The following is a 144,179-nucleotide window of genomic DNA, read 5'->3' on the forward strand; positions in this document are numbered from 1 at the left end:
CAAAAGACCTCCCAAAATAGCTAAGAGGAACTTACTAGAGAACACCCTGGGCCAGACGGCAACAGCAGCTGGACAAGGGAAGGGTGTGCCCACTCTATTAGCAAATAGTCACAGGAGCCTGCTATAAGAACCAGAGGGACTGGACAAGACAAGGCCTTATGAATCTTCAAAACTGAGCCACCATGGCTCCCTCCCAGGCCAGGACCCTATGCTGGGTAGAAATTGCTACGAGTGGCATCAAAGTAGAATAGGACAGGAATGACAAAGAAGAAAAGGCTTATAAAAAATGTAGAGAGAAAAATAGTTCAAAAAGCAAACCACCATATTTTTTAGCACTATAAAGATAAAACAAACAAACAACTCCCCCCCCCCCAAAAAAAAAACAGAAAACAGAGCTCTCTGGAGTTAGAAAAGCTACCCTGAGTCCTTATAAAAGTTTGGGAAAACTAAGAAACAGGAAATTATTGAGGTCAAATCCCATACAAAGTTATTATAAGAAAAGAGAGTAAAGAACAGAATCATTTCCCTATAAACATGAAAGGGTGCCAGAAAGTGCTGTCTACAAAACAGATTCTTTAAAAAGCTTAAGACATTAAATGACACAAGACATGAGAGAAAACATAATTTCAAATCAGAAAAACTCAGTGAGGCAATAATTCAGAAAATAATTAGAAATAAACTCAGTTCAGAAACAAAAACTAAACAAGAAGGAGCACAAGTGTGAACTGATACAGCAGATAATGCCTTAATAAAAAAGAATAGAAGGTAAAAATGAGACAATTTTTTTAATTCAAAAGAAATCAATAGACAAAAAGGATTTGAGAAAAAGTAACAAATATTGACAGTAGGCAAGGAAGATCCAGTATATAGTTAACAGAAATTCCTGATGAAGAAAACCAAAGCAGGAGAACAAACACTAAAAAATAGAATTAAAAAAAAATTCCTGAAATAAAAATAATGTTAATATAAGACTATTATGTGTATAATGTAGAATAAAATAATTGTGGAATAATCTAATTTCACCAATCCCTATGTGTTTGAGAGCCATGATTCTCCATGTGAAAGAAAGAGGATATAGATGTAATATAGGAGTTAGGTCAAAGACAATGTAGAATTTATAAATTTAAATAGGAAGTATTAAGCATTTTATAGAGAAATACACACACACACACACACACACACACACACACACGCAGAGCCAGGAAATACATAGAAAAAAGGAAGAAAAGAAGAAAAGGAAGTAGAGAAGGAGGGAGGAAGGAAAGGGGGAAAGGAGGGAAGAAGAAAGGGAGAGAGGGAGGGAGGGAGACCATTCTGAAGAGGCCTAGAAATAATGACTAACCCAACAGCAATTAACATCTCCAGCACTCAGATTGTGGTCTTGATATACCATTTCCTACTTCAAAACAAACAAACAAATAAAAGCTAAAACAACAACAAAAACCAGGGCCTCTTGGAGAAGTGGGTGATTCAGGTTCTGGGGCAAAAAAGGTACAAAATAAACCTGGAACATCTCGTCATATGTAAACCAGGGAAGCTGTGAAAGAGTACTACTAGGTTTATGTCAAAAGGATTCAGAACCAACTTGAAAAGGCTCCCGTTGGCCAAAGACAGAACGGAGCCTCTAAATGGATAAAAATTGTAATTTATTAAAACCCATCAAATGTGGGGAGAGTGAACAGGGACTGAAAAGCATGGTGCCCATCCTTGCAGGGCCAAGAGAGAAGACAATGTCAAACTATAGTTTAGGGTTTTGTATTCTACACTGGATTGAGCATAGTGATTATTGAATTATGACTGTGTTTACAAAAATGATCCTAAAGTTCATTAGGATGTAAACATCCTAATGTTTACAAAAATAGATCCAAAAATGATCTATTATGTAAGAAAGAGCAGAACAGCCATGGCCTACTGACTGTTTACCTAGAGGCAGGGCCTGGGGATCCCCCAAGTACAAAGCCTTCAGCTTCCCTTTTACCACAAACTGGAGATCTGCAGATTCTGCCTTAGGTCTTTATATTTCATACCCCAGGCCGATGATAGTCATCAACACAGGTACAGGCCACCTTTCAGTGACAAAAGTATTTTTATACACTGTGAGAAAACCACCTCCTATTAATTCAATGGATTTTTTTTTTAATGTTTTTGTGGTCACTTACCACTTTGAAAACTGATGAAAGAATTCAATGGTTTTTAACATTTTTGTGGTCACAGACCACTTTGAAAACTGATGAGAGACACAGGATGAAGGTCACATGAAGACCAGCAGGGAGTGAGGTCATGCATCCACAAGCCAAGAACCGCCAAAGATTGCCAGCAACCACCAGAAGTTGATGAGGAAACGAAAGACTCTTCCCGAGAGCTTCTAGAGAGAGCATGGTCCTGCTGACACCTTGATATTGGACTTTTAGCTTCCAGAACTGTGAGAGAATGTGTTTCTGTTGTTCTAAGCCACCCAGTTTGCAGTACTTTGTTATGGCAGCCCTAGAAAACTAATGCATGCACATATGCACACTCACACAGCGTTAAATATCGTGTGAAATACCCAGAGGTGAATTTTATCTTTCATTTTGAAACTGCCTAATTATTATTTTGTTTTGCCAACTAAAAAAATAGCAGTAAATAAAACAGAAGTACAAACACTCAAAGGGGGATTATAGTTCAAGCAAACTAATCATGAGGCAAAGAAGTTGACCACTGAGTGAACTAGATTTAGGTTGATCCCTCCACTATAGCCCAGTGAGGCTCCAGGTCAGAGTAGGGGAAACAGGCCTGCACACCTTTTTGTAAGTCCCTGTACAAAGGCCAGATGGAGGGCCAGAGACATGTGTTAAGTATTTAAAAGTTATTTACCTAACAATTTGTTAGTTCAATTGGTATGTCCCATCCTGCTACTTTGACAAGTATACTATCATAGCAAGAAATTTTTTTAAAAAATAGGAAAAGTTATATATGGCTTTATATGAATGACTAACCAGCAAACTATCAAAGATGACCAAATTTAATTATTATTATGCCTATCTAAGTTTCTGTTGATGGGCCTGCAATGTTTAACTGAGTAATAAAATAAATATATATTTTAAAAAACTGATGAAAGCTCCAATGCAGCACTAACTGTACTTTCAGAGATGATAAAAATGACCCCTGACCTGTATGTTCCAATAGCTAGCCAGAAGTGGGCTATAAAACCCTCAAAGTGGGCTATTGTGGCTAAGGAATTCAATTTTTCATTTGTTTGATTTCAGTTCATTTAAACAATCACTTCTCACTCTACATAGCCCCGCGGCATAGCTAAGAGGAAGAGACAGGAACGGGACATCACTTGGGAAAGGCTGGAAGTCCTTGCTCTGAGGACATTCCATACTCAATGCCAGAAATGCTGCCGCCCTGTCACCTATTGTACCAGAAAGAATTGTTTTTAGTATAAAGTTGATATATATAGTTGCCAATTACAAGCATGCAAAGCAAACGAAGAGCCTAATTTTGTGTAGCCTTAAAAATAGGCAACTGATACTAACTAGTTTCTTAGTATCTATGTCCAGCTGAACCACCCTTGCTAATGAAAGATATCTATGTGCTCCTGATGTGTGTGTATATACATACATATATATATACACACACACACACATATATATATATGTATGTATACCCCCCCACACACACACACACACACTGATTCTGTGCCTTTGGGGAAAGAGAAGAGGTAGTACAAAAACCATGGTTTTCAGAGTTTAACAGATCTGGGTTCAAATTCCAGCTCCCTTTCTGTTTTAATCAGACTATTAAGTTTTGATGCAACAACAATCCTCAAATCTCAGTGGCTTAACACATGTTTATTTCTCACTTTTCAGGTGTCTGCTTGAAGTCCAGGCAACTGTAGGACAATAGTTCTCCAGCTCAACAATTCAGGTTTTTTCTATTTGTCATTCCATTATCTCAGCATTAGGGGAAGAAAGAGACCAAAGACTTGTGCAGGGTCTTTTTACTGCTTCATCTGATATCTCATTGATAAGAACTATTACATGGCCCCACTTAATTGCAAAAAAAAAAACAACACAAATGGAACATTGAACACAAAGCATCATCTCTGCCACACCCTATAACTTCATGAACCTGACTGTTTACTTATCCTATTGCATTTTCTCATTTGAGAAATCAAGGCAACAATACCTAATAGGGTTTCTTAAAGAATGAAAATGAACCTAAAGTTATTGTGTTTCCCCGAAAATAAGACCTACCCATAAAATAAGCCCTAGCAGGATTTCTAAGCATTTGCACAACATAAGCCCTATTCCCAAAATAAGACCTAGTAATGGGCATGGCTACGCGGCATATCTGCACAACCCATGCATTTCGAGGCGGACTGGTAAAGAAGAGGAGCAGCCCTTCTCATCTGCCCCATGAGAGCTCTATTGCTTGACATGAGAGATTGGGGCCAATAGTTCTAAAGGAAATAGAGTCGCAAGAAATTCAGGATGAAATTTGGGGTTTGGAGAGTTATGACGATGTTCCAGAAGAAGACGACTTAACTATATTTGAATAAATGTAGATTGTTGTACCATAGTTAAAAAAAAATAACACACTCCCTGAAAATAAGCCCTAGGGTGTTTTCTTGAGGAAAAATAAACATAAGACCATCTTATTTTTGGGGAAACATGGCAATTGCACAATGCTTTCACATGGTTGTGGCTCAGTGATGTTAAGACTCTTTCTTCTCCAGGTGAGACTGACCAGGAAACCTGCCATAACACAATAGAGGTAACACAACAGCAGGTATTCCCATGTCCCACACTATGATAAATCTGATCTAATTCCTCATGCTTTTAACTATTTTTCCTCCCACAGAGTTGCAAAAAACCTATAACTTTATGTAATTTTTAAGATGGACCTTTTGATGTTTCTATTAATAGTCGTGTAATTAACCATAATTATCCCAACCATTAACTCTAATAATTAGTAAACATGTACAGAAATCTTTGATGTAAATTATAACAGTCAGAGTTCTAAAGATCAAGCCAATATATAAAAGGTGCTTTTTCTACTCCTTTCCCCAATTTTCATACATACTACATAGTCTGGGGTGAATGACATGCTATGTTGCACTTGTTAAAGACAAATCTGAATATCACTATCAACAACTTTGACCTATTTGATTTAAGTAGAACTATACACCTGACAACTGCAGAAGATATATTCTTCTCAGGGGCACATAGTATGTTTACCAAGATAGAACAAATGCTGAGCTATATCAAGTCTCTAATCAATTTTAAATTATTGAAATCATACAAAGTATGTACTTTGACCACAATTAAATTGAATTATAAATCAATATTTTAAAGATCTAGAGAAATATTAAAATTTGAAAATGAAACAATAGACTTCTTAATAGTCTATGAGTCAAAGAAAAAAATCATAAGAGAAATTAGAATTATTTTGAAAATTTTAGATACACAGGATTAATAGTTCTGGAGATCTATTGTACAACATGGTGACTATAGTTAATAAAAATGTATTATATACTTGAAAATTTCTGAGAGAGTATATCTTAAATATTCTCCCAACAAAAAATTATATGTGAGGTGATGGATATATTAATTAGCTTGATTTAATCATTATAAAATGCTTAAATGCATATATACATTATAAAATGTATATATTAAAACATCATGTTGTACACTATAAATATATACACTTTCTATTTATCAATTATACCTTAATAAAACTGACAGGGAGGAAGAAACTATATTTTGAATAGAATGATAATAAAATACAACATACTCAAATTTGTGGATGTAGCTAAATCAAGGGCTTAGAGGGGAAATTTATAGCTTTAAATGACTATTTTATAAAAGAAGAAAGATCAAAATTAATGAGCTAAGTTTAAAGCTCAAAAAACTAGCAAAAGAAGAATAATGTAAACCCAAAGTAGTAGAAGGAAGAAATAATAAAAGTAAGAGCAGACATAGACGAAACAAAACAAGCAAACAACATAGAAAATTATCAAGGCCAAAAATTCATTCTTTGAAAAGACTATCAAAATGGATAATACTGTTGCTATAAAGAACATAAATAACCAATATAAGAAAAGAAAATAAATGTGTCCCCATAGATCCTACATGTATTAAAAGGATAATAATAAAATATAATAAATAATATTATACAAATTTGACATCTTAAATGAATAAGCAAATTCTTTGAAAAATACAACTAACCAACACAAACCCAAATATGAAACAGAAAATTTGGATGAGCCTCTATGTATAATGTATTAAAGAGATTAAATCTGTTATCAAAACCTTCCCAGAAAGAAGACTCCAGGCCCAGATAGTTGCAGTAGTGGATTTTATCATAAATTTAAGGAATAAATAAGACCAATTTTACACAAATCCTATCAGAACATAGCAGGGAAAAGAACATTTTCCAACTTGTTTTATGAAGTCAGCACAACCATAATATCGAAACATAACAAAAGTATTGCAAAAGAGAGAGAGAAAAAGAAAGAGAAGAAGGGAAGGAAGAAAGGAAAATTATAGACCAATCTACCTCATGAATATAGATGCAAAAGATCCTTTAACAAAATATTAGAAAATCAAATGCAGTAATAACAAAATGTATAATGCATAATAAATAAATCAGGTATACACCAGAAATGCAACATTGGCTTGACATTTGAAAAATCAATGTAATTTATAAAATATTAACAAAATGAAGTAGAAAAGTATTAATATATGATAATTTCAATAGTGCTAAAAAACATTGGACAAAATTCAATATTCATTCATAATAAAAACTCTCATTCAATTATAAATAGAATGGACCTTTCTCAATCTAATCAAGATTGTTGTCAAGAACCATAAAGGGTCTGACATTTTATTCTACTTAGAAGTTAACAAATTATCCTATTATAGTTTCAAAGATGCTGGCAGAAGACATAGGACTACTGGATCAGCTGGAAAGGATAGTTTATTCCTCACAGAAATAGCAGTAGTCAGGATATTAACATATTTTATATCAGTTTCCCAAGCCCCAGTTCTGCAACACAAGGGCATACACAGTGGCTTGCATTACAGAAGACGAACTCTGAGCTTAGGGAACCCAAATCTCTCTATAATGGGCAACAAACAAACAAGCCCAACCTTTGTCCCAGAGGGAGACATTATTATGCTGGACAGTAAACAAATCTGTCCTTTGATCTAGAGTTATACACTATCTCTTATATATATCTTCCAAGGCTCTTCACTATACAAATATCCTTAAAAAGACAATCCAGAACAAAGGTGTGGTTAGTGCGTCTGCTCATAAGATGTGTAGCAGCATGAGGGCCCATAGAGAATTGTCTCCCAACAGGAATCTACATATATCATCTAGTTAACATAATTGATGAAATATTAAGTACTTTTGGCACAAAATAAGAAGGAAAGGATGTATAGTTATAGCATTTCAATTTAAAATTGTTCTGGAGATCCTTGTCATTGTAATAAGAAAACAAAGAGAAATAAGAGCATAATATTTAAAAAGAAAAAGCAAAACTATCTCTATATGCAGATGATATAATTGTTTGCATGGAGAATCCTAATGATCCTACAAAATTACTAGAAATAAATGAAGTTAGCAAGATTATGTAATATGATGGTTGTTGTGCACTAAATATTTGTGTACCCCCAAATTCATATGTTGAGATCCTAACCACAATGTGTGATGGTATCAGGAGGTTAGAACTTTGGGAGGTAATTTAGGTCATGAGGGCGGACTCGTCATGACAGGGATTAGTTCATTCACTGTAAAATTAGTTCATTTCAAATTTTTTGTATGTTGTACATAAAATGTCGAGAGACAAGACACTTTCACTTGTAATTATGCACAAATAAAAACTAAAGTAAGATTTTCCTTTTGCCCAAAGAAGACAGAATAATGGCCTACAAACATAAAAAAATGCTCAACATCTCTAATCATCAGAGAAACATAAATCAAAACCACAATGAGATACCACCTAACCTCAGTGAGAATGGCCTGTATCAAGAAATCCCAAAACAACAAATGCTGGCAAGGATGTGGAGAGACAGGAACACTCTTACACTGCTGGTGGGACTGCAAATTAGTGCAACCTTTGTGGAAAAGAATTCGGAGGTACCTCAAAGAGCTAAAAATAGAAATACCATTTGACCCAGCAATAGCATTGTTAGACATCTACCCAAAAGAGCATGAGACATTCTATTATAAAGACATCTGCACCCGAATGTTTATGGCAGCACAATTCACTATTGCAAAGACGTAGAAACAACGCAAGTGCCCATCAATTCATGAGTGGATAATCAAAATTTGGTATATGCTCACTATGGAATATTACTCAATTCTAAGAAACAACAGTGAGCTAGCACCATTTATACTATCCTGGATTAAGCTTAAGCCCATTATCCAAAGTGAGGTGACACAAGATCAGGAAAATGGGCTCCACATGTACTCACCATCAAATTGGTACTAATTAAAACTATGGTGATCAAATGGTGATGGTGTTGTTCACCAGGGATTGGTGGGGGGGTGCAGGGGAGGGTGCTAGACCTACATCTTAGGGATGTGGCGAGCATTGTGGAGGGGAAGGGCATACCTCTAACCCTTTGTAGGGAGAGGCAAAGATATAAAATGTAACCAAAATGTCAAAAAAATCAAAAACAAAAACAAACTTTTTCGGGTGTCGGGCAGGTGGGAGGGGGTGGGGGGGCTGGGTGTATACTTACATAATGAGTGTGATGCACACCACCTGGGGGATGGACACACTTGAAGCTCCGACACAGTGGGAGGGGGGAGGGTGGCAAGGGCAATATATGTAACCTTAACAATATGTGTACCCCCATAAAATGATGAAATAAAAAGAAAAAAATTTTTCCTTTTGCTTAAAAGAATGTCAATATTAAAGTCTAGTATTGGTGACAGTGAAGAAAAATAAGCACTCATGTTTTCTTTTTATTTACTTTTGTGGTGGGTGTATAAACTAGTGCAACCTATTTGAAAGATAGCAAAGAATTATTGTATATATTAAAATGCAAAGTGGGTGCTCGACTTTGTATTCTTACTTCCAAGCATTTATTGCATGGGAATTATCAGTGTGTAAAGATGTATACTATAAACATACATATTTATAGAAGTCGTGATTATAATAAAAAATAAGTAAATCAAATGACTAGTTAATTAATGGAACACCTATACAACTGAATACTAAGCAACATTGTTAATCAGGATATGTAACTACATATCTTAATGAAGAATGATGGTCCCAACATATTGTTTAGTGAACAAAGGTTACAGAACATAAATGGTACAATCTCATTTTTGTAAATGTATAGACACATCAATATACTCATTTACATATATCCATAAACAAACAGATAAGCCTACATATGTATTTAGACATAGAGGGATCATTAAAAGAATATTCATTAAAATGTCAAGTGTTAACTCGAGGAGATGGGAATGAACCTGGATTTTACTTTCTTTGTACATGTTTGCAATTTTTATAATGAACACATGATCCTTTACAAAGAGAATTAGTTATTATCCAAGATTGGGTGTGGGGAAAGTGGGGTAGGAGATATAGACCAATAATAAAATGAGGCTGCTTTACATATTCATATCGGTTAATCTCCAAGATATTTTATGTGATTGTTATGGGCTGAATTGTGTCACCCCAAAGTTTACATGTTGAAGTCCTAATACCCAGTACCTAAGAATGTGACTGCATTTAGAGACAGAGTCTTTAAAGAGGTAATTATGTTAGAATGAAGTCTTTAGGGCAGGCCCCAATCCACTATGACTTATGTCCTTGTTAGGAGAGGTAATTTGGACACAGATATTTACAAAGATTCTCACTTGACCAAACTTTAGTCAGGTTCCCAAACCTTCTCCTACGCCCATGTGGGCACTTCCTTGTAAAACCCAGCTTTAGCCAAAACCCCACCAATTCAATTTAGCAAGAACCTCCCTCCCCCAATAGTTTATTACCCTTGGTATCTGAACAGGTTCATCCTTCACTATCTCCCAGGTAAAGTCTGATCACCTTGGCCTATCTTCAGCAAGAATCCTATAAAGTTGATTTAGCCAGAACCTTCCTTAACCCTGCTGCTTCGTCTTAGTAATTTTCCACCCATTGATCCTGTTCCTTGGACATAAATTCCCACTTGCCCATGCTGTGTTTGGAATTAAGCTCAATCTCTCTCCCCCATTGCAAAATCCCATTTCAATGTCCCTATACCTATTGCAATGATCTTAAATAAAATCTTCTTTACCATACTTTAACAAGAAGTATCATTGAATAATTTTTTTCTTTTACAATATGCATAGAGGGAGAACACCATGTGACCATGAAGAGGACCATCTACAAGCCAAGGAGAGAGAACAAACCAACCCTGCTAGCATCTTGATTCTGGACTTAAAGCTTCTAGAACTGTGAGAAAATGAATTTCTGTTGAGTCATCCAGTGCATGGTCCTTTGTTATGACAGTCCTAGTAGATTAATAGCGATAAAAACAAGGAGATCAATGTATATGTAGCAGTGGTTTTCAAACTTTTGATCACAACACACAATATAAAATTTATTTAACCTCTCTGAAGTTAAAATATATCAGACATACCTGAAACAAAGGTTTTAAAACAAAAATTTTTCTTACCATGGACAATTTCTTTTGATATTTTTACTTGTTTTACTATATTCCATCATTTCACATAAAAAATTTACTGACAACTGATTTTGCAACTGATGAATTGACCTTTATTGAAAAATGCTAGATAAGAAATGCTATTATTTGTTAAAACAACAACAAAGTCCCCAACAAACTTAGAAACATAGGCTAGAGATGGAAGGGGCATTTGTGAGTGCCCATTTTCTAAAGTATAACTTTGTTTTACCAAAATAAAATCTCATGAGAAACATTAATGTATGAAACAGATAAATGATGAGTGGCTTTGGTAGCCAGTGGAGGGTAGAGAACTGGAGCCCTCCCACTCCATCCCTGACAGCCCTGATGCAGCTCAGCAGCACCAAGGGCTCTTGGGAACAGGACTTAATACCAAAAATATTTAGTGCACTCCTCTCATTTCAGAAAATGACCCCAAGGTGAAGTGTACTAGATGGGAAGGACAATAAAGACAGAAGTTGAGATTGTAAATAATTATAAGGAAACTGTGTAGATCTATTCACCATCGTTCTTCAATAAGTGGAGGAGAATCTCTAACATGAAGGAGCTTCACCGGTATCTGTGTCCTCCGCCCACAAAAATAAAAAATATCAGAAGGTGAAAGAAGTAATGTTCAGCGAATCGGACATGTCTACAATAGGCTTATGTGTTAATACTACTTAAATCGTGTGCTGTTCCATTGCCCTCTGCTGGCTGCAGGTAGTGTTTGTGATGGCAAAACTAGAAGTCCTAGTGGTGGTTGTAGTCATAGCAATAGTAATCATTGTCATCATCATCATACTAGCAGCAGCACTGTCAAGGTCAAGCACTGTGCCATGTGCTCTAGATGCCTTAGCTCGTTTAATCCTCCTAACAACTCTACGGCTAAAAAATGCTATCCTCACTTTGTAGGCGAAGAACCTGGAGACTCAGAAGTAGGTAAACTAACCAAAATCACACAACTACAGTAAGGGACCTGGGAATTAAGTATTGGTTCTAGAGCTCAGCTGTTATATAAACTTTCAATCTGTCAGCTGTACTGGTGATAAAATCGGAATGGCATCATCATTCAGGATCTGTTGATTCACTGATTAACAATAGAATCACAAAAATGACCTTTATTTTAAAAAGCCAAAAATAAATATCTTCCTGTAAATTTTTCCTTTGAAGAAGCCCCAAAATTTATCAAACAGGAAAAGTTTACTCCTCAACTGAGAGCAGGAGAAAGTGTTTCTCAAGGTTTTTCAAAGTGTGACTCAGGAATCTCATGCATTAGAATCATGTGAGGTGCTGGTTCAATACATAGAATCCCAGGCACCAGGATGTATTCTGGAGATGGAGAGGCCAGGACTTGTTGCTGAGAAATGAGACACATGTTACTGGGTGAGGTAGAGAGAGAGAGAAAGAGAAATCAAAGCTGACTTCTAGAATTTTTTGGCTCAGCAACTTGGTGGATAGTAGTAACATTCACTTCACTGAGATGGGAAGTTTTGGTAGAGGAGCATGAGTTTTTATTTTCAGTATCTCTGTTGCTAATTGCTGCACAGTACCTTGTAACTCCACTAGAAATAAATGACCAGATTGCTTCCAACTCATGCCACCACAAACAACACAGCAATGAGCATCTTCCTATACACACTCTTAAGGTCCTTTGCATCCATTGCTTTGCAGTATATACTCAAGACGATATACTCAATTTGACTAGATACTGCTAGATTCCTCTCCAAAACGGTTGGGCCAGTCTACACATTTAATCAGCAGTGCACAAAGGTTTCCCTATCATCACATCTCTTTGAATGCTAACCACTCTCTAACCTAATTTTTTTTCTAACCTAATTTTTGCCAAATAAATAAAGTAGTATCTTGTTTTAATTCATGTACTGATAACTTTGAGTATCTGTACACACTTGTTGCCTTTTTGGGTTTCTTCTTCACTAAATTTTCTATTCATATTTAATTTTTATTTCCTTTTTAGTTGACACATAACAATTGTACATGTTTATGGGAGGAAAGTGATATTTCAATACATGTATACAATGAGTACTGATGCAATCAAGGTAATTAGTATATCTATCACCTCAAACATGTATCATTTGTGTTGTGAACATTTGAAATCCTCTTCTAGCTTTTGAAAAATATACAATAAATTGTTAACCATATTTACCCTATAGTGCTAGAGAACATTAGAACTTATTCCTTCTATTTAGGTATAATGTTGTATCCATTAACCAATCTCTCCCTATCCTTCCATGCTCCAAATCCTCCCAGCCTCTAATAACCACAATTATACTCTCTACTTCTGAGTTCAATTTTTTTTTTAGCTTTCTATGAGTTTGAACATGCAGTATTTATCTTTCTGTGCCTATATTATTCAACTATATCCTCCATATTCAAACATGTTGCCATGAATGACAGGATTTCATTTATTTTATTTTTTTTTTTTAGAATTGAGTAGTATTTCATTGTGTATATATACCATGTTTTCTTTATCCATTCATCTGTTGATGGACGTTTAGGTTGATTCCATACATTTGGCTATTGCGAATAGTGGTGCAATAAACATGAGTGCAGATTATCTCTTCTATATGCCAATTTCCTTCCCTTTGAATAAATACCCAGTAGTGGAATTGATAGACGTTATGGTAGTACTATTTTTAATTTTTAAAATAAATCTCCATAAATTTCCATAAAGACTGCACTAATTCACATTCTCACCAACAGTGCATCTCCACACCTTCAACAGCATTTGTTATTTTTTGTCCTTTTGATAATAGCCATTCTGAGGTGAGATATTACATTGTGGTTTTGATTTGCATTTCCCTAATGATGAGTGATATTGAGAATTTTTTTCATATACTTGTTAGCCATTTGTATGTCTTCTTTTAATAAACATCTATTCAGATCATTTGCCCATTTTTAATCAGATTATTTTTGCTGCTGAATTGAGTTCCTTGGGAATATGTGTCCCTGGTCAAATGAATAGTTTGCAAATAATTTCTCCCATTCTATTCTGTTGATTGTTCTTTTGCTGTGCAAAAAGCTTTTTAGTTTGATACAATCTCATTTGTCTATTTTTATATTTGTTGCCTGTGCTTTTGAAGTCTTACCAATGAAATCATTGCCTAAAACAATGTCTTGAAGTTTTTCCCCCATGTTTTCTTCTTATATAGTTTCAGGTCTTCTGTTTAAATCTTTAATCCATTTTGAGTGGGTTTTGTAGATGGTGAGAAATAGAGGGTATAGTTTCATTCTTCTGCATATGGATATCCAGTTCCTCAGCTCCATTTATTGAAGAAGATACTCTTTCCCCAATGTTCTTGGTGGTGTTTTTTTTTTTTGAAAATCAGCTGATTGGGAACATTGGATTTACTTCTGAGTTTTCTATTTTATTCCACTGGTCTGTGTGTCTGTTTTTATGCCAGTTTCATGCTACTTTGGTTACTATAGCTTTGTAGTATACTTTGAAACCAGGTAGTGTGATAGGATTTTGATAGGGATTGTCTTGAATCTGTAGATTGCTTAGAGTAATATGGTCATTTTAACAATATTAATTCTTCCAATTCATGAGCATGGAATGTTTTTCCATTTGTGTGTGTGTGTGTACTTCAATTCCTTTCTTCAGTGTTTTACACTTTTCATTGTAGAGATATTTCACCTCCTTGGTTAAATTCATGCATACATATTTTTTTTTCATGTTATCTGCAAAGAGGAACAATTTGACTTATTCTTTTCCAATCTGGATGCCTTTTCTTAATTAACTGCTCTAAGACTTTCCAGTATTATATATTAAGAGTGGTGAAAGTGGGCATCGTTCTCTTATTATAGTTCTCAGAAGAAAGGCTTTCAGCTTTTCCCCAGGCAGTATAATATTAGCTGTGGGTTTGTTATATATGACTTTCATTGTGTTGATGTATGCTTCATCTATACCTAATTGTTGAAAACTGGGAAATTTCCAGCTATTGTTATATAGGTTTTCTATGCCTTTTCCCATCTATTTTCTGTCTGAAACCCCAAAAATGCAAATCTTTGTTCCCTTGATGGTGCCCCATATGTCACATGGGATTTCTTCATTCCTTTTTCTTTGTTGTTGCTGATGTTAACTGGTTTATTTCTAAACATCTGTCTTCAAGTCCTGAATTGAAGCTCTTAATTATAGTAGTAAGAGTCACTGAATTATTCAATTCCAGGATTTGTTTGGTTCTTTTAAATATATATATCTTTGTTAAACAAATTTCTCATTCACATCATGAATGGTTTTCCTGATTCCTTTGTATTGTTTTCTCTTGTATATCACTGAGTTTCCTTAGAATTATTATTTTGAATTTCTTTTCCAGCATTTCATAGTTTTTGTTTCCTTTGGGTTCTGTTACTGGAGAATTACTGTACTCCTTTGGAGGTGTTCCTTTGCTTTTCCATGTTTCTTATGCCCCTACATTGATTTCTGCACATGTGGTGTAAGTCATTTTCCCCAATTTTATTGAGTAGCTTCCATAGGAAAGGACTTTTTCCTATGGATTTATCTATAGTGTCAGTTCAGTAGGTGCAATAGTGTAGTCTCCATATGATTTTAGCTGTAACAGTAGTGGTGTCTGTGATTTGCATAGTGGCTTTGGCTGCAGTTGTTTGTGGAAGGTGTGGCAAATCTTTGCTAGGGAGAAATGCTGGGCATGCTGGTCCTTGGGCCCCTGGAGGGCATGCATGGGCCCTGGTCAGACCAGTCTTTGGGCTTCTGGGCAATGAGTGCAGGCATGCAGTAACCTTATTGCTGGAGAGAGAAGGGTCACTGGTGGTGAGCCACCAGGGAGACTGGCCCCTGGTCCCTGAGCAGTGTGGGCCCCAGCAGCAGCAGGTTCCAGGCAGGCTGGTCCTCAGGCTGCAGTCAGCACACCTAGGCAGGTAGCTGTCATGCCCTGGGAAATGTATGCTTCAGCTCCCTATGTCCTAGGAGTAGCCTCCCTGATGTCTTTGGCCACCTTTTCCACAGGGTGTAGGGTGCTGATTGGGTTCAGGTGCCAGGGACATGGCCACATTGCTGGGACTAGCTGGTGTTGTGATGCTCCAGCCCTCTGGGTGGATGTCAGCAGGGCATCAGAGATGTGCAGATGCAGGAGTTATTGTGTCCCAGGATAGGATATGATTTGGTGGTAGTTCCACTCTCAAAATAGCAGCTACCTTTGGTCCCAAGGGTAGGTGGGACAAGGCATGAATTCCCTCTCTGGAACAGTGCTGTTGCAGAGCAGCTCACTATTCTAGCGTCTGTGAGGACTAAGGGGCTCTTCCCTAGTTACAACTGTAGGTATCTTTTATGGGAACTTGGACTGCTAGGGATTTCCTGCTTACCTTTTCCCCACAACGGTGAGTCCCTCCTAACTACAAGCCAATCCCAGCAGGGTGCTTTGCTTTTCTCTCTGTGCTGCATCTTGTTCCTGCGCCTCAGGGGGTCTCTGTCACTTCCCTAAATTCCAGCGTTCTCCTTTAAACACTCTATTTGACATGTGGTTATTTGTTTTGGTTTTCCTTGGTGGAAGAGTTGAGTGCCAGGTGCCTTTAGCCAGCAATGTTGATTATGTCTACATCTTATTGTTTTTTCATTGGGATTCCTGGCTGTGGCAGCAAGCCTCCAAGATGGCTCACAATGATCACCGTCTCATGGCATTCACACACTTGTGCAGTTCCCTCCTACACTGAATAGGCTGACCTATGTAACCGATACTGAAGAAATCACAGCATGTGAATTCTAAGACTAGGTAATAAGAAATATTGTGGCTTCTGCCTTACTGTTTTAAATGACTTGCTCTGGGAGAAGCCCACTGTCACATCCTAAGGACACTAAGCGGTCTTTCGGAGAAGTCCACAAGGTAGGAAACAGCCAACAGCCAGAACCAACTTGCCAGTGAACTGCTCTCCTAAAATCTTTGTTTGGAAATAGGAAGAATATACATTATAAACAGAAAGCATCTTCCATTTGGAAGCTTAACAAATATCAATAATAAGTTTTACATATGAATCAACATACTAGAGATCGTGTACTTGTAACAGAATTCCTTCTATAGGCCTGCTATTTTTAATATTTTTTAGGATACTTTAGGCTTAATTTGCCTAGTTGTCTTCCCTTTTTTGAAATAGAAGCCCAAATTCTACAAAATGAACTACACATTTTTTAGACAAGTGAGTTTTGCAGAGTGCTTTGGAAGTTCTCAAATCACTGATTTATTTGCATTACATTTTTAAAATATACTATTTTTCAAATAGCTAAAAAACATAAACATCAACATGTTATATAGCAAATGCTTAGTATATTGTAAACCATCACATTATCTTATACTTCCAGGTTAGATCATTTATGTGCATAAGTCAGCAGAATAAACATTCTTCTACCATTTAGCCTAACTGAGGAGCATATTTTGGAACTGAACTGGTATTTTAAAAAACAGAGACTTTGCTTCAGGATATGGAAAGGTGGAAAAAGTACTGATTTCACCCTTGCAGCAAAAAAGAGCAGGACTAACTCCAAATTTAAGACTGCGTGCAAACCCATAGGAGACATGAGGTTGCAGAGAAAATAACTGGCCCCAAAACTCCTCCACAGGAGGAGAGCTGACACAAGCCTGCTTGGGGTAATTCAGCTAGAACAGCTGACAATCTGGTGAAAACAGAGTACAAAATAGCAAAACAGTGTGAAATCCTTGGGGCTGAAGATATTGTGGGAGAGTCCACATCCTCTTACAGGGTTGTCTTCCATGAACTCCATCTGGTACTCACAGAAAAGATAAAATAGAGCCTTAAGAAGTGTCTACTGGGATGCAGACCTGATGGGGGAACAGTAGTTATGCATGAAGGACAGAAACTCCACCAGAATCTTTCCCTTCTATCTAAACCTTAGAACAAAATTCATTAAAAAACCAAATATTGTACCAAACTCACCCAAGAAATTGTCCTATATATAATCAATTGTATTTTAAAACTTTTGAAAAATCATCCAGGTCCCGATAATTTCACTAGCAAATTCTAATTCTATACAACCTCTTTGAGAAAATCAAAGAGAAATAAATACTCCCCAGCTTGTATTATGAAGCTAGCATTACCCCAAAACCAAAATCAGACAAGGACAATAGAAGAAAACAACAGGACAATATTTCTCATAAGCATCAATGCAAAAATCATCAATAAAAATTTAAAAACCTGAATCCAGCAATACATAAAAACGATAATGTGAGGCTTGTCAAAGAACTGCAAGGCTGTCTTAATAATCAATGCAATTCACCAAATTAACAGATTAAATCTTAAAAATTATATGATCATTCCAATAGATGTAGAAAAAGAATTTGAAAAAATCATGATATAAATTCTCAGCAATTTAGAGCTGGAAGAGAGCTTCCATAATCTAACAGAGGGTATCTATGAAAATCTACAGCTAACATCCTATTAAATGAAGAGAAAATTGAGTTTTTCAAAGATCAAAAGCAAGGCAAAGATGTCCTCCGTTATCTCTCATGCTCAACACTACACTGGAATTCTTAGACAGTTCAATGAGGTAAGAAAAACAAATAGACTGGAAAGAAAGAAGTAAAACTGTCTATATTTTTAGGTTATATAATTGTCTATGTAAAAAATCTAAAAGGATTTACAATACACTACTAGAATTAAAAATAACTTTAGCAAGGTTGAAGGATACACGATCAGTCAGCATATGAAAGTCAACTGTGTTCCTATATACAAGGAAAAAGCAATTAGAATTTGGAATTAAAATAAAAAACCATAGTATTAACCCCAAACCCCAAAGTATTTAGGTATAAATCTAATAAAATATTAATATGAACAGGATGAAAGAAATTAATAAAAATTTAAGTAAGAGATATAATTATAAATTTGAAGACTCAATATTGTTAAAATGTGAATTCTTCCTTAGTTGATCTATAGACTCAAGGCACTTCCAATCAGAATCCCAGCAAGCTTTTTTATATAGACAAGCTGATGCTAAAATTTAAATGTAAAGGCAAAGAAACAAGAATAGCCAAAACAATTATTTAAAAGAACAAAGTTGGAGAACTCAGACCCAATTTAAAGGTTTACTACAGTAATCAAGGGAGTCAGATATAGGCAAAAGAATTGTCACAAAATTAGAACACTACAGTAATAATTGTTTCAGACAAAATCCACTGACAAATGCTAAAATTACTGGATGAAGCTTTAATGAGAAACTGGACATTCACATACCTCAAACTATCTCTCTCAAAATTTACTAATTACTACTCTGGTGATTTAATACAGGATCACATAGTCTTTCATAGTCCTTTCTCTGGGAAGCAAAGATTATTTCCTCTCCCCTTGAAGCTATAAATTTCTATCTACTTAGTGCCTCCCTTCTCACAATGGAAAGAAAAAAGTATCAATAATGAATCTATAGTAGAGAAACCTAGCAGATATCACCTTAATTACTTCCTGACATAGTGCAAAGAGAGGGGCACATCTCTTCTGTGGTATTCTTAAAATTCATAATCTCCAGCTGACCATGAGAAAACATCAGATAAAGAAACCCAAATTGAGGAATATTGTACAAAATTTCTGACCTTTACTCTTCAAAAGTATCAAGTCATGAAAGATTTCAGCTAGAGAAACTGTCACAGATTGGAAGAGACTAATAGACATGACAACTTAATGCAATATAGTATGCCAGTTCGGATTTTGTAACAGAAAAGACATTAGTGGAAAAACTGGTGAATAACATCTGTAGTTAACAGTATTATATCAATGTTAATTTCTTAGCTTTAACAGGTATCACATTTATATAAGATATTAACATTAGAAGCAGCTGGGTAAAGGGTATATAAGACTTTGTGCTATCTTCAAAACTGTTCTGTAAATTAAAGTTAAAAAATTACTTTTTACAATTACTAATGTAAATCAAATGTTTTAAAATACTATGAAACTAAAATTAAACTGGATATGAAGGCTTACAAGATTATCCATAATCTGCATTTTAATGTTAAACTCATCAACACAAATTCACTGTTCAACACTCATTATTCTCAATGAGTGCTATAAAATTTATGAATTCATAAAAACACATTTATACCATTAATATACCCACTTTATACATTGGGTATCCACACAAATATCTCAACTGTAAAAAAGATCGAAAACTAAAAAGGTTTAGCCAAAAAGATTACTTATGCCACCTAGTGGTGACTGAGATAAATAGAACTGCTTACTTAACCCCAAAAATTAAAAAAAAAAAAAAAGAATTGAGTGTGTCAGTAATTTTGATGAGTAAAACTGGGAAAAAAAGATGACAATGTGATAACATCTAATATTGGAAATCAACTAGATAAAAGGTATTCAGAAATAAGATATTCCAGTAAAATCAGTTTGGAAGATGAATTTAAATTAATAAATGAGAGTAACTTGCTTGCTCATGAGCAAGCAGGTATCTGAAGTATATTGGAGGATGACACCCATGTTTATATCATATTATACCATATCAAGCATCACATTACCTTCATCAAGTCATTATCTGCATTATGGAGATTTCCCTGCAATACAAGAACTGTACCACAATAGGAAAAAGGAGGAAAATAAAGAGGCACTCAAGGTAAGGAGAAAATTCTTGAATAGATGAGGGAAAAAAAAAAAAACTAAACTAAACTAAACTAAGGTTCCTCAGAGGAAAGATAGGCCACTCTACTGTGTGCAGACTACTGAAAGAACAAGGATGAAAGGCATGTAGGGGGGTAAAGAAAGGAAAAGGAAGAGGACTCAAAGTGCCCCCTTGCCTTGCAGTGAGTGTCCCAGAGTAGAACACTTGCCTTTCTAAACTCCTACACTCAGATCTATAAACTGATGTGCTACAACATGTGACACAACAAGGAGATCCCTTTAAATTCTAGTATCCTACCATATAATCACAGTAGGAGAAAAATGCCTGAATCCTTAATAAAAAATAATTTTTGTGGTATCAACTTAATAAAACAATCAGGAAATAAGATAAGTAATAGTGTTTAGCATATTTCTTGGTACACAGTAAGTACTTCCTAAGCACTATTAGCAGATAGGATACCTAGAGAGAAGGGAAGAAAGAGGAAACAAGAGAAAGAAAATAGTCTAGCATATGGTATTTTCCAGTCCTAGTTTTGATAATATTACACATTTAATACCTTCTTCATAAATGTAAACCAAAAATACTCTGTCATCATTCTCTTTGAGACGTATCTTCACTTAAAGAACAGTTATTTACAGAAAATCCTATAATAACCTTTTGATAAGAAGTGAGAAAAACTATTTCTTTACACTCATTTTTATTAAACAAGTAAGGCTGGTAGTGGAACATTTTTTATTGAATGCATAAACATATAAGTCCCTTTATTAGAGAAACTGTATATATTGGTGAATATGGTCAATGGTCACATCTATGAGTTAATTCTTTAAAAATCAGAGCCAATAATTAGGATAGATTCTACGCTCTCTTCATTACATTGTGAAGTGCCTTGTGTAGTCATATTCTATTGTTGGAATGACAGCTTGTACAAATTTCAAGAAAATTAGAAGATACCTAAAGGTCTTTAGGTAAGGAAAATAACATTTGTAAAAAGTTCTGTTTTAAGCCCACATAGTAATTATCCATTTTATTAAGCAATTCATTGCTCAGAAAAAATATATGATAAAATCTTACATTAAGTCTTATTAAAGAAATTCAATCATGCAAATCTATGTCTATTTAACATGAGGTTCTCTATAACTTTAAGATTGTCTGACCACCCATTCCAATATTTCAATTTGAAACTTCTTCATGAGTTCATATAGGCACAATTACTTTGATATAGAATAAGGACAAGGCTATTCACGTAAATGAGGATAATATTTACCCACCATTCACTTGACCCTTTGACTGTTTACAAGTTTGCTAGAGTATGCTAGAAAATGAGGCAGCTTAGAGTACAAAGCACTGCAGCAAAAAAGAAAAAAATTAAATGGAAACTCTTCATAATGGACTGATTCTAGGTTAGTAGTTGTACTTGCCATAGAATCTGCTATATTAGACTGTTTTTAATAAAATCCTGAAATTTTTTCTATGTTCCACTGTACTTTGAAACATTAAGAGCTTACTTAATTTTTATTGGGGGGTAACTCATACTCTATTATGAATAATATAGAGTCTTCCAAGTTAAGTTGCTGCTTAGCCTTTAACAGATGAATGTGCCAATTATGCATAACAGTATGATTTTAGGAGTAAATGTGGCTCAGACTGAAAGTTCTTGATTTGTTTCAGTATCAAATCAGTGAAAAGTTCCTCTGAAGGACACACTTTTTTAATGATGCGAAGGTTATCCATAGCTTTAAGACAGTGGTGATCCCTTGGTCTACATTTAAACACTGAGTAGCATATACCACTAAGTCTAATATCAATCTAGCAACAAACTATTAATAATTCAAGATATCTAGCATCTAAATCATTCACTTTGCTTCTTATGAGGGCACGTACTGTAGAATCCAATAGCTTGCTTGGGCATTAACTTTAATTTATTCCTCTTGTCAACTCAAGAGAATTGTACAGGAGAAGCACAGTAAGATATAAGAAAGGTATTCTCTTCTCTGGAGAAAAATGAATATACCATATTTTAACAATCTCTAAAGCACTTCATACAGTACACTACTTTTTCATTAATCTTTGTTTAAGCTGAATTCTTTGCTTTACGGAGACCTCAGATTGACACAATCTAACTTTTATCTGATGAGAAAGCAAATTTTTTTTTTGTAACATGTTAAATTGGAAATGTACTTAAGAAGCAAATACTCATGTTATTCTAAATTAGGTTACCTTTGTAACAAGGTAGAGCTAACTGGTATACACAGGGACTTTGTTCTAATCAAGGTATACCAAACAAGGTATAACTATCACAATACAACATTTTCTAAATAAATTTAAGATTTCCAGTAGGACTTCCAGATTGGAAGGACTAAAAGAAGTTATAGGTACTATGTCATTGAGGTTACACTAAATTTCTCAAAAAGAAAAAATAAATCCTAAGAGCAATTTTGTCACCAATCACACACACAGGTAAGGATACATGTGAACTCCAAGTTCTCCCCCTCCTTCTGCAACAGTCTCAATGATTTTCTTCATCACCTCAGCATGCCTAAAAGCAAAGAACAAATCTTATTAGTGTAGCCCAATTAGAACAAAATAGGAAAAACATGTATTTGTGTTTGTGAAGACATCTACCTTATTACTGCTGGTAAATTAATCTTTAACATATAATAAAATATTTTACCCTCCACTCCCTAACAGGAAGGATTGTTGAGCCATGCAGACAGTTTTATAGGGGGAGGGGGTAATTTTTAAAAAGCTATGGTAGTCTCACAACAAGCACAATGGCATTAGTTAGCTTTCTGATAATGGGGGCAGACAGGAGATACAGAAAACCTGAGAAGGGGAAACTATGCCAAGGGATAAATGTGGAGCAATGGCTATCTGCTCTGAGAAACAAAAAAGGATCAAACTGGGCAAAATCAAAAAATCAAACGGTCAAAAAACCAAAGATATCCATAATCTTGTGATTATGACTGTTTAAATAATTACCTGAGAATAAGCCTAAACTGAAGAGGGTTCAAGAAAAGCTAATAGGACAAAGAAAAAATACAGACTTAACTCCGACCAAACAGCTATTCTAAAATGTATCTGATTCTATTTAAAATATTTTTTGGCTTTATATGAAGAAAGGTATTTATCTGAAGGTTTTTATCCTATCCACACATCTTTTCATGGCCAACTGGTACCTCTCCCACACTACAGAAAAGAGTGTTATCAAAGTTAACTATCTGGGCATATAATCTAAAAAAAAGAAAATGTACAAAAGAAATAGTCTTTCACACATACCTTGCCTTAAATAATGCCACTTCAGTTTTTGTGACTATATCCTTCATGACAGAAGCAGTCAACTTAGAATATGAGAGTAAATGTATTAGCCCAGACAGAGATCTGAAGGCACAATCCAAGCCAGCCCATAGAAAGGCCTAAAATATCCTTGAAATTTCATTTCATAGGCCCCCAGTTTTTGCCACATTTATATCCTATTCTGTAACATATTTTATTAAAAATGCTTACTATAATCACCAGTTAAATTGTTTATCTCTTTTCCTCCAACTGAATAAAATTTACACCTCAGAAAAAACATGTTTCAGTTAGATAAGCACTGTCCTAAAACCTCAAACCCAAACAGAAAAAAACAGAATAACTCTCAAAAATGAAAACCTTTTAGACTAGGTATTTCAAAACTAAAACTAATGACTCCTGAATCACCTTTCATGGTTAGCAATATTAAAGTTCTTAAAATAAATAAACTGAAGAAATAATCAAGGCTTTCCATGGGATAAAGTTTAGGAGTAAAGAGGCTGCAGAAAATGAGAAAAAGAATATTAAAGCTTTATCTTCTTTTTGGGTTTTTTTAACTAGAGGAAGGAGAAAACTCAATGTTTTATCAAATTGGTCAAAGGAATATCAAAGTTTTCATCAAAAATATTGTTACTAGTATGTTACCAGTATTTTCTAATGAACTGTGAAAGTTATCTAGGAGAAATAACTAACCCAAAGAAATTAGCATATCTTTTTCCTTTTTTTAAGAAAAATTCTGAACAAATCATGTACATTTATTTGTCCCTGTAAAAAACACATTGATACAAAGAAAATCACAAACTATAAAATGTATTTGACTTGGTAAGGCTGAAGACCTCTCAACTGAAGAATAAAGGTATACAGAAAATCCTCATACATCTCCTTTCACTAGCCATTAAGAGGAGATAACTAGGCTACCAAGAATAAGCGCAAGATTAACATTATCCTCTACATTCAGAGAAAGACACATCAATAATAGAACAAACCATTTCTACATAACGAGTATTTTTAAGTCCAAAACAGTATCTTCCTAACCATTCTGGGAGCTAAGAGAGGAGCAAAATCATGAAGATCTATTTTATAACTGAAAACAGAGAATAAGAAAATATTCTTAATATATTAGATTGGTGAGGGTTTTTCCTTTTTCTTATATATTTAACTAAGCACAAGAACACTTTTAAGGAAAATGAAAGAGAATGTTATTTGCTTAGTAAGTAAATTTTTTCTGTTAGGGTACTATGTTTATAGATATCCAAGCAATACACCCAAGAAGTATATACACACACACACACAAAAATACATATATCTCTACATATACAGACCTGCACGGGTGAACTGAACACATAGGAGGTGGTGGGAGATGAGGGTGATTTTCAATGGTCACTGTTTTCTTCACATGATCTTGACTGATGTCTTCATACATGTGCTCAACTGTTAAAGGCTGCCGTTGCTGAAAGCATAAAAAATATTTGAAATTACTATTTAAAAATTTAGCCTCAACCTCAGTTTATAATTATTCCCCCATCTTATTCACTTACAATTTAGAATTTTAGACTATGTAGAATTGTTTGGGGGAAAATTTATAATTTATTTATATTAAGAGAGAGAGGAGAAAAGTCACATAGTCAGCACATCCAGGCAATGTGTCATAGGCCACCACGTTTTGCAGAAGAGATACCACAAAAAGGAAGGTTCATGGCTGTCAAAATATTTTCTTCACTTTATAACTCATCTTTTAAGAGTATTTTATTTTCTTGCTTCCCATTTATAGTTGTAAGAATGACAGGTTAAACATGTTGATCTGATTTCAATTATTTTTTAATTCAATTAAGTTGATGAATTAAAAAGGTTTTATGTCTTAAGGGGAAAAAATAGATGTGACATGATCATTTTGTAAATGATTATATATCTAACAGATGTAATCACAAATACCAAGTTCAATTTCCCTCACATTTTAAAGGGATAAGCTTAGAGGCCAAGGAATAAATTGTAACATTATTTCTGTTTAATAATTAGCATTATTGCTATCACATTAAATAATTCATAGTTTATTCAAAATAAGAAAGAATCAAGTATAATATTAATCATAAAATTATAAAATAAATGATTTCTAAAATTTAAAAAAAAAACCATAATTTATGCCCATGGACCTAAAGAAGAAGGAATTAAACCTAACAATTTAAAACATTTACATTAAAATATATTTCTCTTTATTTTTACCTCATCATAGCCAAACAACCATAGTCGCGGTGTCTGGTAATATTTATCATAAGTGATATAAAGGTCGTAAGTTCTGGTTTGCAAAATGGCATCTTCACCTCCAGCATCAGTTTTAACTTTACAAGCTTCTACTATTTTTCTTGTGTCTAGAGTAGCCTGGAAAATAATGGAGAAATATTTACAACCATTAAATCAGTATGAATGTGACACTCTACAAAATCTATTTTTCCCATCCTATGTTGTGTTTTTTTCTCAAAAGTAAATGAACTTTAAACTCAAAGCTAAAATTTTATTTGCTATAACCAATGTAAATAAATAAAAATTTCTATGAATGATCAATATATTATTAAGAACACTATTAATATTAATCCCCAAGTTAATTCATTAAAAATTAACTAAAGAAAACTCAATTTACAAACCTCATCTGTTTCCAACAATCCACTCTCTTCATATTCTGTTATAAAAAGCAAAAAAAGATCAATCAAGTTCTAGAAAATTCCCTAACCCAAATTATATGTTACTTCAGATTATCATTCAAAAACTAGGGTTTTGCTTTTAACTGAAGATACTGAATAAGTGAGCTAATTCTATATTTCAAAAGCAGCAAATATTTCACAAGACAAAAGCCCAGAGAAAGTCAGATTGACAAGGCTTGGTCTGTGTTAGTCTATTAATAATATAAATTGACATAATAATACTGTAAAGTCTTCAGTGACTCCACAAGGCTATTTATCTAACCGCTTAAGTATGCTCATTAAAGTCTTCAGTGACTTCTACTTTGCTGCATCCAGTGGCAAATTCCCAATTTTCATCTTAATTGACCCTCTCAGGTACATCTGGCATGACTTATTCCCTGCTCCTCTGAACACTGTTTTCTTGACTTTTAACATATTTTATTTTCCTGGCCTTCCTCCCACCTCACTAGCTGCTCCTTCAGTATCTCTTATGCTGGTTTCTCTTCATCGCTTTTACTTAAACACCATAGTAACCAAGAGTTCAATTCTTGGACCTTGTCTCTTCTCTATCCACACTTACTCCTATAATGATGCCACATAGTCTCAACGGCTTTAAATGTTGATGACATCCAAATTTATTCCCTAACTGCAAACTTGGATATCTTAATTGTTTACTGGATGACGAATGGGCACTGCAAATATCATATGTCTAAAATTGAGTTCCTGACTCCCTCTCCAAAGCTAATTTACTACTCTCCCCTCACTCCTCTCTAGACATAGGCTCCTCTTCACTGTATTTTATATATGCCACACATGACCCCCACCTCAGGGCATTTGCATTCTTCTCCCAGATTTCTAAATAGCTCTCACTCACTTCCTTCCATGCTTTATTCAAATGGTATACTCTCAATTAAATTTTTCTTGACTTAAAAACTGCAATACTCATTCTCACCCCAAGGTTTCCTATCCCCTTCCCTCCTCTATTTTTCTTCCTAACACTTATAACCATCTAATACTGTATGTATTTTGCTTATATATGTCTTCCCTAATTAGAATATAAATTTCAAAAGACCATTTCTACCACCAAGAACAGTACCTGATATATACTGTATTGCTCAATATTTACTGAATAAATGAAGATTACCTTTTATATTAGATACCATCAGCATTGTTTTTTGAGCAAAATTCCATACGTAACAATTTTTTCTTAAACTCTATCCAAGGAAAATGTAAGGAACATATGAAAAGCCTGTCATATATGTAAGACAGGCCTATAGTTTGTATTCTAAAAACAGTGCTTTACTCATAGGGTTCTAGACCATCCCCCCAATTCCCAGCTTGGCCAACTGTATGCCATTCAAAGACAGATGGAATCTAGAAACAATACTTGTGCCAAAAGGTGATAAATTTAGTTTCTGACAACTGTGAGACATCCAGGTGGAAATGAAGCTGAACAAATAAATCTGAAGTTAAGGAAATCTGGGTTGGAAGTTTAGATATGGAAGTCTTGAGCATGGAGATGGTATGTGAGGGTGCTGTGAGTAATTTGTGTTACAAGTAACTCTCAGATTTCCTCAAGGAATAGGAGTTCATCATAAAAATAAGGATAACAATCTCACTAAAATTTAGGAAGAGATGTATAGCTAGTTTCGTGAGGACTTGAAAGTAATTTAGGAAACCAAAGTGAAAGGTACTTTTAATCCATGAAACACCACTTGCCATTATGGTGCTTCAACTCTACCCAGCATGATCTTCTACTTCTGTAAGCTACAAAACATATCTAGCTCACCCTAACTTCTATGTAGTTTTGGGATTCAACTACCTTACAGTCTCTAATGCCTGCCCTCTGTTTTATTTTTCCCAATATTCTTTTCCTTTTTTCAACTCTCTCTCTCTCACACACTCACTCATACACACTCTCTCTCTATATATTCATATATGTATTTTTTCATATTCATATTTAAAATCCCATAGAGAACACAATATAACTTACATACCATCTTTCATACTGCACAAACTTTTATGCCAGACCACAGTATGCCCTTACAGAAACCATAAGAATAAAATCTGGGAATGTAGAGAGTGAGCAAGAAAAAAAAATGGATTACCATGAAATAGTAACATTTAACAAATGAACCCCAAAAGAAGGGTTAGAAGAGTCAATAAAAGAAGAAAAGTTAGTGTCATAGAAATCAAAGAAGGAAAAAAAAAGAAGGATGTGGTTAACAGAATCAAATAATGCAGAAAAGGTAGTATTATATAATAGATTAAAGAAGGGGGTCACCCTGGTGATAGCTATTTCCTAATCTATTTTTATATATGTAAGGTTTCACGTGTATTAAAGATTATCATGATAACAAAATATGAAGCTTTGAATAGTCATGTATCACAGACCTTTATTACTTGGTTCTGTTAGAATAGTGGGTTTCTATCTCTTGTAATAATAATTCCCTAATACAGCAATTCTCAACTGGCAACTCTAGGAAAGTTCAAAATCTTACAGAACTGTGAGGGGATTATATGTAGTTGAAAAGGCCCCACTAAGAATCGCTATCTTTAGGTTTTAATATAAAGATATTATCAAAAAGGAGAAAGGAAATACAAAATGCACAAGCAACCTTTGTTCTGCTCTGAAATAATTAGGTTAAGAATGAATATCTTACACCTTTAAACTGCATTAAAGATTTATGACTAATATTTATCCTAGCAGAAATAATGCTATCTAAGACTATGTTCTAGATAAAATAGAAGAGTCTAAGATCAAGATAAGTTTTAAACTAAACAAAATCCTCCCTACGCTGCTAAATGTTAAAATTTAAAACTCAGTAGAGAATTTATAACCCACAAGAATCACAAATATTCCACAATTAATATTCTAATAGAATTCAAGCAAATCTAGAACACAAATACCTTCCATATCTGCAGCTTCTCCTTCATCTTCTTCTTCTTCCTCTTCACTTAGTGCTGAACAATCTTGGAGTTTTATACTGTCCTTTGAAATTATATTTGAAATCACTTAAATATGTTCATTAGTTCAAACATGGAACACCCATGAGCTAGCACAGTGAGAACTACTGTGAAAATAAGAGTGATAAGGTGGCTCTTATCCTCAAGAAACTCAAATTCCAGAGGGGATGACAAACCCACATATCAACTATTAAAAGTAATGTGTTAAGTGATATGACTGAAAATATCAAAGGTATTATGAAAGCACTAAGAGTCATCTAAGCTATTTAAATATAATTGCCAGTTGCACTCTGAATAAAACAAAATTTTTAGTTAGCCAAATCATTAGTATTAGAAAATCAGCTCAAAGTTATGTTAACCTATACACATATAATTTAAAGGAGTAAAAGTGTATATATTTATAAATCACAATAAATTTATAAGTTAAAACAAATTATAAGTCACTCACTATGTTTTTAATTTGTTAATATCCTAGCCCAATTAAGCAAGTTATCAGTTATTGGACTTTATAGTTATTACAACACATTAGATTTCAGTTCAATTTCTTAACTATTAATATATTAACACTACAATGAAAGAATGCTAACCAATGACATGCCTAATATGTAGTTATCATTTTCACAAAATACTCTGAAAATCTGAAATTAATATATTAAGTGAATAAATTGGACATCGAGTTTCACCTAAGTTATGTTTTACTTAGGGGTGGTTTTATTTACCACTAGAAGCTTAAATCATATGTACCACTCAAAACGTGAAACCACATAAGAGATACTACCAGTGTCTCGACAATTATTAGGTGAACTAGTATCTAATAAACTTATTATTAAAGTTTAACCATGCTGCTGACATTCATATATGACATAGACTACAACAGAAATTAACAACCAAGATTATTAACACTTGCATCTGAATGGCAAGTATTCTAAGTACTAGGTTATAAAAAATAATACAAATTCTATATTAAATAGGAAATGACAAGAAGATATATTCCATCTGTAAGTTATTCTAAATATTCAGACATTACCAGGACATAAGGATGTTAAGTGGATAACAAATACAATAACCATTATTGTATTTATTAAAAATTCTTGGAAGAATTACCATAAACTCATCCCAAACAATGCTATCCACATTACTCTACTGTTTATCATTCCCAAATTCTGAAGAATATACATAATGGCCACAGTAAATAAATAAGATCGTTTGAAACAGCAAAGCCACTATGTGATTTCTCCTTAGTCATTCAAACTCTCCAAACAGTCGAATTTCAAAAGTATGAATTCTCAGGCCAATGAACATAATCTTAATCCCTAGCAAGCATAAAATTATGTATTGAAAAAAGTAAAACTTGTTTTAATATCTAACACTTTCTGTTAAACCCCAGTTACAAACTGCAAAAGATTCAAACGATAAAAACACACAAAGAATATCTTGCATTAGTAACTTGCTGTAGCCAATGTTTCCATAAGAACAACAGGAACACAATTATTCCATCCAAACAGCCTATCCTCTAAGTCTGTGGTTCCCCAACCCCAGTGGCCACAGAGTTCCCTCCCCTGCCCTATCCATGGAAAAATTGTCTTCCATGAAACTGGTTCCTGGTGCCAAAAAGGTTGGGGACCACTACGCTAAGTGACTTAACTTTTTAAAAAAATAATTAAGGGTGAAGGCATATTGTATTACTTTTTTCATATACTTTTAAACAACTATAGGTATATAAGAACATGAAGACAACTATAATCAATCTATCTGAGAAATGAAAAGTAATACATACAGCCTAAAATAACTGAAAACTTGCAAGCTGAAAAATTCCACCCAATCATGTATTTTGTCCTTCCCCCCAAAAAATCAGACAATGAAACTTAACTGATTTAGCTTTCATTCATCCAAAATGTGATGAGTTTGAATAAGCTAAAGTTTGTATCTAAATTTTCAAAAACAAAAACCTCCAAATTACGATTAATTTAAGAAAATACATACATAAGAATTGCTTACAATATTTAAACATTAATGTCATTAGCATCTACTGATTAGCAAGTAGATACCCCCCACACACAAATAATCTATTTACATATTTGGTACCAAATATACTTAAAAAGAAAAAGCCATCTCTTTTAAACTTGCCTAGAAGTCTTTCTAATTACTGAAAATTAGTAGTTTGTATAGGTTACAATCTCAAAAATGTTTTTCTTAACAATACTATTAAGAAAATAAGAGAAGCATTAGAAAGCAATAGTGTTTTGGTATGCTGATATAGAAAAATGAGAGGAGGAAAAATAGCTGGAATTTAAGAGTTTGTATAAGAAAGAGATGAGTGATCTTAAAATATATATACACATAAGCATAAGCATTACATTTAGAAATATAACTAATTAACCAATACCTTGCTTTCCAGTGTAATCTCCTTAACTGCTTCAGTTATTCCTGCAATACCTGTTTAAGATTCAACAGAAAATAATTAAAATTAAATTGTAAACATCCTATTTACTTGATTAAAGCAATATAAAAAACACTTAAGGCCGGGCGCGGTGGCTCACGCTTGTAATCCTAGCACTCTGGGAGGCCAAGGCAGGCGGATTGCTCAAGGTCAGGAGTTCAAAACCAGCCTGAGTGAGACCTCGTCTCTACTATAAAAATAGAAAGAAATTAATTGGCCAACTAATATATATATATATAAATTAGCTGGGCATGGTGGCTCATGCCTGTAGTCCCAGCTACTTGGGAGGCTGAGGCAGGAGGATCACTTGAGCCCAGGAGTTTGAGGTTGCTATGAGCTAGGCTGACGCCACGGCACTCACTCTAGCCTAGGCAAGAAAGCGAGACTCTGTCTCAAAAAAAAAACCAAACACTTAAAGTTATCTAAATTCTCATAACTCCTCTGAAATACTAAGGCAAATATTAGTAGCATCTTTATAAATGAACTCCAGTAGGAATAAATAATCTCGAAGGCACCTCTTTCAAATTAAAAAGCATATACTAATTGATTGTTTTACCATGAATTATCCTATTCTATCATTCTTCCTTGTTTGAGTCTCTATCACAATATTTTCTAAATGAACAGATTAAGAGACTATACGATTTATATTTTAATGAAATCTGCATCAGAATTTTCTCAAAAAGATATTGTTTATCTTGATACCGGTTGAGTGTCCCTTACCTGAAATGCTTGGGACCAGAAGTGTTTCAGAATTCAGATTTTTTGGATCTTGGAATATTTGCATAAATATTTACCAGTCAAGCATCCCTAATCTGAAAACCCAAAATGCTCCAATGAGCATTTTCTTTGAGCATCATAATCAGCACTCAAAAAGTTTTGGAATTTGGAGCATTTCAAATTTTGGATTTTTGGATTACGGATACTCAACCTGTAAACTATTTGCTTTAGAAATCTAGGACATTCAAAGATAGTATCATATCATACTTACATGGGGCTTTCTACTAAGTGTTTCCACATTTTATTTAATCCTTACAAACATTATACTGTGTGAGGCAGTTAGAGTGCCTGTGTGCCAAATGAAGTCCCCAGAGAGGTAAAATAATCTGCTTGTGTCTCACACCCAGTTAAATGAAGAAACTGTGGTAAAAATCCATACATGTTGACTTTTTGTTCAATTCTCTCTCTGGCATACCTCACTAAGCAAATACCTCAGAACCTACTTGTCTCAATGAAAGTATTAAGCAGGTTAGTACCACCAGTCAGCTACATAACATTTCTAACTCAAAATACCTGTCAGTGTTCTCAAATAGTTTAACAAGAATGGGAAATACAGTAAGACAAAAGTAGCTAAAGTTACTACACAATAAAACCCAAATACAAAATATGCTTAGCTCCTTTGTTAATCTTTTAAAATTTTGGTATATTTAACATGCCTAAATCAAAGAATTTCATAAATGGAAGATGTAGTGTAAAGCTACACTAGTGTAAACCTTTTACTTCATAGTTTTTCTAGAAATTACTATATAATAGATATGATTATTTCATAACATTAAATCCAAATTGTAATGAATTGATAGTACAAATGATTCACTGAATCCTACATATAAAAACAAAGAAAATATATCTCTTCAATTTGTCAAAATAATTATATGTAGTAGTATCCCAATAAATCAGACTTTTCTAAAACAAAGACATAATTGGTAAAGGAAAATGAAAGCTCAAATTATTCTAATGAGGGTAATATTCTTAAGGGTTGTGATGGTTAATTTTATGTCAACTTGGCTAGGTTGTGGTGGCTAGATGTTTGGTCAAACACCAGTCTAAATGTTGCTATAGGCTGGGCATGGTGGCTCATGCCTGTAATCCTAGCACTCTGGAAGGCCGAGGTGGGCGGATCGCTCAAGGTCAGGAGTTCAAAACCAGCCTGAGCAAGACCCTGTCTCTACCAAAAAAAATAGAAAGAAATTAACTGACCAACTAAAAATATATACAAAAACAACAACAAAAAAATTAGCCAGACATGGTGGCTCATGCCTGTAGTCCCAGCTACTTGGGAGGCTGAGGCAGAAGGATCACTTGAGCCCAGGAGATTGAGGTTGCTGTGACCTAGGCTGACGCCATGGCACTCACTCTAGCCTGGGCAACAAAGTGAGACTCTGTCTCAAAAATAAATAAAATAAAATAATAAAATAAAATAAATAAAATAAAATAAAATAAATGTTGCTATAAAAGTATATTTTAGATGTGACAAACAATTAAATAAGTAGACTAGGTAAAGCAGATTATCCTCCACAATGGAGGGGAAGCTCATCCAATCAGTTTAAGGCCTCAGAAGACCCAGGACCTCCAGAAGGAGGAAATTCAGCCTCCAAATTGCCTTAGGATTCAAGCTGCAACATCAATACTTCCCTGAATTTCCAATGTCTGTCGTGCCCTGCAGAATTCAGACTTGCCAGCCCCTGTAATCATGTGAGCCAATTCCTTAAATAAATCTATCTACCTATATCTATACCTATACCTATGCAGTTATCCCCACTTATCTGTGGGGAATCCATTCCATGATACCCAGTAGATGCCTGAAACCACAGATAGTACTAAACCCTATGTACAGTATACATGCAATTGATCTGATAGCCAATACAGCTACTAAGTGACTAATGGGTAAGTAATGCACAGCACAGATATGCTGGACGGAGGGATGATTCACATCTTGGGCAGGATCGGGTGGGACGGCAGGAGATTTCATCTCACTACTCAAAACAATATGCACTTTAAAACTGATGAATAATTTCTAAAATTTTCCATGTAATATTTTTGGATGGTGGTTGTTCATGTTTAACTCAAATTACAAAAAGCAAAAGCATGGATAAGATGGGGACTCTGTTTCTCTGGAGAACCGTAACTAATACAAGGGCTAATAGAAAAAAATAAATAAATAGGAAAAAAAGGGATGAAACAAAGGGAACTAAGTTGACTAAGGAACCAGCACCTGGCCTTATACATCAGTTGGAAGCATTGCTTTAACCAAATTAAGATATAATTTGCAGTGGTTTGAACGTCCCCTCCAAAATTCATGTTGAAATTTAATCACTTTGGTACCGTGCTCACTGGCCGCGAAACTTTGCTCACAGCAGGCACTCATAGTCTGCACAATAGTTTGTGCTGTGCATTGACGATGAATCTGTTTTGCTCTTGTGTGGTGAGAAAAGCTTTAAAGCACTGAAAGCTTGTTTTACTTTATAGGCAGCTTTACTTGTAATGTAAATCAGAATAGGTAACATATACATATATGTTTTCATTATGTTATTTTTAAATGTTCACAATTTTATTTTGATAAATGAAAAATTAGAAAACTCATAACACAGCTGTCAGCTAAAGTTGAGGCTTGACTATGGGCATTCATCTGTGGCTGTCGACTAGCTTGTACTGAAGTGGTTAACCACCATTGTAATGGTATTAAAAGGTAGGACCTTTAAGAGGTGATTAGATCATGAGGGGTCTGCCCTCTTGAATGGATTGGGATCATTATTATGGAAGTAGGATAGTTATCTTGGGACTGGATTCCTGATAAACAGATGAAGTTCAGCCCCCATCCTCTCTCTCACACATCCTTCTTTACTAAGTGATGCCTTCTGCCATGTTATGATGCAGCAAGAAGGCCCTCACCAGATATGGCCCTTGGATCTTGGACTTCTCAGCCTCCAGAACCGTTAGCCAAATAAATCTCTTTTCTTTATTCATTACTCAGCCGGGCATTCTGTTATGGCAGCAGAAAATAAATTAAGACATAGTTTAAAGCTAAAATTCGATGAGTATCTGTCATAAACATTAGCTAGAATTTATTACACTAAATGAACTGTAGTATAATACTATGTTATTATATTTTCCATATATGAAAATGATGTTATTTGTTCCTTATTACTAGGGAAAACTTTTTTAGTTGTCAGTTGAATTTCTGTAGATTTTTGTCAATCTAATCATATTGACACCTACTTATCTCTGTGATAAATAACTTTGAAATACACACCTGGGTTTTGGGACAGTGATTAAGAAATATATTACAACTAGACAACAGAAGAACTCATTAACTTGACATCAGAAACAGTGCTAGAACAATGGTTCTAGCCAGTCAGCAGAGAATGTACTATACTACTGATGTGCTGCCAACATCTTTCAGCCACAGGAAAACTAAAGCAGAATATAGTTCACAGACTTTAGAAAGATCTAAAAAAGAAAAAGAAAGAAAAAAAAAAGTCTACCAGCAACTACTCCGTGGGAGAAAAAAAGGATCATTTTTGAAATTATTTTAAAAAGCTGTTCAATCTGTTATTTCCTCTAGGCCTTGATATAACAATATATAACTCATTAATAAGCAAGTTAAGTTTCAGATTAAGGAGCTCAAGTCCTCAATCTGTGCCTATAATATCCATAAAGAAACAAATGGGAGGATTTCTTATACAGATATAAGAGAAACTGAATGAAGGAGGTACTTTTACTTGTGCAGATTACTTAGCCCTCTGTCTACTGCAATTGAGTCTCAATGGGGGGCAGCAATTTTTCCCCTCATGGAATATTTAATAATGTCTGGAGGCATCCTTGGTGGTCATAACTAGGGAATGCTGCTGGCATCTCTAGAGGCCAGAGATACTGCTAAACATTATACAATGTACAGGAAATAAAGAATTATCTGGTCCAAAATGTCAATAGCACCAAGGTTGAGAAAACTCTGCTTTATTACTACTGCTGAGGATATATATCTCCTAGTCTTTGGGACTTAGAAGAAGAAAACTTGGTTTTAGTACCATGGATTTAAATTTAGAACACATTTTCTTCATCAAAACTAAGTCATAAACAGTAGTTAGCTACTACAGCAGCACACAGTAATAGTTACATAAATATAATGGTAAAATAGGATTTTAGGACTTGGAATAAAAAAGCTTATTTAGAGTTTCAAACATACACTTGTGAAAGCCTTGAATTCAATTTAACAAATATTTATTGAACTTCTATATCATACACTGTGATAGATAATTGAGAATTCAACAATGAATCTCTACCTTCACAGAGCTTATAGTACTGAAAATTTTTTCAGTAGTCATTCAAAAAATAATTATTAAATACTTTTAGATGCCAGTTCTCTAGTTAAAATAAATATGAGCACAGTTTCTGTCATCTAAGGGATCATATCCAGCAATGAAATAACATGTAAGAGATTCTAAAGCAAAGTAGTATGCATATTCAGTATTTCTGATTGCCTTTATTTTTTCCTCTCTTTATTTAGAAATAAAAAAATATGGATTTTCCAAATTGCAACTGAAGTAGTAGGTACTATAGAAATTTAGCATACTCCAAGGGCACTTTTTTCCTCTTTTTTTTCTAATTTGTCCCTTTGCTTTTTTCATGTAAAAGCCTACTGGGACAAAATTGTGCTTTTATATATCCTCTTTTTTTTAATCAGAGCTGTTATAAAAGGTTGTAAAAGAGTTTAACACAATTTAAACTAAGTATATGCCATTCTATTTTCCTCTTACCTGTGTTGTGGTATGTGTCTACCCAGCCCCCATCACCATCATCTTCTTCAATAATAGCTTCCAATTCATCTGAATATTCCATCTGTTTGCACCGCTTATAGCATGGCACTATTAAAAAAAAAAAAAAAAAAAGATGACAGCACAGCAAATACAGTTCCTAGCACATAATCTGCTAATCATAAATCCATTAGAAAGATAGTTTAGTCCCTAAAATATAATATTTACGCCAACAAAATATTAAGTGAATATATTTTACTTTTAATGAAAGTGATTAAAAGTTATATTCAGGCCACAGACACATAATTATTTGACTACATTCATCTTTCCCTAAATTCCATTGTCAGAAGACAAGTAGAAAGGCTCTGTTGGGAGTTATCTATGCAATTTTTTACCATGATGGTCTGTGAAGAACAGCAGGCCAAAGCCAGAGATGTCAGATGTCATTGTTCAATTTCGGGCTAAAGAATAATACCTTATTTTAGTGGCTTTACTCTCATAATGTGGTACCACCTGTCATACTCCGAGGTGGCAGAGGTGACCTCTGGTTTTCAATGCTAAGATAATATTGAATATGAATTTCATGATTCATATTTAAGTATCAGTTATTCACAATAAACAGGTTAAAATTGACCAAATTGCTAAATTTTACTTCCTTATACAACATTGGTACAAAGTACTCCACACAGCAAATTTGTCAATTAACAGGTATTATTATTCATAAGCCTAAAATTGAACAATTATAAGGTAAAAACATTATGATGTAGGTCAAATTATAATTAATCTCCTGATTTTTTTTAAGTAGGATATAAATTATTATTCCTAATAAAAACTATGATCCAGGAAAGAAAAAAACTGCTGTTTTGTATATATTATTTTCTCCTTTCCTTAAGTTAATTAGAATAAAAATCAATGTACTGTTTGATTAATTAGGGACTTTAACACCTTTTGGATGTTGTTTTTAAATTAACTTCATACAACACTACCTGTTTCAAAACATTTTTTGGGCCTATAGGCAATCCTTCAATGAATGGCACAATGGATAACGAAACTTTACCTTTGAGCTTTTAAATGTCAAAGATAGAAACAATTTCATTTTCCATGAAAAATTTAAGTCTAAAGAAATTTATTAAAATCAAATATCTAAACAGATTATGATCATAAAATCAACTTTAAAAAATCCAATTAGAGTAACTCCAACTTTTCTTAGGGATCTCCTCCTTAGTAGCTTTATAACTCGATCTTTTGGCAAAAACAAATAACAAAAAGGAACAGATAAAAATCAACAAAGGAAAAAAATATCCCAGCAATAGAAAGCCTGAAGCTTCATTCATTTCCAAATTTCTGTCTGGGAGAAGCTATAAGCACAGCTTTAAGTCAAAATTAGGATATGTGCTAAGAGTTTTTCTTTTTGTTGATTTAATATAACTCTGTGCAAAATTTACTAAGGTATACAACATAATTCTTACCATTTTTGGTAACCAAAAATTGTTTGCCTGTTGGTAGGTATGCCTTCACTTTCACCTCCTCCCCCGTAGCCCTTTAAAAACAGTGAAAAGCACCAAAATACAAAATATATTTTAAAAGGCAAATACAGAACAGAAGATATTACATATAAATTTCAAAACTAAAGAACCTACACTCCTGAGAAAACTTTTTTTAGCACTGATATGGGAAGGACACCACATGTCAGGGCATGGAAAGCACAACAATAATATAAGTGCAACATACTGATACAGAGCTAACAGAATTAGGATTGAATATTAGACCAAAAAGGTAGAATAATAGAGAATTTATTAAGCAGCTATTATGTTTGCCTCTAAACAAAAAGAAAATGCTGCTCTAAGAAGCTATAGTCTTCTGTATAATCTCTCATATTTTTACTTCTAAAGTACTGTTCATCTTGAGAACAAAGCAAAAAAAAAAAAAAAGGCTGCATGATATTACATAACAATGTAGGTGTTTGGCAAAATCTGTTCCTGCCACTGTGTTAAAATTGGAACTAAGAGACAAAAGATGCTCCGAGTAATATTGAGAATAATAATGCTTGAAAATAAATAAGAAAACCCTTTTACTGAGTGCTTGTTATATATATAGGACTTAGAACTACAACCTGCATTATTTTCAATTAATCCTCATTAACTCTAAAAGGTAGGTAATATTAATATTCCTGTTTTAGAGGCAAGTAAACTAAAGCTTGAAGAGATCAAGTTGCCCACAGTCACAAAATCAGAAGGTGGAAGAGCCAGGATCAAGCCAAGCAACCCCAGGGCTCCTACTCTTGAATACTCCTTCCTCTGTGGGTCAGAGCCAACTGTAACATTACTGAGCTACTCTGGCATCTGTCATTAAGAACTGTTCAAAGATTCTTCTGCTGGTCATCTATTGGAATTGGTCAGAGCTGGGGTGAGCATAAATTTGAAGTTCTGCTGCTTTTCTAAGCTTCAGTATGAAGTTCAAACCACAGATTTGAGTACAATATAAAGCGAGGAAACGCATAAATATCATTTGACAGCCTTCTAGGTTTTTTTGACTAGTCCCATGCGTCAAATTCAATGATGTCATGGCAATGTCTGGAGATCTAAAAGAAGTTGTTAAAATAAGATCATGATAGCACTTGTGGACATTAAGCATGAAAATAATCTGTTTCAAGCACTGATTTAAAATGAATTGTCCCTTTGGCTCAGCAATTCAGCCAGAAGTATGGACACTGAAGTGGAGGATAATTGAGTTCTAAATTAGAATAAAATTATTGCAACTATTGTGATAGTTGCAATAAAACAGAAATGTAAACCAACAGTACCTGCTAAAAGATCCTGTCCATATATACAACACTCTATAACAATCCTATAAATCAAACACTTAAACTATTTAGATAATTAATGGCTATGACAAAGATATCTCAATAAAGACAATGCATATCTATCATATTGAAAAAATGCTAAATCAGTTCTTTTCACAAAATGAATATCATGTTAAATTTTATATACCTATTTGACTTGAACTATATTTAGGTCATTAAATATGAAATGTCCAATTTTGAAACACAAGTGTAGTTTATTATATCTTAAACAAGCAGGACAATTAATCAAAGTATGCACCTATCAACACAGTTTTGCCATCTTAACAGTAGCCTATTTATGCCAACAGCAAAGAAGCCCAGAGAGCAAGTGGCAATGAAATCACAAAAGGCATTTCCACAGCTTGTTGAGAATTGAATATTTTTTCTTGCAAGCAGCAGTCCAAAGCCTAGAAAAAGTGGTAACCAGTTAGTGCAAGGTCTGGTGAATACGGTGGATGACAGAGAGTTCCCAAGACCAGGTGCTATAGTTTGAGCAGTACTGTTCGTGAGACATGTGACTGAGCATTGTCTTGCAAGAATACTGGCCTGTCTCTATTGACCAATCTCAGATGCTCACAAGCATCCTCATCATTTCACCGAATTGGTTGCGGTAGACATTTGCTCTAATTGATTGACCAGGTTTCATGAAGCTGTAATGGATAATACCAGCACTGGACCAACCAACCTGATACAGGTCCATGGCCTGTTAGGAAATGGCCATGTATGACCACCTGAGCTCTGCAACATTCCCCCCCCATGACACCCCACCCCTCAGTCCGTGGAAATATTGTCTTCCATTAGCTTTTTTGGATGAATATTCGATTTTAGACTGTGTTTTGGCACTTCATCTTGACCCAACCATTGTGCCGAATGCTTGCGATTGTCAAAAAGAATCCATTTTTCATCACGTATAACAATACGGTGTAGAAATGGTTGGGCTTTATGTCATGACAGCAAAGAAAGGCAAGCTTTGAGATGATTTCTCTTCTGATGTGATGTTCATTTAATTCATGTGGAACCCATCTATCTAGCTTCTTAACCTTGCTGATTTCAAATGCTCCGATATTGCTGGAATAGTAACCTCAAACCTTGCTGCTAATTCATGTGGAGGTTGAGATGGATTCACTTTCACTACAGCTTTCAGTTCATCATTAACCACCTTGGTCTCAGGTTGCCCACAAGGCTCATCTTCAAGATTAAAATCACCAGAACAAAACTTCACAAACCATCAATGCACTGCATGTTCCTTAACCACATACTTCCCAGGCACTTTGTTGATATTTCAAGCTGTCTGCACTGCACTGGTTCCACAATGGAACTCATATTCAAAAATAACACAAATTTTTGACTTATTCATGGTTTCACAAAAATTGCTCTAAAAAACTTTTGAAAGATAATCACAACCTTAAATGTGCATTTGAAAGACTGAGGGTGAACCTTCACTATAAAAATAAAATAAGAAGTGTCGAAGTGAAATGTCAAGAGATATTAAGTGGCAAACTTAGAACTTAAGGAAATCAGACATTTCATACTTAAAACCTAAATATATAATTCATAGATCAGACCTTAGCCAAATATAGTTTAAAGAGAAAATTTAGGATAGAGAAAGAAAAAAAAAACACCCTTACTAAATCAGAGAGCTTCTATGATATGAGCTCAATATTAAATATGGAACAAAAATACATGCAGGAAGGAAAAAGACATAAAAATAATGATTCTGATATTTTGGTCTTTTTTAGTATCTAAGAAATAATGCTCTAGATCCTCAGTCCCCAACGCCTGGGCTGTGACCTGGTATAGGTCCACAGCCTGTTAGGAAATGGCCATGTATGACCACCTGAGCTCTGGAACATCCCCCACCCCCCGCCCCCATGACACCTCACCCCTAGGTCCGTGGAAATATTATCTTCCATGAAACCAGTCCCTGGTGCCAAAAAGATTGGGGACTGCTGCCCTAGATGATTAAAAAGCAACTGATAAAAAGCAGTGACAACTGTTTCAGGTACAAGTTAAATATAAAAATGAAGGGGAATAAAATAGGCCACAGATGAAAGAGAGTTCCAACTCTGGTTTAAAAGAGCTTATTTATTTAAGCTCTTTAGATACTAGGAAAACATTATCACAATGAGACCCTTGTTGATTATAGAACCCTTACCCACAATCAAAACTGTATCTTTCCACTATGATTGAAAAAAATGTCATTAAGGAAAAAAAAAAAAAGTAACAAGTTGAAGCACCTACATCCAAACAACGTGGTTAATTCTAAGTTAAATAAAATAGTTCTGCCAGTATTGGGATCACTTTTTCAGCTACTGTCAGGGAGTTTTTACCACAATTACTTGAAAGTAATGAAACTACATTTATTTTAAAGAATTGTTTATTATTTGGGATACTTTAAAATATAATAGTAAAGGAAGTAAATACATTTATCTCAAATATGTCCATCTTTTGGGCTAATACAAGAAAATAAAATAGGTATAACACCCACTTGTTCTTCCTTTATTTTGAGTATCACTGGGGTACTGTTTTAACAGAAAAATCTACTGGAAGAAAGTTAAATAGGTCATTCTAATTTTCATGCATTAACTTATTTTGCCATAATTCTGAAGCCATACCTTTTACTAATTTTCTATTCTTTGCTCAATATTACTTACCATTGCCATGTGGGACAGTGGTGGACTAAGTGATCTCCAGCTGCCACAAACTATTCAGGATTTAGAAGGAATATGAAAAAAAGGGGGGGAAATTGAACATCACTGAATATACGGTAGTCAAATACCAAAATGATTATCCTGGGTAACTCTGATACCTAATAATCAATTAAAATGCAAACAGCACCAAACCTGCTTTGCAACCTTGAGACTTATTTCTATTATTATTAATCTGCAAAAATTTTTAACACCTATGAAATTTAAATTCATTTTGGAAGAAAAAAACACACTGAGTACTATTTTTAAAAAATTTAATTTTTATCACTGGATTTAAAAATGCAAAAAGCATGATATCATGAAACTAATAAAAGTAAGGCTACAAGATTTAAAATGTCAAAATCCACTTTAAGAATAAATAAAATGTGAGATTCTTGCCAATGATTGACATTCAATAAAAATCTGAAAAAAATACTAAATAGATACAGGTCTATAATGAGAACCTACTTTATTAGATCACAGTGCACAGTTTTTCTTCTTTCTCTTTTATTATTTTTAAAAATTTAAGCAATGGCTAATTTTGAAAAGTTTTCATACTCTTAAAGAAATCATTAATAAGAGAGAATTGCAGTGCCAAACAATGAGAAAAAAGTTAGAAGCGTTTGGATTGCCTCTTTAAACACCTACAAAATTAAGAAATTGAATCCTCTAACAAAACTTTGGACTTTCTGGGTAAGCTGAACTGTGCTTGTTTTTCTTCAGAAATAAAAACTGGACTCAGGGAGTAACAGTTTAGTTTACGTGAACATGAAACGAAGGACAGAAATCCTGCTTATTTCTGAGAGCAGAAAATGAAAGTCTGTTCAGCATAACTGCAGTGTCTCAATTCAACAATATGCACACATACTTTCCCAATTACTTCTATTTCACAATAGCTCTAACTTAAAAGTTGTATTGTTCATGGGTTTATTACGCAGCAAAAAATCACAATATATTTAATTTTCTAATGCTTTTCTGAGAAAGCAAGCCTATATAAAATACTGCATCTTGAGAGTAAAATTCTATCAAATAAGAATTTTGAGAATAACCTCTTTTAAGATGAATCATTAGCAAGATATAGCAACTATATCCCCAAAAGAAACTTTATAAATGTTTCTGTTCTATTTCTATTTATAAATGTTTCTGTTCTTTCATTTCAAATAATCTTTGTATTAAACTTGTTGTAAAGACAAAAACCAAAATGAAAACAATAGTTTCCTCCTCCAGTTTTAAACATTTGGGGGTCACTGCAACCAAATGTAGTATTTAGTTCTGTAGTTATCAGGAACTAACTTACTACCACCAAGAGTAATCGTTTAAACAAAATGCAAGCAAAACAAAGAATTAAAAATAAAAAAATTCTTTAACTATATTGCCTCGAGGTAACAAGACTCTAATATTTTATCCCTCTAGCAGCATCTATTTAAAAAAATATCACAAACACTAGATAGTAAGGTAAATTATAAAAAACATAGAATTGCACCAATAATTAGTACATGTGTACATTTGCCCTCATTAGCAATGGTTGTCACTACCTGCTTCATATATTCAAGTGAAATAAAATGTAAGCTATACACAAATTTCTAATTGATCAATATTACCTGCAGCAGCTTTCTCGTCATCATTAAATGCTCTGTGAGATTATCAACATATATTCTGACTCACTCCAACAAGGCAGAATCAATATTTATATACTGGTGAGCAACTCTATTCCTCAAGCTACCCTCTATTAATAGTATTCTACTTAATCAAATCATATACACATCTAAATTAAAGTATTTTTTCAGATAACACGCTATTAGATACTGGCTGCCCCTCTTTTTAAATACAATATTACCACACCTCTTAATGAAAACAGAAAGATAGCTGGAGTCTGAGAGGCAGAAACCCAGAAATAGTAAGAGGAAACAAATGAACAAATCAACTCAGTATACAGTATTTACCTAAAGCAAATGAAGCCTTCCCATTTTCCTTCTCCAGGTCCATTCTAATCTTAACTCAAACCTATCATTGTGCTCTATCCCAAGCCAACATTATGTGCTTTCGTACCCAGCTGGATTAGTTTTGCCTTGGATTTTTTTTAAAAAGGGGGAAATTGATAAATTGTTTCATAATGTAATTATGTGTAACAGGTATTCATTCTAGGATGAATTCCTGTTTTAAACAGTTTAATTCTATACAATGACCACAGACTTGAATCTCTAACTCCAAACTCGGTTTAATTTGGCATTTGAAGTTAAATTAATGAAACTTAATGTAGAATAGAACCTTCAGAAAATGTCTAACCCCAACACTTCATTTTACAGATGAGGAAACATGAGGCCTGGCCTGGATAGCTTAACTGATTTGCTCAAGTTAAGAGAAATTAGACAAATGGGTCTAGAAAGCAGGTCTCCTAGTTTATTTCAATACCACCATGTATCTTCACTAAAAATAAAGACAGTTTTAGATAAATGATTAGTCCAGCAAACTATTCTGAGAACTCACCAGGATTTTGGACTAGAGAGATCAAAGTTAAAAATTAAAAGATCAGTTAATTCTCTGGCTTGAGACCTGGGAATTTACAGAAGTAGCCTCATCACACAACATGGCTTATTTAAAAATGTTTCTTTCAAAGCAATGAATAAAGTTCCATTGCCAATGAGTGGTGTTTTCAGTGAGAGTTAAAGATTAAGCTTAAATGAATTCTTTGTCTTTTACTAAGAACAAAATAAGAATGATAAAGTCATAACTATTCACAAAACTTGAGTCTAAAAACGTTTTTAGCTCAGTATTTATTTCTCTAGGGACAACAAAATTAACTACCTAAGCAAAAGAAAAGTCTTATTATACAAATTTGATGAATAAAATGATTGCTCAAAATATAATTCTATTTTATAAGTTCAATAAATTACAATTGGCCTATTTAGCTATTATTTCTGGCATTAAGCACTTTCAACATTACTTGGGTAGCAGAAAAAGTGAAATAAGGATGAAAAAATAAAAATAAGTATACAGCAATAAAATATTTAAGCTGAATATTAAGAGAAAATAATATTCTAGTGAGCAAAGTATCCCAATGGAAAGCCATGAAAATTCACATCTGGTAAAGGCAAAGCCAACACAGCAATAAAAAGTTCACTGCACAGCTCAGTATAACACAAATATGAGTGAAGAATAAGTAACCATAGAACTCTTTTCCATTCCTTCTTCCACCCCCATTTCTAAATAATGAGGAACTAAAGAGAAATATGAGAAGTGGCAAATTGAGACAGAAGCTACATCTTTTCCTCTATGGGAAGTAGAAATTCCCATAAATCACTAATACAGTCAACAAAATCTAATTTTATTAAAATCAAAGTACAAGATATTTTCTTAAAAAGCAGAAGAACCAACTAGTTTAACATAATTGTAAAACACAAAGCCTTCAAAATATCTTCAACACTCACCTCTTCTGGGGTGATTACACCTGTTTCCTTAAACTTAGATTCCTAAGGAAAGCAAAAAGAGTAATAGTATTATACTGCCTTTCACTTTCAATTTAAACATGTTTTAGGGCCAATTACTTGCCTAGTACCCTTCTAAGCTATGGAGCACATACAAAATATATATGTATATTTATTTATTTATATATATATATATATATATAAACCAAATCTAGAAATTACTTAACATTTTCCCATTGTTTTCATCTCCATTAAGACACTGATACAATATTCTCTCCTCTAAAGCAAGGATGTTATTGACTAAATTTTTCTAAATGTTAAGTTACATGTAAGATTTCATGGTAGGGTCTAAAAAAATAATTCATTCATGAACACTTTTCATTCAACACATATTTACTAACTACATGTGCCAGGCACAATTTCAGGCAATGGGGATACATGTGTGAGTAAAATAGACCAAATTTATTCTTGCCCTCATAAGGAGTTTCAACTTTAGTTGAGAGAAAAACAAAGCAAAACAAAACAAAAGCCAATGGTAATGAACACTATACTACAATAAAAAACGAAGCAGAGAGTAAACTGTGGGGTAGGTAGTAGGGGAGAAATGGTGATTTAAAATAGAATGGTATGAGAATAAACACATCATGGACTTGAAAAACAAGGAAAGGAACAAGCTATAAGGCTGTAGGACGGAGGAGCATTTCAAGCTGAGGGAAAAATACATGCAAAATCCTGGAAGGAGGTCAAGTTAGCTAAAGCAAGAGGGATCATGGTATAAAAGGAAGGGATGAGACTAGGGACTCTACCGATTAACTGGAGCCTTAAAGATGATTGTATGACTTTGGCTTTTACTGCATGTATGTCCTCCAAACAAAAAATGATTTTTTATTAATTTTTACTTGCTAAGAGAAGGCCACTATTCCTTTCCTGGGATTTTGTTTTCTCTACTTCACTTCCCTAATCTAGTAGAAAACTATAAGGATTTTCTCTGTAAAACAACAGTTTGCACAGGAATGACAAGGAAAGGGTCATTAATTCTGTCTGCTTTCCTTTTTACTAAAAATATACACCTTACACTGAGATGCCAACACTTCTTTTTCAGTTTGATGAAGAAGTAAAATGACTCCTCAAAACATAATTCTATGTCCTAAGTTCAATAAAATACAATTGGCCTATAAAATAGCCATTTTATATTTAATTTGGGGGGTCCCTAGCTCCTCTCACTGAAACTAAAAAGTTGTGACAATTTTAATTAAAATGCTGTATACCTAGGGAAATATGCCATTCTGAAAAGGTAACATAATATGCAAAAAAAGCATTTGGTTCAAAGGTCAAAATTATTTTCAAATTTTAATTGGTTGACTAAATAAATAATCTTAATTAAGATAACTTTCATAGGAAACAAATATAAGTAAAACGAGAGCTGGAGTTCTCATTTACAATAGTTCCTGACTTTTTTCTTACTTGGCCCAACAAGGTATCATTTTAAAAGGAGTCTTAGAAATCAGAATAAAAGGTGCAAACTTAAACATTTCCCTTTGTCATGGAAAGGGAGCAAAGTAAAACTGTCCACTATTTTTCTTAACATATCAGAGTATTTCATCCCCACACTGAGACTGGTAAAATTCTAATCGAAAGCTTAAAAAAAAAAACACTAAGCAAGAGCTTGCCATTCATTTACTACCATTATTCACTTTTCAGAAAGCAAAAATAAAGTTATAACATAAAACTTACTACAAGAGTTATTAAAAAGTGACAGTTTTAGAAAATTACCTTTGAAAATAAGAAAACAGTCACTGCTTAATAACTATGTGTCATAATTTTTACTTTAAAAATGCTGTATTGCTGCCAATATATAAAAAATTAATATCCAGGATGGTCAAACTGCTCCTTATTATCACTGTGCTAAGATTAACCACCAGCTGCAGCTATTTTAAAAGCTTGGAAAAGAAGTTTTGCTTGTTAGCTGAGTTCAAGTTTACTGAATGAGATAATGTTACAAATTTCACCTATTTCCTCTGAAATCTAAACGAGCTGGGACCTGAGACCTATTTCATACTTCTAAGAGAATTTCTATGAAACTTGAAAGAAAAGTGACATCACTTTAGTACCAAATATTGAATTCATTTTTTAAAATAAGCAAAATCCTTGTTTAAAAACTTAAAAGACTTTAGATGTTAGGATTTAATGTTCTTAAATCTACTTGGCTGCCGACCACCTTCCAACCCGACGTACCAAGAAGCGCAGAGTTATGACGGGTGAAGAGAAGAACACGCACAGCGCGTCGCCCCAAGAATACCCCTGAAAAGCCAGTAAGCCATACAGAACAGCAGGGTAAGACCACGGGCGGGGGCAGCACCTGTGCCCCACCCTTACCACCTTCCTACACCTTTCCCCGCCAGAAAAGACAGACTCCTCAGGCGCCTGGTCCTTGCAGAGTTGAGCATGTGTCTGACAGCCCCTGGCAAGCCCGGCCTGGCTTACCTTGAGGACCGGGGTCAGGTACTCAGCCACTTCCAGTGCCTTTCCCTTCACCGTGTTAATCACATTCTGCATCCTGGGGCCGGAGTAGCGACCGGCCCCGCCACGGGGTGGGATGGGCAGCCGGGACAGGGGCTGGGAAGTCAGAAAATGTCCCCGCTGCCGCCGACTCGCATCAGCACCCTGCCAGCGGCACCCGAGGGGACAGGACTGGACGCGACGGGACGGACGGGACGAGGGGGAGGGGCAGCGGGCACCGCGCGCGAGAGCAGGGCGTGCTCCTCCCGCCCCAGGCAGCGCGCGCGGGCCGGGCCCAGCTGTCACCTGGCCGCGAGGGAGGGCAGCGGGGCCGAGGGGAGAGCTGGGGGAAAAAGCGGGCGCACGCGCACCCCTTGCCCTCTCGGGCGCTGTCTTTCCTGCCTCTGCTTCACTCGAGCCCCTTCCGACTTCCCCTTCCTTCTCTCGCTCTCTTGCCGTAGCTCCGCCGCCACCTGGGCCTCACGTGACACAGGACTCTCCTGGCACGTGATGCGAGAAAGGCCGCGCCGGGGCGGGATCAGGCTGCTTCTCCCCTCCCTCCGGAAGCGTAACACAACACGCCTGCGCAATGGGGGCCGGGTCCGCTCTTTCCCTGTCAGGACGTTATCGTGCTTTTTGTTCTGCAAAAGGAGGCTTGGGGCTAGGGGGTTTTTCGCCTTTGTTTCCCACCCTAGCTTCTCTGCTTATGGACCCTAAAAGATACTGCTGCTACTACGGAACTATACAGTCCTTGTCTCAGCTCTAGGATGTACGTTCCGTCACTAGAAGCTCTTCTGAGGGACCGAGGTAACCGCGCCCCGCGGGCAGGGAATTGCGCGTGCGTACGAGGGGAGGGAGCGCCAGAAGAGATCGCTCCTGCGCATGTGTGACGAGAAGGGTTTCCCTGGCGGTGAAGGGAGACCTGGCCTCCTGTCGGGAAGATGTCTCATTGGTCTCCTGTACGTTTGCGCCCAATGGGCTGTCAGTATTGGCATTTCTCACGAGTTCCCCCAGAAACTCTGTGCCATCCCTACTGAGACACGGGGAGGCTTCGGGCAAGTTACTTCCCCAGCCTGGGTTGAGGTCCTTAGACTCATCTATTTCTTCCCCTGCCTCCCCATTACTTGCAGTATGAGAAGAGGCTTGTCGATTTCTGAGATCTCTTCTGTTTCTAACACTAGGTCAGTAAAACTTAACAGCAGTGTTCCAGATATTTCCATTTTGGTCATTTTTTTTTTTTTTGAGACAGAGTCTCGCTTGGTTGCCCAGGCTAGAGAGAGTGCCATGGCGTCAAAGGTCATTATTATTATATAATGAAATCTTTCCCAGCAAGCTGTTTTTCCTCCTCAGAGGTAAGAGATGGTACTGAGGAGAAAAATGTATTTCCGAAATTCTCTTCTACAGTGAAATTGCTAATAAGAAGAATAAAAATTAAAGAATTACTTTTCTGCAGATTTATTTTCTGCAGTCTCAAAGAGTCAGTTGTCTACTTGCTACTTTTGATTAGCATTTCTAATCTGGCCCTGGCCTTTTCTGTCTGTAGAGTATGCCCTTCTATCTGATTTTGAGTTTTTCATTTCTTTTCCCCATAGTTTTCGCCTGTACTCCCTCAGCTTTCTTGGTCCTGGTACAGTCATACCCAAGCATCTAACAGTTGTTTTCTGCTCGTTATTATCAATGGTATTGGCATTATGTTTAATCTTCAGGTCTGACAACAGGGTTACTCATGAAGTGTTCTTCTCTTTAAGGCAATTAAAAAGCAGTGGAATGGAAAGAAAGTGTTGTAGTCTTTCTATGTTATGCTCCTTGTCAACAATGTACACATTCCTGCTAGGTGCCATATTCATTGCTTTAAGCTCGAGTCGCATCTTACTGGTAAAATACTCTGCCAATGAAGGTAAGTCAAGTCTTGGATTGGGTATGGAGTACTTCCATCTAATCGCACATTACCTCTCTCATCTTTGGTTTCTTGGTATATAAAAGGGGGTAATAATACTTCATCAAGTACTTTGCTTCATGTGAGTGATAAGGCATGTTTAAATTTGATTCTTTAACATTTCATTTCTCAACAAGAAAATTTTTTATGCTGGTTGAAATTTGGGTCAGTCAAGTACTGAATCAAAACCCTATGGGCAGAACAACATATGATAACATCTAACTAGTGCTTCAATCAGCAGGTGTTTCTCAGCCTATAGCAAAATGTATAATTGCAGTTTATTTTGAAATAGGAGGATGTGTTTGTTTGGTTGCTTGGCATTTGTGAGGTACTATTATAATTATTGTATCACTGGTACACTGTCAACATTATTGTATTCAATGGTATTTATCAACAGTATAGATTGTAAGCTTTGATAAGTATGTATTCAAGAAATCTATTTTCTTAATGTAAGGATTTGAGCAAACACTAATTCCACAAAATTTTACTGAGTATTTCTTACTAGTTATTGAGGACATAAAATCATGACTTTTATTGGTCTCCTTGGGCAGTCAGATGTGTATGTCAATCTCTGCTTCTGTTAACATTTATCTTCCAGGTACTGGGCTAAGTATTAGAAGCATGGCTCAAAGTACATGAGACAGACCTTGCCCTCAAGAACTCGCAGTTTAATAAAGAGAGATACACATGTAAACACATCATGAAAATACATTATAATAAATACAGTAATAGAAATATGCCAAAGGTGCAGAGATAGTCTAGAGGAGAAAATGATATGTTCTGTCTGGGAAAGAATGATGTAAAACTCAAATAGATCAGGGAACTGTTACCTGATTATGTGACAGTTGATCTACAAGAAGGGAAGGTAGGCAAGGGTATTCAAAACAAACAGAGGCACAAAAAAAGGAATACAAGACATGTAATTCAGAATTTCTGAGCAAAAAGTTTAAGAATTTGGAGGAGGGAGGATTGCTTGGCTGAAGAGGGCAGTTAGAGTCAGGTTATTAAGGACTTAATATGCCATGTTAAGGAGCTAGGATCTTATTCTGTAGGCCTTAGAGTCTAGGGCAGGTGTCCTCAAACTATGGCCCGCAGGCTACATGCACGTGTTTTTGCCCATTTGTTTTTTTACTTCAAAATAAGATATGTGCAGTGTGGATAGGAATTTGTTCATAGTTTTTTTTAAACTATAGTCTGGCCCTCCGACAGTCTGAGGGACAGTGAACTGGCCCCTGTTTAAAAGGTTTGAGGACCCCTGGTCTAGGGAATAAGGAATACTTGAAGGATTATGAACAGGAGGGTGAAATGAGAGATTATTACGGTAGCTGGATAGTAGAGCAAACAATGGGAAGCAAGATAGCCAGTTAAGGGGTTATTGGAAATTCAAGCCACAGATGATGAAGAATAACTTAGGATTTTTGAAGTAGGAATAGAGAGGATAGATTCAAGAAATATTTAGAACATAGAAAAGACAAGATTTGAGTTAGTTGACATAGCTCATGCCTGTAATCCCAGCAACTCAAGAGGCTGAGGTAGGAGGATCACTTGAGGCCAAGAGTTCCTGACCAGCCTGAGCAACATAGCAAGAGATCCTGTTTCTAAAAAAACATGAGAAAAATTAGCCAGGCCTGCTGGCACACACATGTAGTCCATGCAGGAGACTGAGACAGGAGGATCGCTTGAGACCAAGAGTTTGAGGCTACAGTGAGCTATGATCATGCCACTGCACTCCAGCCTGGGCAACAGACCAGGATCTCATCTCTCAGAAGAAAAAAAAAAGAAAGAAAAGACAGGATGTGAGGATTAAAGGAGGTAATGTATTGAATAACTCAAAGGTTTCTGGTTTGAGTGCTGAGTGGATTGATGGCATTCTCAGCTGAGATGGTAACTATCAGGAAGAAGAGTAGGTTGGGAAGAGTTCAGAAAGATAATAGTTTTAGCTGTGTACCTTCCATGAGGCAAGAAGCTATGTCCTCACTGCCATTTCCTCAGTATCTGACACATCATTCACGTGAAGGAAATGACAATTAAATGAATAAATAGGAGGTGGTTAATCATATGGATATGTTTAATGGACAGTAAGTTAAAATGTTCCAGAGTATAGATTTGGGGACATTAATGTTAAATTGATATTTAGAAGCAGAAGGCTTATGCATAATGAGAGAATAAGAGACAGGGCCAAAGTCTGAGGAATGCCAACATTTAAGTGGCATGCCCACACTCAGAAGAACATTAAGAAGAAATCGTTAGAGAGATGAGAGAACTAAATGCACATGACTCCTAGAAATGAAGGAAACAGTTTGAAGACAGAATTGTAACATCATGATAAATATTAAAACATACCCTTTGGAACTGGCAATTAGAAGATGTTTGGTAATCTCAGAGAGTAGGTAGTTTCAGAAACCAGATTATTTAGGGATAAGACCTGAATGGAAAGCGAGTAAAGTGGAGACAATGAATGTTGATACTGTTTTAGGGAGAGGAAGAGAAGGTATGGTAGCTATAGGGAGTAGTATATTATATTTAGTTTTTTGGATGGGGGAGTTTTGAGCATGTTTGTATGCCAGGGACAAGAAGCCAGTAAGTACAAAGGAAGACAAAGGATATACACTGAAGCCAAAGGAAATACTTATTGGAGCTGAGTCCTGAGGAAGAAAGGAAGGTTTTAAAGGGGAGGGTGGGTAAATATTAGGGCCATGGCTGTTTCCTCTGGGAATGGAGGGAAACCAGTGAGGATGGATGGATGCAGTGTAGATAAGGTATGTTAGTGTGGGCAGGAGAGGAGTGGAGGGAGGTTACACAGCATGCTTTCACATGGTTTGGCATCCACCATGAGAGGAATATGAGAAAGAACCAATGAAAAACAAGAACAAGCTAAAGAACAATGACAAGAGTATGACGGTTGTAATCTGAAGCCCCTCGTTCTTGTGTGCACATGTTGGCTCAGGTGTGTATCATGATAGAGATCATGAGAAGTATCACTGGAGGATAAAAATATGATTTAAGTCTAGCTTTGAGCTCAGAAAAGGGAGGAGATGTTTTAACTAGGCTTTAAATAATGGAAAAGTAAATAGGCAAATATTTAAATTCAGGTGAACATTTATTGAGTGCCAGCTAAGTGCCAGGTGTATGAAGGTGACTAACATGGTTCCTTTCTTATAAGGAGCTTATATTCTAAGGATAAGACATATCCATAAAAAATAATTATAATACAGTGTGACAAGTGTTGCTATAGAAGTTTGTAAGGTAGTGCTACAGGAACAGAGATGAATAAAGAATTGATTCTAACCGGGCATGGTGGCTCATACCTGTAATCCTAGCACTCTGGGAGGCTGAGGCAAGAGGATTGCATGAGGTTAGAAGTTCAAGACCAGCCTGAACAAGAGTGAGACCTTGTCTCTATAGAGACCTTGTCTCTATAAAAAAATAGAAAAATTAGCCAGGTGGGGCAGCATATGCCTGTAATCCCAGCTACTTTCAAGGCTGAGGCAGGAGGATTGCTGGACCCCAGGAATTCAAGGTCCAGTAGTGTTCGAGTTTGCAGCAGTGAGCTATGATGGCACCACTGCACTCTAGCTGCAACAGAGTGAGACCCTGTCTCAAAAAAAAAAAAAAAAAAGAATTGATTCCGTTTAGGTTTAGAAGGTCAAGAGAAACCACGGAAGAAAGGGTGGTGTTCTGGATAAAAAGTAGAGTTGGCTTTTTTCCCCTATACTTGGCCAGTTTGGGTTTTAATATGACAAAGAGAAATAAGCAAATGTTTTGAAAAGGGAGGAAATAACATTCCTGAAAATAGTACCTAATAAACTTTATGTTTGTCTTTGGCAAAATTAGAAAGCAAGTTGTTTGTAAGCATTTAGAAAAGACAGAAGTAACAGATAAGACTAAGGTGTACCAACCAAAACTCATTTTCTGATTCTACTGACTCGTAAGTAGGATGTAGTTTCCCAAATCATCAGTGCGTCTGGATGTGTCAGAGTGTTTTCTCTCAGCCTCAGAGATAGCAGAGCCCTAGGCCAGTTGCTTCTTGCCTCAGGAGGTTTCCTACTTTTACCTTAATGTACCATTTATCCCAGAGCACCAAACAAATATTAATATTAATGTTAATATTAATGTGTACCATGATATGAAACAGATTAGAACACTCTGAGTTAAGGGAACATCATAGAGTGTACCTTGATTTTAGCAATGCAAACAAGTCACAAGAAGAATCATGAGCTGGGGAATAATTCAGCAGGTAAATTCATAACTATTTGATGAGTCAAACTTTTGATTAATGGTCAATTATAAGGCAGTCTCTAGTGTCATGCCCCAGAGCTTTCTTTGCCCTTGGCACTAGTCTCCTTAACATATTTATGAATTTTAGCAACTTAGAACAGGCATATTTGTCAAATTCAAGGGTAACCAAAAGCTGACTGGGATAGGGAGAGTTAGGGTGAATTGATTAAAAAATCCAGAAGACCAAAGCCAACTAGAAGAAATTTAATATAACCAGTATTAAATCTGGCTGTTAAGCTTAAAAATAATTATAAATTATCTGTATATAAACATATAGAGAACAAAATTTACAACTAAAAAACATTTCTGTTACATTTCAGAGAACAAGTATGATTATCTTCCAACTACTGTGAATGTGTGCTCAGAACTAGTGAAGCTCGTTTTCTGTGTGCTCGTGTCATTCTGTGTTATAAAGAAAGGTGAGTCTTGAAATAGTACTATATACTTGTTAAAAATCACAGAATTAAAAAATGTTAGAACTGGAAGGAACATTTTATATCATTTAGTCTGATCCATTCATTTTATTTATGAGAAGCTAAGATACAAGCATATGATTTATAGGTTGAGAAGCAGACTCAAAGAGAAAGTGTTATACAGAGCTAGGTAGGAAGGGGCAGAGCTGGGACACCAACCCATGTTTTCCAATGTCCAACCCATTACTCTACCTCATGCCTTGTTCCTGTGATGGTTTCATGCAACAAGTTAGTTTTTATTCCAATTCAGCATTTTCTAAATTACTGTGCTGTTGATTTGATATAGATCATATTTCAAAAACAGTTCCCATTTCCTACAGGGAAGGCAGCATGGTCAAAGAGATAAGACTATGTTTTGGGGCACATTATTTTAACTTCTATGAGCTCCAGTTTCCTCAACAATCAAATAGGGATAGTAATGAATTCTTCTACTGTAAAGTATCTAGCCTTTCGTGGAATGTATAGGTTCTTAATATATATTAATTCTCCTACCTTAGTTCTCCAATTATTGAGCCTTAGCTCTCTGTACCTCTTCCATCTGCCTTTTCATATGAGGTAAACATAGAATTTAGAGCATTAAAGTGCTTGCCTAGCACGATGTATTTTAATACTCAACGATTTCAATCTGTGCATTTTCTTGTTAGTGGAATAAATTTCTTAATCTCATAAAATTCATGCATTATTTACAGAGCTTAAATTTAAAACTGCCTTTGTTTTCTTTTTATTTTATATTCTCTCTGCTATAGTCCCTTCCTAAGTTTTTGGAAACCTGGTCATGAGATAATAATTCTCACCGGAATTAAGAAAAATTAGTGTTTTCTAGTTGCATAGAAGGGTAGTATATATATACTACCACTTAGTATCTCCTTTCCTGATCTGCCCTGGGAAGGAAAACCCCACTATGAAGGCTTGATATTTTTTTCTACATATTCTAAATTCTTGATCTCCCTGTTGATATTATGCTCTTAGAGCAGTAAGAGAAACTACATATGTATCCTGAGTTGCCTTACGTGATACTTCTATCTCAAGTTAACAATAATGAGGATATTCAATATTCCTAAGGGTGCTGCTGATTGTCAGTGATAAAATACAGCCATGGGTTAAAGAGAGACACTAATGAAATTCCACATTATCTTTGATTCCTTTAGGTTAATCACTTATGGAGGCACATTTACAAAGCCCCTTTTAAAGAATTGTATCAGTCTTATCAAATATAAGGCAATTTCTCTAAAAATATGGGCATTCTTGCCAAGATCGTTTATTTACTACTGTCTTTCTTTCTTTTTAAGATGATCAAAGTAGAAATTTGAAATGTGCTTCCTGGGAGGAATTTTGTAATTTCATGAAGTGGTCCATTCCTGCCTTTCTTTATTTCCTGGATAACTTGATTGTCTTCTATGTCCTATCATATCTTCAGCCTGTAAGTATATATGACAAACAAAATACCATTGAAAAAATACAGAGAAATGAATCCCAGAACTAATCTGTTTTTTTATTTTTATCACTTTCTTTGGCATTGTTAGTTTCTCATTACCCTCACTGGCCTTCTTGAGATTTTTCCAGAATCATCTGAACACTGAATTATTGATCTGGTTGCCAGATTCTCTCACTGGTAAAGATTACTGTATTAAACTGCACCAACTATGGAGGAATTGGTTCCTGGTCCAAGGAATCTGAAGCCACCCCTCTTTGTGTAACCTTAATCAGTCTGCCTGTTTTCTGAGCCATCGTATGGCCACCAATCTTTAATACTAATCTCAGTCTCAGAACTTCCAAGCAGGCATCCATGATTATACACTCAGTGCACCTTTATGTTTTACAGCTGTTTTAATATGTATTCTGTTTGTATGGGGTTTTGTTGTTGTTAGTCTCTTCATTTAACCAACAAATTCTTTGAGGGATTATGTCCTCCCAACTATAAATGCTATCTATACCTGATAATCCTAGGACTACTTCTTACCTCTGTCAGCATCCTTTGTTTCAATTTGGAAAGCCATTAGTAATCAGATTTGGAGTTTTGTCTTCTGTTTTTACCTATTACTCATTTTGGGTCACATGTATATTTCCCCCTAATATTTTATAAAATGAAAATTTCTATTGCCTGTGTTGCCAAAATGTGTTTTAAATTTCTTTAAAAAATAAATTCAGGCATGTGATTATAAATAGAATTTTTACTAGCACCAGTCCTGTATGTGAAGCCTCTTAAATACAATCAAATCAGATTGAGTGGGATGAAAAGAATGACATAATTTAGAACTATAGTAGAAAACAGGTGTTTGACTCTTTTCCACAATTAAGATGCCATGTAACTAGGCAAGCTCCAACTGCTCTAAGTTTCCGTTGTCTCATCTGTAAAATATGATAGTAATAAGATACCAGCCCAAAGGCAGAGATGTAGGCAAGTTGATCACCTGAAGTTCCTTTCAGCTCTGTGATCTGTGATGTTAGTAAGTGCCTAGTCCATTTAGAATGTGTCCTGTCTTACATTCTCATTTCCACTTTGTTTTTTAGATCTGAGAATTCCTATACCCACTGACATTATTATTCACATTCAATAAATAAATATGTTGTACTTTATTTGTATTCAATAGATTAGCTCTAAATATGTATCCTTTTCCTTTGTCTCCAGTACTAAAGCAAGATTACAACTTCCTTATTCTTCCAGCTTATTGCTTTACTCTTCCTTCCTGATTGTGTACAACCTCAGATCTTTCAAAATAAATCACATGGCATACTCTGTGTATTGCTGTGCCTGAGTCTCTTTAGGGAATTAAATAGAGATACGTGAAAGGTTTGGGGCAAAGAGCTCTGATGTTTTATTTATTCTGTACTGTCACATGGAGACAGTTTTCAGAATTCATCAAACCAGCCTGCTTGGTTAGGTGCTTTGCACTGCCATTAATGTGATTGATCGGGGCCACCGCTTCCCTATTCTTACCAGGCACTTGCCTCATCTTTTACTGTTCTAACTAGGGGTTCACAAGCATTTGTTTATAGGCAGGTATACTGAGAAAACTTTAAAACAGTGATTCCCATAAAAGTTCAATGGAAAAAAAAAATTTATATTTTTGGAATTGTTGCTAGTTTTTATTGGACTTACCTTATTTTTTTTTAATTTAGCTGTATATTAGCCATGTTTGCTGTTATTGGGTATATGTGACTGTAATCAAGTGGGGTTTAATCAAGTTAAAGTGATAACAACCAGGAAGGCAGTGTGAACTAAATTGTAAGATTTGTGTCAAAAATGATTAATATTGTCAGATCCAATTATGAGGAATAATGATGAAATTTCATACTTTCTGAGCAAAATGTTCAGATTAACAGTCTCATATGAAATATGACTGAATTCATAAAAATGAACTGTTATAAAATCTGGCATCTGGCTAACGCATTTCTAAGTATTTAGAACAACTCGAGTCAATCCAAAGGATTGTCAAATGTGAGTTTGATATTGACTCACTGGAGTTCAACCATGAAAATTGTTACAATTCCTAGAATAGTAAAGATGCTTAAAAATCTGTATATTAATTTTCTTGCCATACAAATGGGCTTAATAGTACCTATCTTCTATGCACCCATAAAAACAGTATTAGAAGTTTATAAAGCACTTGAGAGCTTTGACAAATGTGCTTCACAAACATGATAACTATCATTTCTAGACCTAAACCTTTAGAATTTATAAGTAGTTCCAGATCTGCATGTAAAGGTTATTTACATAGGCATTTGCTGAATTTAAACACATTTTCAAAGCCTGGACAATAATTTGATCATATCTGCATAAATTTAACAAGCAGTAAAAATGGAATTTAATCCTCTAGTGAAATAGCTGCCCTACAAATCCCTCTGGGTTTTGACCAGAATGCTTTTTTGTCAGGTAAACCTCAAGCTGGGAGATTTCTGAGGTCAGTACTTTGTTTTGATTGTAACTCTATCTTCTCTTTCTTTCTAGGCCATGGCTGTTATCTTCTCAAATTTTAGCATTATAACAACAGCTCTTCTATTCAGGATAGTGCTGAAGTAAGTAACTTGCTGTGAAAGCATATATCATACTTTAAAATGGCACAGCCTGGTTTTAGATGATATACCCAAAGCACTAACCCCTCAGAATTCCAAGAACCAGGATATTGTTCCTAAATGGCTTTGTATATTGGGCATGTTGTTTAACCCATCTGGAAAGCAGCTCAAGTGCTAGCCTGTCTAAATCCTCTGTGATCAGATGTATGAAATGTCTTGAGCATCTCAAAAATAAGATAATTGACTGGGTTATAATTAGTATTTTCAATTTTAGTGCCAGATTTTCAAAAAAGGACTCATGAGTTTTTTATATAAAATCTTTCTATACTAATAGAGAACCAAGAGGTTCCTAAGATTGTTAATACATTTGTAATTTGGAGTTTGAAAGTGATAAAGTGGCAAAGTCTTTATTAAACTACTTGAGTGTATGATTTAAGCTCTAACTGACAGGATTTGCATGATGAATCTAGTCAAAATTACAGTTAATAAGAATAATATGTTTTTAAACTTTAAAAAATGCCATCTATCAATTTTTACTATCTCCAGGAGGACCATTGAATAGTATAAACATTTTTAAATAACTAGACTCTGCTGCAAAGCAAAGACCAGAATGTCCTAAGGCAGGAGGATGATACAGGATCTGGGTACTTAACTCCAATTTAATTTGTTACTTAATGATGATGATAAAAAATAAAATTTATTTATTGTTATATTTGTTGTGGTTGTTTTTTTTTTTAATTTTACATTCTCTTTGATTTTTTGATTCTCAATGTGCTATGTGATAGTCTATTCTTTAATAATTTATGTGGCAAAAAGATGACTGGCTAGTACACAGGCACTCTAAATAATTTGTTGAAACCATGATTTACTTAATATATACATTATTTATATGAAATTCCTGAAACATTCCTTTTACCCTAAAGAAACATTGAATTTATTATTTAATGTGAGAGATGGAAAAAAATGAACATTACATTTAGTCCAATTTAAATGTTAGACTACACTGAAGTTTGCTTTGTGCATCATGTTCATTTTATTTGTGAATTGTGGAAATAATTCTTTTAACTAGCAAGTTAAAGAATGCTATTCCAAAAGCATTTGTAAGTCTTTGGAATCAGCATGAAACTCACTATGTAGCATTAAAAAGTTGGTTTTTAAGAAAATGTATGTAAACAATAATATTTTTATATTGATTCCTGGGATAAAATTGGAGATGCACTTCCATGAAGAAAAAAAGAAATTGGTTCCAACACATAATAAAAGATTCACTATTTAATAAGGTAGTTAAAGTCTTAAAAATATTGTTTTTAAAGTAAAAAATGTTTTTCCTGTGAAATGACAGTACATGAGTACACAGTATTATACCTATTATATAGTATACAATATTATGCCAAAATTATATCAGTTTAAAACTGAATTTATTAATATCAAAGAGAAGGTAAAAAAGTATGTATTGCCTGACTTGAAATTGGCTACTAGCTCTAGTTTTATCCTAAAGTAAATATCCTCTGCTAAATTTTTAAGCATTTGTATTAATTCATAGTATAACCAAATCAAATTTATTTATACTGTAAATTTTAAATGCTTGTTTTTAATACCACTAATTATAATTATATTTTGCTAATTTTAATAATAAACATTGGTAGGAACTAAAGCTTGAAAATTTTTATTCATACTTTACCTCTTTTTAGAACAGTAAAATTGATTCTTAGACATGTATTTGCTTTATTAACATGTGTCTGTTTTGAATCCTTGCAAGTATTTACTTTAAAAAACAATAAAACCATAACCCTTCCATTTTTATTATTTCCACAAGTGCTGCCTGAGTGGGTTTTAATTTAACTGATTCAGAAATCAGCACTGACACTTCTCTAAATAATGTGCTAATAATCTAATGCTGTCTTTTATGAGAATGCCTTTTAAGTATTATATTTTATTACATTTTTAACTCCTTTTTTCCAATCATGGTAGAAAACACATAATGTAACATTTACCATCTTAACCATTTTTAAGTATACAGTTTAGTAGTGTTATATTCATGTTGTTGTTGAACTTTTTCATCATGTAAATTTGAAACTCTAAGCCTATTAAATAACTCCTTTCCCTTCTCTCCTCAACCCCTTATAACCATCATACTGTAATGATTTCCATTTGTATGAATTTGACTACTTTAGATACCTCATATGAGTGGAATCATACAATTTGTCTTTTTGTGACTAGCTTATTTCACTTAGCATATTGTCCTCAAGGGTAATCTGTGTCATAAAATGTGACAAGATTTCCTTCCTTTTTAAAGCTGAGTAATATTTCATTAATATATATATATATATATTATTACATTTTAAAACCAATCTTGTACTAGTTTGTCTTTTTATTGTTGGTGTTGTATGCTGTTTGTTTGTTTGTCCCTATTTAATTTCCTCTTCGTGAACTATTTGAATATCTTTTTGCCCTTGGTGATGAAATTTTGGCCTAGAAGTAGCAGCATAAGAGTTCTATGTTCTTTGTTATAAATAACTAATTTTTCATTTAGAATATTAAAGCTGTTGTCTTAAACTTGATTCTAGTAGAGCCATTAAATACCTTTCTGATACAGGTAAAGAATACAAGGCTACAAAAGTAGGGAAAATAAGTCCAGTGACTAATGTAAGGATTACTTGGAAAAATCCAAAAGTGGGAAAAAGAAAAATATTACTGTCTAAATATCCTATTGTCTTTTCTAAAGAAATCCTCTGTCAATATATTTAATAGATTTGTCGTTTGAAGTTTAGCCATTGGTTCAGAGTGGAAACTGATGGAAGGAATTATGCCTCATAGCCTGCCTCACTGGTTTACTCCTAAGCCTTAGTAGTCTTGCTTGTTTGGGCTTTGGGAAATAATGTTAACCTGAACATTGAAGTTTTGGGGCAAAAGGTAACGAAGACCAACACTTATTTATACCTAAAGAATTTGTATAAATTTCTCTGGTCTTTTCAAAGAGAAGCTGTGGAAAAAAATCATTAAACACATTTTGAAACATACATGATAGATGTCCTGGAAGTTATGGTAAAGTTTAGTTACTGTCAAAACCAGCAGAAGAATAAAGAAAAGTACCACTCAGTAATATAAGCATGTCTCCAAAATCAATCATTCACTTGATAAATCTTTATGATCTCTCATTATAAATCTGCTTCTGGTCACTCTCTGCTACTAAGAAATGTGTTTTTTATAGTTTCTTGAGAAAACAATGTATTTCCACTTAATTATTTTCATGTTCTGCCATGGTTTACTACTGCAAATATGGTAGAACTATGATAGAAGTGCTCTTACCTAACTATTTGAACCTAATTGTTACTAGGAAAACTTGCAGTGGGAAATCATAATATATATGTATATATAATATCTAAACAGTTTACTTTAAGTTAAAATATATAATTTTATACATTCATCATTCTTTTGATGCTGAAATAAGACCTTTACTTTGGGTACGTATGGGACTTACTGATTGGAGTTCTTTGGCTTCTTTCCTATGTGACACTACAGTCACTGTACAGTCACTGTAGGGTAAAGGATTTCTTGTTTCGTTTACCCTAAAATGCATCAAGTTGTGAAAAAATTTTTAGGCTAGACCTCTTCTAGATTTCAGTTATTCATTCCTAATCTTTTACAATTAGCTCACCTACATGTAATTTAAAGGCAGCTTTTTATCTTCTGAGTGATTTGCCTTCAACTGTCTTCCCAGTATTCAACTTAGTTTTCATAAAAACAGCAATCCTTTTCTTTTACTCACAATTTATCATTTATGTAATTGTTTTATATATACAAAGACAACAGTGAGGTCACCTGGCAAAAATACACTTAGGAGCAGAGACTGTAAGCAAACAATTCACTTGGGAGCAGAAGCCCTCAGGAAGAGCAGTGGCCTGCTAGCCACAAGCATTCAGCTCTGAGCATCCATCACTGTGTTTCACTGGGTCAGTGGAGCAATCAGTGAAGTGAGCTTCTATTGTGTTGCATCAATTAAACTGAAGAATAGACTCTGCCTTGCAGAATCAGTCATCATTTGTAAAAGTACACATCATCAGCTGATGTTACAGAGTAATTTAAGCTTTATTTTCTTTGCTAAAAATCTACCATTTTTAATTTTTAGAGTAATCCTTAATAAATTTTGCCTTCCCAAGAACGTTACCTTGAAAGAGTAATTGTTTGCAGTAGGTGCTTTTTGGCTTGTTTAAAGGTTTATTTTCTTTGATTCTTTTTTCTCAATGTGAGTGGAAAATTTATAGCTGTTCAGAATTGGAAACTTCTAAAGGAACTGTAGATCATGTCATTGCTTCATTTGTGTGTGATTTACAATAATTGATTATATAATGATTTTAGTAAAATGGACACCCATTTTTCATCTCTATCTTTCATTTCTGTTCTATTTGCTTTCTACTACATAATGTGTACCAGCTGCACTTTCAAAAATTTAAGTGACTAGTTCACAGTTTCTTACCTCATGGCATAGGGCTATGCTAACCTCATCACTAAGTTCTAGATCTTAGTTGAAAGTTATTTGAAAATTGTGCTATACATGAGAAAATATGTGGTAGTGTGCACAAGTATGCTGCTATCTAGGTTGTCTGCATCCAGCAGTCTCAGAATATGAAGCTCTGTAGTAGCATTGGTGAAATCAGACACATCTTTCTATATATGCATCATGGGAGCTCAGAATACACTTAAGAGGTATGTTGATCCAGAAGGAAGACACACAAAACCATGTATCAGATCCCTTCCTTACTCTTTCATAAATATATGACCTTAGGGAAATCAGCCTTTCAGAACTCTTTCTTCCCTTAAAATAGAAAGGTCTGACCCACAGTAGGTGCTCAGTAAATGCTCCAGTGCTACCAAGAGTCTTACAACTTCTGGTTCTCATTGTTGCTTTATACTTTTGCTTTTCCATATGTTATTCTCTTTTCTTGGGTGTCCTTCTTCTTCACCTGAATGATGAACATCAAAATTTTGTCCCCTCTACTGACTACTCCAACCTAAGTCAGATATTCCTCTATGTCAGCATTGGGTATTCTTGTGGCCTTTGCATAGACTTTTCCCTCTGCCTGGATATGTCACTGATTAATTTTTCATGTGGCAAACTTCAATTTATTTTTTATCTGTTAGTGCAAATGTCATTTTCTCTTTGAAGCAATACCTAACTCATTCATTATACAAATCCAAGTATTTCTTCCTCAGTATATACCAGTTGTTCCATAAGTCACTTGTCACACAATATATTCACATCATTTAGTTTTAATAGCTGTCTCACTATTAGAGTGTAAATTCCTTAAGCATGGAGATCAAGTCTTCTTTTTCTCCCCAGGTTGCCTGGCACATAGTAGCTGCTTACTAAATATCTGTTAAACTGAATGAATCAGCAAAATGGAATAATAATAATACATGTCTTTTATATCTCATAAGTTTGTTGTTCAGCAAAATAAATAAAACTTTGTAAGCTGAAATACTACATAAAATAGCATCTTTTCCTTGCCTTATTAGCCAGTAGTTTGCTGTAAAAAGCCTTATTTTTAGGCCATGGATCCAGGAGCTAGCCTTCTCCTTAAATCTTCTTTGGGTTATGAACACCTTAGAAGATTTGACAAAGCTTTGAATGATCTCTTGCATAGGGTGAGATTCACCTATATAGAAGATTTCTGAAGCTCATCTACATACTTTCTGGTTTTGGAAAACTAGGCTGAGAATCTTTAATATAATTTACAGTAAAAGAAAAGTTACTGTGCCAAAGGTCTGAGATCAGCTCTAGAGGTAGAAAGGAGGTTTAATTAAACCTATAGGTTGAAAAGAAACCTACAAAGAGGAGAAATGACTGAATGGCCTTAAGGGACAGGAATTAAAAAGTGTATAAAAAACATTAAGTTTGAGAAGCAGAGGCACCAACAGGTTTCCTTTGAACATGAATTGTAGGAAATACTAGCAAAAACTGGGTACATTTATCCAACTAAGTACTCAAGTGTCTGTCTAGAATTTTCTGTAGAAATGCTTGATATGGGGGTGGGGGGAACAGTAGTAAAATCTTGTTTTTCATCTTTGAACAGGCGGCATCTAAACTGGATACAATGGGCTAGCCTCCTGATTCTATTTTTGTCTATTGTGTCCTTGACTGCTGGGACTAAAACTTCACAACATAACCTGGTAGGACATGGATTTCATCATGATGCCTTCTTCAGCCCATCCAATTCCTGCCTTCTTTTCAGAAATGAGTGTCCCAGAAAAGACAATTGTACGGCAAAGGAGTGGACTTTTCCTGAAGCTAAGTGGAACACCACAGCCAGGGTTTTCAGTCATATTCGCCTTGGCTTGGGCCATGTTCTTATTATAGTCCAGTGTTTTATTTCTTCAATGGCCAATATCTATAATGAAAAGATATTGAAAGAAGGGAACCAGCTCACTGAAAGCATCTTCATACAGAACAGCAAACTCTATTTCTTTGGCATTCTTTTTAATGGGCTGACCCTGGGCCTTCAGAGGAGTAACCGTGATCAGATTAAGAACTGTGGATTTTTTTATGGCCACAATGCATTTTCAGTAGCCCTTATTTTTATAACTGCATTCCAGGGCCTTTCAGTAGCTTTCATTCTGAAGTTCCTGGATAACATGTTCCATGTCTTGATGGCCCAGATCACCACTGTTATCATCACAACAGTGTCTGTCCTGGTCTTTGACTTCAGGCCCTCCCTGGAATTTTTCTTGGAAGCTCCATCAGTCCTCCTCTCTATATTTATTTATAATGCCAGCAAGCCTCAACGTCTGGAATATGCACCTAGGCAAGAAAGGATGAGAGATCTAAGTGGCATTCTTTGGGAGCGTTCCAGTGGGGTAAGTTTGTGAGGATACTGTTTTTTACTTGTTCCTCCCAAATTCAAAGCATAGTTATTAAAGGAAAAAAATATCAGTACTGATTTATCAAATAATATATTGGATTTCTGTGACTTTTAAAAACCAATCAACAAATATTCATCAGACTCCTAATGTTTGCAAGGGCTCCTGGTAAATGCTGTCAGGGATAGAGAAAAAGCATAAATCCCAGCATCAAGAACCTTATGCCTTAATTGTGTCATAGAATATTACAGAATTACCTAAAAGATGCCTCATAGGTTATCTTGTCCAGTCTCCCTAGTTTTACAAGCAAAGAAACAGACTAAATGGTTTGTAGGTAATAAGTACAAACCCATGAGGTCTGACTCCTAGCCCCTTGCTCTTTCTGCTCTACCATAGTTGGGAAAATAAGCTCATTCATGAAAGAAGATCTTTTACATTAGTAAGTCTTGTTAAATAGAAAGCCTATCTCCTCAGTCTTACCTGTAGTTATTCTTAAACCACAGTGTGCCAGAAGTGCAGGGTTTATTTCACTAAAAAGATAGTTTTCAAAAGGATCTCTGTAAGTAGGAGTAAAATATTTTCTAGAAGAGTGCTTATGCAGTTATTCTGAATATCTTCCAGTTGCTTATAGTTGTTTTGGAAGAGTCTATCAGTCATGTTATTAACAAATTAATTAATTAATGATCTTTTAGAAATTAAATTAAGGAGTTAAATATATGTTTAAATAAATGAAATAGACATCTAACTTTAGATTTACAATTTTTTCATGAACACACAAAATGTGAAGTATTTCACTATTTCACAATGGACATTTCACTGTTTGGGAAAGTTAATCTATTGTTTATTAAGAGTTCATGGCAGAGCTTCCCTAGGTGTAATACTTCTGGAGCAGTGATACAACAGTACTTAACATAAAAAAATTAGAAACTTGAGTCCCAAATGCCCTGATCTCCACAAGCATATACATTCAGAAAGTCTGTATTTTTTTCCAGTGGGCTGATAATGCTGTTTGTCCTAATTTTTAAGTAAATGAAAATCAATTTAGGTAACAAGGCCTAGATTGTAACTGTTTCTCCAACCTTTAATTGATTCCCCTCAAGACCAGCAGATGGTGCTCCTTACTATGCTCATGTTACTAACTTTAAAGTTCAAGTATTAAGTGCATTTCACTTTTTCATCTCAATATACTTCTAAAATTAACTTACAAGGACTTAAGTATTTATTTAATTTAATTTGACCAGATTATATCGACAGTGTAATGAAAGAAGACCTATGATTTGTTAGTAAGGTTTCCCCTTATAATCATTAAAAATGCTACATTTTTAGTTATGTTTTAATTACTGATTTCATGTGTTTCCTTTTAGGATGGAGAAGAACTGGAAAGACTTACCAAACCCAAGAGTGACGAGTCAGATGAAGATACTTTCTAGTTGGTACCCACATAGTTGGCAGCTCTCACAAACCTCATTTTCACATTTTCAGCATTTGTAATATTTATCTTTTCACTTTGATAAGTCAGGAATGTTTCTAAAACATAATACTCTGCATGTATCTAATCATTCCCTAAACAACTCCATCCAAGGCTTAGGGTATACCCAAAGAACTAAACAATTCTAAGAACTGATACAGGAAGATTAGTATAAAGACTACATTAATGGCTCAGGACTTGATAAATCAACAAGATAAATTTGTAGATTATTTTCTTTGCCCTCCAGATTTTCCAAAAACTTGTAATAATCATATTAGCTACACCTTATAAATATACAAATAGAGTTTACCAGATATTTGTAATTATGTAATTATAGTCTGCATGCCAAAGTCTTCCCTTTTTTTTTTTTTTTATTATAAATATCTAGAATTGTCCCTTGAACTTTGAGGCTGTAGAAATAGTCATTTTGCAAATTAAAAGCAGTGGGATTCTTTATAAAAATTTTTGTTTAAGGGCCTAAATATCTGGCTGTAGCATAGATTTAGGATAACATAATCTATGCTAAATGTTTTGCCAAAGAAGCAATTTTTAGAATTTTAATTTTTAGGAATTCATGGGAAATTTGATTTTTAGTAATTATCTTTTGTAATTATCTTGTACTAATAAGCTTCAAGTTAGGTGAAAGTTGGTTACCAGTCACCACAGCTACCAATTATATTTTAAATCACTTAAATAATCCATGGTGGGGTTTTTTTTCCTTCTCAGTTTGCATATCACAAAATCTTGACATTACTCTTGAATGACTACATTATGGAGAATTAATAAGAAGGCATTTTATTTTAGTATTAATTAAAGCCCGTGCCTATTATGTGTCTTTATGTGTCTATATCACATCTTGTTCCTAAAAGTTGAGACACTAGCTTCAGAATCATACCAGATTGTCCATAGGCTAATTCCTAAGAGATTTTAAAAGGATCACTTTGCAAACAAATGTTGACTTTTACTGAAATATGAATGGTATTACTCTAAAAGTAGGAAGATTAGTAATAAATAAAGCACTTTACAGTAGTACTGTTTCACACTTATAAGTATATAGTATTTTTCAAGGTATTTTTGCATGAAACTGATTGACTCTTAGGTATGGAAGTCAGGCAATAGATAATTAAAACACGAGAAAACAGAAGTGACTTGCCCAAGGTCATGTAGCTGGATAGTGATAGAAAAGTAGGCTTTAGCTGATAGGCCTGTATGTTTATAGACTACCATACTGTAAATGTGAGCTTTAAGTTATTGTTCTCACATAGTTTATACATTTCTTCTCTTCTTTCTCCTAATTTTCATGCAGATGAATATAAGATAATGCTGTTAACATAATACATTTGTGAAATACAGAAAAATGATTGGCGAGAGTTGGTGGAAATTTGTAATTAAAACAATTATTAAAATTACATTTCGTGTTGCCACTCTGTCATATGAGATGGGATGTAGAATACTTTTAATGTTTAAAAATAGAGTGAAGCAAAAACCCAAATAACTTTTAAAACTTTCTTTTTGAGTAGATCTTGACTTCTAAGAATAGCAGAACTGTTCACCTTATCACAGGCATTCCCATCAGTTATGTGAAACAGGAAGATTACATCTATTATGGCAATTCATTTTAAAGGAAAGGAAAATAAGGTATAGGAGGACCTCACTCTTAGGAAATATAGCATACAGAACATTTTTATCTTTACAAAACAGTTAAAAACTACAAAAATATTCTTACAAAGGTATCACCTACAGAATATATTAAATAATAGATTTCTGTAGTGAACAAAGATTGATTTTCTTATTTTTAATGACTTTACTGTCTTCTTCAGAAAGCTTTTTTTGCCCAAAGTAAATTTTACTTGTGTTAAATTACCACCTAATGGGAGAGAGAGAGAGCTGGACTTAAAATGTGAAATTCTAATGTAGTTGCATTGGAGTACTTCCTGGGCACCAGAGTTTTAAGAAAGAGGATAATCTGAAGTAGATAGGTATAGAAACCTTACCTTAGGTGCTCTTGCAATTAAGGAATTATATAACCTAGTGAAAAGAATAATTGTCATGTGGAAAAATAAGATGCTTTTCCTACTCTGGAGAACCAGTTACAATCAGAGTGATAGGATGATGGTTATTCTTTCGTCATAAAGAAGGCTCCCAGTGAATGATGCTTTTCAACAGTAGAAAAGGCCTTCATGAAGGATAGTGGAGAATAGTAGCACATTCTCTATCACTGTTTTTAGGGAGAGATTGTATCATCAGGATGTTTTAGAAGAGATTTCTTCATTGGTATAGAAGTTGGACTAAGTGATTTCTACGTTCCTATATTTAGATTCTCTTCTAGGCAGTTCTGATCTACAGCTCATGCACTGACTCTATTCACTATTTCTGCATAGTTTCTAAATAGACTTTGCTTGGACCACAAGTGTGTCCTGCAGTGAATGATCTGGTATAGCTATGTCATTTTTCTAGTTCAGGAATGCACCTAATCCTGAAGGAAAGCAGAAACATGGCTGTTTATTATAGAGGGAAAGGTGGCTTAAACCCAGGATCCCAGATCCTTGGCCAACTGCATTCTGCTTCCATAGGTTTTCAAAAACCACCTGCAGAAGTGACACTCAGGGAAGAATTACTGTATTTATAACTCTAAGTCTTTTTTTGCCTCTGAATCCCCACGTGAAAGTCCTGTTGCTTGTGAGCTGGACTGAAATTTGTGAAGTTGCAGGGAATCCTTTTGCTCTTCTGTATTAGCCCAACAGGCTTGATGAAATGCAGTCTGTACCCTTGATTCCTTCTTTACCCGTGCCCTCATTTTCCCCATCAACTTCTACCATTCCAGTGGGCAGAAGAGGTAGAGAAAGTCTAACTCAACAGAAAGAGAGTGATTTTCTCTCCCTAAAACCTAGAGCAGAATTTCTGAAATTTCTCTTTAAAGGAAAAAAATTTTCACAAATCTCAGCATGGACCTTTTCCCTACTTTACTGTTATGTAAATATATACAAATATAATATGAAGTATAGACTTCTTTGATTACACCTTTTATACAAAAAACAAAATAAATTTATAAATTAAAATACAAAGCTGTAAAAACTAAATTTTAAATTCAAACACGAATTTAATGGGAAATTGATGTTTTGCTCAGATAGAATCACAAGAGACCTCAGTAGCCCTGCAGCACTTCTGCCCTCATGTGCTGTTTTAGTTCAAGTACCACCATATGCCTGCCAAGATAGCTAAAACTTGCTGATATGCTAGTAATGCATTTAATCCTGCTGGGGATTTATCAACCCATGTTCCTATAATCCCATATGGATGTGGCATGGATCAAACTGCTAATTTCCATTAGCATTAATTTCCATTAGCATTGGAAAGATTTTTAAAATACCAGCTTTATGTGTTCCCTAAAGTTTTGAAATAACAGTAAAACTACCTACGCTTGGCATGTTTAGGGTGCCTTTTAGTCGTCCCCTCACAACATTTTCTGTCTTTGTTTTCTTGGTTCATTCTTGATCATTTATATTTTGCTTAAAAATCAGCCATGCCTCCAGATTTTCAAATTATTTGCATAGGAATTTATGAATCATTCTGATAATTTGAATTTCTTCTGTTGCTGTCGTTCTGTAGTTCTATTTTCTTTCCCGTTAATTTTATATCTGAATGGTTTTTCCTTTTTTTTTTTTTTTTTTGTTTTTTTTGTTTTTGAGACTGTCTCACTCTTGTTGCCCCAGCTAGAGTGCAGTGGCATCATCATCTCACTGCAACCTGAAACTCCTGGGCTCGAATGATGCTTCTGCCCCAGCCTCCTGAGTAGCTAGGACTACAAGCATGCGCCACTATGTCCCACTAATTTTTCTATTTTTTTGTAGAGATAGGGTCTTGCTTTTGCTCAAGCTACTTTCGAACTCCTGAGCTCAAGTGATCTTCCCACCTCGGCCTCCCAGAGTGCTAGGATTACAGGTGTGAGCCACCATGACCCACTACTGTTTTTCTGTATTTTTATTCCCCATTTTTTATGGTAAAATGCATATAGGATAAAATTTCCTATCTTAACCATTTGTAAGTGGTACAATTCAGTGGTTATTAAGCACATTAGCATTGTTGTGCAACTATCACCACCATCCATCTCCAGAACTCTTCATCTTACAAAACAAACTCTGTACCCATTAAACAGTAACTCCCCAATCCTCCCTCTCCCCCGCCTGTGGCAACCACCATTTTACTTCCTGTCTCTATGATTTTTACTATTCTAAGTACCTGATATAAATGGAATCATACAGTATTTGTCTTTTTGTGATTGGCTTATTTCACTGTCTTCAAGGTTCATCTGTGTTGTAATGTAGAAATTTTTTTAATTTTCACTAATTCCAAACTATTTTTTTCTTTTGTTTCCTGTGCCTTGGTGTCATATCCAAGAAATCATTGCCAAATCTAATGTCATTAAAATTTTGCCTTATATTTTCTTTTGAGTTTTATAGTTTTAGATCTTACCTTTAGGTCTTGGATGTATTTTCAAATGAATTTTTGTGCATGGTGTTAGGTAAGGGTCCAACTTCATTCTTTTCCATGTGGATGTCCAGTTTTCTCAGCACCATTTGTTGAAAAGACTGTTAGTAACCCATTGAATGGTCTTGACACCCTTGTCAAAAATCATTTGACTATGTAAGTCAGGGTTTATTTCTAGACTTTTGATTCTATTCCCTTAGTCTAAATGTCTATCTTTATGTAAGTACTGCACTATTTTGATTATGGTCACTTTGTAGTAAACTTTGAAATCTAGAAGTATTAAGTCCTCAGCTTTGTTCTTTGTCAGAATTGTTTTGGCTATTCAGAGTCCCTTGAGATTCCATGTGAATGTTAGGATGGATTTTTCTAATTTTGTAAAAAACATCGTTGAGACTTTGATAGGGATTACATGAAATCTGTAGATCATTTGGGTAGCATTGACCTCTTAATAAGGTTAAGTATTCTAATTCATGTACATGGGATATCTTTCCATTTATTTATATCTTTAATTTCTTTCAGAAATGTTTTATAGTTTTCATTGTACAAGAATGAAAGAGTTTTACCTCAGTTAATTCTTAAGTATTTTATTCTTTTTGCTGTTTTGTAAATTAAAAATTGTTTTCTTTGTTTTTTGGATTGTTCATTGTTAATAGAATGTATTGAAATGCAACTGAATTTTGTGTGTTGACTTTGTATCCTACTACTTTGCTGAAGTAATTTATTAGTTCTAATGGGTTTTGTGTAATCTTTAGTGTTTTCTAAATATAAGATCATATCATCTGCAAACAGAGGTAATTTTACTTCTTTCTTTTCAATTTGGATGCTTTTTTTTTCTTTTTCTTGACTGATTGCTCTAGCTAGGACTTCCATTACTGTTTTGAATTGAAATGGCGAAAGTGGGCATCCTTGCCTTCTTCTTGATCTCAGAGAAAAAGCTTTCAGTCTTTCACCATTGAATATGAAGTTTTTCTGTGGGTTTTTCATATATGGATTTTATCATATTGAGGTAGTTTTTGTCTACCTTTTTGAGTGTTTTTATCATGAAAGGGTGGTAAATGCTTTTTCTGTATGAATTGAGATGATCATGTGATTCTATAAATGTGACATATTGCATTGATTGATCAATTTTTGTATAGTGAATGATCCCTTGTATTCCAGTAACACATCCCACTTGGACAAAGAGTATAATCTTTTAATATGCTACTGAACTCAGTTTGCTAGTATTTTGTTAACGACTTTGTGTGTGTGTTTGCAATTACTCTAATAGAAGTAAATGTTTGGGGGCATAGGCATGGTATGTCTTCTAAGATTCTATTTTGTTCTAGCAGGATCTCTAATTTATACCAGTTACTTCATTCTTTCTTTCATCACAAGTCTCCAGAGGATGCTATCTTTGTCCAGATCTCATTCTTCTACCCAGCAATTCTACCTTCCCAGGTTGGCACCTTTGATCCTCTGTACCATGAAGCCCCTTCCTTTCAATGCCCATGAAGCCAGTGCTCTGATCAACCAGGTCTCAAGCATGTTCTGAGTTTATCTACACTCTCTTTCAGTAGATGTTGAGGATTTTTATGTCAATGTTCATATAATATAGTGATCTGTTGTTTTCTTTTCTTATGGTGTCTTTGTCTGACTTTGATATCAGGGTCATGCTGGCCTCATAGAATTAGTTACAGAGTGTACCCACCCCCCTTCAATTTTTGGAAAAGTTTGAGAAGAATTGGTATTCGTTCTTCAAATGTTTGTAGAACTTACCAGTGAAGACATGCCAGTCCAGGGCTTTTCTTTGTTGGGAGGTTTTTGATTACTGATTCAATCTCCTTACTAGTTTTAATTCTACTCAGATTTTCTATTTATTTGTGACTTAGTTTTGGTAGGTTTTGTGTTTCTAGGTATTTGTCCATTTCATCTAGGTTATCCAATTTGTTGGTGTACAATTACTCATAGTACTCTCTTATAATTTTAAATTCTGTAGAATCAGTAATAATGGCCTCACTTTCATTTGTGATTTTAGTAATTTGAGGCTTCTCTCTTTTTTTTCTTAGTCCATCTACTTAAAAGTTTGTCAATTTTGTTGATCTTTCAAAGAATCAACTTTTGATTTTGTTGTTTTTCTATATTTGTCTATTATCTATTTCATTTATCTCTGTTCAACTCTTTACTATTTCCTTCTTTCTGCCAGTATTGGTTTATTTTGTTCTTCTTTTTCTAATTCCTTAAGTTGTAAAGTTAGGTTGTTGATTTCAAATCTCTCTTGTTTTTGAATATGTCTATAGATATAAAATTTCTCCTTATCACTGCTTTCACTGTATCCCATAAGTTTGGTATATATTTTCATTTTCATTTGTTTCTAAATATTTTCTAATTTCCCTTGTTATTTCTTCTTTGATCCATTAGTTGTTTAAGAGTATATTGTTTAATTTCCACAAATTTGTGAATTATCCAGTTTTCCTTTTATTCTTATTTCCAACTTCATCCTATTATGGCAGAGAAGATACTTCGTATGATATCTGGTTTTTTTGTTTTGTTTTTTTTTTTAATCTTTGAGAAGTAAATTGTGGTCTACATATGGTTTATTCTGGAAAATATCCTATGTGCATTTCAGAGGAATGTGTATTCTGTTGTTGTTATGTAGAGTGTTCTATATATATATCTGTTAAATCTAGTTAATTTATTCTACTGTTCAAGCCCTCTATTTCTTTACTTATCTTCTGTCTAGTTGTTCTATACATTTTTGAGTATGGGGTGTTAAGTCTCTGTTATTGTAGATCTTTCTATTTCTCCCTTTGATTCTGTCCATTTTTGCTTGATATATTTTGATGGTCAGTTACTAGGTACATAAATGTTTATAATTATAATATCTTCTTGCCATACTGAACAATTTGTTAATATTTATATATAATGTCCTTCTTTGCCTCTCCTAACTTTTTTGATTTAAAGTCTATATTTCCTGATATTAGTATAGTATAGCCATCCCTGCTCTCTTTTGATTATTATTTGTATGGAATATCCTTTCCATTCTTTCAGCCTATTTATGTCTTTGGAACTAAAGTGAGTCTCACACAAGAATGCATATACTTTGACCATGGTTTTTTAAAATATATTCTGCCTATGTTGGTTGATCAGAGAGTTTAATCCACTAACATTTAAAGTAATTACTGGTAAGGACAGACTTTTGTGATTTTACTATCTTTTTCTATATGTCTCAAAGCTTTTTCCCCCTAATTTCCTACAATACTGTCAATAATCTCCAGAGTTCCAAAATACTTATATCAGACAGATTCTGCCAGTATAGTATTGTTGTCTAGGAGGGGAGTCAGATTTCTGGAGCTTCCTACTCTGTCATCTTCCCAGAATCTTCTCATTTAATTAATTTTTACTTTAATAAAGTTTATTTTACATTCTGTTTTGGTAGGGTTTATGTTCTTTTTTGTCATATCTAGTCAAAATACACTTATTTTCTTTCTAGTTTATTAATGAATATGTTTATAGCTAGTAGGAACATTTTTTTGACATATGTGTACCTTAGGCCAATCCCAAAGACTTTGTTTTTTTTAATATATATTTTAATTTTTTTATTTTTTATTATTATGGGTACATAATAGTTATAAAAGACTTTGAAATATAGTATTATCATTTTCTAACCTATTTTGAGTCAAGGGTAGTATGATTGAGGTTTTCATACTTTTGTTAATTCCTAGTTTTCATACATTTGGTTAGAAAATGGAATCTGTACTCTTTCTGTTTTTTGAAATTTATGGATATTTCCTATATGACAATTTTTATGCATGTTTCGTGAGCATTTAAACAGAAGGTATGTTCTCTATTTTCTTAGCACAAAATTTATTACAGGGTTTTTGTCACCCTCTCCTTATATTTCACTTCTGATAATATTTTGTATTATTCATTCTTGTGTTTCATGGTACAGAAAGCCTTATGCCAGTTTTATTTTAACTGATTTATATGTGCCCTTAATCATTAAAGAGTTACTACTTTTTCTTATTTAATGTTGTTTAATATTAAATTTTACTTGTCTAATATTGTTATGAATAATGTTTGTATATTTTACAATATTTGATACAAATATGTGACAATAATATTATTAATGTTAATATGTTAATGTTGATGATATTGATGCCATCAATATTAATGTTATATTAAGTATTGTTATTTTCATATTTAATTAAATTATTAGGTGTAGTTCGGCCTGTTCTTTAGTATCTAGTAAGTTTTTTGAGAAAGTTTTTTGAGAAAGTCTGGGTTTGATATTTTGAACCAGTCTAAAAACTTTTTATAGAATTTGAAATGTATTCTACTTATACTTCTAGTCTGTTTTATTACCATTGATTACCTTTACATTTAAAAGCAAACTTAGAACTTTATTTATAATTTTACCAACTTCAAAAATTAAAAAGTAGTAATTGACTCCTTTTACTAAAAGATGAGGAGCTTAGGATATATTTCCTCCCAACTCCTAGTTTTTCTTAATAAGCTCTGGGAATCTTATCCAGGTCTAATAAAAACTGTATTGCATCTACCTGAAGACTCATATTTTTTGTGTGTTACCACCTCTGAAATTGGGATGTTTTAAACAATGGCATATTAAAATAGCTGCAGCCTCATGGTAGTAGTGATGAAGTTGTCTTGCCTATGTGACCAGGTATTTGGCATGATTGGATAAATACAATTTCTTGACATTTTAGTGAACAAAGCACTTAAGGATCGTTTGAGGAAAGAATATGAGTCCTGCATGTTGTCTGAAAATCTTCCACTGATACCTCCTGGTAAGATCAAGAACATGTCAGTCTCAAATTTTACAGAATAGGTATTATTAATAGCTCAGAAGAAAATCCTGTAGACAGCAGAGATACTCCCTTAAGAAATTATGTATCATCATCATTTCTCTCAGTGGTGCAGAGAACTGTTCTGTGTGGAAATCCTCAAACAGCTCCAGCTTTGCATCGAAAGTGATTCAAAAGATTCTGGCTCAAAATGGGAAGTTGTTTAGGGATTGCTTAAATAATTTATTTTGCTCATTGTTTCCCTTTTTAATAAGGAATAAATGAGTCTTTAAAAGCTCTTCAAGCAAATATAAAATAAAAATTCTAAGAGATAAAAAGGTATTGTATTTAATTGACGGTGTACTTTCTTAGTGAGATATAAAATAGTGATGTCTCTTAGAATTGATGCTGTCATAGATTTGGTGAAATTTGAAATTTTTAAAAATTTTTTATTGTACATTTTTTCTTTCAATTATTAATAGTTTGCCTTTTAGTTTGTAATCTCATTTAACACAACTCATTAAAATTAATTTGTTCATGACATCAGTTCCTCATTTATAACTTTTTAATGCTAATTTATCTCTCTATTAGAGGCTGTCTTAAAACAGATTTTTCCTTTTTGAAAGAGCTTTGGCCGATATACTTCCTGAGGTTTGGTATTTTTTAAATATATTTTACATATTTTTAGCATCTAATATTTACTCATCCTAAATTTTGTATAATCATTTTACTGCTCAAAGAGGTTCTGCATTTTTTATTACTTTCTATAGCCATTTAATATAAATAACAGCTTGTCTGGAAAATATTTCTTGAGTCACACTTTTTTCCAATCAGAAATCTATCTTTTTTGTGTCATTTAGTGTTGCCAAGAAGTTAAAGGTTTCCCTGCTGTATTAGAAGTGTGTATGTGTGTGTATTTTTTTCTTTGTAGATAAGTTATTTTGTAAGCCTGAGTACTTGAATGCCTTCTGTATAAATCTTTTCTTTAAAGTTTCTGTATACTCATCTGTATATCTCCTAAGAGTTTAACTTTCCATTTGGGCTCAATGTGTGCCACAAAGCAGCATAGGTAGAATCTCCCTTAACCAATCCTTCTTAACCTAGCCACTGTTTGAATGCCATCTTTGATCTTCATGCTAAAGGGCTAGAAGCTGCTTCAAGGAGCTTCTTGAAGAGAAGCAGGAACCATAGAAAATTGCAATAAGGGTATGTGTTTTTCCGTTACATTGCTTGAAACTCCTGCTGTGAAGGCCAGTTCCACACAGATAGGGGTAAAACCATCTCCTGCTTATGAGGAGGGGGTTATCATTTGCATTTTAGTTTGTTCCCTTGTTTTAGATTAAGTCCCCTGCTTTGGTGAGAAGTCAGGTTAAGTAAAGTGCCTTAAAAACAGCACATCGGTTTTCTCTAAAGCTGTGAGATTGGCTATTAGAATTTTTTATATACTTATAAATATGACATAATATTTTATGTGTTTATATTTATTATTTAATATACTATATAAAATATTTTAGATTTAATATTTTATACATTTATATATATAATTATATATATTAATATATGTGTGTATATATAGAGGGGGGGGATTTATGTAAATATTCTACCCTGACAAGATTTCACAAGTTTGTATACTGGAAAGGACTCACCAGACTCCACAGAGCATTCTCACATTAGACTTTTATTTAAAGACAAAGAAAACAAAAAAAAGAAAGTGCAGACAAGAAAAAGAGAGTGCAGACATTGGGGATTCAACAGACATTTCATACAGGAGCTCCCCAGTGTCCTTATTTGCATACACACAGACCGCACTGTCTTCATTGTCACCAGTTTACACCAAGATCTTATAAGGAATCTTGAGTTTGGGAAAGCTCAAAGTAAAATTTCCCAGCAGAGTTTTTATGCCTCTCTGGCCATGTAATCAGCGAGGCTTACTTAATATGTTAGGCCAGTAGAAAACCATCATTAAAGAAGCTCACCCTGTTGATCCATAGAGTAGATTCAGATTTTAGACAACACATCCTAAATCTCACTCCTGGTTTTGGCCAGGAGTCAAAACCAGACATCCCTCTATCCCTGAGATAAAGATAGCACTTTTCCAGTCTAGCTAAACCACATTCTCCATATACCTTTGCCATACATCCTTCCTCCAATTAGGAAGCTAGGCAGGTTGGAAGGAAAAAAATAAAGGCAGGAAAAGCCATGTTGCCTGTCTTTGGCCTGTCAGCCACAGCTGATCCTTGCATGGGCAGTACTATAGATGTGTTAATTATTTTTCCTACTGCAAGGTTTCCCCATGTTGAGGATGGTGAATAGGCACATATTTCTCAAAGTTCAAGCTATAAGCCTAAGGCTACTCTCTGGTTTCAATCTTGATGAAATTTCCTTCTATGAATTCACTATTTTTTGTTCATTTTTGTTTATTTCGGGGAGAGGGTAGTGTTTATGAATGAATTAATACTAGTGCCACCATCTTTCGTGGACATCTAGACAACTTCTTAAAGGTAGTAGAAGTAAGAAATTTCCAGGAGAAGCTGTGCCCAAACTGTGAGTATCCAAAAGCTGTTGATCATGGTGATTGTGGCGACAATATGGGGTATTTACTGAAATCACTGGAGCCTGAAGGGAGAAGTAATGTGATAATTGTAGCCTCCAAAAGACTGCAGAGTTGTCATCACTCATCATCTCTCCTTGGTGCTTCCTCTCACCCTTCTCACTCATCATTGATGATACATACTATCTTATATTAACAGTTAACTGCGTACATGACTGTTCTCTACTAACCTGAGCCTCTATACAGGGAAATGTCTTTTTGTCTGTTCTGTATTTCTAGTTTCTAGCAGAGTACATAGAAAATAATATAAATATAATAAATGTTTGAATCATCATATAATGAGTCTAAACTACAGTGAGTATCTTGGGTTAAGATCTAGATTGACCCAATGGTCTTTGCACACATCAAGGCTTTCAACTATTCCTGACCAAGTCCTGCCAAATTTGGGCATATTCCTGCCTCTGCCTGCCCTGTTCTAATTTGGCTCTCTAAAGACGGTTCATGACAAGAAGCAAGACCAAGATAGAAAAAAGGGCTAAAGGAGACAATGTGAATGATGGTGAAGACTAGAGGAAGACTTTATTCTTTCTGTAACATTTTCAGGAAGGAAAGTGAGGCTTGCTTACAACCAGGACTGGCAATCTTCCAGAAATGGTTTGCTGAGGTATTCCCTACCTCCCTCCTTTAAGGATCTCCTTTTGCATTATAGATAACCTTGGAAAGGGTGGCACCTTTAGTCTATCAGTTACACCTAATCAGTTGTAGCCATCTGAGAGCCAGAATGGATCATTGGTAGAGGGGCCTGGGAAAGGAGAAAAGCACCAGGGGAGTAAAAGGATGCTTATGGGGGAGGGAAAAAGCCAAAGAACATTTTGCCCAGGGTCAATCTTAGCTATTTAAAATCACACCACTTCTTCACCTGGCTTCTTTGGCACATGTATCAACCCATGGATTGGGGAAAGTAGAACCATTCTTTTGCTTTCTAGAAGGAAAGTACTGATATTTCAGGTCTCTGCAATCTGCCCAGGGGCTGTCCAGTTTGTCTAAACTTCAGGATATCAGAGAGGTGATGCACATGTAGTCACCAAATTAGGAAGTTGTGTGGAAGAGCAAATGTAAGACCTTATTAGAGGGATTCTTTAAATGCTCATGATGCTCACAGTCCTTGTCGACCTGAATGTCCTTGGAAGCTCCAGTCTGGCCATAAGGAGAGGATGAGGGGTGCTGTAGCAAGGGAAGGATCTCTATGCTGAATTAATATTCTCCCCAGAGCCCTGGGAGATCTCTGGTAAAAAAAAAAAAAAAAAAACTCTTAAAGATTCATGGAAGGGAATTGTGATAACCTGATGGGGATAAGACCATCAGGGCTTAGGGGACCCCATTTCTTAGGCCATGAGAGGAGACGGTGAAGGAATGCTGCCTGAGCAGGAGCCGGAGATAAGGGCAGAAGTTAACTGCCTAGTTAGGGGACATTCCAGGGACCTAGGAATACAGCAAAGCAGATCCCACCTTAAAGCCTGAGGTGTTTCATGCCTAAAAAGCCATGGAGCGGCTTGACATGAAAGCCACCCATGGATGTAGAGGAAGATTGCAAAATGTCAGCCAGGAGAAGGGACACCAGGCTCCAATTCTTAAAAACACCAGGTTGAGCTCCTTCCATGCCCTTTCTCAGAATGCCTCAGTTAATGGGGAGCTTTGTTCCTCAATCAAATAAGACACAGCCGCTGAGTTCAGAGATACTATCTAGACATACCTTAAGGCATGGCTGTGCTTAGTAACAAGCTATGTGTTCCTGCTTCTATAGCGAAAAGATTAATTAGCTAAGGCATCTTGTGACTTTTAGGGGAGACTTGAAGCTTCTACACATTGTAACCCACGAGCTTTTCACGTAAAATCATTATAATCTGTAGCATGAAAAAGAGAATAAAAACTGGGTGCTAGATTTCAGTCACTACCACCTGGCTCACAGGAATTCTGGTGATCTCCTGACTTCCCCACACCCCTTACCTTGCTTTTTGTGTCCATGTCTTTGTCTTTCCAATCTCTCACAGTGCATGCTGCCCAGAGACCTGGTTATATCCAGGGTGTCATGAACCCCGATAATAACCAGCAACTTTTACAAGGCTATGTCCTCAGAATATTCCAGATTTCCCCAATCTTACTAACTGCTTGTCTTTCCAAATACTATAATTCCATAATCTTTCTCAAAAATTGTAAAACTATACGTGTTAAGTCTGTTTTGCACTGCTGTAACGGAATGCCTGAGCTGGGTATTTTATAAAGAAAAGAAGTTTTATTTGGCTCACGTTCTGCAGGCCATGCAAGAAGCATCGTGCCAGCATCTGGGTTTGGTGAGGCCTTCAGCAAGCTTCCAGTGAAAGCAAAAGGCCAAAGGGGAGCAGGTGTGTCACATGGTGTGAGAAGGAGCAAGAGAGGGAGGAGGAGGTGCTAGACTCTTTTCAAAACAACCAGCTCTCATGTGAACTAATAAACTCACCCATTATCTCAGGGAGGGCACCAAGCCATTCATGAGAGATCAGCCATCATGACCCCAACACCTCCCACCAGGCTCCACATTCAACACTGGAGATCAAATTTTAACATGAGATTTGGAGGGGCCAAACATCCAACCATATCACTATATTTGCTTTTGTACTTACTTTATTTTTATTATTATCTGTTAGGGAACATTTGGAAACAAATGCTTTTTATATTATAGAAAAGCAATACCCAGATTCAAACTACCACCAGAAAACAGAGATTCATTTTATCCAGTTCTCTTATCCTCCCATTTTCTGAAATATTGTTTGTAATTTTTCCAGATTATAGGATTTGAGTACATTTACCAATAGCATCTTTCTCTGAATGTGTTCCAGTTCCTTTGCTAAGCCATGGCTTGTTTTACAGCCCTCCAAATGATGATCCATGACTTCTCAGCCCAATCATTAGAAGAAGGAAAGTTCGGATGCATTGTTAATTATTATCCCAGTACCAGAGAAATCAGAGGACAGCTTTAAAAAGTAATCTAAGGTTATGAAAAAAAGTCTTATCTTTCTTTGGTTGCAGGAGCTCACCTCACTAATATTATTCTATAAATAAATTTTTTATTATTCCTAATTCATTTCCTTGGGAGATAAAACTCCCTCACTATACTTCCTGAAATTGAGACTATCTGGGCCCCTTCAATTCTATGAAGGCTGAGAGAGGTGAGGAAGCTGCAGAAGAACAGTTTGACGGTAGCAGAGATTGGTTTAATGAGATTTAAGGAAAGAAGCCATCTCCATACCATAAAAGTACAAGGTGAAGCATCAAATGTTGATGTAGAAGCTGCAGCAAGTTACCACCAAGATCTAGCTAAGATAATTGATGAATGTGGCAACACTAAACAACAGATGTTCAATGCAGAAGAAACACCTTTCTATTAGAAGAAAATGCTATCTTGGACTTCTATAGCTAGAGAGGAGAAGTCAATGCCTGGCTTCAAAGCTTCAGAGGACAGGCTAACTCTCTTGTCAGGGGTTAATACAATTGGTGAGTTTAGGTTGAAGTCAATTCTCATTTATCATTCTGAAAATCCTAGGTCCCTTAAGAATTATGCTAAATCTACTCCACCTGTGCTCTGTAAATAAAACAACAAAACCTATGTGTCAGCACATCTGTTTACAGTATATTTTAAGCCCACTGTTGAGACTTACTTCCCAGAAGGAAAGATTCATTTGAAAATATTACTATTCATTGACAATGCACCTATTCACTCAAGAGCTGTGATAGAGATGTACAAGGGCATTAATGTTGTTTTCATATCTGCTAATACAACATCCATTCTGAAACCTGTAAATCAATGAGTAATTTTGACTTTCAAGTCCTACTATTTAAGAAATACATTTAGTAATGTTATAGCTGCCATGCATAGTGATTCCTCTGATGGATCTGGGCAAAGTAAATTAAAAACTTTCTGGAAAGGATTCCCCATCCAAGATACCATTAAGAACATTTGTGATTCATGGGAAAAGGTTAAAATATCTACATTAACAGGAGTTTGGAAGAAGGTAATTCCAACCCTCATTGGATAACTTTAAGGGGTTCAAGACCTCAGTGGAGGAAGTAACTGCAGTTGTGGTAGAAATAGTAAGAGAACCAGAATTAGAAGTGGAGCCTGAAGATATAACTGAATTGCTGCAATCTCATGATAAAACTTTAATAGATGAAGACTTGCAAAGTTGAGAAAAGAAAATGATTTCTTGAGATGAAATGTCCTGGTGAAGCTACTGTGAACATTGTTGAAATGACAATAGAGGATTTAGAATATTACATAAACTTAGTTGATAAAGCAGCAGCTGAGTGTGAGAGGATTGGCTCCAAATTTGAAAGAAGTTCTACTGTGAGTAAAATGCTATCAAACAGCATTGCATGCTACAGAGAAATCTTTTGTGAAAGGAAGAGTCAATTGAAGCAGCAAACTTCATTGTTGTTTTATTGTAAGAAATTGCCCCAGCCACCCCAACCTCCTGCAATGACCACACTGATCAGTCAGTAGCCATCAACATCAAGGCAAGACCCTCCACCAACAAGAAAATTATGACTTGCTGAAAGCTCAGACTCAGATGAATGTTAGCATTTTTTAGCAATAAGTTTGTGGGGTTTTTGTAGAGGTGGGCTCTTATTATATTGCCCAGGCTGGTCTTGAACTCCTGAGCTCTGGTGATTTTTCTGCCTCAGCCTCCCAAAGTTCTGGGACTATAGGCATGAGCCACCATGCCTGGCCTAATAAAGTATTTTTTATTAAGATATATGCATATTTTAGACATAATGCTAATGTACACTTAATATAGTGTAGAAGTAACTTTTATATGCACTAGGAAATCAAAAAATTTGTGTGACTCACTTTGTTGCAATATTTACTTTATTGTGGTGGTCTGGAACTGAACTTGGAATATCTCCAAGGTATGCCTGTAATATTCAGGGGCTCAAAAATGATGAGTCTACATTTTTTGTGTCAGACTTCCATGGCAACCTGCTAGAACTCTGGAATAATCACCACTGGCTGCAGTGCCAGATTCTGGTAAGGATTTCCTGACCCCCTGAACAGATACTAAAGATAACAGAAACAGGGCCAGAAGTAGGTATGATAACAAAGCTGGGCGTGGTACTTTCCCTGGCCTTTGTGACCAATATTGCTGGTCTCCTGTGTTATCCAGCTTCATAAAAGAAACTCATACAAAGCAGAGCTGTTTTAATTATTGTCAGGCTGACATTTCAAAAAGTGTTAAGAAGCTATCTGTTCTATGTTCTATCTGTTCAGATGTTTCCCGAAAATGTTTGCACTGTTTTTATAACTTAAGGCTTCAATAACAACTCATGAACAGGTGAAAGTTTGCTATTTATTTACTCTTGGAAGAACACTGGAAGAAAAAGGCAGGGGATGTAGGCAGTGTAGAAGAACAGAGCTGGCCACATGTGGCTTTAGCAGCTGCAGGGAAAACTGGCTGAGGCTAAGGTTACATATTTCTGTTCAGTAAGGGTATCCATGGTGATAACTCTCATGATGACGGTAATCATCCTGGTAACCATCCTGGTATCCTTGGTGGTAACTATGGTAACCGTAGCCTGCATACTCATCTTCTGGGCAGCGCATCCCCAGTGACTGCTGAATGGCCATTTCCTGTCTCCGAAGTTGCATTGAATCAATTAAATCATACACGATCACCATGGACCACATTGGGGAAGGATACCAGGACTTGACATTTCCGTCTTTTCCAACTAGAAGCATGGAGAAGTACTCCGGGCTCACTTGAAAATAATTACGTATGTCTTTCACCAAATGGGCTGGTATGTCTTCTCGCTCAACAACAGAGCTCCCTAGAATAACATTAGAATAGTTGTTGTTAGGGGATTAAAGTGTCAAGAGTTCATGAAAACTGATCAAAGTCAGAGGAAACCACTGTGAGAATAGAGAAGACCCATGATACTGTTTTCTTTAGCTCAAAATCCCATTAAAGAAGTTTGCTGGTGTTTTTTTCCTACTAGAAACTAAGTGTCCCTGCTGTTCTACAACATTATTCATATCCACCTTTGGGGCACATGATATGTCTTTTGTAGGAATATTATAAAATATAAAGCCAGTCCCTTAATTTAATTCTGGCAAGACCAACTTCTTTAAAAGTTGTCATTAACAAAGATTATATTTTTGTTAATATTTTAAAGTTTATTTCCAATTAGCTCAGTTACATCTTTGTAATTATAGTTTTCCTTTTGACACTTATCTTTATAACAAAAAGCTTATTTGTCAAAAGTGAAAAATACCAATTATGTTAAAATCTGGATAAATATATTTGAATTATTATGATTAGTGAAAAGAAGAAAGGGGAAGGAGAAAGGGAGCTGATACTTTCTGGGGACCTGCTCTATAAGCACAGTGCCAGATACTTCACACACATTATCTCATTTTAAGAGACTGATCTTGGAAGGAAGGACTGGGTTTGCTCTCTGAAACCCTCAGTCAATAGTCATTTACTTTTAGTTTCTTTGAGCCTTTTACTGTTACTTTGAATGATTTTATATAAAAAACAATTAGTCCTTGCACTGCACCCCCCTTCCTACACCTACACACACACACACACACACACACACACACACACACACACACACACACACACACACGGTGGGAGGAGGATTCAATTAACTATATTCATCTTAAAGGTACACCCACTGCTTGCATATAGCTTAACATAATTTAACTGAACTACACACTAGCTTATACTGTTTGAAGATAACAACACATTACCATTAATAGGAAACAGTTCTAACACTCCCCCGACTTCATCTCCAAGGCCTAAAAGCTTCAGAATGGTTATATGGCGCAGACCTGAGAGGAAAAAAACCAAAAAAATATAGAATTAGAGGAAAAGATTTTAGGTCACCTTTTACTTCAAAGGCCTAATATCTGACAGTTAAAAATCTTTTACATTTAAAAAGAATATAGAACATAACTTGATTAAGTAGAATAATCTATTTTTAAAATTTTCCATAAGAAAGTAAATACTTTTAAAACCTTGAAAAAGACAGATTGTAGATTTTAGTAATAACAATTTTTTAATAAATGGAAATAGAATCATTTTGCTCTTACACTGTGATTCTCACTCTACTAAATAACAAAAAGCAGCAACAAAAAAGCCCTTAGAACCTTACAATATCTGAGATAATCTAAGCTGATTCGTGCTCTGAAAAAAGTCAAGCCTGAATTAATAACAGCTGTTATGGATAACTTGTCTTTCACAGAAAATACTGCAGACCCCATCCACTGTGATGGTTAAAGGAATAGTTTTGCTTCCTCACACGAAAGTTTGTCGACTTGAAGGGCAGGTTCTTATCACTTTTTAGAGGATTCAGAGGGGAAACACTACACTTTGCCTTCATATCCTCGGCTAAAGTTTCAGGAGAGGAGGGAAGGTCACGCCTTGGTAGCTTGTTGGAATGCTTTTGAAGATGAAGAACACATGAAGGGATTCAGGAGAAGGAAAAGGAGGCCAAAGGGCCTGTCAAGTCATCATGTCAAGATTTCATGGTTTTAGATAAAATCCCAGCCTAGTCATTGTAATATCTTGAAACACATAATAAAATTATTGATGCTGTTGATTATTTAGGGGAGAAAACTGAATACTGCCATGGGAGGGTTCTTTTAAGGAGAAACTAAAATCAAGGCAAAATGCTATCCCCCCCAAATTTTTGTCACCTTTACTCTTTTCCCAGAGAAGTGAAGCACTCTGTTCTAAATATTGGTGAGTCATGTTTTCAAAAGGGAGGATCATGAATTTATTCCTGGAAAACATGACTTGTTCACATTTTTTTGTATATTACAAAAGGCCTTGCTTTCACTGATGGGACACAGGCTCTCTGTGTAGAGATTAAACATCAAGCAACACCTAATATCTGCAGCAAAGGCATCTTTAGAAAATTAACAAACCAGGATCTTATGTATATTCTTATTGTGAAGGATCCTTAACATCTCTAGGAACTTCTGTCCTAACTAGCACCATTGGTGGCTATATATAATTTAAGATAATTTAAACTAGGCTTAATTTGATGTTGGCACAATCAAATCTATTATGTTGATATAAAGTCTTAAATTATTAACCTTGATAATAGGGGTATAAATAAAAATTCATGAATTTTCCATTATTCTGGCTATTATGAGCTTGTTTTCTGCCTTCTTTTTAGTTATTTTATTTCTTAAAATTGAAATATACTTAAAATTTACATGTACTGGATCATAACAAGGACCCAGGCTCTATTAGTGCTTTATAAGACTTACATGCCCTCCTTTTTAAAAATTAAATACAGTTTCATAACTAATAGATTATTCTTCTTCCTAACAGAAGTATCAAAATAATGCTGATTCATATATGTTCTAATTATAAATCTTTTATCTGTAGCCCTTAACGACTTCTCCCCATCCCAACCCAATGAATCTCTCAAAATTCTCCCTCTGTAGAGGCATATCTCATATGAGATTTCAGTTGTGACTTCTACTTTTGAAATATGAAATTGTCATCATCTCCATCGTGCTTAGTAATAAATTCTACAATTGTCATCATCTCCATTGTGCTTATAATAAATTCTATGTACTATTTAATTTATTGTCTATCCATATTCAAAATATTAGCTCTTTCAGGCCACTAAAATAATAATATTTGGTAAATAAAGCATGTTAGTTTTCAAAATACTGCGAAATTCACTACAAAAAATAGAAAGTAAACCCTGTTTCTCCTTGACATGCTTGTCTTAAAAATAAGGTCCTACTTAACACATCTTGCTATCTTCCTAGTGTTCAGTTACAGATCAAAATCCTTTTTAAGGGAAAGGCAATATGGTATAGTTTGCTTCAATTAATACATTAATTCCCAAAGCCATTCCTATTTTACAAAAGGTATTTAATCTACAGAGAAGTACCCAATCAAGTAAGTGATGATCTTGAGACAAAATTTTAAAAAATGAACTGGAAAAATAATAAAGATCATTAAAAGTAAAGCAGCAGATATTATCAAACACTTGAATGAAGAACCAGAGAAGGAAGAATATTGGGGAGAAAAAAAGTTCCACAGTTGCCTAAAGCTCCAGTATGAAAGCAACTTTATATTCAGTATAATAGAGTATGTGTCTGGGAACCTATGGGGAGTATTTGGATGATCTAAGCTTCTATGTTCTATTTTAGAATTGACCAGGAGGAGAGTGGTATGGGAAAGCAGTAATGAGATGGCTTCCCACTCACCAAAATTGCATGCCTGACCACTGAGGGCAGAGAGCTGCTGTGAATAGGCCCAGTCTTCGTCGTTAGGAGCAGAGATCACCAGCAACCGCCTCCTCCACCGGAACCTGGAAAAGAAGCAGAAGGCCGCCATTACTGCTTCAAACAATAGGGGCCAGTGTAAGAAGGCAGAGTAACTTTGGCTGTCAGTTTTTCTGTGCCCAGAATAAAAAACACTAACCCTTATTGTCCTATAGCTCCTCAAAGCCATTAAACTACATTACCACATTCTTGCACCATTTCTGTTGTGTCTTCACCATCTTTCTACTTAGGCATTTGCATAGTGTGTCAGGCATGTGTCTGTGGTCACCAGGCCTGATGAGGTCACTTGAGGCAAAGCTCTCAGATATAACGAAGGCTGGCCAAAATTGTACGTTAAACTGTGGCAACCGAAATAGGGAACTCAGACGAGAACTGAAGAAAACTGGGCCTAGTAAAGTTCTTGCTATGGTTTGGAGGGGGTTAAGAAATGGATATATGCACAGGAAATGAGTAGAAAAAGAGGACTGAATTTTAAGTAGGTAACAGCGACAAGAAGAAAATGTAGGAGAATAGCTCAAAGGGTCAAGGAATAACAAAATGTTCCTAGAAAAACAAAACTCTATGTCCTTCCTCAGTAGCCAGTGGTTCTTCTAGAGGCAAATGCAAGTTCTAAAATTTACCCTATTAGTAAGAACCAACAATAAGTGGAATGGTGCTAAACCTAGAACCATAGTACTTCACAATATATAGTAAACTTGGTTTCTGCTCTTACAGTTCCAATGCAGTAGGGTAGTAGAAAAAGTTTTTGTCTTGTAGCTGGGCAATTTGAGCTCAAGTTTCATCACCACTACTTTTTAGGTGTCTTTGAGCATGTAACTCAATTAACCAAAGTCATAGTTTTTCTTTATTTCTAGAACCAGAAATAGCAGTATGTTCTTCAGAGGGGTGTTACAAGAATTAAACCTTAAAACCTATTGATGTGAGTTATCCATCTGACGACATGGATATAGAAAATTGTGTCTTCATCTGCAGGCTCCTAGACATAGGACTTTGTCCATTAATAGACCTTGGGGACTGTATCTGTCACAGTGCCACATGATAACCTATTTATCCTTATATGTGTGTATCACTTTATGGCTCGCTTTCACCTGCACAATACTATTCCTCATTAGAGCTAAGTGAATGCACAGTTTATTTCCCCATTTTACAGATAACAAAATGAGGTTTAGAGAAGTGAATAACTTCCTCAACTAGTAAATCTAATAGGTGGTACCAAAATACAGACTTCTCTGACTCCTAATCTAGTGGTTTCCCTAAGCTATGACCTTCAGAAATGCTGATACTTGGACAGTGCTGTCACTATCCTGAAGAGGGTATGAATGAGAAAGGGTATGCATCCAGACAGCAACTGTCTGGAGTTGTCTCAAGTTCCATCTTCACTGGAGTTTTGATTTCTGCCTTCGGAGCAGGCAACCGCAGGGTGTGAGCACACTCACTGAGTTGGCAGCCAGTTGATTTTATTCATAGCTTCTCTCCCTGTGCCCCTTCCAGACTCAAGAGTGAACATGAGAGTTTTCAACCTTCAAGAAAATGGCCTCTTGGGGGAATAGTGGTTTGGGTGAATGAGAGAAAATGATAGTCTGATGAAATACAACCTCTGAATGGATGCCTGTCGCAGAGCTCGCCAAGAATTGCTTGCTGTGACATTACATTCGCTTCCTCTGCTTGTTTTTCTTTAAAGGGAAAGAAAAACTAAAATCTCCACTGAGGACAGAAGGATGAATGTGTTTGGCGCAGGGGAGAGAGGAGTGTCTGAGACTGTCTGAGGTGTCTTGGGAAAGGGAACGGTGACTGCTGTTGGGCCACAAACACGGTCTCCTGTACTTCCCCTGCTTCCTTAGGAGACATGCCAGACCAGCACTGCCCCCCTCCCCAGCCCAGATCCAAAACAGGCCAGCCCTCCTGGCCTCATGTGGAGCTGTAGGGTGTCTTGGAGGGAGTTATTTTGGGTGAGGTGTATTTTTGCTTGTTTACCTGTGTGTACCACTGAATGCAGTCGTGATTGGAGAAGGATGGGATCTGAGACTCCCTGTCCCAGACACAACTGAGAGAAGGTCATTTCCCCTAAGTAATGATTCATCTTCCCACGGACCTTCACATTAAGAGACAAGGCCTCGGCTCACCACACTGGAGGAAAATAATTTCCAAAGGATGTAACAAGAGTTGTGAACCCAACCCATATCTTTATTTTGGACAAATTGCTTTTCTGTCATTTTAGCTTTTTAGTAAATAAAAACCCTACAAGCTATACGTGTGTTTGCTTCTCTTAACTGGCATTCCCAAATTAGTAGGCATTTTCCCACTCTTCGGGGCTTCTCTCAGGGAAAGGTAATTATACCCTGAACCAAATGAGTGTTGCTGAAGACCAGACTGGCTTCAGGGTCTGGTCAGATAAAACCAGGCTGTAAAGACCCACCAACAACTCAAAAAATTTGAAGGAAAATTCCCAATTGAATACTGGTTTATTCATAGAACTTTTTTGGTTTTTAGGGGTTTTTTTTCCATTTTTATTTGCTTGGGTTTCAGTTCTGGAGTGTTTACTAAAACTTTTTCTCTCCTCTCTCCCTTGATGTCAAAGTTCTGTAATAGGACCTGAATAACCGATGCTAATAGTATTAACAGCTAGCGTTTGTTGATTACTTGCTTTCTTCTAAGTCCGGGCCATCATCACATTTAGTGTTGAATTTACCCTTCACAGCAACCTTAAAAATAGATACGCTTCTTAGTCCCATTTTGCAAATGAGAAAACTTAAGCTCAAAGTGGTTAAGTATTAGCCCAAAATTACACAGTAAGTGGAGAAATCTGGAATCAAACTCAGGGCTGTCTTGCTCATGTCTTTAAGTAATTAATATACTGTTCCACTTTACTTCTTAAGATCAATAATTATCAGCAGAATGATTTCATGAGTTGTGACCAAAAGTCAGGCACAGCAATGGGACATGCAAATTGTAATCATATAACACTTCGAATGCTCTTGAAATAGTAATGAATATAAGAGCCCTTAAAACTCTTATATTAGATGCAAAATCCGTTATCTACCTTAGGATTCTATCTAGTTCAAAAGACTTTAGATGCAAAAACACTTGTACATTTCTTAAGCATCAAAGAAATGACAAGTTTAAACCACTGATCACCTGTATAAGTATCACAAGCCTTCATGAGTGAACAACATTGAGAAAATATCAGCTTTCCCTTTTCAATTTTGAAACCCATGACATGGTGATTATAAAAAGCATTCTGCCTGGTGATAGAAGAATTCAGATGTCTATAACTGCAGGTCTCACAACTGGCCCAAATCTCTGGTTTTAAGTAACATCAATGAACTAGATGATAACTATCTACTTGATAGGATGGGCTATCTGAGTTTGCTGAGATGGATCAGTAGGTATGCATCTTTTAGTCCTTGAAGATTTAGAATTAAGAAGAAAAAGTTTCCAAAGAATTAAAATAATAATAATAATATATAATAAGCATTCTGGTTTTTATATTCATAATTTATGTTATTGTGAAACTTAAGATAATTTGGCCTAATAAAATGACAACTTGGAAACTCCAAATTAGAATGTGAAATTGAGTAATTGGTTTAGACATGTGGTTTAAGTTAGAATCTAAGTGTATGCAGCTTTCAGAACATCAAAGAGAACATTAGATTCACTGTATTTGTAAAATTGACTTATTAAACTTACAGATCATTTAAGTACTTATAAAGGTTTTATGTCAAATAATTGAAAGAAACATATTAAATGTATAATGGCTATGTGAAATGATGAAGTTGTTTAATTACTGGGTTTGTAAGCAAGATCTAACATTATTCAAAGCCCTCTTAAAAGTGATGGCCAAAATTTGCTAGGTTATAAATAGAAAAATAAAAGTGATAAGCCTAAATTTAAAGTTTAAGGGAGAACTGAGGATTTGAATTTGTAATTTGAATATATTTAACACTAATTATTAAAATCAAAAGTAAACTTCTAAAGAATCTTTTCCACCTTAAAAAGAAAATAGAAAAACACCTCCAGAGCAGCAAAATATGCTGCTTGAAGACAAAGAGCCATCTGCTCAGTGAAGCTCAGAGCCCTTTCCCAGAGGAGGGCTGAGTTGAGTTTTAAGTCCTTACAATGGCGTGGACCTTCCATTTCCATTTTGGATACTTGCACTGCACTGAGAATTTGAATAAAAGGAGAGTCTTGGGTTCCTTTCAGCTCTGCAATCCTGTGGTTTTAGGAGTATCTTCCTTTGCTTCAAACTCTCCGTCTCTAGGTCCAGAACTAAAAATAATTTATATTATATTTTCAAAAGGAACATAAAACAAGGAGGTAGACTTTGGGAGTCAGATTGTCCTGGGCACTGACTCCCGGAACTGACATTAGCTCAGTGATGAGAGAAAGTTACTTAACCTTCACTTGCCTCAGTTGTCTCTCCTGCAGTACGACAATAGTCACAGTTTTTAGATTATAGGATTGTTGTAAGGATTAAATTAGGGAATGACAGTGACGTGCTTGGTATAGAGATGAGCACATAAAAAGTGATCACAGCAACTCTAGGATGAAAGTTAGGGTTACTTGCTATCATTATTTTCATTTTATGGGTGAGAGATTTATAAAGCAGGTTAATTGAGAAGCATAGAATCAACATAGCTAGTAAGCTGCAGATCCCAAAATGGCATGAATAAGTCCTATGTTCTTTATATATCACGATGTTATATCCTAGAAGACTCAAGCTTCCTGAATCTATAGGAATTCAGATTATCCACTTACTAATCATATTAATTTAATTCTTGATGTTCTGACAGACATATGGAGAACATGCTTTTAGAGACATGAGTAAAGATTTTGCCTAAGTGATACACATTTAAGGCTAATCCTCCAATTCTACAGCCCTCTGCCACACAGTACAGTTGGGGTGGTATTTATACTGAGGCCTCTGGGAATTTGTTGTGTATGGATTTCTGTAGGTTTGCACCTCCTAGGGCCCCAAAGTCCCTGTAGAATTTTCTTACAACATTGGTGGAGGGATGGAGAAGGCAGGAATGTAAATTGATTCATTTTGTTACACTCTTCTCTGGGTATGCTTCTCCCTGCCCCCATGCCCCAGCACTGGGGTTGCTGTAGGGTGGCTTGCAATAAACGACATTCCCCAGAGAACTGGGAAGCTGGATCAAGAGGCTTCCTCGTTTTTTAATTCTTAGTGGGGCTTTTGTTGTTTTCTGCAGAGGTGAAAAGAAGCAGAAAATCCAGAACAGTGTGCCAAATCCTGTTTGGAAGCAGAAGGGGCCTAATAAATAAATATGTAAAATCAAAATGCTACATACGGAGCTCTCCAAATTCACTGACTAAACAAATTAACCTTGGAAGGTCAGAAGTTTATTTCCTATATCAAAAAAGGAGCAGAAAAGAGAGAAAAGACTTATCCAAAGAAACCAAATCAACATTCAGACTTGGAGCTGAACCCAGCAAGCCTTGCAACCAGAGCCAGTTCCACAGGACAAGGTTCACCCAGTGGCCAGAGTGCTGTGAGATGGGCAAGACCTCTCTCCAGGGAGGGTTACTCTTTGTAAACACATACATGTCTCTGTGCTTCTTTGGCATTTTCCTTAGCTCACTCAGAACAAATTCGTGCCTGCCTCTTTAGGAACTCCAAAGGTAATGTACCTGGATAGGAAGTTCTCCAGGGACTGCTTCTTGTCCTCCTTGCAAACAATGCCCTCCTTCTTCTGCTTTTCCATGTCTTTGATTCGGGACTGGAAAGTATCGATCAGATCGAACACAGACTTCATTGCTATAGGCACTTCATAGTATTGCTGTTTAAGAAAGAAGAGAATGTGCATAATGTATAACTGTATTTCCTCCCTCTCTTCAGAAGATTGAGAATCTGAGAAAATCCAGGGGATCTCTGGAGAAATCTTTGAAGTCAGAGCCGGGGCGGGGGGTGGGGGGGTGCTCATTGATTTATAAATGCTCTCTGGCAATATTACCCTCTGCAGATATTTTAAGGTTCAGAATCCATAAAACAATTGCCATTTTTACAAGCAATTCTTCTTAATTGCACTCCTTTTATTGGAAATGGTCCATGCCTTCCTCACCATTCAAGCCATAGGTTCATTTCCCTACCCTTGGGACTGAGCTGTTTCTTGTTCACTACACACCTGGAGAAGAAGTAAGAAACACTGTACCTAACACAGGAAACAAATGGAATGACATGTTACAGTATGTGACCTCAGCAATAAGGCCTGTTCCACCAAGGCCTATTCTGTGGTCCCAGGGATTGTTTTGACAAGTAAGCATCCTTTAAAATTAACTCACATTTGCTTATGTATTCTCAGAAACAAGTTGGGATCCAACTTAAAGACAAATGAAACTCCTGAATCATAGCTATCTGGACTTAAGAAAGCAGCCTGAGATGGATGTGGTTGCTGGCTGAGCATAACCACCCTAACCTAAAGAGTAGCCTGGAGCTCTGCCCACAATGGGAATTCAGGGAGCTGACAAGGAGCTTGGACATTACCTAGCACCACCTCTCCTGTTAAAGATGGGCTGACTTAACGAAGCAATCTCTGTCCAGATCCATCCTGTGTGGGAAGGAAGTCCAACACTTCATGGGTGAACTTGGGCTACTTACTTAACCATTCTGGGCCTCTATTTTTTCCTCTGTGAAACAAAAATAATACTAGGATTTATCTTAGGAGTTTGAGATAAGGATTGCAAAGGGTTGAGCAGAGTGCCTGACATAAGGAAGGCACTTAATAAAGTCACTAATTGTGTTATTATTAATATATGACTACATGGCACAGTTTTTCATGGTTCAGAACTTTGTGCCTAAGTACAGGAAGAAAGTAGGTATAAAACCCTACAGTCTCTCCCATATTTGATCAGGAGGTAAACTTCCTGACCCTTCCAAAATAGGCCTATGTTAAGTGTGGGGTTTTTTCTGAAGGCAGAGACTGCTCTTTACCTTTTATCCTTAGGAACTGGCACATCATAGCTATTTAACGTGTGTCTTATGAATGCACAACATTGATGTTAGACAAAAATTTAGTCAAAGTCAAGTAGCTATTCCATGGGAGGGTGCTCCAATGCAGTATTTTCCAGAGACCACATTTCTGGGTGCAAATTCATAGGACAACATGGAATATTCGGGCCATTTCAAAACCTTCCCATTTATTAAATAACTTATGCTTACTCATACTTCTAATGGACTCATTGGCCAAAAAAAAAATCTGATTTGCTATTCAAAGGAGTGACATTACATCATCCCAAACAAGAACTTGTACCTTGACTCTCAGATCCACATCTGTCAGCACCATGAAGAAGTCATTGTAGGTCATTCCATACTCTTTCCTCAGCTCACTGATGAGATGCTGGTCTACCAAGTCTTCATCATCCACCACTCGCATGGGTTTCTCGTTATCTTGAGACAAAGAAAATGTGAATAAATATGGGTGTGGCAAGACAGCTATCATTGGGAAGTAAATAAGTGGAAGCTCTGGGCCTCCATCTTCATCTAATCACACCAGCCTTCATTAGTTTGGTATGTTCGACTCACGTCAGATTTGAACAAAAGTTCAGAGTAAATTAATAAATATAGAAACAAACCAATGAATAAATGAGTTTTGAAAGCCAATTTTCTGAGCAAGACCTTGCCTCTGCTCACACTGTCCATGGTAAATCAGAAGGAGCAAAGTGAGATTGGAAGCTGCTATGTCATCCCTGGAAGAAGACTGACTGCCAACTCACCCAGAGAATGAGTCTCCACCCTAACTCACCAGGGAACCAGGCCCAGACACTTTTGTTGTTTTATTTCCATTAAACATAATTTTGGGTCTGAGCTCTGTGTCTGTTCTTCCTTTTAGTATAGAATTAACTTTGGAACTCAGTAAACATGTCATATCTATAGAGAAAAATAGAAAGTCTATGTTCAAGACTAGTCACAGGCTCATTTGAGGTCTAAAAGAAGTCCAACTATTCATAATACAAATTTCATAAGTGAATGTAATTTCAAGCAAATGTGACAATTTATGAAAATTTTTAATCATTATGTATTTTTTAAATCATCGAACCCTCAAAATAAATCCTTATCATTCAGAATGATTCCCGAAGGTATCACTGAGTTAATGGGAAGCATGAAAATCAGGATAACTATGGCTTTATATGGCAACTCATAAGCCTAAAAAGCATTTTGTTTCCAAGGACAAGACAGCTTTATTTACTTCTTCCCTCCCAAACAGGTCACACTAACCTGCTGGAGCTTCAGTCAAACCAAGTTACCCTGTTAGCATCCAAGGCAAGGCTATCCCAGATCAGCTGACAACCTGTTGACCCCCAACATGAGTGTAAGCCCAGCCAAGATCAGCAGAGCCTCCTACCCAACCTGCAGCTCACTACAGATGCATAAGCAAATCTAACCAGGCCCAGCCCAGATCAGCTGAACCCTGCAGACTTGTCACTAAATGAATGTTTATTGTTACATGCCACAGAAATTTGTGGATTTTTGCTACATAGCCTTATTGTGCCAATAGATAACTGATACAGATATTATCTGGCCCAACCCAACCAATTATTGAGGATGAAACTAAGGAACTGTAGTGGATGCTGTGGTGTGCTGTCCCAATCCTAGCTTTAGAACTAAAGTTTCTGTGAATATTAACAACTGGATCTCTGTCTGAGAACTGCTTTCCTTAGAGGAGAGCTGCCTTTCCCCAAGTCACACCTCTACCAGGGGACAGCTCACATTTAATGGTTGATGCAGTGAGGAAGGAGATAGATATAAAAGCTGTCCCCTTTGTCTCAAAGTGGACAACCATAAGGGACTAACTGCATTGCAGCTCAAATTCTTCCTTCATCCAATCTTGCATCCCTCACCCCTCATCTGTATTGTTTCTGAGCATACACCCCATTAACTTCCTGCATGCAAAACTCAGAGTTTTAGAGTCTATTTCTCAGAGAACCCAGTCTGCCATGGACCCTGAGAAGAGGAATGCCTTGTGCAAGTTCACATTGCCAGTTAATAATGGAGTGGTAGAGGGTTAGGAATCAGGTAACTCCCACCCAGTACTCTCTCTACTATACTGAAATGCCTGCCCCTCAAGGGTAGAGAGAACCCAGGACCAAGATTTAAGGAAAACTTTGTTCTACTAGTATATGGCAAGAAACCAATTTCATAGTCTAGGTTCTCCTTTCAGTTAAAACGTTTTCTAAAATATTTCAACAAAACATTAGAAATGAAACATTTTGCACTCCCAAACTATGAGAATATCTTCATGTTTGTGCTAAGTAGGAGAATCTGCCAAAAAAAAAAAAAAAATGACGTTCCCTAATTGACACTGGATCCAACTGGGGGGAGGGGCAACTCTGCAGCGGGACAGACTCCACTCCAGGCCAAATTCCAAGGAAGGTACCTGTCAGGCCAGCTCTTGTCTCCTGCTCCTGCCACAGATCTCTGTTGCATTCTGCATTTTGCCTAAAGCAGGGCTAAGTGAACAAGAAGTTCTCTTCAGTCTGGAAAAGCAACAGAGTTGGCAGTTTTTTGTTAAATATATCCAAGTGCTGTCTAAGCTCTTGAGTGCTTGTCAAGGGTTGCAAGGCTTAGAGGCAAAAATTCTTTAGGAAACACTCTCTAAACTGTCCACATGGTACTCATCCAACTAAAGTGCTTCACAGATCCAAGCCCAGTTGGTGAGATTTGGACTTTAAATTACTGAGGAGAAGGATAACCAGGGAGGGCCAACTCTGTTGCTTGCTGGTAAGAACTGGCCCTAGAAGTAGGACATTTGCCCAAGTCCTCATCATTAAAAGACCCCAACCCCAAATATCAGTGGTCAGTTCAGATGGTGGTAAATCTCTTCATGTATTTGCCCATCTGTGACTGACTATAGACAGCAATGGCACTCCAGAAAACTCAGCTTCAATGATTACATGCTAAACACCAACTGTGTGCCAGGAATTATGTTTAAAGCTTCCATCTGTAACTGCTTCTTCTCTGTGACATCCATAGATTCTCTTCCTCCAACCCCTTCTTCCCTAAGTTGAGGCCATTCCACCAATGTCTGGACTACTTTAGCCTCTCTCATTGCGTCAGGAGTTCCCACTTTCCTCTAGGAGTTTTTCAAAGTATGACCCACTGTCTACCTGAATCACTTGTTAAAATTATACTCCTTGAATCCAGACCACTTGAATCAGAATCACAGGTAGTGAAGCCCAAAGATCTGCATTTTAACAAGTTTTCTGGATGATTGCTATGCACTCTAAAGACAGAGAGATACGGTCCCACAATATAAAATCCACATCTTTATCATAGCATAAAAGGCCATTTATGACATGGACTTAGCCTATCTTAATTCACTTATCTATTAACTCTTCTTCCGTACGTTATGCTCCAGTCCTTTCTTTTAGTTTCTAGAAACATGCCCTCTCTTCCTGGAATGCTACCCAGGCCGTTGTCCACAAGGGTACTCTTAATTACCTGTGCAACCTGTCTTTGCCTCTCTTGTGCACTGATAACATTCTTTGCATTCTTTTGAAATAACACTTATCATCTTGCATTGCAACCAATTACATGTCCATCTTCCCCCTGACTATGAACAACTCAACAACAGGGACTGAGTCTTGGTCATCTTTTATATCCTTCGAAGTCTGGTACAGTTCCTGGCACACAACAGGCACTCAGTAAAGATTTCATAATCCATAATCATCAAAACTCTCCCCTAGGAAGGATATCATATGAAAAAGGAGGGTAGTGAGGGACAGAGTAAATAAGGTGAGTGATTCTGGAACTGTGTAGAAAACCTACTATCAAATCTTCCCACTTTCCTTGGAGCTTGTGAGCCACAAACAGCCAGTCTAATGTAATTTGGAAAAACACATTCATATATATTTTCTAAATTTGGGTTTGCATGAAACATATTTGTAAGGTATTTAAAATATAACTATTCTTTTTAAGAAGTCAGTACAAGCCAAAAGTCTCTTAGCTGGGCTTTAAATAAATTTGGAGGCAGACTCTAGCAAAAGCTGAATTGCTTTTATTTCAAGAATATTCTCAGGACTGCTGAGCAGTCTATGGTAGATTATTTCAGTTAGGATAACTGTGGCCTCCAGCTCAGTACTTAATTCCTTTTAATTAGAAATAGACAAACTTAAAGGATGTTGCAGTTGATCTGCTTATTCCTCTTTTACTCTATGAGTAAGTCATTTTCCCACTTACCAACCCACTGTGGGATGAGCAACTAGATTGAATTAATAGGTGGGACTAACCTGGTCATTTCTGATCACAAAGCTGCTACTCTCTCTTGCTCTCTAGAAAAAGCACCTGGTCCCATTAGTGAAGAATGTGTCCTGCCCAGATGATATTCTGCCCTACAGACTAACTCCACCAGACCTTAAAAGCTATTTAAAATTTATTTGAAAAATATATTCAGAAATCTTTAGTGTCTTTACATGGTTTACCAAATAAAGTTTGAATTTTTTGTCCTAGTATTTGAAATCTAAAATCAGGCACCAAACTACATATGGAACAGTGTGTGTGTGTGTATATATATATATATATATATAGTTATATATATGTAATATGTTACATTTTGTATAAAAACAGAGGAAAATAGGTACTTACATTTATTTGTATTTGCATAAAGAAGTACCTAATGTATAAATAAGGAATTATAAAAACGATTACCCATGGGAGCAAGGAGTATCAGGGTGAAGGGGTCAGGAGGAGTCCAAGACTTCTCCGTGTGTACTTTTATGTATAGCCTTGACTTTATCATTTTTTTGAAAAATTAACTAAAAAACAAAAAAACCTTGATAGAAAAGAACCTATCAAAAAAGGTACTCATTTTTCAAGGCCCCCCCCCTTCCATTAAATAAGCCCACTTTTCAAAATTCTCTGATATTTACAATACTTTCTCTGATGACTACAATTTGGAAGAGCTAATCCTTCCACAATATTCTTCAAACACTTGTTTTGTACATTTGACGTGGTAGGCATTTTTCACCTTCGGATCATCAGAGACTGATCTTGACACTGATACGCTTGATGTTGGAGGCGGCATGGGCAGTGGACTAGGAGGACTGAGCAAGCTAGGAGACGGGCTCCCTAACCCCCCTAACCCTTAAGGCACACGTGATTGATAAGTAAAGCCTGAATAAGCGGAAGGGGACACCTGGCCAGAGTATGGAAATCGGAGCACTCATTTAGCCTCTCCTCCCAGGTCAGGGTGACAGGGTCTAGGGAAGACAGCTGCCAGGCACTGTCACCACTGATGAAAAAAGGAGTTGGGGGCAAAGGGTCGATTTTCCAGAACTGCCCCTGAGGAAAAGCAGCATTTGGGGATTTTTATGGATCCTGATAATTGTGAGGTTTCTCCATAAAGAATGATTCTCTTCAATAGGATCAAAGACAGAGTATTTTAGGCTGCTATGTATTGTACTATTCCCATTTATAGATGTTATTTTTAAAATTCACCTATGAAATCCTTACTCAGCTAAGGGGATTGAAACTTTCTCCTTATTGCTATAGTCCACCTCCGTCAACTTTTTCACCTCTCCTTTTATTTACTGCTCTCAAACTCTCCTTCCTTCAAAAGAAGTTATCAAAGAACTTCCTTTGCCCCAAAAAATGTCCTGCATGTTCTGGCCCTTAAAGCTTGGTGATAAAATACTAGTGTCAAAATATTTTTCACATCTATATTCTCCTAAGAAACATGTTTGCTGCATGTTTCCCCCCTCTGTTCATTCTGCAATAAAGTGCCATTAGTCAGCAACTTTATCTATAATTCATCCACTTAACACCCCCCCCCAATATTTCTATCCTCGATTGACATTTTAAATACCATTAACAATGAGGAATGCCTTTACATGTTCTCTATTTTAAACCTCATGTATAATATACTCTGTGCTGGCAAAACCAGAAGGACATTGGAATTTGCTCAAGCATAAATAACATTCTTCAGACAAAAGCCTGAAATTTTAAGGTAAGTTTCTTGGTGTTTGTAGGTCCATCATTGATGTCCAAATACATTCAGCAAGATGGACCAGCTGGTGAGTACAGCCCACAATGTAGTTGGATGTGGGCCTCTATTTTCAAGGCCCAGTAAAAGTCTGGAATAGTAAGGAGTGCTTGATTTATTTTTAAGGAAAAGTAAGGCCATTCTGATAGATTTCCAGCTGAAAATCGGTCAAGGCTGGGGTTTGGTTCACTGAGACCATGGCTCATGCCAATTCTTATTTTCCCATGGCTGACTCTCAGTCTTGGCTGAAAGTGCTACAGCCTTTCCCATAAGGGTAACCTGGGACAAGACACAAGGAGGAAAAGGCCTTCCAGGAATTAGATGAAAAACAAAATAAAAGCCCCCTCCCCCCTTTAAGTCCAGGCTATGTTCAGTGAGGCAAATACTCAAGTCATAATACCTGATTTCCAATGAGGCAGAAAAGAAAACCTCAGCCCCTCTACAGTTCATATTCAATCCAGATGTCTAGAAAACAGCAGGACTGCTAAAAATTTGCCACTGCGGTACCAGATGGTCATAATAAGAGCATATACAGGTTGAGGTGGGAGATATAATTATTTTTCCAAACTCTGAAAAAAGGAATGAGAATACTTTGTGGAAGAGTTGGTGGGTAACACATTTGACACCAGGAACACCTGGCTGAGAAGGTCTTTCATCACCAGCCAGCACCAGTCTCTATACTGGATTGAATACCTACTTCCTCTGTAGACATCTGGAGTATAATTAAGCTCTCTGGCCTCATGTTCCTATTTGAAAATCCAGGAAAGAAATGGCTGAATCCCAGTTAGCCAATAAATATGTGGCATTGTAGTAGTAGTCTCTTGGGCTTCGGTTTTATCACCAGGAGTAGGGATGCAGCCTGACTGGGAAGAGCAGTTGTGAAAGTTTCCATGTCAACATTTCATAATTAGCTGAAAGCAATATTAAGTATTTTGCAGTTATAGGTTCCCTAGTAACAACTATGACAGCTCATTGATCTCCAGATGACTGCCAGATCCCCTAGTGGTGATGAAAGTGACCACAATTATGGTGCCTATTACCCAACAGGTATTTATATACATTACCTTATTTGTATACATTACCTATTTGGATTTTCAAATAGGAACATGAGGCCAGAGAGCTTAATTATACTCCAGATGTCTAGAGAGGAAGTAGGTATTCAATCGAGTACAGCTGGCTGGTGATGAAAGACCTTCTCAGCCAGGTGTTCCTGGTGTCAAATGTATTACTCAATTATACATATACATTTGTATACCTCACCCTAGCCTGTGAAATAGCTATAATTATCTTCTAAGCTAAGACTTAGGGGATAACTTGCCTAAGCTCACATAATAAATTTTGACTCTGGAGTTAAATCTGTTTGCCTTCAGAATTTCCTGTTTTGTCTTTTGTTTATGTGATTATTATTGATTTTGTAGTTTTAGAAAAGGACATTTCTTTTTCATTGCTGTTGGTCTCCACCCAGACAGGAAAAATGTACATGAACCAATCGCTGATGCACAATAATTTATCATGGGACACTGGAAAAGTTGCTATTTATTTTTCCTTTGTAGCCTTCATAGGGGAAGGTGAGCTAATTAAAGTAGAGAATGCATAACTGAAATTTTACCCCAAATATATTCTAGGGATCCGCTGTACAACATTGTTAGCATGTACAGTTAACAATACTATATTGTGCACCTAATTTATTAAGAGGGAGGACTTCATGTCAAATGTGTTTATACCAAGGGAAAAAATACGATTTAGAAATCTAGACCACATTCAGATCAAGTTGACATTAACATGACATAATTATGACTGGTATGTGTTCAATTACATGAACATCACATGCCAGAAAAATCTGTGAGATTATGTGTTGTACATATTGAAGTCAAATGTTAACTAATAAGGAAAATACATTTTATATTCTTTCAGATACTTTCAGATTAAATATATTTTATGAAGAAAACTCTGCATCATATGCAAATAATGTGGAATAGAAGGATTGCTCTAAAGGATTTTCATTATCATTAAAACAAGAACAACAGTAAAACAGTAGAAAATGCATATAGGAAAAAAGTGTTGTTTTTTTAAAAAATAAAATAAAGCCCAAGAGATGTAATAATTATAAAAGAAACGGGTGGGTCAGATTTGGGGCTTCTGACTATGAGGCTTAACTAATTACAGTGAGTCTTGCCACGTTCCCAGGAGAACTGCAATGAGTTAGAGCTCAGCTGCCCAGCCCTCAGCTGTACGCCTCCTGAGTCTCACATACATCATTAATATGTAAAATTGTGAAAACTCTAACTTCAGCCAAATTCTTCTGCTCTCCAAAAGGACTTGGGTGCAGTTCAGTCCATATTTTCAGTGACTTTAGTGTAACAGCTTCTCTCAGCTCTGGTTGATTCCCTCCTCGGGCTTGCCAGAGTCAAGCACTTCCAGGAGCCTGGCAGGCCTCTCTGTGATGAGTCACCTGCAGCATGGAGTCTGCAGGAAGATCAGATGGTATTGCTCACAGGCAGGGACTTTCTCCTGGACTCCAGCTCCAAGAGAAAGTGTCTGAATACCTCTCCCTCTCTCCCCTACCCTGTATTACTTTTCTCATTTTCCTCCAACTTACTGACTTTCAGGCAATAGAGTGCTTGTGTATTTTTTCATTTTAAAGTGCAGAAAATAAACCAGAGCCATCTTGGAATGGCTACCTACATAAATACGTAGGCAGACTGACCTGTGTCACCACCACGCAGAACCCTCCGGACATTTGCATTTTCCTTGGCATTCCCCCGCCCCACCACTCCCATAAAATCGTCCCACCTTAAATATGAAAAATAAAACAATGATATAATTAAAATATTTAAGAGCACCTAGCTGAAAATGGTCAATTTTCATGGTGCTGTTGTTGACAGGGCCGAAGATAGTGATCACAGATATTTTCCTGGTGGCCATCTTGCAGAAACTTTCCAGATATTCATCACGTTGTTGCACGTACATGTTGTTCTCAGCCTTGGGAGCCGTGATCAGCTGGAAGTGGGTAAAGGCAAATATTAATTTACAGTTATAGTCTCAGATGGAGGCAAAAACCAAAGAGATGATTTGGAATAATGGACTGGTAGTGACTAACACCTAAACTACACACTATATTCTGTTGAACAGTGAGCATAATTAGCACCAAAAAGGGCTATTTGGAAAGGCCTTTTTTTTTTCTTTTAATGGCTCCAGGAAGCTTAGAGTTTTCTACTCACTTTCATTGTTTACCTTCATGACTAGTCTCCCTGTGTCTCTGTTTTTCTCATTTATGAGCTCTGCACAGGAATACTTATTTTGCCAGGCTGCTGTGAACAGTATGTGAATACTTGGTATGCAATAATTGTTCAATAAACATTATCTCTCTTCCCTAATTTTGATCTTCATTATCCCAATTGACTGATCAGACACTGGTTAATTCAGTGGTTACTACTATTATTCACATTCCACAGGGATGAGAGTTTCACAGCCAGGCCCTGGGTGCTATGAAACATTCTATGATTTAGAATTTTTATTAGGCAACCTTGTACAGAGTTTTTTTATGATAGCTTTCCAGCCTATGTTTTGTCACGTAGAAAATATTCACCGTCATATTAGGCCCGCACAGAGCCAGTGGTGGATGTCTGTTGATATTGCATCCTCCAACATGATGGTTTTTACTTTCAGTTTAGCCTTCCTCCAGTTCAGACCTGGTATTTTTCACCTAGCTCCCTGACTTTCATCCTCACATTGTGACCCCTGACCTCTTCTGGGGAAAGACAGAGCAATCGAAAGAAATATTTTACTCACCAACCATCTGAGATAACATATTTTGGGTAAAATGAGAATATCCCTATTGTTTAGAGGTCCTCTTGAACCCTCCCTCTAAGAATGTCTCAATGTTTTTAATCTAACCTCCTTTACTTAATGTAATCTCTACTGTTTCTATTGTTTTATTTGCCCTTTTCTGAGAGTTCTGCAATTGCACCAGAGGTTTTCCTGAGCTGACGCAGAGCTGTGTACCATATTTCATGAGTGGGTGGGTGTAGTCCTGCTCACCCTGGAGGTGGGAGAATGTGAAATTTTATTCTGATGATGACTAGGTCTCTGTTGACATCTTTAATCCTAAATAGCTCACCAGGCTAATGTCTACAGTGAACACTGCCTGTTTGCCCTTTGTTGACTCATCATTAGGCTCAGAGGCAAGCCTCTATAAGCTATTTTTCTATAAACAATATCTTGCATATGACCACATTAAAATTGATCAGTCACTTTTCTATTTATCCACCTAAATGTATAAACTATTTCCGAAGTTTGTGGCTATTAGCTTGGCATTTTTCAGAGAAGTCACCATGTTGTTAGCCTCTTCCAACTATTTTATGAAAAATGGTTAATAAATGTGGTATCAGCTACTTATTTTTCTCTATCATAGATGTGTTTATTGCTGCCTGCGGGCTTTCTCTTCTATGAATTCTCTATGCATGACAAAATACTCTCCCTCGATGATATTAAATGTGTTCAATAGGATTTGAGCAAAACATTAACAAAGATTTTCTGGGATAAAGTTTTTGTTTTTATTTTTTCAGATTATTATTTATTTTAAATAGATGTGCTCTAGTTTATTTTTGATTTCGTGTTTATGTGCCAAATGGACACAGTGGGTAGGATATGTTTGTTTTAGAAATATAATTTAACAGGAAAAATAATAAAATTTCCCCAAATTTATTCATTGATTCACTTAGCCTTAAAAAAAGATGTAAGGTGACTATAAAAAGCTATGGTGATGATATTTCTGGTTTATTTATTTATTCTTAATTAGCTTTATAGCATCTGAAAACATTTCTTCAGGTTTTGATGGTTGCTGAGACCTCAGAGTTTTATTTTAAGTTGGTATATTTTAGGTCTGTCTTTCTGACTATTCTTTGCTCATAACACACTATTTTGAAATAAAATGAATGTTTAAGTGAATACACAAAACAGTAATAAACAAAGGTAAGAGAGATTTACTGTTAATGATTTTGGACTCCCTTTCTAAATTAAGGATAAGCCCATATTTAGAATATATTTAGAGGATATATTCTACATATATTCTACAAACAGCTATTAAATTCATATACAGACTCCATTTTATTCACCTCATACTTTGCCATGGACCTTTACAATCCATGGACAGACCATAATATGATAGGATTTTAATAGTTCTCAAAACCCTCTCTAGTCTTCTTTTCCCTCTTGCTTATAATTAAGAATTTTAGATAATATATAATCATACAGAACCTTATCCTCTCTGAGTGGTAGGTTCTCCCATAACTCTACATATGGTAACATGAGGCCATGGATGGCCAGTGTGAATCTCACATAAATATAAACCTCTGACATTTATTTTCACCTGAGGGCCTTTGCCCAGGGATGATTTTACCCACCAGTAAGGTGATATTCATTTTACATGGCTCATTTCCTAGCTTCTGGCCTCCTTGCTTTGGCCCCAGACACTCTCTTGCAAAGGTCCTCCTATTCCCTCCTCGACACCCCCCATAGCCAGACCCATCTAAATTAGGAAAGGAAAGGAATCAGATGAGTGGCTCAGAGATGGGGTAATCAGAGTCAAAGTTGGGAGCTGGCATTGTAGTCCTAGTTCAACCCCAGGCTAGTTGTGGTTTTAACAAGGCCATTTAATCTTATGAACCTCAGCTTTGTCATCATTACAATGGAACAACCATGCCAATCTCATAAAGTTGTGAGAACTAAGAAAAAAGCAATATATCTGTCCAGGCTGTGTCCCCCAAGCACATACAGGTTTGATACCTTGAACAGTTCACCCACATTCCTTCCTCTCTCTTTGCCCATGTCACTCCTCCCACCTGGGGTACCCCCCTCTCTCTGAATATGCGTCTTTCTTACAATGAATCATCCTCCTTAAAGTCCTTTCTAGCTGGCAGTGATCACCTTCTCTTTTGAATTACTGTTCTTATTATCTGTACTGCTCACTTTGAATTCAAGTTTTTTCTTTATTTACTATTATAAATGCCACATACCCCCAAGCAGAGTGTAAGTGCCTCAAGGCACTGAAGCCCCAGCCTCTATTACTGTCCTGCAGATGGCAGGAGCACAAATGCTGGCCCCAGGTTCCTGGAGTTACACAGATGGCTCCAGCCAGAGGCAGGGGACGGACTCAGCAACAAAGGGGGCCTCCTGGTAGTGAATGTCTAGATGCAGCACACAAATCAGTGGGTCAAGACACTCTCTGGTACAGTTCATCTGCTCCTCGAGATGGCAGAAGAGAAATAGAGGTGGTTGACCATCTGAACACATTTCAGGGACTCTTTCCCTATGTTTTGACATCTCCATCCCATTCACTTTCTAGTTTGGCAATATTTCAAACAGTGCTCAAAATGGAAACCACTTCCAGACCCCTCTTCATAAAAACAGCATTCTAGAACTCCTCAGTAAACATTATTGTCTGTCACTTGGCCTCTTTCCAGTTTGGTGGCAATAAATCAGAGCATGTTTTGTGAATTTGAAATCATGTTGTGGTTCTTTTTCATGTTTCTGTTCCAACTGGTGTGTTGGCTCAATGAGCCTCAGAGGATAAGGAAGCCTGTTTTACAAGGAAAGGGAGCACAGAAGAATGGGAAGAGGCAGGGGAGATACTTTAAGTCTCAGATTATTCTAAATACTGTGTTAGGCTCAAGAGATTAGATTTTTACAGGATTCTAAAAAATAACTTCCAAGTTAGTAGTCTGCTTTAGTAAAGCAGAGCTTTAAATTCTTTTCTAAAATTAAACCAAATAAGTAGATTTTTGTCCCAATATCCAGATTTCTAAAATAAGGTTGAAAATATTAACCCACTTGAATTATAGGAGATTCAGTTGCCAAAGAATGCTTAAACTTGCCACTTGAATTTATGCAATTCAGCACTTGAGTCCCCTTCTTAACTGACAAGTGAGTAGATCTCAGAACACAAAATGATGGCTGTTGGCTATATTCCCCATAGTTGAATGTTTCAATAGTAAACAGCTTACCTATACTCACTATAGTCAGCCCCAAACTGACACCAAGCAGTCTGAAGGATTAGGTTAACTGGGATTCAATATATTGTTCTTGACTGACTGCCTGGAAAGCCAGAGAACTGAGGTACAGAGAACTAGCTGGGTGTTGAAGGCAAAAATTTCACATTTGCGCTTAGCACAAAATGTTGACAGTTGCTAACCCTTAATATTTATTCGGATAACTCAAGGTTGAACATGATTTTAAACTTTTCATATTTATTAACTAACAATATACTTCCTCAGTTTCCCCTTGATTTCACGGCATATCTCATGGGAAGCTCATACTCACAGGAAGACAGAATGGGGGAGTGGCCCTTACTCCAGCTTTCAGGTAAAACAGACCTGAGTTCTAATTCTGACTTCACCACATATTAGCTATACATCTTGGGTAACTTCTCCACCTCTCTAAGCTTCTGTTTTCTCATCTGTAAAGTGGGGTTAATCATTCCTCAAAGGGTTGTTGCAAGAATCAAACTACAGAGTCCCAGCAAGGAACTTTGCAAGAGGTGCCTTTCTCTGTTGACAGGCTGAAGGGGGTGAACTTGAAGGATTGAACTCTGGCCCAAGAATAGGACACCTGGCTCCACCTGCAGCTCCTGTGAGGGCCTCTGGGATGCCATATACTCAACCGCAACCCATACCATTGTTGCCAGCGTTTCTCTAAGTAATTGGTTAACTAGCAGCTATGTGATGTGTTCATTTCTAAAGAATGGTATAAATAAATGTAAAGCACTAGTGGTTTACAATAAATTGTAGTTAGGTACCAAGTTACTGAAAAGCTGGAAAGATGAGCTGAAAGGCTTGCATAATTTCTTGGAATGCAAACCTGCTTCAGTTTGAGCATCCTGGGTTAAGTTGAGGGCAGTTGTAGTTAAATGTTCTCAGCCATACTTGAACAGCTTGAGAGTGCTAAGCCCTAATGAATATTAATTGAATCACCGAGCTTCCTGAAAAACATCAGCTGAGTTTGATCGGAAAAAGTGAGTGGAAAAAGGATAAATGGTACCAACAATGTTTTTCACTCACTGGTCTCCTCTCTGTTTGATGAAAAACCCTTTTCTCTTTATCTTCTGCTTTTGTATCGCATTCATTTCATCAGATCTTCCCTAATCCATTCTTACATTACACATCATTAGCTCTTCAGAAAACACATTTCTGATATGCTCATCCACTGGGCACATGTAGGATGGAAAAACTGAAATGCTTCCTGTTGGTATTTTCTTTCTAATAACAAACCTGGTTCTCTCACTAGCCCAAGAGCAATGCCGCCAAGAGCAATTCCAGCTGGATTCTGTTTTGCCTCACATGACATCAGCAGAAGCTGTCCTTTGAGTTTCATTTGCTAGAAATTTATGACCAGGGATACTGTTAAAAGCTGAAAAGACCCAGCTGGACTTTCAGATCCCTGACTAAGGGAGTGAAGGAGGGAGAAATGAAAAGCATGACTAATAGCAGTGGTACAGTATGAAAACTCCTTTCTTTTGACTCAAAAACTAGGAGCAATGCAAGTATTTGCCAGATGCGTGCACAATTACAATCCTAACATTTTACCTGTGATTATTTTTTCTTTGGTTAAAACCTGACCTGAGGAACACTTTGCCTGCCCTGTCAGCTAAATGGACAGAGTTGGGCGACGTGCTTTAGTGGGCCGGACAAAGTCCCAGATACTCAGGAGGAGAGCAATGAGGCAAACCACTAATGCTTTTCCCTGCCCTAAAGGAGCAGTTTGCCCCAACGGCCCTCTAACAGACTTTCAAGTACCAGGTAGAGTTCTACTCTGAAATCAGTGATATTTTTGGTTCTAACTAGAACATTCCCATTTAAGTTTATGCACTCCGGGAATATCCAAGCAGCTGTTAAACTACTTTAACAGATAGCCTATCATCTGATAACCTACGTTTACATAGTCACTTTAACCTTCTGATTAGAAATTGCAGCGACATACAAAAAATACATAATAACACTCTCTCTCTCTCTCTCTCTCTCTCTCTCTCTCTCTCTCAGAATTAACTAGAGCTAGGTTTTATTCTAATACATGGATCCACTATTGATGGATCTGAACAGCTAAAAGAATTTGAGACATGCTTCACCCATGGTTAAGTATCACAAAAAACTTTGCTCTGAGTAATATTTCAAATGCACATTTAAACTTTTTGAAACCACTAAAGATAAATGGGCACCAGCGTCTCTCTGCACAGATCATCAATTCAAATTTAGACCAGATTAGAAAAACCAAAAGATCCTCTGAGCAATGCCTTGAGAGAAGAGTGCCTATTTCTTTTGGTGGGAGACTTCAGGGCATGGAGTCACCTTGCGCCTTCAGTAGGATAGGGGCTAGCCTCAATGGCATGAGTTGGCTTGCTTAGCCAAGTAACTGGGAAAAACATCCCTGATTCTCATAACCCAACATTAATTTACTGCTCTTTTACTTTAATTGTAACACACTCTTTACTTCCCTGACAGCCTGGAGTAGAATGATAGCTTAAGGAAGCCAGGGGTAGAAATCTTGGAGGGGTACTATTAAAGAGAGGGATAGGAGACATGACAAGGAGAAGGAGCCATTCCCATGTCACTGATAAAACTGCCCTTACACTTAGGGTGAGCTTATTCCTGCCCAAAGCCCTCATTCAGTTGACCTAGAATCTATTATCACTCTTTAGATGATGCAAAAAAATGGCCAAAAGAGAGGGTTACCAAGATGAATCTGTCACTTGTTGAACACTAGCTGCACTCAGAACCACAAGCAAAGGGGAAGTAGGGGCTGCTTGTCTCCTTTTTCACACACAGATGTGCATGCACATGCACACACTCATTTTGCAGAGCTGCAGGAGAAACTGACGTTTGGACTCCAAATTCAGTTGTATGGCTAGGGTGTTGGAAATCAAAACAATTATCTCAGTCTGCCATGCTCCATCCCTTTGGCTCTTACTGGTGCTTGGGCAGTGATGGAAGAGGCAAAGTTTAAGGGGAGAAGATTTCTGTCAAAGGAGTTTTAAAAGGATTCTTGAGGGTAACACCAATGAGACCTTTCCCTGCTCCCAGTCATGCCCCCTCCCCCTCCCAGGCTGTCTTACTTTCCCCTTCGAGGCCTCCAATGTTGATACAGACCTAATTAGAGAGAGGGAAGCTATGCCATGGTCCCAGACACATGTTTCTACTTCCTAAGTTCACACAGAGAAAAACCCATTCCCTAAGTTGTAACTACAGTCCATGCATTCCGTTTTAGGAAGTCTTCCATTCTTTTTTTTTACCCTTTGGACTTGGTAAAACAGAGCTGTGCCCAGAAATATCCCTTGGAAGAGAGCAGGAGAGATGGGGGAGGGATCCTGACAGTCCTGGAAGAAGCTGACCACAGGGCTGGGCTAAACCTAGGGCCCCCAGCCATCAACTCGGTCCCTGTCCTGGCAGGACCATGAGTGGGGCGCAAAGCACTTCACAGAGCATCTAAACCAAAAGGAGCTACTGGCCCACTGCCCTTTCTCGCCAGCCTTCCTGATCTTCATGACCTGGTGCAGGTTCAGCCACAGTCTGGCATCTAGCAGCGTGGTTTTACACAAACAACAAGACAGACATTAACACACCCTGCCTCAGCCCACACGACAACGCCAAGGAGGAGTTTACTTACAAGGAGCCTCCGCTTGCCTTCAAAGGACCCCAGCAGGTGGGCCACTGACTTCTTGGGACTCTCAGTGAAATGCTTGGTGGTGGCTTTCTGATAGCCGTCCTGCTCTGTTTTACCTGCTTTCTTCTTCTTGCTCTTCTCTTTCTCCTGCTTGCTCTTTTTCTCAGCCTTCTTCATTTGCTTTTCACTCTTGAGTGACTTATCTGGTTTCTCATTCTTCACCTTTTTTTTCTTCTCCTTCTCTGGTTTCTCAAGCTTTTCATGCTTTTTAGACTCCTTGGTTTTCGGGGGGGAATTATTCCCCACCTGCAGCTCCTCCTCCAGCTGGGAGGCAGTAGGCCGGCTGAGGTCATACTTATCCTCATACTCGTTGCTAAGAATTTTGTCCTGGGCCTTCTTTTTGGGAGGTTTCTCCTTGGCTGGCTTGTGAGAACCTGGCACCACATTTGGGTCCCGGTGGCCGTGTTCCCGCCTGTCCGTGCGGTTGTCCCGGAAACGGCCTGGGCCAGCAGCCCTTGTGCTGGGCTCCGAGATGGTGGTGGGAGGGGCGGCCGTGAAGCTCTCAAAGCTGGTGGCCTTGCTGGGCTTCCTGGTGGTCTGTGGCCTCTCCCTGTGTGGCTCCTTCCGGGCTGGAGGATAAAGATTCTCTGAGAATGAGGGCCCCCTTGCAATGGTCACCTCAGTTGTTGCCGGGGGCTTGTGGGGCGCTGAGGGGGTCCAGGGCCTCTGGGTGGTTGGAAAGGCAGTGGTGGTGGTAGGTCTTGTGGCTATTGTCACCACCCTGGTGGTGGCCCGAGTCGCCATTGTGGGTAGAAGAGGAGGAAGGGTTGTGGCCCTCGGGGTTGGGGGTGGTGGGGGGAAGGCTGCTGTCGTGGTGGCTGGTTTTCTCAGCACCTTCACCCGGCTCTCTCTGGTCGGTGGGACTGGTGGTCTCCTTGGGTCCTCTTTCCTCTTCTCACTGCCCGGGCTCGGCCTTCCTGCTCCTCCCCCGCCACCGTTCCCCTCCTCCACCACCTGGCCCTCTACGCCAGAGGCCTTGCACTTCTGGACAAAACCCTTCTGCCTGATCTTCTCTATCCTGCGGATGGGGCCCTGGTCGATGACCTCGTACATGGCCTCCAGCCTGACGGGGTACGGGTAGCGCTCCTCCACCTGCAGCGTCTTCTTCAGCAGCACCATGCCGAACTTGCCCTTCTCCAGCTTCAGGAAGCTCATCAGCTTCGGAATGAGGCCGGGGTCCAGGGGCTGCTCCAGGATCTGGCCCTCGCTGGTGATCCTCCTCACCTTGCCGCCTTCCTCGCCGGCCTGGTGGAACAGCACGATCTGCTGGATGTGCCTCTCCGCCAGCTCGCAGTACACGTCGTCCTTCAGGAGGCTCATCATGAGGCGGTAGTAGCCTTCCGAGGCGTGAGGGGCTGAGATCACCCACACCCTGTTCTTCCCTGCAAAACTGGCAAGAATGTTGGGGGAGCTGGACCCAGAGGGGAAACGCAACATTCTTGACCGAGCCGAGGACCCCTCATCTCGGACCATCTCTCGGGGAGAGCGCCGGGCTGCTGGTCTCTGCTCAGGTCTCACAGGGGCTCCACGGATGCCCGAGGTAGCTGGCAGCTCGGTGGGGCGAGCTAGTCTCAACACTGGCACACTCCTCCTTCTCTGGAGAGGCTGAAGGCTTGGGTCTTCCACAGTGGATCTCTCGATTCCACGAGACCTCCCCGTGTGCCTCAGGAGCCGCGCTGGCCTGCTGCCCCCTGGGGAAACCAAAGGCACTTTCTGCCCTCCAGGGCTCCTTCTATTCGTGGCATGGGGGTGGGGTTCTGACCCACACACCAGCCACATTGCCAGCAGCATGATGAAACGAGGACCCATTCTCCACGTCATTGTGTAATCCACTTTGGGGTGCAGCAGGGTCATAAAACAAAAAGGGGTGGGGGGTGGGGGAGAAAGAAAATTATTTAATTGAAAACAGAGCTGGTCATTTTCTCTTTCTCTATCTTGGCCAAGGGGAGGGTGAGGGAGTGATTGGAGAAGAAAGAGGGAGGTCAGGGAATGGAAAATAGGATGAGATCTTGTTGCTTTTAAGCCTCTGTAATTCGTCAGTATTTAGCAGAGACAGTTACATTAGGCAGGAAATCCAACTCAGCTCCCCAGTCGGGGCGTGCTTGCACTGTTTCAACTAACACTCTGGATGCTCCAGACACAATGCAAACTGAGCATATTAATTATGACAACACTCACATTTCATGTCTCCAAATAAGCAACAAAGAAACAAACAAACACAGCAAAGACAGAAAGGATTACACACTTACATCGTGGCTCATAGAGCTGGAATGCAGAGGGTTTCAAAAGAAATCTGAAGTTTGGTCCCCAGGACAGTTTCCTAGATGAAATACTTTTTCTCCCAACCCTCTCTCTCCTTGCCGAGGGTGAGCGGTACAAAAGGGGTGTGCTGCGGCTCCAGCTTTCAAAGCAGCACCACGGATCCACAGCACCAGCGTCTTGAGAGCTGAGCTGATTCCTTTTCTTTCTGGCTGTGTCTTTTTACCTTCTGGACAAGTAGGATGAGGTGAAAGGAGCTGTCCTTCTAAGTCTTTGTATCTCCATTTGTCTGTAGTTTCTCCTTGGTCTTGTGTGTCTGTGTGAGCCAGTCTCTTGTGCTGACACGAGACGTCCCTTAAAGTTGAGTCCTGGCGATTTCTAAATCTCGCTCTTTCCCTCTTTAGAGTTCCAGGATCCTTCTTATCTCCCTTTCCCCCACAGTCTGGCTTAGTCCCTTTGTTTCCGGGCGTAAAAGCACTAGGATTAATATGTTTTCCAGGCTGAGGGAAAACACAGGAATGTGATGTTGAAAAAGGACTTTTTTTTTCTTTTCCTACGCTTCTCCCCTCCCTTTATTTCTCCCCACCTTTTTTCTTCTCTTTTCCTTCTTCTTTTTCTTCTTCCTCTTGCCTGGATTCAGTCCCAGAAATGTCAGGACTACCTCAGTTTTGCTCCAAACCAAACTCAAACAACAGCAGCCACTGGAAATCAAGGAAATTTCACTAAGAATTTAACAGATCAGCAAAACACCGCCTCCTTCCCATTTCAGCACGTTGAGAGTGGACTCAGTGAGCAGGGTGAGGGCTGCTCTTTGGAGTGGGGGAAAGTTTTGAAACGCTACACATCATCATAAATTACTTTAGAATAGGATGACTGAGGACTTAACCCCTTCCATACCAAGCATTCAGGGTACTTTTCCCTTCCTGTCTGTTCTCACACAGACCTTTGGAAGAAGAAAATTCTCAGATTTCTGTATTTTGGCTGCTTCGTTTTCCTAGAGACAGATATTCATTTGGGTCAGGGTGCTTGGCTGTACAGACACAGACAGTGTACACACACACACACACACACACACACACATATTCCCATGAGTATATTTTTATCTCTTTCTCCCTGCTTCATGCTTTAGTTTGAGGTTGGAAAAGCCCATGGAAAACATGACTGGGTTGTTTTTATTTTATGCTAATTGGGGATCATATTACTGTGTTCTTGGTCCTAGTTTCCCATTGGCATGGAAGGGAGCTGGTAAAAGGTTAGAAATGCAGGCAGTGGCTGCTCTTCCCCTGAGATTGCAGTTGCCTATTACGGCAGGGAATGAGCATTATGATCTCCAGCTTCAGGACTCTGGCTACAGATGGTAGACTAAGGGCTTCCTTGGAGGTCATGAGTGTGTGTGTGTGTGTGTGTGTGTGTGTGTGTGTGTGTGTGTAGCATGTAGCACCATATTTTGCTCTCCAGAGGCTCTAGGTGTCTGGAGAGCTTTAGGCAATCTTCAGAAGTAGCCTTATTAGGTTCCACAGGAGAAATTGAGGAAGATTTGGGCTTTTACCTCCTACGTCTCCCGTGAAGATTTAGCTTTTAGTGGAGAGGGAAGGTTATAAAATGTTTCTTCCAGGCTCTCCAAGGGCATACTGACTCTCCAAGTTGGTATTAACTGCCACCAACAGTGGTGAGGCAGAGTTCCCAGAAGCTCCTTTGCAAGATAGGCCATGATAATGGCTTCTCTCACTGGACTGAACCTCACCTCTAAGCTCCTACTCGTTGATCAGCTTCATCTCACCCTGGTCACAAGTGTCTTTCCTTCCCATAAGCTAAGAGCATGGAATTGAGGAAATCCTGTAGTGGTGGTGAAGTGTAGAGTTCTCAGCTAGCAACTTGAAGTCCAAGGAGTGCCAAGAAGGAAGACCCTGCTATGGCACCCTCTCAGACACTTGTGAGTACAGCAGCAAGGGTGGGCTTCCAACAGAGATCTCTGTCCACTGGAGTCAGAGAAGATTTCAGCTTCCATGGGATTCACCTGTTAAGTTGATCAAATGCCTTGTGCTAGGTTGGAGGGTGCTAGATGTTATTTCCTTTCTCATGATTTCCTAATGTGTTCCTTACTATCCTTACTGGGCTTCCTCACATATTTTCTCTTCTCCCTACTTAATAACAATTACTATTTATTATTGAGCATTGTCATGTGAAGCTTTAGGCGTGGCACTTCCATATATTCTTTTATTTAACCCTTACAGCATCCCTGTGAGGTAGGTAGAATGATCCCCATTTTGTAGATGAGCAAACTGAGGCTTGGTGAGTTTAAATAAATTGCCTATTGGACCGCAAATGGTAAGCAATAGCTCTGAAATTTGAACCCAGGTTTAAAACTGCCTCCAAAGCATGATATTACCCTGCCTCCCTCTTTCATTTTCTACCCATACCTTATTTTTTTCTCTTCTTACAATTCATTTTTGTGTTTCCCACATCCATAGTGGAGTCTCATTCACTTGTTCAGAGTCCTACTTTTTGGAATAATTGTGTAGCTATGCTTTTTGCCTTTGCAATAGGTCCCTAAAGCCTTTTATTCTTTTTCTTGAATATATCATGGATTCTACCAACCTCTCCATGATGTGCACCACGTTCATCACTTGTGCACTGGTAAAGCTGAAAAACAGCCACGTTAGTGACGTGGAGTTGATCCAGAAGAGAAGCTATTCCAATGCTGGGCTGTATCTCTTTACCTGGGACCTGTCTTCCATCCCTGTGTGAACTTCAGTCACTAGATGGCGAGCTAAACACATACTTGGAAGAGGACCCAATACTCTGCCACCTCTGTTACCCTCCACCAAAGCCTCTCCTATTCCTCCTTGCAAATGTACACACACCCAGGCAAAGTGAGTTCTCATGCTTATTCAGGATTTTTCCATCTCAGTGCTTACCTGTGACCTCAGAAAAGCCCTCGGGGAAGTCTGGGAAACACATGCTTAATAAGAGCAATTCAAACTTCACATCCATCCATTTCTGGAGAAGCCGTAATGACTTATGGCTTGTAATGATTCTCAATTCCTAGTCCATTACTTAAGAGCTCTGTATTAAAATGTTCCCCATTTAGATCTTTCCATTTTTCTGCAATCTAAGAGAGGAACAACCAAACTAATTAGTGTAACGGGAGTGGAGATAACTGAGAGGAAAAGATTGATGTCAAGTCAGAGAAAGTTTAAAGGAATAAAATTTGAAAGTAGATTTTAGAAATGCTAATTTAGGAATTCACTGATGGGAGACTATCTGATATTGGTTGCATAGTAATTTGGGGGGAAGAAAGGAAAGTATGTATAAACCAGACTTGCTTTAAAGAAACTAGGGCGGGGGTCAGCTATTTGATGAAAGCTGGAGTGAATGTAAGGAGGCATCCAGAAAGAGACGCACTCACCCACACCGAGTTAAGGGTCCAGCAACCTGGGATCAAGGCTCAGAGGAACACACTGTCTCTGGCACACGAGAGAAACCAGTGTTTCTGTCACATGAAGTTGATTCTTTTGCACAAATTGATACTCAGTGGAGGTTAGTGAATCGAATTGAAAACATTGTTCTATTGCTTGAAAAAATCATATGCTTATGAGGGAGGAAACAAACAAACAACAAAACAAGAAAAGAAGGAAAAAAATAACAGGCTCTTCAGTGTAGTCTTGGAGGGAAAGCACGTCTCCTGCTCTGTGATCACTGGTATCCCCAGCAGGAAAATTAGCAGAGCCATCTTATTAGGTTATTAAGCATGGATGTCCAATTTCCTTAAGTACTAAGTTTGACAGTTGACATCGCTGACATTTCACTTTGACATTTCTTATTTTGCGTTATCTTTATTGTGAAGGTACATCTTCATTCTTTCAAATGCACAGTTTGGCTTATGATTATCTTTAAAAGTTTGAATATACCTAACCAAGGAGGTAAAAGACCTCTACAGGGAGAACTATGAAACACTGAGGAAGGAAATAGCAGAGGATGTAAACAGATGGAAATCCATACCATGCTCGTGGATCGACAGACTCAACATCATCAAAATGTCTATACTACCCAAACTGATCTACAGATTCAATGCAATAGCTATTAAAATCCCATCCGCATTCTTCACAGATATAGAAAAAATAATTTTACGCTTCGTATGGAACCAAAGAAGACCCCAAATATCAAAAGCAATTCTAGGCAACAAAAACAAAATGGGAGGCATTAATATGCCAGATATCAAACTATACTACAAAGCTGTAGTAATTAAATCAATATGGTATTGGCACAAAAATAGGAATATTGACCAGTGGAACAGATGTGAGAATCCTGATATAAAACCATCCTCATATAGCCATCTAATCTTTGACAAAGCAGACAAAAACATACGCTGGGGAAAAGAATCCCTTTTCAATAAATGGTGTTGGGAAAACTGGATAGCCACCTGTAGAAGGCTAAAACAGGACCCACACCTTTCACCTCTCACAAAAATCAACTCACGCTGGATAACAGACTTAAACCTTAGGTATGAAACTATTAGAATTCTAGAGGAAAAAGTTGGAAACACTCTCCTAGACATCGGCCTAGGCAAAGAGTTTATGAAGAAGTCCCCAAAGGCAATCACAGCAGCAACAAAAATAAATAAATGGGACATGATCAAACTACAAAGCTTCTGCACAGCCAAAGAAATAGTCATGAAAGTAAACAGACAACCTACAGAATGGGAGAAAATTTTTGCATCCTACGTATCCGATAAGGGACTGATAACTAGAATCTAGTTAGAAGTCATGAAAATCAGGAAGAAAAAATCAAATAACCCCATTAAAAAGTGGGCAAAGGACTTGAACATAAACTTTTCTAAAGAAGACAGAAGAATGGCCAACAAACATATGAAAAAATGCTCAACATCTCTAATCATCAGGGAAATGCAAATCAAAACCACAATGAGATATCACTTAACTCCAGTGAGAATGGCCTTTATCAAAAAGTCTTCAAACAGTAAATGCTGGCGTGGTTGCGGAGAGAGAGGAACACTCCTACACTGCTGGTGGGACTGCAAACTAGTTCAACCTCTGTGGAAAGCAATATGGAGATACCTTAAAGCTATACAAGTGAATCTACCATTTGATCCAGCAATCCCATTGCTGGGCATCTACCCAAAAGATCCAATGACACTACAAAAAAGACACCTGCACTCGAATGTTTATAGCAGCACAATTCATAATTGCAAGGCTGTGGAAACAGCCCAAATGCCCATCAATCCAAGAATGGATTAATAAAATGTGGTATATGTATACCATGGAGTACTATTCAGCTCTAAGAAACAATGGTGACATAGCACATCTTATATTTTCCTAGTTAGAGCTGGAACCCATACTATTAAGTGAAGTTTCCCAAGAATGGAAAAACAAGCACCACATATACTCACCAGCAAATTGGTATTAACTGAACAGCACCTAAGTGGACACATAGGTACTACAGTAATAGGGTATTGGGCAGGTGGGAGGGGGGAGGGGGGCGGGTATATACATACATAATGAGTGAGATGTGCACCATCTGGGGGATGGTCATGATGGAGACTCAGACTTGTGGGGGGAGGGGGGAAATGGGCATTTATTGAAACCTTAAAATCTGTACCCCCACAATATGCCGAAATAAAAAAAAAAAGTTTGTTTTAGAGCAATTTCTGTGAAATCATGGATAAGTAAAATATTCGTGTTATTGTCAAATATGAATTCCATCATGGAACCAATGCAGAGCAGACAGCTTGAAATATCAACAAAGTGTTTGGGAAGGATGTGGCTAGTGAACGCACAGTACATTGATGGTTTGAGAAATACCATTCTGGTGATTTTAATCTTAAAAATGGGCCAAGTGGGCGACCTGAGGCCAAGATGGCTAAAGATGAGCTAAAAGCTATAGTGGGAGAGAATCCATCTCAACCTACCTGTGAATTAGCAGCAAGGTTTGAAGTTACTATTCCAATAATATTAGACCATTTGAAATAAGTCAGCAAGGTAAAGAAACTCAATAGATGGGTACCACATGAATTAAATGAGCATCAGAAGAGAAATGGTCTCGAAGCTTGCCTTTCTTTGCTATTACAACATAAAGGCCAACCATTTCTACACCGTATTGTTACGTGTGATGAAAAATGGATTCTTTTTGACAATCACAAGCATTCGGCACAATGGTTGGGTAAAGATGAAGTGCCAAAACACAGTCCAAAACTAAATATTCATCCAAAAAAGCTAATGGTGTCTGTTTGGTGGTCTAGCACTGGTATTGACCACTACAGCTTCATGAAACCTAATCAGTAGATTACAGCGGATATCTAGTGCAACCAATTGGATAAAATTATGAGGATATTTGAGATTAAGCAGCTGCGAATGGTCACCAGAGACAGGCCAATCCTCTTGCAAGACAACGCTTGACCACATGTTGCACAAACAACACTGCTCAAACTACAGTCTGGACTTGAAAACTCTCTGTCACCCACTGTATTCACCACATCTTGCACCAACTGACTACCACTTCTTCCAGGCTTTGGACTACTTCTTACAAGGAAAAATATTCAATTCTCAACAACCTGTGGAAAACATCTTTCACAATTTCATGACCACTTGTTCTCCAGGCTTCTTCAGTGCTGGCATAAACAAGCTACCGTTAAGATGGCAAAACTGTATTAATAGTTTAGATGCACACTTTGATTAATAGTACTGCTTCTTGTTTGATATATAATAAACTAAGCTTTTGATTCAAAATTGGACATTTCATGTTTAATGACCTTTTATCACACACCTTTATGGCAGACACAAACAATATTCACAGTAAGGATATTGCTACATGCTTTTCCTTTCCATTTGAAGACCTTAACCAAATAAATGTTTACTCTTAAGCCCCATATGTGCCCTTTAGAATAAAAAAAGTATTCACAGTGTAGGACAAACTAAAGAAATAAACTTCAAAGTTGAGGGAGAAACCCAGGATGATTATTTTTTTTTTTATTTCAAGAAAATATGAGAGTACAAACATTTTGGTTGCATTTTATATCTTTGCCTCTCCCTAGCAAGGGTTGGAGGTTTGCCCTTTCCCTCCACAGAACTCACCACATCTCTCAGATGTGGGTCTACCCCCAAACCCCCGAATCCCTGGTGAACACCACCACCATTTGAACACCATAGTGTTAATTAGTCAGTACCAATTTGATTGCGAGTACATGTGAAGCCCATTTTTCTGATCTTGTGTCATATCACTTTGGATAATGGGCTTAAGTTTAATTCAGAATAATATAAGTGGGGCTAGTTCACTGTCATTTCTTAAAATTGAGTAATATTCCATTGTAAACATATATCAAATTTTAATAATCTACTCATGAATTGATGGGCACTCGGGTTGTTTCCACGTCCTTGCAATAGTGAATTGTGCTGTCATAAACATCCGGGTGCAGATGTCTTTATAATAGAATGTCTTATGATCTTTTGGGGAGATGCCTAATAATGCTATTGCTTGGTCAAATGGTATTTCTATTTTTAGCTCTTTGAGGTATCTCCAAATTCTTTTCCACAAAGGTTGCACTAATTTGCAGTCCCACCAGCAGTGTAAGAGTGTTCCTGTCTCTCCACATCCTTGCCAGCATTTGTTGTTTTGGGATTTTTTGATACAGGCCAATTTCCCTGGGATTAGGTGATATGTTATTGTGGTTTTGATTTGCATTTCTCTAATGATTAGAGATGTTGAGTATTTTTTTATGTGTTTGCTGGCCATTATTCTGTCTTCTTTAGAGAAGTTTCTGCTCATTTCCATTGCCATTTCTTGATGGGGTTGTTTGATTTTTTCTTGTTAATTCTTTTGAGTTCTAGATAGATTCTTGTTATCAGACCTTTATTGGAACTGTGGAGAGCGAATATTTTCTCCCATTCTGTTGGTTGTCTATTTGCTCTAATGATAGTTTCCTTGGCTGTGCAGAAGCCTTTTAATTTAATCAGATCCCATTTGTTTATTTTTGTAGCTGTGTTAATTGCTTTGGGAGTCTACTTCAAGAATTCTTTGCCTAGGCCTATGTCTGATAGGGTTTTCCCAACATCTTCTTCTAGGATTCTTAAAGTTTCATGCCTTAGGTTTAAATCTGTTATCCATGTTGAGTGGATTTTTATGAGAGGTGAGAGATAGGGATCCAGATTCCATCTTCTGCACGTAGCTATCCAGTTTTCCCAGCACCATTTATTGAAGACAGATTCTTTTCCCCATTGTATATTTTTGTCTGCTTTATCAAAGATTAGGTTACTGTATGTTGATGGTTTCATCTCTGGAATCTCAGTCCTATTCCAAAGATCGATGCCTCTGTTCTTATGCCAGTATCAGGCTGATTTAATTATTATTGCTTTATAGTACAGCTTGAAGTCAGGAAGACTGATGCCTCCCAGTTTGTTCTTTTTACTTAAGATTGCTTTGACTATATGAGGTTTTTTTCTGGTTCCATACAAAGTGAAAAATTATTTTTTCTAGATCTGTAAAGAATGATGGTGGTACTTTGATGGGGATTGCATTTATTCTGTAGATCACTTTAGGTAACACTGACATTTTAACGATATTGATTCTACCAATCCATGAACAAGGTAGATTTTTCCATCTGTTTACATCTTCTACAATTTCTTTTTGTAGCATTTCGTAATTCTCCTTGTATAAGTCTTTCATATCTTTCGTTAAATATATTCCTAGATATCTAATTTTCTTTGGGGCTATAGTAAAAGGTATTGCATTTTTTATTTGAATTTCAGCTTGATGGTTATTGGAATATATGAATGCCTCTGATTTTACTTGGATGGGAGGCCAGGATGATTATTAACTCAGGATGCTACTGCATTCTGAGTTCTGAGAAAGGGTAATACCTAAAAAGAAGCACTCAATATTGATATAGTCCCTGAAATGTTAACAAAATCACATGTTTAATCCAAAGTTGAAGTAAATGCATACTTGAAAAAAAATAAAATCTACTGTGTGGGATAAAGGCCAAAACTCTTGGGAAGAACAGTTTTTAATGTTGTTTTTATATTCATTTATTTATAATTAAAGTTTGTTAGGGGCATCTTGAAGGTACTTTTTTCCTAGACAGAAGGTTTTTATTTAAGAAAATGTCTTGCTCTTCTGACAAATTGGGAGGCTAAATTAAAAAATAAAATATGAAAAAAAATGTGCATTGAAAGATCTTGCCCTATTAGAAATTGAGTGATGTGAATGACCCAATGACTCATTTTAAAACTCTAAAGTTCAGTGATTTAAAGTTCAGATCTTAATTGGTTGCTATTCTGTGTGAAAAGTGTGAACTTGTGGGTATATGAATTTGCTAGTTGGGGGATTAGTGCTGGGGTTTGGAAGGGGTGAATTCAGTCTTAATCACTGGCCATGTAATACAGACAAAAGATTTATCTCAATTAAGTTGGAAGGGAACATTCTGATTGTGCCTTCCTCCAGGCCCTTAGGTATAACCAAGAAGATGGAGATGATCCAATTCTTTTTCCTTTTTTTCAAGCTTTCTCTCAAATGTTTGCCAAAAGTGCAGACTTCACACCAGGAATGACAGAGAACCAGGCAGCCTCTCCCAGCTAGAAGCTCACACCCCATTGGAGAAGATAAACAAATATTATACTCTCTGCAGCAGTACTGCCAACTTTCTCTGCATGTCAAGATTCAATGCAGACTATGGCTGCAGCCAATATGCACAGAATCCATTCCTGTTGGAGACTTTGCTTTTTTTATTCCCGGAGCAAGCTTGACACAGAAAGAGGCTCCCTGTGGCAGCAACTGCATGTCTCCTGGAAGATCTTGCTTGGTATGTTCCATTAGCTCTAGAGTCCACAAGCCCCAGGTATTCCATCTGACAGGATGTGTTGGATCTCCTGATTGTCCTTTCATGCTCATTCTTCCAGTCCCAATCTTGGCTCTGTCTCCTGCACCTGTGCTGCAAGGATTGTGCTGTCTTAACATACTGATCCTGCAAACCAGATTTTGATCGTGTCATTCAGAACATCACCTTACATCAGAAAGAGTGAACCAAAATAATGGCAATTCATTCATCCAACAAATATTTACTCAATGTCAGGCACTGTTCTGGTTACTAAGGATATAGCAATGAACATTTTCTTCTCTGTATTTTTTTTGTTCTTCTTATTACAATAATAACTACATAAGCAATGAACATTTTCTGACCTCAGAAAACTCACAGTGGTAGGAAACAAACAATAAGAATAAAAACAAATATATATATTTACCTAGATATTTTCTTGAAAGAGATTTTTTAAAAGGGAAGGAAGCAAAAGGTGATGAAGAGAAGCAGACCATTTTAGAGGGGGGCAAGGATGGTCCTAAACAAAGTTAGGGAGCAAGTCACTCAAGTATCGGGGGCAGGAAGAACATTCAAAGTAGAGGGAAGAGTGAATACAACACAAGCACTGAGGTGGGGGCTGTTTTGCCAAGTGTGTCCCAAAAGAGCTATGTTGATGGATTTTAAGCAAGGATGTGACAAAACCTGATATATGACTTAAAAGGATTGCTGTGAATGCTACATGGAGAATAAAATGTGGGGGCAAGAATGGCAGCAGGGGGACCAGTGAGGAAGATACTAGACAGGTACATGCAAAAGGTGTGGCAGTTTGAACTAGGGTGCTGGTGGCAGAGTAGTGCAGAAGAATCATCCTAGTCAGTATATATTTTAAAGATAGAGCTGACAGGAGCAGTTGGGGGCAGAGAGAATCAAGTGTTTTGATTAAAATTTCTGTTAGACACTCTGGTATTACTGTCAAGCAGGCAGTTAGATACATGAGTCTGGACTTCAAGGACTGGGCCTGGAGTTATGAATTTGGGAGGCTATTTAAAGCCTAAGGCTAGGAGAAATCACTTAGGGAGTGAGTAGAGGTGGAGATGAAAAGAAGATGAGAAGAAGAGGAATATATGATACAATGTGGGAGGGAAAAGTTAGGAGTGTGGTTGTTTTTCAGCTGGGACCAGCTTGTTGGCCCTTTCTCTGCAGGTCCTTCCTACCCCCATGTCCACATTCAGCTCATTCTTTAGTGTTCAGGCAGGCCCTGGATCATTCCTTCCACAGGGTCTTCCCAGAAGCTCTAACCCGGACTGCTCTCCCTTCTCTGAGAAAGGATTCTGTGGAGCATCCAATCTTTGTGTACTTCACATATGGGTTCCTGTTCTTCTATGCAGATCTTTAGCTTCTGGGAACAAGGAGTAGCCTTACACTACTCTGCATTCTTCTTATCACCCTGGTATTTGGTTAATGCACAAAATTATAAGTCTATAGCAATCAAATAAAGTTAAAAACAGATATGGCAAAACCCCAGAAGGCAACCAAACTATGAATTATCACTTTAAAGAAGAAAAGAACAGAAGACAAAAAATCTACACTGCTATTGAATTACAGGGCCTATTTAGTTCTATGTATTAAATATTAATAGTAGAAACAGAAGACATATCACTGTAAATCATCAAAATTAAACCTCTTACTTGCATTAAATTATAGAATTGTGAAATTGAGGCAAAACATTTTATGTAAATAATATAAATCTTCATTTTTCTCATTCATTCAAAAATCATCTATGGAGCACCTCCTATATGTTGGACAATATTCCAGTGTTGGGAATACAGCAACAGACAAAATGGATCCACTCTCTGTTCCAGTGGAACTCACATTCTATTAGTAAGACAGACAAATAGATGCCGAGCTATGATAAGCACCTGGAAGAAAAACAATGCAGGGAAGGGTAATAGCAAGTAAGGGAAGAAAGATGGTATTTAAGATGGGATGACCAGAAATTATCAAAGGCTAGCCTCGTCAAAGTCGTTAATATCCTACATGTGAAGGAATCTGGCATATCTTCAATTTTTTCAATTTTTCAACGTTTTGAGTTGGTGTTGAGATTCAGTCATTGTCTGTGTGGGTGTCAGGGAGAAACTTCCCCTTTTCCCTGATAATACCATGTGCAGAGGAAGAATCACAGAGTGATTACCCGATGTCCCAATGGGATCCAGATACTTTTAAGCCCTTCTTTTAGCAGGAAGAGGGATATGAAGAATATAGGTAATTCTGTTTAGGGGCAATAAATGGTTGCTAGGGAGGATGAATGGATGTGGGAAACAGATTGATTTGTAAAGGATTCTCTTTATAAATTAAATTAACCTGAGAGACAGGTGTTATATTTAAAATGATTTGGGCCGGATCTGGTTGCATTCTTGATCATCTTTCCTGAAATATATTGAGATAACATGGAGGGGAAAGGAAATCAATTGTTCTTTTTGATGGGTCAGTCTGGTTTATGCAGATAGAGGGAAAGCCCCTTTCAATGCCTGTAGATCTCAACAACCTTTATTTAAAAATACTCTTTATACCAAGGAGTCATATTTTGGGGTGAAATTTCCTGAGCTCCTTCATCTGAAAAATCTCCATAAGCCAACTCTATTGAATGAGGTAGATGATCAAATTGTTGAATTTTGGCTGGGATCAAAATAATATTAACAGATGACTATAAAGTAATAAGTTTCCTTCATAGCTCATTAACTGGATTTGGAGAAAATATGTAAAAGGAATTTCAAAAATGCTTTGAATGTTTGGTATAGAATAACTTCTATGTGTTTCAATAAATGAATAATCTGGACATCACTATCTACAGTTTCCCAAGATAACTGCTTTGAAGTCAGTGATAATAATTTGAACTCTGCTGCTTTTTAAAAATAGTCCCATTACTTTGTAATAATATCTCATACAGCTCTACTTAAAAACTATATTAAGTTATAACTTAGATACTTTTAGCCAAAGTCTGTTGCAAAAATTCCAGAATAAAGATCAAATACAATACATGGTCTTCAAAATGAGTTAAAAAGTTTAAAGCAGAATTTGTTCTGACTATAACAGGTAACAGTCCAAAATCGTAAATGTTATTTTTATTTAAAAGTTAAATATAGAAAATAAAAGTATGTGGTTCCTTTATAGATAATTTGTATTGGTGAATTTGAGCAAAAACCTTATTAACTATCGGGAAAACTCAGAGTCAATACAAATAAATGTTAGTAAGTAATTGCATCAAAGACAAGAGAAATAGCTTAGATTGAAACAAACAAGGCCTGATTGGATTACAGTTCCCATATTTGAATATTCCATTTATTGGATAAGATGTGTTTTGTTTTTGAGAAGGCAGAACAAAGTTTTGAGCCAAACAGACCTTAGATTAGAATCCCAGGTTTGTGGCTCACTAGTTGTGTGATTGGGGCAAGTTGTCAACCTCTCTGAACCTGTTTCTTTATCAATAAAAATATGAATGGTTATTTTTTATATTAACAATAGGGTTAAATTTCTTTAGGATGATTTATTAGGGTGCTTTCCAATCCAAATAACAGAAAAATCCACATCTTCTTGGCAGGGAATTTGTTGGCTCACACAACTAAAATGTTCTGAAGTAGGGCAAACTTCTGGTTTGATTTGCTCCAGAAACATAAAATTTACCATTTTAAAGTGTATTGTTAAGTAGCATTGTTATGCAACCATCATCACTGTCCATCTGAAGAAGTTTTTCATCATTCCAAACTGAAACTCAGTACACATTAAACAATAACTCCCTGCTCCCCACTTTCCTTAGGCCCTGGTGACCACTATTCTACTTTCTGTCTCTTTGGCGTTGACTGTGAATAGTTATTTTTAATGTATGAAGTGTGCCTACCACAGTGCTATACTCAGGTAATAGTGGGAGAAATGAAACTTGTGAAGATAAATCCTAAATTCAAACTTCCAGCCTAAAGCTAAAGGCTACCAAAACAACATATGAAGGAACTCAGGGGTCAGACAGAGGTGCCAAACACCCAACACAAGGGCAAATGATTAAAAAATAGAAGGAGATTCATCTATTAGGTATAGCCATGCCAATTTGTCATGAAATCAGAAGCCAGAGCAGTGTATGTGTTAGGTAGCTAGTGAGGGACTCTGGCCCTCCTGGGGACAAAGGCGGGCACCCTGAGCAATTGCTACATCTGGAGGAGAAGGGACTGTCCTACGAATCTGCCAGTCAGAACTTAGTGCCTAACTGCAAAATAATGCAGAGGATTCTCTAGCCTATGGGCCAAGCACAGGTACAATGGGGTCTGGAAGGCAGCCTAGGACAACCTAAGGCTAATGATCATGTCATTAGATTACATCTACATTGCGGTTCACCCCCTTAACTAGGCTTTCAGAGAAGCTCATGAGAGATCCGTAAGTACAGTAAGACTCAGCTCATATAACTCCCAACTGTCGTTCGAAGTGGTTCATGGTGACATCTGAGCCACAGGGAGGGCCTAGTCCAGATACTGTAAAACAAGACCCAGATCATAACCAAGGCCTTTTTATTATAAAAAGAGGCCTGTTCACCATTGTGTGGTGAACATATGTTGCTCTTACTCTGTAAACCTATATATCTTACTTTTGCTCTGTAATCCTATCTTTCTCTCCTTAATAAACCTCATTTCATGTTTACCGTGCTTTTTGTGTGTCTGGTCATTCTTTGGGCAAGAGCACACCAAGAACTGACTTTTCAGACTGCTGAGTTGACATATATACTTTGTGTGTCCTGTTGGGTCTTCCTTCTATGGCTGCAGTAGTCTTCCAGTTGGTCTTCTGGGCACCAGACTCATCCTGTACAATCCATCCTCCAAATGGCCATCACTATAATTTTCCTAAAACATCAATATTCTATTCTTGTTGCAAATTCCTCAACATTTTCCTCATTACCTTCAAGCTACATTTCAGCATCTTAATGAGGCTCACCAGGCCTCTGAAGGTCTATTCCACAGGTATCATGTTGGCTTCCCTACTCCCTTGTGTGCCTACACTGCAAACTAGCTCTCTCACCATTCCTAGGGCACTGTTTCCTCTCTCATGCCTTGGCATCCCTGGTTATGATATTCTCTCCATCTGGAAAGCCCTTCTCCTTTCACCCTGCATCTGCCTACCTAATTTTTCTTCATCCTTCAAGGCTTTACTTAAATGTCATACCATAACACTTAAAAGAATTTTCTGACGGCTCCCCAACCAGACTGAAGTTGGTGCCTTTCTACACTTCTATAAAAAGCTATGGATCCCACTTTTTAATGAGTACTATTTGTTAGGTCCAGAGCCAAGAGGGAGACACACGAAGGCTCAGGTGTAGCAAGATGCTGTTTATTTGAGCATCTGGGTGAAGATGAGTAGAGGCCAAAAAAAGTGTCCACACCAGGAAGGGGAGGGCCTTGGATTTTATAGAGGGTTTTTCCAGGAGAAGTGAGCAACTGGGCCAGAACAGCTGCTTGTAATAAATTCTTTTTAAACAACCAGTTTCTGGGCCCCCTGCATTGGTCACATCCAGCAGAGATAGGGAGGGATAGCTTTGTCCTTATCAGGAGAGATAAGGAATGCAAGTTCCCCTCTTGCATTCAATTCCTTTATCTCTCTCAGGGTCTGGCAAAGGGTATGTGCCTAGTACACCCATAGGAAGGGGAGAGGGGTGGGTTTATAGGAGGTTTAGATGGAAGTTTGGGGAGGGTGAATTTTTTCTGAACAATAACCAATTGCTAGCATCGCTGCAACCATCTGGGGTCAGAGTTAGATTTACAACCTCTGGACTCTCCAGACTCCTATGGCTTTTGTTTCACAGGCCTTATGATCACTGTCTAAGTTTTCTATTAACCGCCTTCCATCCTATACATACTTTCTGGGTTCCCACCCTGAGCAAGCCTAACACCACTTCCAGTCTGTTTCCCTAACCTAAACGCTAAACAATATGAAGGTAAAGACTGCATCCTTAGGCTCTATCCAGCACAGTTTAATAAGCAGATAGTAAACTCTCAATCATAATTTGTTGGATGAGTCAATGAATGACATAACAAACACATGGAAACCCATAGGCTTTTTACTCAAAGAGGTATTTCAAAATGAAGAAAGAATTGTTTTCTACTTTAGCCAGAAAAGGAAAATCAGTGATTAAGCAATAACTGTTAAATATAAATATGAGAATTTCTGATTATGCCTAGGTACTACTTATATTTCTTTAAATTCACCTAAAGTTTAGCATTATTTAAATATATTTATATCTATCTATACAAGTGAGTATATATATACACATACATACAAATATGTGTATATATATATGAATTATTATACTTATAAGGTTCATACTTAGTGTTGATATTATATCAGACTTGCAAGGAACAGGTTTTTTTTTTTTCTCAGTGGATACAATGAGATTTTTTTACTCTATGGCTTCTTACACAGTCCTTTATAAACTAAAACTAAAAATCCTAAGCCCCCTGCTGACTGAATGGAGTCCCCTCTTGGCCAAGGAGACCCAAGAAAAACCTTAAAACTGAGATCTCAGAAATGAAGGGAAGGGAGGTCAGATGCACCTTGGTATATACCCCCTCCCTTTTGGACTTGAGACTATTGCAAATAGGACTTATGGCCTCGCAAGGCAAAGGTTAAGCCATGCCTATAGGCCAGCTATCCCCAATCTTTTTGGCACCAGGGACCGGTTTCATGGAAGACAATTTTTCCATGGACCAAGGCAGGCTGGGGAGACTTCGTGGGTTGGGGGAGCTGCTATGGAGCTCAGGCAGTGGTGATGCACAACCTGTTTCCTAACAAGCCATGGACTGGAATTGGTCTGTGACCCAGGGATTGCGGACCACAGCTGTAGGCCATCAATTTGTTTAACAGAACACTTTGAGTCAGTATATTGTGGCTTGCTCTATGACTAACAGAGTGTCTTATCTTAAAACATTCCTTTCTACTGATTCTAAGCCTTTAGATAAAGCTTTATTTCTTTAACCAGTTACAAATAAAAGAATCTCTAAAGCCATATATAGCCTGTAAGCCTCTGATTCAAGATGTCCTGCCTTTTCAGGCCAAACCAATGTACATCTTCTATATATTCATTTATGATTTTACCTGCAATTCCTATCTCCCTATGTAAAGGAAAATAAAATTCTCAGGACCACCCCTCCTTATGCAAAAGGGAAGGCCAATCCCAGAGGCTGAGTCATGCAACACCCCCTTCCAAATTTCCAAATGAATAGCTGTTGCCAAAATTATGCATCAGCCACATCTCCAAGGGAAGGTGAAATGCCTCGGCCAGCAAGAATGACTGCTCCTACAAATCATTTATAAATTTCTTGCTGGCCTCCCATAAGCAATGACATGCAAATTATAACTTTGGGTCTGTAGGCTAACTCTAGCTCCTAAAACTTAAGTCCATTTGATTCCACACTAATAATGTTGATTATAAATTTATCTTCCCAAGTACAGAACAGAGATAAGACAAGATCATTCTTTCACATAACCCAGGGACACCTACCTAGATAATTCTTTCCCACTTCCTTTTTCTCTTCAAACACCCACCTTATCTTATGTAAAATATAGATTTCCTGGGCCTCACAAGAATGTAACCATTTGCCTCACTGCCCATCCTCCTCCTCCTTTTTCTCTCTGTGCACCCTGTCCCCTTTAAGTCCTGAAGTTCCCAAATTCACCAGCGGAAAAATAGTCACAGATCTGTCTGTAGTGCGTGTTTTTCCTGGGCACATCCTCAAACTTGGGCTTAATAAACCTTCATTGCTTGAGATCTTTGCCTCAGTCACTTATTTTGGATTGTCCAAATGGCAACCACATAAACAGATACCTAGAAGTAGAGGCCCTTTTGACTAGAAGCGATTCTCCTATCCATATCAGCTAAAGTTGTACTCTAACCAATCACAAGGCTCATCAAGGGGAAACAGTGGCTGTCTTCCAAGGTTCCTCGATTTCCCAACATTTTTGGTCTGAGATTCAAAGTTGATTTTTCCAGGAAACTCCTTTAAGGAATTTTCCTTGCTTCTGATAAGGAGAATGAGTTTCCTGCTTCTGTGACAACAGAGAGCAGTCTTCACCTTGGGCTCCATCTTTATCAAAAAGTCCCCAAACAACAAATGCTGGCATGGATGCAGAGAGAGAGGAACACTCCTACACTGCTAGTGGGACTGCAAACTAGTTCAACCTCTGTGGAAAGTAATATGGAGATAACCTTAAAGCGATACAAGTGATCAATACATTGATCCAATACAATACATTTGATCCAGCAATTCCACTACTGGGCATCTACCCAAAAGATCAAAAGTCACTTTAGGAAAAAGACACCTGCACTCGAATGTTTATAGCAGCACAATTCACAATTTCAAAGCTATGGAAACAACCCAAGTGCCCATCAATTCATGAGTGGATTAATAAAATGTAGTATATGTATACCATGAAATACTACTCAGCTTTAAGAAACAATGGTGATATAGCACCTCTTGTATATTCCTGGATACAGCTGGAACCCTTTCTACTTAGTGAAGTACCTCAAAAATGGAAAAACAAGCACCACATGTGCTCACCAGCAAATTAGTATTAACGGGTCAACACCTAAGTGGACATGTAGGAGTAACATTTATCAGGTGTCAGGACGGTGGGAGGGGGGAGGAAGGGATGGATATATATAACCACAACAAGCAAGATGTGCAATGTTTGGGGGATGGACACACTTGAAGCTCTTACTTGAGGGGGGAGGGGGGCATGGGCAATATATGTAACCTTAATACTTGTACCTCCATAATACGCTAAAATGAAAAAAAGAAACTCCCCATAGTGGCAGAAAGTCAAGTTGGACCTCTAGAGATATCAGCTGGCTAAAAGAAATCACAATATTTTACCCCAAAATGTACTTCTTTAAAATATTTTAACGTGTAAAACCAAACTGTAACCTGGCCTTGCCAGGTGCATTTTCTCAGGACCTCTTGAGATATGTTCCTCAGGCTGGTAGTCACTCATATTTGGCTCAGAATAAACTTTTTTAAATTATTTTACAGTTTGTTTTTTTCCATTAACACCTTTCAAACATATGCCATGTATTCAATTAGATATTGTGAAATGACACGTGTGATTTTCAAGTGTAGTCATAGAAGACATTACCACTTCTGCCTTTTCTTTTTTTTTTTTTTTTTTTTTTTGCGACAGAGTCTCACTTTGTTGCCCAGGCTAGAGTGAGTGCCGTGGCATCAGCCTAGCTCACAGCAACCTCAAACTCCTGGGCTGGAGTGATCCTTCTGCCTCAGCCTCCCAGGTAGCTGGGACTACAGGCATGCGCCACCATGCCCGGCTAATTTTTTCTATATATATTAGTTGGCCAATTAATTTCTTTCTATTTATAGTAGAGACGGGGTCTCGCTCTTGCTCAGGCTGGTTTTGAACTCCTGACCTTGAGCAATCCGCCCGCCTCGGCCTCCCAAGAGCTAGGATTACAGGCGTGAGCCACAGCGCCCGGCCCACTTCTGCCTTTTCTTTTCTTGGATAACTTGCTCTGAGAGACGCCAGCTGCCATCTTGTGACAACACTGCAGCAGCCCTGTTGAGCCCTCCACATGCTGAGGGAATGAAGCTTCCTGTCAACGGCCAACATTGACTTGTCTTCCTTGTGAATGGGCCACCTGAAAAGCACATTCTCCAGCTCCAGTCCAGCTGTCAGGTGACTAGAGCCTTGGTCAATATTTTGACTGCAACCTGATGAAAGTGCCCAAGCCTGAAGCCCATAGGTGTGCTGTTCCCAAATTACTGGCCTACAGAAACTGTGTGAGACAATATATGTCTATCGTTTAAAGTTTTGGGGTAATTTTTATGTAGTGTTAGATAACTAATATAGAGTCCTTGACATATATATTGGGAAGGCCCATGGGTTTTCAAAAAACATAAAGGAAGAATTAAAGAAAGCAATTACAAGCAATCAAAAAATTTAATAGCACTGGCTCCATTACTGGGTTGGAAGGAAGACATCAACTAGGGTGGCCTTTACATTATTATCAAAATTAGGATGCTTTTGAGAGTGCAAAGGGAACACTTTTTTTTCCTATAAACCTGAAATGAAGTTTATAGAGGAAGGACAAGACAGGTTTACAGAGCAAGATATAGGTTTACAGAGTAGGAGCAAGTTACGTTCACCACACAATGTTGAACGGACTCCTCTGTCATAACAAAAGGGCCAAACACTTTTAATAATTTCAAGGAAATACCAGGTATAAACTGAGGTGGTTCCAGGAAAACCAGGGCATATAATCACCCTACATGTCATCTGACCTAAAAAAGAGGTCAACCAGAAAGAACTGAGGCTGTAACCAGTGAAGAGTTTGCTCAGGCTTTCAGAAGCAGCTCATGATGCTAGAGAAGATGCCTGGGGACTTTCTGTACTAAAATGCAGCTTGAATTCAGGAATAAAATCTAGAGAATCAGGTTAGAAACTTTGCTTCCTCAAGTGAGCAGATAACTTCAGAGAGAACTCAAGGCTCTCTTGACCTAAAAGTGAGCTGAGAAATAGGCAGTGATCCTGGCAGTAACAACAGAAACCTGAAGATAGATCCAGCTGAAAGGAGTAACAAAATGCCTGCACTGTAATCTGAGTGGAGCCTAGTACCCTGAGATTTTCTCCTACAAAAAATTTTTGAACTCTAACCAATTGTGACGAGTGTGATGGGTAGAAGATGCCCTGGAGGAATCCAAGAGGAATGTATGGTCACAGGGCTAAACACTTGCTGGTTTGAGTGTGGGTTTTACAAAATTTTCTGGAATTATGACACATGCTAGACACACCTCACAGGGCACACTGAATAGGGAACATTCCCATGCATGAGGGGAAAGCAGAGTCACAGAGCCTCTGCTTCCAATTAAACAGCAGCTCGATAGTGTGATTTGGAAATTGACGAGCAGTGATTCCATTAATTAAGAGTTTTAACAACTTAGTTATAAAAAATTTGCTTTAGTCCAAACTTGAAATAAGATGGAAAGAATTTGTTTTTACCACGTCAGACCTAAATTAACCTGGCTATACGTAAAGCTTTTTTTTAAAAAAGGCAGAATGAAGATTGTGTTTTTAATTATATTTTTAAGAACAAAATGACTCATTTTATGTTTAAAAAGTTGTGGCTTTAATTTTATTTTTAATTTAATGGCATCTCAAAATAGAATGTATACCTATTCATGGAGAGGCAGTATGTCTGAATTAGCAAGATGGATTTCTGTATGAGTGAGTGATTATAGATATAAATATAGCATAAAACAATATCTTAAATCCAGAAGTTATTTTTAAGAGTTTTTCTTGAAAACAAATATTTTATTATGTGCAAGTGAATAATATCCACCCAGTTTATTGACATGACACAAGTACTTGGGGAGATATTTGAAACTATGTCTTCTGTAAATATTCAGAGCTTGACAATCCAATGGCTTAAAGAACCAATTTCTCTCCTGTGTTTTCAATTGCAATAGGGCCAGTTAAGTGTTCACCCAACTATTCAAATTCAACTTACTTCAATGAAAAAAAAAATAACCCAATTGATTTTCTTTTCCTCCTTTTCCTTCACATAGCATCCTTTCAGCTATTCTTTCACATGTCCAAATACTAGAGAAATTTCAGCTTACTGTAAGAGAAATGCTATCAATATCAGAACTGTTCAAAGATGGAGTGAGAGATGCCTGGGGAATGAGTAACCTCTCTCTTGGAGAAGGTTTTAAAAGAGGAAATCCTTAGCAGAGTACTTAAGCATTTGGTGAGTGGCTAACCTAGGTGCATGTTTAACCTTGCAGAGTCTAGGAGTCCATGATTACCCTACTTACTATATATGAATTGATGCAAAAATTCCCCTGACTTCCTTTTGAGGAAAAAAAACGATTGCAGGAAATATCCCTTATCAGAATCGTCATCTAAAGGCACAAGATAGGGGAAGCAAGTGTCATCATAACATGAAAATATTTACTAATGAACCATCTACTTACAAAATTAGTTGTCATTCTCCATGTAACTTTTGCCCATCAATCAGCTGCTTTATCAAACAAGAAATGGTCAAGAATTGCTAAAATCACATGCAGAGGCATTGACAAATGGATCTAGTAGAAGAGAAAATCAATAGGAATGAAAAAATGATTGGTTCTTCAAGAGACAATTATTTGGATATCAACAGAACCTTCCCCAAAATTGATAAAGCCATTAAATAGGCCTAAAATTGTGATCCTCAGTGAGATTGTGCTATAACACTCCAACTGCGAAGCAGTGTGTCCTAGGTCATGTTACGCATTTTTGCTGGGAAAATTTTGCTCTCCCCCAAATCAACTGCCAACTGGCTCTTTCATTACCCTAAGAGTTTAGTGCACATCTGCAATTACAACTCAATTTGTCAAATATAAAAGAAAAAAATATTTTCATGTTTTCCACTTAGATTTCAAGATAAGGTTTCAAACAAACTTTATTTTCTGTGACATTTAATACCTGTTGAGATGTGTTCATTTTAGTGGCCTTCTTTCAGGACTAAATGTTTATTGAATAACAAAAATCTTTTGTACTTTCAAAGGGAGCTCTTTAAAATAATCTGAAAACAAATATGTAAAATGAGATGCATATTAATGATTTTTAAGAAATTAACTTTTTCACCCTACACACAAACTCACAGCAGAAAAAGCAGGTATGTGTCAATCAAAAGAGAAAAGTATATGCCTCTTTCATCGAAAGATTTTTTAGAAATCTAAGATAAACCAGAAGCAGTTTATGCAAGTTAGGAAGCATCCCCTGGGATGTTGATCATTGAATGCAATTATGGGTGACTATGGGTCATATTTTTAGGAAATTCAATGTATCTAGATGGAGGTAGTTTCTCCTGAATGAGGTTTGTCCCAGCTCTGCCTGTGAGCTCTGCTCCATGAGCTCTGCCCCGGCCTCTTGACCAACTTCAGCATTTTGTGGGCCAACACATCAGTCTTAGGGTCTATTTGAGTCAAATTCTACTCCCACAATCCTCAGAAGCATGATTTGTGACTCTTAAAGTAAATCTCACCCTACCCCATTATACTTAACCATAAATTACCAAAAATGTTTCCTGGACACTCTCAACCTCCAGTTTACTGGAAGCCAACTTTGGTCCTTCCCTATGCAAAGAGTAATGCCCCAAGAGACAGCTGGGTGGTTAGAAAATTCTGGTACTGAGGTGAAGCTTTAGGTCTTCTCATATTTGAGCTAGGAGGATTTTGGAGGCAGTTTCAAGTAAGAAAGAGCTACAAATGTAGACCAGAACCCAAAGACCAGCCCAAGATGCCAGACAGCTTTTTAAGACCTTTCTGGCACCTTCCTTACCCTTTATAGAATTTGTGATCTCAGATCTTGGAAATAAATATACTGATTTTTAGGATAAGGTAGGAAGGTGAAGATTTTGAAGAAAAGGCCCTGAGTTACCATTCTCCTTCATGGGAGTTCTTCACTTACTTGTCATCATTGGGAGAAAGGGCTTAACCTCTGGCTGCCTTTCTTTATTACATAATCCGTTCATCCCTGAGGGCCCAACCCAAGGAGCTGGTTGCTTATTTGGATGAAGAGAATTTTAAATCCTGGATTTTGAATTATTTAAAAGCTTATCTGGTTGGCTTAGTGTCATTTTCCTCTATGTTGATAAATTCATGCCAGATGTGTTTATTTAATGCAATGACTTTTACATGAGGTCATAGGACAAAGTCTTCAGCTACCCATCTTGCTCCTACTTAATTAGCTCTCCTTGCCTTGGGAATAGGTAGCCCATTCTCCTGTTTGCCCCTGGCTCTAAACTAACTGAGCACAAGCTCTGAGAGCTGCTCTGTGGGAAATACCAAGACAGAGTCTCATGCTTTCTGGAGTTCATCATAGAAATATGATGGATGTTAGAAATATGTAGACCCTTCTCTCTGTGTTTGTCATCCAGACGCCCTGCGAGGGCTGGCAAAAACTGTTCTTATCCTCCAAATATTCACTGGCATGTATTTTTATAGTAAAATTATGTTTTGGGTTTGGAGTTTGTTTGTTAAATGAACATCTGTTATTCTCTTTCAGTGGAAAGGCTCTGGTCACAGCTGGGCAGGGTAACTTGGCTTCCTCCGCCATCTCTGTAAAGTCACAAATGGAGCCTGTCATTTGCCAGCTGCTTGTTGATTGGCTGATCAGCTGCCACTCGTCTCCCACAGCTGTTTTGGCTCTGAGGGCTCATGGGAGGGGAGAAGGTCAGGGTCAGCTTGTTCGGTTCACGCAGCCCGTGGGAGCTCCAGGAGCAGGGAGGGATGTTGCACAAAGATGCTCTGGTCAGCTGTTACTGAATGCTAAAGTCACAGTCCTGAGTGGGTGTGAAGGAGGCAGAGGGTCTGGTATGTACCTTTGGGGATGTTGAGTCATAGCAGCCTAGTTTCTAGAGCAACTGTTTGTATCTCCTGGTGTCTTTCTTCCCTAGTTCTGTGATATGAGATTACAGAAAATGTGACCTGTGCTAAGGCATATGTAGTGACAGACAGTGATTTATTTTCTCCAAAGAAATATGCTCTTCAGCCCCATTTTATGAGTTCCATATTATCCAAAGAACAAAGTTTATTTGCTTCATGTCTCAGTATCACCAAATACAAACATTTACGAGAGCTTCTGGATCCTGGATTTCAAGAGGGCCAAAATACAGAGTTAAAGGCTTTCTCTCCAAACTCTTCAAAGTTATATCAATAGTCATAACAATCCATCCTACATGCAGTTGTAGATTACTCTTCCTGACTCACAGCTTCAGTTGTGTTTTTATCTTGCCCAATTTCCTCCAATGGCTTGCAGCTGTTGAAAATGTAGGTCATATTCTTTAGTGCAATGGCCCTGTATGTCTTGATCTCAAGTGTCTTGTGCAAACCCTTGTTGCTGACTGCTGCCATTAATGCCTCTTTCAAACTAACCAAATGCCCTACATACTGGGGATTTTTGTTGTCCCTTGTTCACTCACTTCTGTGATTTTCTTTATTCTGTTTCCTGATCTCCTCAAGTCCAAATGACCCCTAATCATTTAGACCCAGTTTAAATGTATCTGCTCCATAAAATCTTTGCTGAGCCCTTCCAACTGAGTCAATTTCTGTCTCCTCCAAATATTCAATCCCTTTTCCTATCCCTGTCTCAAAACACCTATTAGTTCTATCTGCCTGGAATTATAGCTCACAGTGCCCAGTTGTCCTACCTTCCTCCAATGAGGGCAGACAGAAACTGCTTCTATTTAAGCTTTCTACTTTCACTAGGGCCTTACAAAGAACATGTTGCTTGACAGATTTTTGTTACAAATATAGCAATAAATATTTTTAGAGAGCTTTAGACTTTACAAAGTAGACTCACATCCATTATTTCACTTAATTTTCGTAAGTGGAAGTAGAAAAAACAGGTGTTCTTTCTATTACAAATGAGAAGGGAAAAGGAACTTTTAGTCAGAATTAACTTTTTCACTTATTTATTAAACTATTATTTGCATCATTAATCTGCCATATTGTTAAATTCCATGAAAGCAGAAATCATGTCTGTTTTTTCACTGTTATATTTCTGGTGTCCATCACATTTCCAGACACAGTGTAAAAACTCATTAAACATTTGTTGAATGAATGAATGAGTACTCTGAGCCAAGTAGTGGCCTGAGTCTACTATACTCACCATTTTTATGGGCCCAGCCCACTTCCGCTGCGCCACCCTGCTATCTATACTCGCTATTTTTAATCTCACAGAAGGTATCATCTTCATTTCACAGTCAAGGAAATGTAGTCTTCAAGGAACACAGTGTTTATGTGTGTAGTTGGAATTCAATCCAGATTATATGATTATAGACACCACGTGTTTTTTCATCACACCATCAGCCTCCCATGAGGGGCCTTAAGTTGTCTTTCTGTTGTTGTTGTTGATGTTGTTTTTTACTCCAATTGTGTTATATTTCTATTTTTTAAAAAAATAATTTTTCAGAATTTCCTTAACTGAATTTAAACATTTGTCTCTATTAATTACAGATGCCAGAGTTATAAAATAGTGAATAGGGTGTTAGTCACTATTGCCAGGTTCAATAGTATCATTTTGTGAGGATAGCTGGGGTGCAGGGAGAGGGCAATTTTCTAAAGATTTCTCTACCTCTACTGTAATTCACTGCTTTCCTCTAAAAGAACTGTTTTGATCTAAGAGTAAATAATAACTAAATTCCCATCTCAATTTGTTTTGTGCTAAGTGATCCAGAGGAATATTCATAGTCACATTTTGATGATTCTTTTTTTTTTTTTTTTTTTGAGACAGAGTCTCACTTTGCTAGAGTGAGTGCCGTGGCGTCAGCCTAGCTCACAGCAACCTCAAACTCCTGGGCTCAAGTGATCCTCCTGCCTCAGCCTCCCAAGTAGCTGGGACTACAGGCATGTGCCACCATGCCCAGCTAATTTTTTCTATATATATTATTTGGCCAATTAATTTGTTTCTATTTATAGTAGAGACAGGGTCTGTCTTGCTCAGGCTGATTTCGAACTCCTGACCTCAAGCAATCTGCCCACCTGGGCCTCCCAGAGTGCTAGGATTACAGGCGTGAGCCACCATGCCGGGCCTGATGATTCTCTTAGATGAAAGGAAACAAACGTGCTGAGCAACCTCATCAGATCAGGACTTTATTTAGGTGAATAACCTGAGGAAGTGGGTATTATCACCTCTATTTTTAAAATGAAGACATCCCTGCTGTTATTTCTAAGCATGCTTTATTTTAAAATCTATTAAAATTCAAATGAAAAATTTAATTTTTTTAATTTAATTTTTTTAATGTCCAAATCTTCTGCTTTCTCTTTATATGAAATTTAGGGAAAGATTTTTTTTTCTTCTGATTTAACAACATTCTTTGTACCTAAAGTCAAAAGGGGAAACTTTATTTTGTCTTTTTCTGAGTCTTCTTTCACAGTGTTTTCACACTGTGGTTGGTGGTCAAATCATTGTGTGGGAAAATTTGTGTTTTGTTTATATATGTATGCAAAAGTGAGAGTTTAGGGCCGGGTGTGGTGGCTCAGACCCGTAATCACCAATGCTTTAGGAGGTCGAGGTGGGAGGCTTGAGTCCAGGAGTTCAAGACCAGCCTGGGCAACATAGTGAGACCCTGTCTCTACAAAATAGAAAAAAAAAAAATTAGCCAGTTGTGGTTGAGCCAGGGAGGCTGAGACAGGATCTCTTGAGCCCAGGGATTCAAGGTTACTGTGAGCTATGATCATGCCAGTGTCCTTCGGCCTGGGTGACAGAGCAAGACCCTGTCTCTGAAAAAAAAATTTTTTTTAAGTGACAGTTTAATATTTAGTGTCTATTATTATTTATTAAATATATTTTCTTTCTTTTTGTTATGCTAGAAATATATTTCTTTGACTTCTCCATTTCAACTTTCATTTGTGGAGCTAAGTCCAAAACTACTTCCTTTGAAAGACAGCATGTTTCAACATGATTTCTAAATGGGAGTTCAGTTTATTCATATTTACAAATTTATTTTAATCTACCTTTACCACCCTCATCTAATGTGCATCTTTGATATTTACTGTGGCTGTATTCACAATGGATTTTTCTTTGTTTTTGTGCAGACCTCAATTACTAAACTACTGGTAAGCAGCAGCAGATATTAGTCATTCACAAAGTATATTGGATCAAAACAGAAGACCTTAAGGCCAAATCTTTGTGCTCTAGTAACATTCCCATGAGCCCTGGTTGGTATCTACAACAGTTCCTGTCATTGTGATATGGATTTAAAGAAAGGTTTTAAAAACTTGGAAACTCGGCAACATCTAATCATCCTCAAATGGAATCATTACCCTCAAAATGTGATCCAAGACTAATACCACACAGAATCTTTTGTGGAAATTTCAGATCCTGTGGCTTCCCTTGCAGTGCAAAATATTTATACGAACAAAAGTTTTTCAAAACCAGGGCTGTAAATAATATTATCTCGTGTTTCCTTTTTACTGTCTTAATGGTCTTACTTTAGATTTGTTGCCAGGCACTTTCACTGTGATAACCCTCTTGAAAGACACATATGTAAAGCAAATTTAGGACATTGAAATGCCAACTCCAAAAATATTTGTGATGTACCTGTTTATACAGAATTTTCTAAATAATCACATCAATTTAAATAGAAATAAAAGTTCCCCCTCTGAAGATAGAAAAGTAGTCTTTTCTTTGATGGGCCATTATATCCATACACATATTTCCTGATTTTAGGTCAGTGTGGAGTTCCCAGGTCTAGAGAGATCCACAAAGCAAGAGAAGAGGTCCTTGCAAACACCTCTTTAGTTGTGTCCATCTTCCCTGTCACCTCCACCTACGTGTGATAAGAACAATTTCCTTTCTTTATCATAGTCCTTAGTCCTGACCCCTCAAGATTTACAACTGTCATGCGCCTTGGTGTTAACTGTCATTTCATCAAGTTTTCCCTTCAGTTGTCTTGTTCTGGTCTTAGAAGAACTCTGGCCTACCTCCAGCCTTACTGCCTGCCTATAAACTTCTCCAGCCTCCTTCTGCTACTCGGATTTCCCACCATAATAGCTTTTTACTGCCTCTTCTTGATCTAAGAAGCTATAACTCCAGCTGGTTGGCCCAGGGGAACTTCACTCTTTTGACAGGATATACCCCAAGAATGTAATATAATAAATGGCGCGGTGGCTCACGCTTGTAATCCTAGCACTCTGGGAGGCCGAGGCGGGCGGATTGCTCAAGGTCAGGAGTTCAAAACCAGCCTGAGCAAGACCCCGTCTCTACTATAAAAATAGGAAGAAATTAATTGGCCAACTAATATATATATATATATATATATATATATATATATATAAAAATTAGCCGGGCATGGTGGCGCGTGCCTGTAGTCCCAGCTACTCGGGAGGCTGAGGCAGGAGGATCGCTTGAGCCCAGGAGTTTGAGGTTGCTGTGAGCTAGGTTGACGCCATGGCACTCACTCTAGCCTAGGCAAGAAAGCAAGACTCTGTCTCAAAAAATAAATAAATAAATAAATAAATAAATAAATAAATAAATAAATAAATAAATGGAGATAATTTTGAAGGAGATAGTTACCTGGCTAATGTCATGACATCCTACGTGACCATGACTGCTGTCATTGTCTCTCCTTCTCTATGTGCCTCCAGCTCTTCTTTGTTCTCCCCTTCTTATTTTGACAGGAAGCATATGAATCAGAATGAGTGAAGGTGAATAGATAAAACCACAAGGACAGCACCAAGTGCACAATACTGCTTGAAACCTTCAATTGATGAAGAATAGATCAGAAAAACAATGAAGGCCAGTTGAAAGGTATAAACAAATTTTATATAAACATGTAAATTAATTTTAACTGCTCTATTTTAATAACTAAAAGTGAATTTTAACAAAGCATCTTGTACCAACCACGTACAAAGCATTGTATGTTTTTTTTGATCAATTAGCCACATCAAAAGTGTTGCATGCAAACTACTAATGAAGGAACCACATGAGTACAGGCTAAGCTTACTTAGAAATTTCTGATCTCTCCACCTCTTCCTGGCATAAAAATGCTTTTGCAGGAAGTGAAGCAG

The 144,179-nt window shown here is 36.9% G+C and overlaps 3 protein-coding genes across 8 annotated transcripts; 1 reads left to right on the forward strand and 2 right to left on the reverse strand.

The window, feature by feature from the left end:
• Positions 1-20,945: 20,945 nt before the first annotated feature.
• Positions 20,946-49,098, reverse strand: ATG3 (autophagy related 3). 3 transcript variants are annotated; one of them, XM_076001392.1, is made up of 14 exons: positions 48,991-49,098; positions 48,605-48,736; positions 48,356-48,421; positions 46,124-46,165; positions 42,663-42,712; positions 38,636-38,706; positions 37,170-37,277; positions 31,585-31,634; positions 29,142-29,223; positions 26,196-26,230; positions 25,777-25,932; positions 24,879-25,006; positions 22,733-22,801; positions 20,946-21,216 (listed from the first exon to the last, which is right to left on the reverse strand). In XM_076001392.1, the coding sequence occupies exons 2-14, from the start codon at positions 48,674-48,676 to the stop codon at positions 21,135-21,137; spliced, it is 1,011 nt and encodes a 336-aa protein (XP_075857507.1). In that variant the 5' UTR covers positions 48,677-48,736; positions 48,991-49,098; the 3' UTR covers positions 20,946-21,134. The 3 variants fall into 3 exon arrangements, with proteins under 3 accessions (XP_075857507.1, XP_075857503.1, XP_075857509.1); XM_076001388.1 differs by having other exon boundaries at positions 48,926-49,072; XM_076001394.1 differs by lacking the exon at positions 48,356-48,421 and having other exon boundaries at positions 48,605-49,064.
• Positions 49,099-49,165: 67 nt separating this feature from the next.
• Positions 49,166-76,671, forward strand: SLC35A5 (solute carrier family 35 member A5). Of its 4 annotated transcripts, XM_012787481.3 has the most exons (8): positions 49,166-49,426; positions 49,750-49,800; positions 50,368-50,516; positions 55,154-55,252; positions 56,596-56,726; positions 59,256-59,323; positions 65,395-66,175; positions 67,543-76,671. In XM_012787481.3, the coding sequence occupies exons 2-8, from the start codon at positions 49,751-49,753 to the stop codon at positions 67,606-67,608; spliced, it is 1,344 nt and encodes a 447-aa protein (XP_012642935.1). In that variant the 5' UTR covers positions 49,166-49,426; position 49,750; the 3' UTR covers positions 67,609-76,671. The 4 variants fall into 4 exon arrangements, with proteins under 4 accessions (XP_012642935.1, XP_012642929.2, XP_012642936.1 ...); XM_012787475.3 differs by having other exon boundaries at positions 49,166-49,800; XM_012787482.3 differs by lacking the exon at positions 49,750-49,800.
• Positions 76,672-84,827: 8,156 nt separating this feature from the next.
• CCDC80 (coiled-coil domain containing 80) lies at positions 84,828-115,607 on the reverse strand. The gene is made up of 8 exons (XM_012787474.2): positions 114,770-115,607; positions 112,464-114,352; positions 104,651-104,807; positions 96,081-96,217; positions 94,462-94,610; positions 88,735-88,838; positions 86,251-86,331; positions 84,828-85,325 (listed from the first exon to the last, which is right to left on the reverse strand). Exons 2-8 carry the CDS (start codon positions 114,339-114,341, stop codon positions 84,979-84,981), a joined length of 2,853 nt encoding a protein of 950 aa, XP_012642928.2. The 5' UTR covers positions 114,342-114,352; positions 114,770-115,607; the 3' UTR covers positions 84,828-84,978.
• Between the last annotated feature and the right edge of the window lie 28,572 nt (positions 115,608-144,179).

Source organism: Microcebus murinus, chromosome 1, assembly GCF_040939455.1.
Source record: "Microcebus murinus isolate Inina chromosome 1, M.murinus_Inina_mat1.0, whole genome shotgun sequence".
NCBI classification, from domain to species: domain Eukaryota; kingdom Metazoa; phylum Chordata; class Mammalia; order Primates; family Cheirogaleidae; genus Microcebus; species Microcebus murinus.

Bases quoted from the DNA above. Each gene is read 5' to 3' on its own strand.
- ATG3 (XM_076001392.1), bottom strand. From the start codon at position 48,676: ATGCAGAATGTGATTAACACGGTGAAGGGAAAGGCACTGGAAGTGGCT. The intron at 42,713-46,123 runs GTGAGTGTTGAA...AATCCTGAATAG, and splicing joins GTGTAATCACCCCAGAAGAG to TTTGTGGCAGCTGGAGATCA. The intron at 29,224-31,584 runs GTATTGGTTAAT...ATAATTTCAAAG, and splicing joins AGATTACACTGGAAAGCAAG to GACAGTATAAAACTCCAAGA.
- CCDC80 (XM_012787474.2), bottom strand. From the start codon at position 114,341: ATGACGTGGAGAATGGGTCCTCGTTTCATCATGCTGCTGGCAATGTGG. The intron at 104,808-112,463 runs GTAAGTAAACTC...ACCCACTTCCAG, and splicing joins AAGGCAAGCGGAGGCTCCTT to CTGATCACGGCTCCCAAGGC. The intron at 94,611-96,080 runs GTACAAGTTCTT...TTTCTTAAACAG, and splicing joins ATGTGGATCTGAGAGTCAAG to CAATACTATGAAGTGCCTAT.
- SLC35A5 (XM_012787475.3), top strand. From the start codon at position 49,502: ATGTGTGACGAGAAGGGTTTCCCTGGCGGTGAAGGGAGACCTGGCCTC. The intron at 50,517-55,153 runs GTAAGTCAAGTC...GTTACATTTCAG, and splicing joins AAAATACTCTGCCAATGAAG to AGAACAAGTATGATTATCTT. The intron at 66,176-67,542 runs GTAAGTTTGTGA...GTTTCCTTTTAG, and splicing joins TTTGGGAGCGTTCCAGTGGG to GATGGAGAAGAACTGGAAAG.